The sequence below is a fragment of the Cervus elaphus genome, chromosome 28 (assembly GCF_910594005.1).
Source record: "Cervus elaphus chromosome 28, mCerEla1.1, whole genome shotgun sequence".
NCBI lineage: Eukaryota > Metazoa > Chordata > Mammalia > Artiodactyla > Cervidae > Cervus > Cervus elaphus.
Window position 1 is genome coordinate 26,602,587 of NC_057842.1, and position 144,179 is coordinate 26,746,765.

Here is a 144,179-nt window from a genome sequence, read left to right on the forward strand (position 1 = left end):
AGATGAAAAAAGCACACGAGATAGTCTGGTAGCTTCATGGGTCAATAAGGACCTGTATGGTCAGGGCCTGTAGGATGGCTGCTGTCTTTCTGTGTGAGCATTGCTTGCCCCACTCCACACTGCCTTATCCTTGCTTTACATGCGTGATTGCCTCCCTTTCTTAAGCTAAAAGTTTAAACAGTAACTACATGCATGATCAGCCCAACCCTCGTTAATGACTGTTCTAGTCCTCGGACCAGAATGGCTCTGGTTTCTTTAAGAGTATGTGTTAGGACAACATGTATCTCAGATCACCATTATTTCTTCCTTTCTCTATTCAACGTGATATTGATTAAAGGAATTGTTTATAAGCCTTTACCTGTTGCTCTATCCACTTCACCGACAAGATTTAGACCAAGCAGGACTACGTTCTGAAGGTCAGTAAAGTCGCTGATAAAGGGAGCTCTGTCCCCATCCACGAGCACTCGTGGTGGCAGGGCCTTCTGGAACGCAGATACTGTACTAAAGATCGTGGGAAAGTTGGCAGCAGCTATGTAGTCCACAAACACGCTCCAATCTTTCCCAAAACCCGCTTCTGGTTTAGAATAATATTCAAACCTAAAAGACAAGCAGAAACATGTACGGTTATCATTTGTCACTCAGAATGGCACCCTTGTCATTTTCTTAAAAAGATCACCTTTGTCAACAAACTAAGAATGTAATTTTTAGTTTTAGAATGTGATGGCTTGAGTGCCTGCCTTGGATGATATAGATAACTAATCCCCAATGATTAAATATAATATTTAATAAGAAAACTGATATTAGGAAATAAAAATGTATAGATAAATTTGCCGTATTAAGTAGAGGTAACTTGGGATCCATGCTTACCTGTCTTCAAAAATTTTGTAGCCATCATTCAAGGTTGAGACGTGTGCCTCCCACATGTACTTCAACAAGTCCTCAAAGCTACTAGAAGGTGACTGCAAATGCTACAGTAGAGGGAAGAAATGCATTCATGTTTGCGCAACCAGAACAATTCTCTCTACAATTTCACTTTGTCCACATTTCCAATTTAGCAATAGTCTACATCATAGGAGAATTTTGTTTCTATGGATTAATTTGCACAAGTCGTTAGTGACAAGCAATCTGTAAAGACTAAAATAATGATTAAGAGCAGATTAGGAGTAATACTGCGTGTATCTATAAGAGACAAACTGCACTTTTCCCCCCAAAGTCAGTATCTTTTTAAATTTATTTTTTTTATTGAAGCATAATTGCCTTACAGAATTTTGTTGTTTTCTGTCAAACCCCAAGAGAACTTTATTTTTTGTTTATCAGCTGTTTTTCTGCTGCCATAGTTGAAATTACCACAAAAGTTTAAGAAAAGGTGGAAATTACAAGAATATATAACTTAATCAAATCTTTAAAAATGAACTAATAGTCTATAGAACTAGTAAATATGTCTTTTTGCATTGATTTTGGTCCATGATTATGCTTAACCAATGTATTTTAGTTTGGTCATTGAATATGTGGTTTTGATTGCCACATAATAGTTTAGATATACCTATTTGTGACCACTTATCAAATCGTTTGAAAGAAGTAAACTAACTATTCTAAATCCAGCCCCATAATCATATTTCTCCCAAGTGTTATTGCTCACTTGATCTGAAGGTTCAATTTACCAGAATAATCTTTTCATTCAGTGTGTGCACTCACATTTATGTATGGCTTATTTAGAGTGAGGTGAGTGGATAGAGTTGCTATTAATGCTGTGTTGGTTCAGAGCATGTAAATGACATGTACTGCCTTGATGTCACAGACTGAAAATGAAAGAAAGTGAAAATGGTAGTCGCTCAGTCATGTCCAACTCTCTGCAACGCCATAGACTATAGCCTGCCAGGCTCCTCTGTCCATGGGATTCTCCAGGCAAGAATACTTGAGTGGGTAGTCATTCCCTTCTCCAGGGGATCCTCCTGACCCAGGGACAGAACCCACGTCTCCTGCATCACAGGCCGATTCTTTACTGTGAGCCACAAGGGAAGCCTGTAAAGTAATGAGATTAATATAACTTGCATAAAAACTTGTATTTTTATACCATATAATACACACAAAAACCTAAACAAAACATTACACATATATGTGGAATCTAGAAAAATGGTACTGATGAACCTATTTACAGGGCAGGAATAGAGGTCCAGATGTAGAGAATGGACTTGTGGACACAGCAGGAGATGGAGAAAGGGGGACACATTGAGAGAACAGCATTGACGTTATTCACTATCAGGTGTAAAAATACATAGTTAATGGGAAACTGCTATATAGCACAAGGAGCTCAGTTCAGTGCTCTGCGATGATCTAGAAGAGTGGAAAGGGGTGGGGGAGGCTCAGGAGGAGGAGGACATATGCATAGCATGTGCATGTGCATAAGTGCTCAGTCGTGTCCTACTCTTTCTGATGCCATGGACTGTAGCCCACCAGGCTATGATAGAGGCTCCTTTGTTCATTGAATTCCCCAGGCAATAATACTGGAGTGGGTTGCCATTTCCTCCTCCAGGGAATCTCTCCAACCGAGGGGTTGAACCCATGTCTCCTGTGTCTCCTGCATTGCAGGCAGATTCTGTACTCTCTGAGCCACCAGGGAAGCCCCTGTGTGTATGTGTGTGTGTGTGTATGTGTGTATGTATGTGTGTGTGTGTATCTTTGTGTATGTGTGTGTATGTGTGTGTGTTTGTATGTGTGTGTATGTGCGTGTGTGTGTTTGTATCTGTGTGTGTATGCGTGTATGTGTGTGTATGTGTGTGTGTTTATGTATGTGTGTGTATGTGTGTGTATGTGTATATGTGTGTGTGTATGTGTGTATGTGTGTGTGTGTATATGTGTGTATGTGTATGTGTGTGTGTATGTGTGTATGTGTTTGTGTGTGTGTGTATGTGTGTGTATGTGTGTGTATGTATGTGTGTGTATGTATGTGTGTGTATGTGTGTGTATGTGTGTGTGTTTGTATGTGTGTGTATGTGCGTGTGTGTTTGTATCTGTGTGTGTATGCGTGTGTGTGTGTGTATGTGTGTGTGTTTATGTGTGTGTGTGTATGTGTGTGTATGTGTATATGTGTGTGTGTATGTGTGTATGTGTGTGTGTGTATATGTGTGTATGTGTGTGTGTGTGTATGTATGTGTGTGTGTATGTGTGTATGTGTTTGTGTGTGTGTGTGTGTGTATGTGTATGTGTGTATGTGTTTGTGTGTGTGTGTGTATGTGTGTGTGTGTGTATGCATATAGCAGATTCACAGTGTTGTACAGCAGAAACTAGCAGAACATTGTAAGGCGATTATATTCCAAAAAAAAGAGAAACTCTCTTACCACCTCCTGAGAGATTAAATAATAAAACTTGAAAAAGGCACCTTGTAAAGAGCATTCCACTTCCTCATCGACGAAGGATAGGACAACCGACAACTAGAAGCACTAAGACAGAACTTTGTCTGGTCCTTGGGTGGCGGCACAAGCAGCACTTGGTCTGATGATATCCCCATTATGCCAGCATCCACCGCAGCGAGGAAGGGCAGTGCACACAGAAAGTAATTCAAATCTGTAAGAGAAGATACCTATCATTACCACAAGCGCCAACAAATATGATACAGGATATTTTTAAGTAATCTGTAAGCCGCACAATTGCATTCATCTCACATGTTAGTAATGCTTAAAGTTCTCCAAGCCAGGCTTCAGCAATATGTGAACTGTGAACTTCCAGATGTTCAAGCTTGTTTTAGAAAAGGCAGAGGAACCAGAGATCAAATTGCCAATGTCTGCTGGATCATCGAAAAAGCGAGAGAGTTCCAGAAGAACATCTATTTCTGTTTTATTGACTATGCCAAAGCCTTGACTGTGTGGATCACAATAAACTGGAAAATTCTGAAAGAGATGGGAATACGAGACCATCTGACCTGTCTCTTGAGAAACCGGTATGCAGGCCAGGAAGCAACAGTTAGAACTGGACATGGAACAACAGACTGGTTCCAAACAGGAAAAGGAGTACGTCAAAGCTCTATATTGTCACCCTGCTTATTTAACTTATATGCGGAGTACATCATGAGAAACGTTGGGCTGGAAGAAGCACAAGTTGGAATCAAGATTGCCGGGAGAAATATCAATAACCTCAGATATGCAGATGACACCACAGTTATGGCAGAGACTGAAGAGGAACTAAAGAGCCTCTTGATGAAAGTGAAGGAGGAGAGTGAAAAAGTTGGCTTAAAGCTCAACATTCAGATAACTAAGATCATGGCATCTGGTCCCATCACTTCATGGCAAATAGATGGGAAAACAGTGGAAACAGTGTCAGACTTTATTTTATGGGGCTCAAAACCACTGCAGATGGTGACTGCAGCCATGAAATTATGACACTTACTCCTTGGAAGGAAAGTTATGACCAACCTGGATAGCATATTTAAAAGCAGAGACATTACTTTGCCAACAAAGGTCTGTCTAGTCACGGCTATGGTTTTTCCAGTGGTCATGTATGGATGTGAGAGTTGGACTGTGAAGAAAGCTGAGCACCAAAGAATTGATGCTTTTGAACTGTGGTGTTGGAGAAGACTCTTGAGAGTCCCTTGGACTGCAAGGAGATCCAACTAGTCCATCCTAAAGGAGATCAGTCCTGGGTGTTCATTGGAAGGACTGAGGTTGAAGCTGAAACTCCAATACTTTGGCCACCTCATGTGAAGAGTTGACTCATTGGGAGAGACCCTAATGCTGGGAAGGATTGGGGGCAGGAGGAGAAGGGGACGACAGAGGATGAGATGGTTGGATGGCATCACCGACTCGATGGACATGGGTTTGGGTAGCTTCTAGAGTTGGTGATGGACAGGGAGGCCTGACGTGCTGCGATTCATGGGGTCACAAAGAGTCGGACACGACTGAGTAACTGAACTGAACTGAACTGAAGCCATTAAGCAAAAAGTCACAGATACAGAAACATATGAAAAAAAGTCACCACAAAATATTGAAAATCTCTCTAAGGATCATATACATAAGTCTATCTCATTTCTGTTAATAACCCTACAATTAGACATGAATATGGGCTAAAATAGTCGAGTGCTGCTGCTGCCGCCGCTCAGTGGTACCAACTCTCTGGGGCCTTTTGGACTGTAGCCCACCAGGCTCCTCTGTCCATGGGATTTCCCAGGCAGGAATCCTGGAGTGCGTTGCCATTCCCTTCTCCAGAGGATCTTCCCAACCCAGGGATCAAACCCATGTCTCCTGTTGTCTCTTGCACTGCAGGCACACTCTTTACCCACTGAGACATCAGGGAAGCAAATAGTTGTCTACAATATTTTAAAACACAAGAAGTAATTTCAATGAATTTGGTATCATTTATTTTTTCAAAGCATTATGTAAAAATGGAAGAAAGATATCTACTTGTGCGTAGAATGATACACTTCTGAGGTTTTACCATGAAATGTGACTTTTTTCTAGAATTATCTTAATATGCTTATAGTGTTGATATTTTGTATGTTATGTTTAATGTACAACCATGACATTGTGAAGTGCTTGTCTCACATTAAGTCTTTGAAGCAAAAATGTTGGCTCAGTGTTGGCAACAAATCTTTAGATAATTAAATTAACACTGAATTAAGATTTTTAAATTGCTCTCTAAATAGGACCTATACCAGCAAATTTAGACATACTTATATAGTTGACTGTAAAACTTGTACTGATTACCACTGGTGATGCAGAACACTTTTCATCGTAGACATGCATTTTGAATGCAGTCCTCTGCCCCAGGGTAGCAGGCTGATATTCTAAACTATTGGAGTTCATGTGAGAAAAAAGAAGCCTAAATTCTAGATCTGTGGCCATGACAATTTCTGAGTCTTTGAAAAGACTCAATTAGTATCATACAAGAAAAATAAGTAAAGATGTCTATGATGTGTGTCACTCTAATAAAGTGAAAGTAAATGTGACCTTGTTTCTAATTAGTGGGAAATATCTCAAAGAAACTGTGTGTAAATTAATTTCATCACTAACACACAAGATAAAATTAAAGACTTAGAAAATACCTTCTGATTATTTGACTATTAAATATCTGACAGAAGCCTTAGATTACTAATTGATAGAATGATTTGTAATACATTAATCTCTGACATTTTTACAAGTTTCCAAGTTAAATACATTTGGTCTGAGCAAAATGAAAAAAAAAAAATGTATTATTTTCTTGTTCTCTCTTTTTTCATCCTTCCTGGTCCTCGAGACTTCTCTGATTAGTGGGACCTCCCATCTAACACCAGTGCTGGCCATTCAAAAGCCATTGTCTTTTGCAGTTCCTCGTTTCAGTCCCTGGGTAAAATATGTCCTAAAGAATCATTATTGAAATTGTGGCCATTAAATCCTAGAATGTGACATAAAGGTCACGAGATACATGATGAAGTGGATTCATTTTTACGGAGCAATAGTGCTGTTTTTGGTTTGTCTCTGTCCCTAAGATTTTAACTTGGATATTTTCTTTGGGGGAAGGTTATTAACTTATTTCACTAATAAATGAACATACCGGCCCACCAACTGTCCACAGAGATGCACAAACGATCTCCAGATTCATAGCCACAGTCTGTCGTTTGGGTGGGATCAACCAATCTGCCTAGAAGAGAGAGGATGCACAGATGATTTACTATGCACATTTTGAAACTTTTTATAATCATCCCTTGCCTAATGCATTTTGTTTGCAAAGAAACAAACATTTATCTTCTTATGACTTGTGTTTCTCTTCCTATCACTCTTTACCTTCATCTCCCATCTCAGTACCAATTTCTTTTCCTTCATCTAACATCACAACAATATTCCACTTTAGAATTATCTGTTTCAAATATTATTTGCTTTTGTATTTATTCCTTTTCCTGACCTGATTGTTATTAAACAGTGATCGTTAAAGAACTTGCTAACGCTATTCACCTGCATGAATATTAGAAGTGTGAATTTTCCTAATAGTTTCTCAGACTGCAAAGGCACACACACACACACACACTGCACCCAATCACATACACTTGTGCCATGCTATTGTTTTTTACCTTAATTTTCCACACTATTGAAATAAGAGTCAAATTTCTGCTGGTGGACCTAGGCATTGATATTTTTGAAAATTTTGTAGTTGTTTTCAATGTGCAGCCACTCCTGAGAACCAGTTTTTGCTCATACTTTTATTCCCTAGTAGATTTCACTTCTTTTTTCCCCCAGTGAAATTCTGTTCACATTTCAAATTTCAGTTCAGACCCATTTTTTTCTGATTACTCCATCTGACTCCACCGTGTCCCTTTGTTTTGCACTTTAACTTTTAACCAAGAGTTGTTGTTTATTGCTCATTGTTTCATTTCTGATATCTTTTCTGTTTTAATTGTGTTGTAAGGTCTTGGATGGCAAGGAAACTGTCTGAAGTACTCCCACCCCACAACTGCATGCTGGAGACATATAAGCCCATCATTAGGTAAGTTTAGTCAGGCTTGATCGTAATATGTAAGTGTAATGAAAGAATAAGAAAAACATTAATCTGCCAGCCCATTCAGCCTCCATCTACTGCTGGCCCCTAGGCCCCTGAGACTGGCATGCCTCCCATAGTGCTAATGATTTCTGCTAGATCTCCATCTTTCTGACTCTGAGAAAAGCCTGATAAAGAGCTGGTTTGAGTCTCAAGACATCACCTGACAAAGGTGGGTGAACAGCCAACTTCAGTAGCTCCTGCATGTGACTCCTCCCTAGATCTCAGATAAACTATAATCTTCTCCCTATGTTTTTTTCATCAGAACAGTGTCAGGAAACATTTAGCCTCTTTCCGTCTTTCACTTTCGCATTGTCCACTCCAGACCACCAGGTTCTGGTCCAATATAGGACCAACAAGTTGCGCCCAGAAACAGGGACTCTGGTACACATGGCAAGATTTGGACGGAGTGACCCCACAGGGCCTATTGAGGTTGGTAAGTATTAAGACATAGCTCAATCGGCTGGAAAGCCCCCTCGCTTTTCTATTTTACTTTATCACTTATTTAAAGTTCAGGGATTTTCGGTTTCACGTCAGCGAATAGACGCTTGCCTTCAGACAGTGGTTGAATGTAACCCTTGGTTCCCTGATGTAGGTAGTTTTGATTTAGAAATTTGGCATCGGGTCAAAGAGAATGTTGAACGAGCCGTCAGACAGGGAAAAAATATTCCGACAGATTTCTGGCCCCTATGGTCTCTCATTGAAGCCGTGATTCTGCCATTACAAGGTAATTCTAGCCCTCCTGATATTCGGCAACAGGCAGAACACTCATTACATGAATATGAATTAGATGATGATACCTTACGAAAGGCCCAATTAGAACAACATATTTCAGGATTTTCCTACCAACCCTGCCCCGGTTGCTCCAAGCGCTCCTCCCCTGCTGGAGGGCACACATCCCAAAGTCACTCCCTCGATAGAACCTAATGATTCTGACAATGACTTCCTTAAAACACCTTTTAACTGAAAACTGAAAACAGCTTTAATCTACTCCCTTCGTGACAAAGGTTCTCTGAATTGCTGGCTTTGCAATCGCAAGTCTCTGAAGCTGAAGGATTCTCCACCTTTCCTGTTTTAAGAAATGTTGATGCTCAAGGGCAAATAACACCTCAACATGAAGGTATTAACCTTTTCCACATGCAACAAGTGAAAAAGGTCATAACTTTGTATGGCCCACATTCGCCTTTTACTAGAGAGATTCTAAATGCTATGGCGTCTTCTATTGGAACCTTTATTCACTATGATTGGTGAATTTTAATAAAAGCTCTCCTTAAACCAGGAGAGTATCTTCAATGGACACTGTGGTTTCAAGATATAGCCAGAGATCATGCTAACAGAAATGCTCAAGCTGGTGCTCCCCAAAACCAAATTACTTTTGAAATGTTAACTGGCACTGGACAATTCGACACCATAGAAGCTCAAATACGATGCCCTACTTTGTTGCATGATCAATTAAAAACAGAGGCCCTTGAAGCTTGGGATCGAATTACTCCTCAAGGGGAGCCTATAGGTAGCTACACTAAAATATTGCGGGGACCTAATGAAATGTATGCTTATTTCTTAGCTAGATTAGAAACTGCTATTTCCCATACAGTAATTGGAGAAGAAACTAAAAGGCAACTAGAGAAATTCCTTGCTTATGATAATGCAAATCAGGAGTGTCAAAGGGCTATATCCCCAATTCATGAGACAGGGACTATTTTTTATTATTTGAAGGCTTGTCGCAATATAGGATCAGAAACTCAAAAGATGCAAATGCTAGCTGAAACAATCATTGCTGCCTTAAGAAAAGGAAAACAATGGATGCTTTACATGTGGAGATAAGTACCATTTAAAAAGGGACTGCCCTAAGAAAGCTAATTAAAAAAAAAAAAAAACCTCCAAAAATCTGCCCTCGCTGCTGTAGAGAAATGCATTGGGCCAAAGAGTGCAAATCTAAATTTGATATTGAAGGAAAACCTATTCCGGGAAACTCCAAGCAGGAGACCCCCCCAGGTCCCCTTCAACAAAAACCAGGGGCAAATTCCACCTTTTCCCTCAAAGCCTCAACATTTGGCAGTGCTGCTGTTGATATACCAGCCTTAAATGACTTTCTCCTTTACTCTCAAGCAGTCCTCTCTAGAATACCCACCGGACTTTTTGGACCCCTGCCCCCACAAACCTTCGGTCTTTTACTTGGCCGACCTAGTTTGACTTAACAGGCAGGAAGGCCAGGGGTCTCCAAATGGAGAAAATAGGCTGCAAGTGTCAGACATTTTTATCTCTCTTAAGCAGCAGGAGGAAACAAACTAGCGATATTTCTTTTCTTTTTTTTTCTCCTTCTCTATACAAAATTAAAAGGAGGTTTCTCTTAAAATACTGTGTTACCATAATGACACCTGGTTTCACTTGAAGTTAACTATTCTCAAACCCTGAGTTAACCAATGAACTTTTCTTATGGAAACGTTTGTCTTAAACTATGTTAATGAAACTGTATTTTCTTGGAAACCTGCCTTTCTTCAAGATTCATGTCAATCATTTTGTGGCCTGAGACAACTCACCTGGTGCCAAGGTTATCTCAAAATGCATGTTGTAGGTGAGGGGCCTGGTGTTATTCTCTTCAGTTTTGAGATATTTCCTTTCTCTAATTAGCAGACTGCTAGTAGTTATATGGAGAAGGCAATGGCACCCCACTCCAGTACTCTTGCCTGGAAAATCCCATGGACAGAGGAGCCTGGTAGGCTATAGTTCATGGGGTTGCAAAGAGTCGGACATGACTGAGCGACTTTACTTTACTAGTGAAGAAGGAATTCATAGGGCCTGGACTCCATCTCAGGCCTGTCCGTGCTGGCCGTGCTCGGCTGCCTCTCCAGCGGACTCTGAACTCTCTGCTTAGTGCCTGTGGGGATGACAATGGAAGGATAAGACCCCCTCCAGACAGGGGAATCTTGAAGATCACATCCAGGCTACTCATTGCCTAAGAGGAAGCATACCGTACGTAATCACCCCTGTCTCCGGACAGGTCATAAACTTTTTTCTTATCTGTCAGGATGTAATCACAGGCTTATCGATTATTAAGTGGTTGGAATGTAACTGCGGGCTTATTGACTATTGACTGTTTGGACACGTACACATGGGGTAGGTGGTGGGTTTAGACACGTACACATGGGGTAGGTGGTGGGTCTGGACATGTACGCATGGGGTATAAAAGATTTTCACAAATGCTGGACGGGGTCCTTGGCTAAGAGGAGACTCTGCCTTGGGCCCGCCGGCGTAATAAACTGCACTCCACTATCTGCATTGTCCTTCTCAGTGAGTCTGTTTCCCGGAAAGCGTGGCTATAACACTAGTAGTTATATGACACCTGGCTAAAGACTAGCAGGGGGACGCTCTTTCTGCCCCCTTCTGATACCTATGTCAGAAGCTTTCTCTATCTCCTTTATACTTTAATAAAACTTTATTACAAATAAACCTCAATTTGAGAACACATTACAAACTTCTACCAATTTCCAATTAGCTTTTCTAAAATATTTTGGAGAAATTTCATTTCATTATCCTCCTGGTAAGCTGTGGAATTTCTTCAAAAACACTGAATTTATTATTTGTCACATTTCTTTTATATAAATGGGACTAAAAACGCCAAAGCTTCATTCTGGTCTCTTAAAAAATAGAAAGTCTTTTATACTAAATTTCATTCTGCTCAACAAAATGAATTTTATGCTCTTATTCAAGTTATTTGCCTACATTCTTACCCCATTAATATAGTCTCTGATTCTATATATTCAGTTTTTGAATTAAAAAATATAGAAACATCCACCATAAACTCCTAGTTCTATTAAAACAGACAATGGCCCTACCTATATTTCTAGACACTTTAAACAATTTTTATAATCTTTTTCTATTAAACATATTACAAGTATTCCTTATAATCTACAGACATAAGACATAGTTGAACAAACACATCACGCACTAAAGTTACAAATAAAAAAAAAATTAAAGAAGGGGGAATACACAGGTACACTACTGTCTTCCTTATCTAAAGCAGACTTTACTAGATTCCAACATAAGATATTTTCTAAACCTATAACTATTGCTAATACAGCTTTATTTGTTTTAAATTTTTTAAACCTGTCACAGGGAAATATTTTAACAAGAGCATAAAGACATTTCGAGGAGTTGAAGGACACTTCTCTTCCTCTGCCCATTTGGTGTCAAGACGGGTTAACGAAACAATGGAAATCTGGAAAACTAATTTTACAGGGAAAGGGATATGCTTGTATTTCCCCAGATGGATCCAACAAACTTTTTCCTTGGAAAATTCGACCGAAGGGGGCCCCTGACATTCAAAATGGAGACAAAACAACAAGAACCCCAGGAGGAAGAAATTCCAATACTGGCCATGGCGGCTCTAAAGATCTCCAGAAAGTGTCGCCCTCGGGAACATCAACCCTATGATCTCCCCACTTGGGGAGAGATAATCAAGATTTTAAAAATCTGGTTTCTCAACAGGAAATGCCTCAAAGTCCTGAAAACCTTCCTATCACTATGCTGACCTGCGAGACTCCCACTTGAGCTGGATTAACAAATCAGACTTAACTGGGCTTACTTACCCAATCCCCCTTTATTACAGGTCATAAAATAGACGGAGAAAAGACGGATCCTATCAACCAATGACTCCACCCATATGCCCCCTCCCTGGAACCCTCACACCCTGGGGAAGAAGGAAAACTAATTAACATTTCTTTAGGATTTCCATTGTGCCTGGGCCCAGGAAAATTATGCATAAACGTCAGCCGACAAACTTGAGCTTTGGTCCTGCCTCCAAAATAAGACTTTCGGACATTGCTGCCCTTTTTCTGTCTGTGAACCATGTTTACTACTGAAACTTTAGGGAAAGAGTTAGGGAAAGAACAAAAAAAATTATGTAAAAGGTTACTAACACTACGTTGAAACATTACCATGACAAAGGACTTCTTGGCTGGCTTGACAGTGGAATGGCATCCCCCCCTCCTCCTCGAATCGTCCTCGATAAACCAATCGGGCCTGAACAATGAGACATATGGAAACTTGCTGCCAGCACCGAAGGACTTGGGACTTAGACCGGACATTTCACAGGGACCAGTCGTGGTCATAGTAACTATTTCTTTTGCTATAATCAGTCATATCTAATACAGGCCCGTGTCCCACTTCCTTCTGTTGTAGCCATAAGAAATTTACAATTTAATAAGACTATGTTCCGTAACTTTTATTAATTGCCAATTTTGTGTTACTCCTGTTCATTTCAATCATATTACCTACAACTGGAAACAAATCAAATTTCATTTACTTGATAATGCCTCTCTGAATGTACAATTACTGCAAAAGGAAATCTTTAAAACTTTTTCTAAACATCTGCCCTCTTGCACTAATTTGGAAACTTTAGCTGAACAAATTATCTGAGCTAGACCCATGAAGATGGTTTCAAAGTATTACCCACAGCATCAGGTCTGGAACTGTAACTTTGGTGATTGTCTTGATAATTGTATTTGTTGTTTATCGTCGCCTTTCTATAAGGTTGGTTAATACTAACCAAACTCTTTTGGTCAGGACCTTTTTTACAAATATAATAAAATAGGGGGAATTGTCAGGAAGCATTTAACAGGAGGCTTCCTGTGTGCTGTTTTGGATCTGTCAAGAATCCTCTGGTCCTTATTAATTCCTGAATATTCAGGTATTAAGAGGAGAGGCACACCTTTTCCCCTTTCCCCTGGGCTGAGCAATCCAGGCATTTCCTTCCTTAGTTTTTCAATACGGTGATAAGTACCCTCTTCCTTTTTATGAACCATATGGTAAAAGTGATTGTTTATTGCCTTTTGTTTTGTAAGTCTGGAATTTTAATCTTTATCTTTGCTGAGAATAACTACCTTGTAAGACAGTATATATGCCCACATCATGTCGATTAAAAGCACCTTTGCTCCATCAGAGCTTGGGTCTCCGTGTCTTTCTTTCTTTCTCTCTCTCTCTCTCTCTCTCTTTCTGGCTGATTCCCTGGAGTGCAAAAGCCGGCTGTGTAACCCAGGGAATATTAGCCTCTTTCCTTCTTTTGCTTTTTCATTGTCGACTCCGGACCACGAGGTTCCGGTCCAATAAAGGACCAACAGAACAGAACAAATTTCCCTATCGGTAGTATTGTAGTATGGAGTGCAAGAGACACCACTCCCTTTCATAAGACTTTCTGTCAACCAAATATCTTATAATTTATGAACCTTTGGCCCAAACATATCTGCTAACTAAACACTAGAATGTACTTTATTTCTGAAAGGAATTGATCTTTTGCAGAGAAACATCCTCATGAACAAGGTCCCTTTCTTGCCTCTCTCCATCTCCATGTATAGGTAATCATAGTTAGAACTTCAAGAAAGTCAAAGCAATTTGACATCATCTTCTGTTTTTAATGCATGTCTTCTTGACTGTTTTGTTCATCACAGTGCTTAGAATAGAATCTGGCATCTAGTAGGAGTTCAAGTAGAATGCCCAATATGTTGGAAATGAAGTCTTCTTGTGTTTGGCAACTATACTATATGCCTCACTGCAGTTTCAAATCAAAACAGGCAACCCAGAAAGATTTATGGAGGAGAAGAAGTAGAAAACTAATGGTTATGAGGAGAAAAAAAGAAAAGAAAGAAATTGATTTTCAAAAATTGGTTTATACAGAGTTCCATTTCCCAATTACCACATGGTTAGATTGGAAAATCATTCGAGTAAAAACAAATCATTCTTACCTGATGTAAATTGCCAGCCATGCTGCAAAGCTAATCCCCATAAAAAATTTTGTTCATTATCTGGTGCAAATTTTTCAAAATAACTGGCTGTCTTGTTCAGGAGGATTTTATACATGCCCATTCTCTTAGGGTATACCCAGGGATCAATAATGTACTTTCCATTCTCCACACTGTAGTCACTGAACTGACCAGGACTCTCATCCCACAGAGGCGGATATTGACCTGAGAGACCGAAAACTTCTGCTGAAGAAACAAAAATGCAACCAACTAGCACACAGGCCCTGGGAGCAAGGAGAGACAGCATGCTGGAGCTGGGGCTTGAGATTATTGCAGGGCTTTTATTGGAATGTGCAGGAAGAAGTCATGGGTTTTGCTCATGCGAGAGCATATCACCTCTGTTTTTTCCTTGAGATGGTAGGAAAGTCTTACCAAGGAAAATAAGTTGCTTCCTCAAATATACAGAACAACTAATGGACACCAGAAGAGCGGGGGTGGGGGCGGTGGGGGGGGAGGGGGCATTACACTTGCCTGAAGTAAATAATCAGCAATATTACTTATAACAATTTGTAAATACACATGGAAAAATGGGCTTCCCCTGTGGCTCAATGGTAAAGAATTGGCCTGCAGTGCAAGACCCCCCGGAGATGTGGGTTCGATCCCTGGGTTGCAATAGGCCTCTTTCCTGGCATTGTTCCCCTTTTTTACACATGTTTACACAGTTTCTAATCTTACCTTCTCCCAGTGTCCTAAGAACATCAGTTTGTTACCATGCTATTCCACATGTAGAGAGCAGGCCTTTACATAAAAGAACAAACAAGAAATGCACTTTTCTAAAGGAATAGGATAAAAGGGACCAGAAGGAGTTTTGGCTCCCTCCTCCAGTAACACTACTGCCCACAAATGGCTTGCATCATGGAAAAATTTTCTCAAGATTCTCTGTGGTCTTATTGGTAAGAAGTAATATTAAACAATATTATTTCTTGCTGACGTGCATGGCAGGGGAATGGAAAGAGGAACCTGAAAGATGGCTCCCAGGTATTTGGCTTGGCCTGAGATACGTGTGTGTACAGTACCAGAGGTCACAAAAACCCAGTCATGCAGGAAATGTTGAACTCCTTGAGACTCATCCTTGGAATGGCAGCCACCTCGTCCTTTTCTCTTGAACTTGTCTTTGTCCAGCTTCAGTTTCTTTGGCCTTGAGATAACTACAATAACAAAATTCAAGACAACTGATCTTTGTATAAAGGTGGATTCATCCTTTTCTTGTCATTATGTTAGGGGAAGCACACTGATTGAAACCACCCACCCTGCCAGGCACCATAGTAACCATTGCCATGAGTTGTTTTATGACAGGAGAGCCGGGTAAGGAATATGGAAGTAATAAGCCACAACCAACTGGAAGAGTTGGGCAAAGGCCGAAAGGAGGCACTGCGTGTCCGTCCACTTCCCAGAATCCCTCTCGCTAGCATCCATCTTGGCTGAGCGATGCGTGCGCCACCAGGAAAGACTCTGCATTAGAATGACTGGCCAACGACCACCTGGAAACCAATCCCATCACCATAAAGCCCAAGACAGGGGGCCATGCGGCAGAGCAGTTCTCCTGGGTTCCCTGACCCTCCTGCTCTCCACCCGGGTGCCCTTTCCCAATAAAATCTCTTCTTTCTCAGCACATGTGTCTCCTTGGACAATTCATTTCCAAGTGTTAGGCAAGAGCCCAGTTTTGGGCCCTGGAAGGGGTCCCCTTTCCTGCAACAATTATACTGTATATTGTGACATCCCTGATTTAACTTATATGCAGAGTACATCATGCAAAATGCCAGGTTGGATGAAACATAAACTGGAATCAAGTTTGCTGGGAGAAATATCAATAACATCAGATATGCAGCTGACACCACCCTTATGGCAGAAAGTGAAGAAGAACTAAAACGCCTCTTGATGAAAGTGAAAGAGGAGAGTGAAAAAGTTGGCTTAAAACTCAACATTCAGAAAACTAAGGCCATGGCATCCGGTCCCATCTGTTCATGGCAAATAGGTGGGGAAACAACGGAAATAGTGACAGACAATATATCTTCTTGGGCTCCAAAATCATAGCACATGGTGACTACAGCTATGAAATTAAGAGACACTTGCTCATTGAAAGAAAAGTTCTAACCAACTTAGAAAGCATATTTAAAAGCAGAGACATGACTTTGTCAACAAATGTCCAGGGAGTCAAAGCTACGGCTTTTCCAGTAGTTATGTATGGAAAAGAGTTGAACTATGAAGAAAGCTGAGTGCCAAAAAATTGATGCTTTTGAGCTGTGGTGTTGGAGAAGACTCTTGAGAGTCCACTGGACTGCAAGGAGATCCAACCAGCCCATCCTAAAGGAAACCAGTCCTGAGTATTCAATGCCAGGACTGATGCTGAAGCAGAAACTCCAATACTTTGGCCACATGATACGAAGAACTGATTCATTGGAAAAGCCCCTGATGTTGGGAAAGATTGAAGGCAGAGGAGAAGGGGACGACAGAGAACGAGATGGCTGGATGGCACCACCGACTCAATGGACATGAGTTTGAGTAAGCTTCGGGAGTTGGTGATGGACAGGAAAGCCAGGAATGCTGCAGTCCATGGGGTCGCAGAGAGTCCGACACAACTGAGCAACTGAACTGAACTGAATACTTTTATTACTCCTTTCTGATATGTTGCCAGTTCAGGTTGCCAGGTCGTTGAATCGAAATATTTGTGTACAATGATGCTTAGACTGTCCTTTTTTTGCTATCCAAGCAAAAATTATTTCCTAGGGCTTCACATCGTAGTTGATTACAGTCTGTAGTTAGAATGCAACTCTCTCAGAAAAATGGGGTTTTATTGTGGGAGGAGGGCGGATAGAAATTGTATCAAATATTCTCAAGAACAAACCGTTTCCTTCAAAATCCTTGAACCTAGACTCACCTTAATTCTGCTACACTGAATCTTCTTGGAGCTTTTTCCCTGTGTCCTCTGATCCATTTTAAATAATCGACAAATATAATCCTCACTCCCTTCACAGACCTTCCCTCTACTTGCGTCGCTTTATCTTTCCTGGAAGACTTGTTTTCCATGGAGAATGGTCCTGGACATCCTTATTCATTTTCAGTTCATAAACTACAAGGCATACTCACCAAGATGGAAGCTATCCCATTGAATACTCTATTCACAGTTTCCTAAAACATCCTCATTTCTATTTACTTTCAGTTCTATTTCTCCTTTCATTTGGCGATAGCTAGATTCTTAACAATAATTCTTCCCTCCATTTTCATCACTTTATCTTTCCGTGAAGACTTGTTTTCCATGGAGAATAGTCCTAGGCATTCTTATTCACTTACAGTTCATAAACTATAAGGCATACTCAAAAAGATGGAAAATTTGCCACTGAACACGCTCTTCACACTTTCCGAAAACATCATCATTTCTATTTACTTTCACTTCTTTTGGTTATTCTTTTGGTTATTGCCAGATTCTTATCACTTATTCCTCCTTATCTAAATTATCTCTAAAACCTGACCACTGGAAACCATAACTGAAAAGACACATGTACAGCGAAGTTCATTGCAGCACTATTCACATTAGTTAGGACATGGGACAAACCTAGATGTCCATTCATAGATGATTGGATAAAGTAGCCGTGGTACATATATACAACAGACTATTATTCAGCGATAAAATGGAACACATTTGAATAAGAACTAATGAGGTGCACGAAGCTAGAGCCTATTTTACAGAGTGAAGTACCTCAGAAAGAGAGAACAAACAATGTATATCAGTGCACATATGTGGAATCTAGAAAGATGGCACTGATGACCTTATTCTCGGGGCAACAATGGGCTTGTCTGGTGGCTCAGACAGTAAAGAACCTGTCTGCAATGCAGAAGACCTGGGTTCGATCCCTGGGGTTGGGAAGATGCCCTGGAGAAGGGAATGGCAAGCCTCTCCAGTATTCTTGCCTTGGAAACCCCACAGACAGTGAATTCTGGCAGACTACAGTCCATGGGGACACGGTCAGAAGACTGAGCAACTGAGCATATGAGCACATGTTCCCCAGTAACATAGACTCAAGAGGTTCAATCATAAGCACTTCAAGCCCCGTGTTGCTATACGTCAGTGGATCACAACTAGTGATTTGCCAACTGGGGACATTCGGCAAATTCTGGAAGCACATTCGGGGTCACACGTGGAAAAGAGCATGCTCCTGACATCTAGTGGGCAGAGTCCAGACATGCTGCTGTGAATCCCAAAAGACATATGCCAGTCCCCTACTGTAAAAGATTACGAGGCTGGAAATGTCAATTAGTGCTAAGGTTAGAAGCCCTGATCTAGATGAGGAAAAGCAAACAGGTTCACAACTGCAGGCCTTGCTGTTCCCATTCAGAATAACGGAGAAGAGGTTCATCCTGTGGTGCAAACATGCCTACCACCATCCCGAATGTCATCTCAGGAAACATGGCCTAGATTATGCTATCATTTATTTCTTCTAGAGAAAGTTATCATTTGGGTTTGGTGAATAAAATTCTCTGGCTTCCTGGTGTCTCTGATGGTGAAGAGTCCACCTGCAATGCAGGAGACCCGGATTCGATCCCTGGGTTGGAAAGATCCCCTGGAGAAGGGAACAGAAACCCACTCCAGTATTCTTACCTGCAGAATCCCATGAACAGAGGAGCCTGGCAGATTATGGTCCATGGGTCACACAGAGTTGGACACAAATGAGCAACTGAGCAATGCAAGAAGCAAGGTGGACAAGGAAAGGGGATTGGCCCCAGATAGCTGAGGTGCATTTGAAAGCAATGAATTCAGTGAGCCCAGAGGCTTGCATCTTCCCAGACAAAGAATGCTAAATGCCTTTTCCTGATACCTGACCTTTGATGTTCAGACCACCTGCTCCCTTTGTGGCAAACTTGCATATAGCCTGACTTCCCTGCTGGGGAAGCCACTTGGAGCAGTTTTCTCATATCTACTGAGATCTTGTCTCCTGGGCTCAGAGTTCTCAACATTCCCACTAGAGAAAATAAGTCTCTACTTACAAGATGTGACTGCATTTTTCCATCGATAGACCCTTTGCCTTGCATTCTTCCCCTTTCCCCATGTTTACACAGTTTCTGAACTTTCCTTCTCCCAGAGGCCTAAGAACTACAGTTGTTGCCATGCTATTCCCACACGCAATGATTAGGGAGTTTCATAAAGGAACAGAAGAGAAGGGACCAGAAGGAGTTTTGGCTCCCTCCTCCAGTCACACTACAGCCCGCAACCTGTTTGCATCATGGAAGAAATTTTCTCAAGTCTCTCTGTGTTGTCTGTAAGAGATAATATTAAACAATATTTTTTCTTGCTGACGTGCATGGCAGGGGAATGGAAAGAGGAACCTGAAAGATGGCTCCCAGGTATTTGGCTTGGCCTGAGATACGTGTGTGTACCGTACCAAAGGTCACAATCACCCAGTCATGCAGGAAATGTTGAACTCCTTGAGACTCATCCTTGGAATGGCAGCCACCTCGTCCTTTTCTCTTGAACTTGTCTTTGTCCAGCTTCAGTTTCTTTGGCCTTGAGATAACTACAATAACAAAATTCAAGACAACTGATCTTTGTATAAAGGTGGATTCATCCTTTTCTTGTCATTATGTTAGGGGAAGCACACTGATTGAAACCACCCACCCCGGCCAGACACCGTAGTAACCATTCCCATGAATTATTTTATCAGAGGAGAGCCTGGTAAGGAATACGGAAGTAATAAGCCACAACCAACTGGAAGAGTTGGGCAAGGATCCAAAGGAGACACAGCATGGCGTCCACTTCCCAGAATCCCTCTCGCTAGCATCCATCTTGGCTGAGCGATGCGTGCGCCACCAGGAATGACTCTGCATTAGAATGACTGGCCAACGACCACCTGGAAACCAATCCCATCACCGTAAAGCCCGAGACTGGGAGCCACTCGGCAGAGCACTTCTCCTGGCTTCCCTTATCCTGCTGGTCCTCACCCGGGTGCGCTTTCCCAATAAAATCTCTCCTTTGTCAGCACATGTGTCTCCTCGAACAATTCACTTCCAAGTGTTAGGCAAGAGCCCAGTTTTGGGCCCTGGAAGGGGTCCCCTTTCCTGCAACAATTACACTGTATATTGTCACACTGCTTATTTAACTTATCTGCAGAGTACATCATGCAAAATGCCACGTTGGATGAAACATAAGCTGCAATCAAGTTTGCTGGGAGAAATATCAGTAACATCAGATATGCAGCTGACACCACCCTTATGGCAGAAAGTGAAGAAGAACTAAAACGCCTCTTGATGAAAGTGAAAGAGGAGAGTGAAAAAGTTGGCTTAAAATTCAACATTCAGAAAACTAAGATCATGGCATCGGGTCCCATCTGTTCATGGCAAATAGGTGGGAAACAATGGAACCAGTGACAGACAATATATCTTCTTGGGCTCCAAAATTGCTGCAGATGGTGACTACAGCTATGAAGTTAAGAGACGCTTGCTCATTGGAAGAAAAGCTATGACCAACTTAGACAGCATATTAAAAAGCAGAGACATGACTTTGCCAACAAATGTCCATGGAGTCAAAGCTATGGTTTCTCCAGTAGTTATGTACGGAAAGGAGTTGAACTATGAAGAAAGCTGAGTGCCAAAAAATTGATGCTTTTGAACAGTGATGGTGGAGAAGACGTCTGAGAGTCCACTGGACTGCAAGGAGATCCAACCAGCCCATCCTAAAGGAAATCAGTCCCGATATTCATTGGAAGGACTGATGCTGAAGCGGAAACTCCAATACTTTGGCCACCTGATATGAAGAACTGACTCATGGGAAAAGTCCCTGATGTTGGGAAAGATTGAAGGCAGGAGGAGAAGGGGACGACAGAGAACGAGATGGCTGGATGGCATCACCGACTCAGTGGACATGAGTTTGAGTAAGCTTCGGGAGTCGGTGATGGACAGGGAAGCCAGGAATGCTGCAGTCCATGGGGTCGCAGAGAGTCGGACACAACTGAGCAACTGAACTGAACTGAATACTTTTATTACTCCTTTCTGATATGTTGCCAGTTCAGGTTGCCGGGTCGTTGAATCGACTTATTTGTGTACAGTGATGCTTAGACTGTCCTTTCTTTGCTATTCAAGCAAAAATGATTTCCTAGGGCTTTACATCCTTTGTTGATCACAGTCTGCAGCTAGAGACATGCAACTCTGTCAGAAAAATGGGGTCTTGTTGTGGGGGGAGTGTGGACAGAAATTGTATCAAATATTCTCCAGAACAAATCGTTTCCTTCAAAATCCTTGAACCTAGACTCACCTTAATTCTGCTACACTGAATCTCCTTGGAACTTTTTCCATTGTGTCCTCTGATCCATTTTATATAATCGACAAATATAATCCTCACTCCCTTCACAGACCTTCCCTCTACTTGCGTCGCTTTATCTTTCCTGGAAGACTTGTTTTCCATGGAGAATGGTCCTGGACATCCTTATTCATTTACAGTTCATAAACTACAAGGCATACTCACCAAGATGGAAGCTATCCCATTGAATACTCTATTCACAGTTTCCTAAAACATCCTCATTTCTATTTACTTTCAGTTCTATTTCTCCTTTCATTTGGCGATAGCTAGATTCTTAACAATAATTCTTCCCTCCATTTTCATCACTTTATCTTTCCGTGAAGACTTGTTTTCCATGGAGAATAGTCCTAGGCATTCTTATTCACTTACAGTTCATAAACTATAAGGCATACTCAAAAAGATGGAAAATTTGCCACTGAACACGCTCTTCACACTTTCCGAAAACATCATCATTTCTATTTACTTTCACTTCTTTTGGTTATTCTTTTGGTGATTGCCAGATTCTTATCACTTATTCCTCCTTATCTAAATTATCTCTAAAACCTGACCACTGGAAACCATAACTGAAAAGACACATGTACAGCGAAGTTCATTGCAGCACTATTCACATTAGTTAGGACATGGGACAAACCTAGATGTCCATTCATAGATGATTGGATAAAGTAGCCGTGGTACATATATACAACAGACTATTATTCAGCGATAAAATGGAACACATTTGAATAAGAACTAATGAGGTGCACGAAGCTAGAGCCTATTTTACAGAGTGAAGTACCTCAGAAAGAGAGAACAAACAATGTATATCAGTGCACATATGTGGAATCTAGAAAGATGGCACTGATGACCTTATTCTCGGGGCAACAATGGGCTTGTCTGGTGGCTCAGACAGTAAAGAACCTGTCTGCAATGCAGAAGACCTGGGTTCGATCCCTGGGGTTGGGAAGATGCCCTGGAGAAGGGAATGGCAAGCCTCTCCAGTATTCTTGCCTTGGAAACCCCACAGACAGTGAATTCTGGCAGACTACAGTCCATGGGGACACGGTCAGAAGACTGAGCAACTGAGCATATGAGCACATGTTCCCCAGTAACATAGCTCAAGAGGTTCAATCATAAGCACTTCAAGCCCCGTGTTGCTATACGTCAGTGGATCACAACTAGTGATTTGCCAACTGGGGACATTCGGCAAATTCTGGAAGCACATTCGGGGTCACACGTGGAAAAGAGCATGCTCCTGACATCTAGTGGGCAGAGTCCAGACATGCTGCTGTGAATCCCAAAAGACATATGCCAGTCCCCTACTGTAAAAGATTACGAGGCTGGAAATGTCAATTAGTGCTAAGGTTAGAAGCCCTGATCTAGATGAGGAAAAGCAAACAGGTTCACAACTGCAGGCCTTGCTGTTCCCATTCAGAATAACGGAGAAGAGGTTCATCCTGTGGTGCAAACATGCCTACCACCGTCCCGAATGTCATCTCAGGAAACATGGCCTAGATTATGCTATCATTTATTTCTTCTAGAGAAAGTTATCATTTGGGTTTGGTGAATAAAATTCTCTAGCTTCCTGGTGTCTCAGATGGTGAAGAGTCCACCTGCAATGCAGGAGACCCGGATTCGATCCCTGGGTTGGAAAGATCCCCTGGAGAAGGGAACAGAAACCCACTCCAGTATTCTTACCTGCAGAATCCCATGAACAGAGGAGCCTGGCAGATTATGGTCCATGGGTCACACAGAGTTGGACACAACTGAGCAACTGAGCAATGCAAGAAGCAAGGTGGACAAGGAAAGGGGATTGGCCCCAGATAGCTGAGGTGCATTTGAAAGCAATGAATTCAGTGAGCCCAGAGGCTTGCATCTTCCCAGACAAAGAATGCTAAATGCCTTTTCCTGATACCTGACCTTTGATGTTCAGACCACCTGCTCCCTTTGTGGCAAACTTGCATATAGCCCGACTTCCCTGCTGGGGAAGCCACTTGGAGCAGTTTTCTCATATCTACTGAGATCTTGTCTCCTGGGCTCAGAGTTCTCAACATTCCCACTAGAGAAAATAAGTCTCTACTTACAAGATGTGACTGCATTTTTCCATCGATAGACCCTTTGCCTTGCATTCTTCCCCTTTCCCCATGTTTACACAGTTTCTGAACTTTCCTTCTCCCAGAGGCCTAAGAACTACAGTTGTTGCCATGCTATTCCCACACGCAATGATTAGGGAGTTTCATAAAGGAACAGAAGAGAAGGGACCAGAAGGAGTTTTGGCTCCCTCCTCCAGTCACACTACAGCCCGCAACCTGTTTGCATCATGGAAGAAATTTTCTCAAGTCTCTCTGTGTTGTCTGTAAGAGATAATATTAAACAATATTTTTTCTTGCTGACGTGCATGGCAGGGGAATGGAAAGAGGAACCTGAAAGATGGCTCCCAGGTATTTGGCTTGGCCTGAGATACGTGTGTGTACCGTACCAAAGGTCACAATCACCCAGTCATGCAGGAAATGTTGAACTCCTTGAGACTCATCCTTGGAATGGCAGCCACCTCGTCCTTTTCTCTTGAACTTGTCTTTGTCCAGCTTCAGTTTCTTTGGCCTTGAGATAACTGCAATAACAAAATTCAAGACAACTGATCTTTGTATAAAGGTGGATTCATCCTTTTCTTGTCATTATGTTAGGGGAAGCACACTGATTGAAACCACCCACCCCGGCCAGACACCGTAGTAACCATTCCCATGAATTATTTTATCAGAGGAGAGCCTGGTAAGGAATACGGAAGTAATAAGCCACAACCAACTGGAAGAGTTGGGCAAGGATCCAAAGGAGACACAGCATGGCGTCCACTTCCCAGAATCCCTCTCGCTAGCATCCATCTTGGCTGAGCGATGCGTGCGCCACCAGGAATGACTCTGCATTAGAATGACTGGCCAACGACCACCTGGAAACCAATCCCATCACCGTAAAGCCCGAGACTGGGAGCCACTCGGCAGAGCACTTCTCCTGGCTTCCCTTATCCTGCTGGTCCTCACCCGGGTGCGCTTTCCCAATAAAATCTCTCCTTTGTCAGCACATGTGTCTCCTCGAACAATTCACTTCCAAGTGTTAGGCAAGAGCCCAGTTTTGGGCCCTGGAAGGGGTCCCCTTTCCTGCAACAATTACACTGTATATTGTCACACTGCTTATTTAACTTATCTGCAGAGTACATCATGCAAAATGCCACGTTGGATGAAACATAAGCTGCAATCAAGTTTGCTGGGAGAAATATCAGTAACATCAGATATGCAGCTGACACCACCCTTATGGCAGAAAGTGAAGAAGAACTAAAACGCCTCTTGATGAAAGTGAAAGAGGAGAGTGAAAAAGTTGGCTTAAAATTCAACATTCAGAAAACTAAGATCATGGCATCGGGTCCCATCTGTTCATGGCAAATAGGTGGGAAACAATGGAACCAGTGACAGACAATATATCTTCTTGGGCTCCAAAATTGCTGCAGATGGTGACTACAGCTATGAAGTTAAGAGACGCTTGCTCATTGGAAGAAAAGCTATGACCAACTTAGACAGCATATTAAAAAGCAGAGACATGACTTTGCCAACAAATGTCCATGGAGTCAAAGCTATGGTTTCTCCAGTAGTTATGTAAGGAAAGGAGTTGAACTATGAAGAAAGCTGAGTGCCAAAAAATTGATGCTTTTGAATAGTGATGGTGGAGAGGACGTCTGAGAGTCCACTGGACTGCAAGGAGATCCAACCAGCCCATCCTAAAGGAAATCAGTCCCGATATTCATTGGAAGGACTGATGCTGAAGCGGAAACTCCAATACTTTGGCCACCTGATATGAAGAAGTGATTCATTGGAAAAGTCCCTGATGCTGGGAAAGATTGAAGGCAGGAGGAGAAGGGGACGACAGAGAACTAGATGGCTGGATGGCACCACCGACTCAGTGGACCTGAGTTTGAGTAAGCTTCGGGAGTCGGTGATGGACAGGGAAGCCAGGAATGCTGCAGTCCATGGGGTCGCAGAGAGTCGGACACAACTGAGCAACTGAACTGAATACTTTTATTACTCCTTTCTGATATGTTGCCAGTTCAGGTTGTCAGGTCGTTGAATCGACTTATTTGTGTACAATGATGCTTAGACTGTCCTTTCTTTGCTATTCAAGCAAAAATGATTTCCTAGGGCTTTACATCCTTTGTTGATCACAGTCTGCAGCTAGAGACATGCAACTCTGTCAGAAAAATGGGGTCTTGTTGTGGGGGGAGTGTGGACAGAAATTGTATCAAATATTCTCCAGAACAAACCGTTTCCTTCAAAATCCTTGAACCTAGACTCACCTTAATTCTGCTACACTGAATCTCCTTGGAACTTTTTCCATCGTGTCCTCTGATCCATTTTATATAATCGACAAATATAATCCTCACTCCCTTCACAGACCTTCCCTCTACTTGCGTCGCTTTATCTTTCCTGGAAGACTTGTTTTCCATGGAGAATGGTCCTGGACATCCTTATTCATTTACAGTTCATAAACTACAAGGCATACTCACCAAGATGGAAGCTATCCCATTGAATACTCTATTCACAGTTTCCTAAAACATCCTCATTTCTATTTACTTTCAGTTCTATTTCTCCTTTCATTTGGTGATAGCTAGATTCTTAACAATAATTCTTCCCTCCATTTTCATCACTTTATCTTTCCGTGAAGACTTGTTTTCCATGGAGAATAGTCCTAGGCATTCTTATTCACTTACAGTTCATAAACTATAAGGCATACTCAAAAAGATGGAAAATTTGCCACTGAACACGCTCTTCACACTTTCCGAAAACATCATCATTTCTATTTACTTTCACTTCTTTTGGTTATTCTTTTGGTTATTGCCAGATTCTTATCACTTATTCCTCCTTATCTAAATTATCTCTAAAACCTGACCACTGGAAACCATAACTGAAAAGACACATGTACAGCGAAGTTCATTGCAGCACTATTCACATTAGTTAGGACATGGGACAAACCTAGATGTCCATTCATAGATGATTGGATAAAGTAGCCGTGGTACATATATACAACAGACTATTATTCAGCGATAAAATGGAACACATTTGAATAAGAACTAATGAGGTGCACGAAGCTAGAGCCTATTTTACAGAGTGAAGTACCTCAGAAAGAGAGAACAAACAATGTATATCAGTGCACATATGTGGAATCTAGAAAGATGGCACTGATGACCTTATTCTCGGGGCAACAATGGGCTTGTCTGGTGGCTCAGACAGTAAAGAACCTGTCTGCAATGCAGAAGACCTGGGTTCGATCCCTGGGGTTGGGAAGATGCCCTGGAGAAGGGAATGGCAAGCCTCTGCAGTATTCTTGCCTTGGAAACCCCACAGACAGTGAATTCTGGCAGACTACAGTCCATGGGGACACGGTCAGAAGACTGAGCAACTGAGCATATGAGCACATGTTCCCCAGTAACATAGACTCAAGAGGTTCAGTCATAAGCACTTCAAGCCCCGTGTTGCTATACGTCAGTGGATCACAACTAGTGATTTGCCAACTGGGGACATTCGGCAAATTCTGGAAGCACATTCGGGGTCACACGTGGAAAAGAGCATGCTCCTGACATCTAGTGGGCAGAGTCCAGACATGCTGCTGTGAATCCCAAAAGACATATGCCAGTCCCCTACTGTAAAAGATTACGAGGCTGGAAATGTCAATTAGTGCTAAGGTTAGAAGCCCTGATCTAGATGAGGAAAAGCAAACAGGTTCACAACTGCAGGCCTTGCTGTTCCCATTCAGAATAACGGAGAAGAGGTTCATCCTGTGGTGCAAACATGCCTACCACCGTCCCGAATGTCATCTCAGGAAACATGGCCTAGATTATGCTATCATTTATTTCTTCTAGAGAAAGTTATCATTTGGGTTTGGTGAATAAAATTCTCTAGCTTCCTGGTGTCTCAGATGGTGAAGAGTCCACCTGCAATGCAGGAGACCCGGATTCAATCCCTGGGTTGGAAAGATCCCCTGGAGAAGGGAACAGAAACCCACTCCAGTATTCTTACCTGCAGAATCCCATGAACAGAGGAGCCTGGCAGATTATGGTCCATGGGTCACACAGAGTTGGACACAACTGAGCAACTGAGCAATGCAAGAAGCAAGGTGGACAAGGAAAGGGGATTGGCCCCAGATAGCTGAGGTGCATTTGAAAGCAATGAATTCAGTGAGCCCAGAGGCTTGCATCTTCCCAGACAAAGAATGCTAAATGCCTTTTCCTGATACCTGACCTTTGATGTTCAGACCACCTGCTCCCTTTGTGGCAAACTTGCATATAGCCTGACTTCCCTGCTGGGGAAGCCACCTTGAGCAGTTTTCTCATATCTACTGAGATCTTGTCTCCTGGGCTCAGAGTTCTCAACATTCCCACTAGAGAAAATAAGTCTCTACTTACAAGATGTGACTGCATTTTTCCATCGATAGACCCTTTGCCTTGCATTCTTCCCCTTTCCCCATGTTTACACAGTTTCTGAACTTTCCTTCTCCCAGAGGCCTAAGAACTACAGTTGTTGCCATGCTATTCCCACACGCAATGATTAGGGAGTTTCATAAAGGAACAGAAGAGAAGGGACCAGAAGGAGTTTTGGCTCCCTCCTCCAGTCACACTACAGCCCGCAACCTGTTTGCATCATGGAAGAAATTTTCTCAAGTCTCTCTGTGTTGTCTGTAAGAGATAATATTAAACAATATTTTTTCTTGCTGACGTGCATGGCAGGGGAATGGAAAGAGGAACCTGAAAGATGGCTCCCAGGTATTTGGCTTGGCCTGAGATACGTGTGTGTACCGTACCAAAGGTCACAATCACCCAGTCATGCAGGAAATGTTGAACTCCTTGAGACTCATCCTTGGAATGGCAGCCACCTCGTCCTTTTCTCTTGAACTTGTCTTTGTCCAGCTTCAGTTTCTTTGGCCTTGAGATAACTACAATAACAAAATTCAAGACAACTGATCTTTGTATAAAGGTGGATTCATCCTTTTCTTGTCATTATGTTAGGGGAAGCACACTGATTGAAACCACCCACCCCGGCCAGACACCGTAGTAACCATTCCCATGAATTATTTTATCAGAGGAGAGCCTGGTAAGGAATACGGAAGTAATAAGCCACAACCAACTGGAAGAGTTGGGCAAGGATCCAAAGGAGACACAGCATGGCGTCCACTTCCCAGAATCCCTCTCGCTAGCATCCATCTTGGCTGAGCGATGCGTGCGCCACCAGGAATGACTCTGCATTAGAATGACTGGCCAACGACCACCTGGAAACCAATCCCATCACCGTAAAGCCCGAGACTGGGAGCCACTCGGCAGAGCACTTCTCCTGGCTTCCCTTATCCTGCTGGTCCTCACCCGGGTGCGCTTTCCCAATAAAATCTCTCCTTTGTCAGCACATGTGTCTCCTCGAACAATTCACTTCCAAGTGTTAGGCAAGAGCCCAGTTTTGGGCCCTGGAAGGGGTCCCCTTTCCTGCAACAATTACACTGTATATTGTCACACTGCTTATTTAACTTATCTGCAGAGTACATCATGCAAAATGCCACGTTGGATGAAACATAAGCTGCAATCAAGTTTGCTGGGAGAAATATCAGTAACATCAGATATGCAGCTGACACCACCCTTATGGCAGAAAGTGAAGAAGAACTAAAACGCCTCTTGATGAAAGTGAAAGAGGAGAGTGAAAAAGTTGGCTTAAAATTCAACATTCAGAAAACTAAGATCATGGCATCGGGTCCCATCTGTTCATGGCAAATAGGTGGGAAACAATGGAACCAGTGACAGACAATATCTTCCTGGGCTCCAAAATTGCTGCAGATGGTGACTACAGCTATGAAGTTAAGAGACGCTTGCTCATTGGAAGAAAAGCTATGACCAACTTAGACAGCATATTAAAAAGCAGAGACATGACTTTGCCAACAAATGTCCATGGAGTCAAAGCTATGGTTTCTCCAGTAGTTATGTACGGAAAGGAGTTGAACTATGAAGAAAGCTGAGTGCCAAAAAATTGATGCTTTTGAACAGTGATGGTGGAGAAGACGTCTGAGAGTCCACTGGACTGCAAGGAGATCCAACCAGCCCATCCTAAAGGAAATCAGTCCCGATATTCATTGGAAGGACTGATGCTGAAGCGGAAACTCCAATACTTTGGCCACCTGATATGAAGAACTGACTCATGGGAAAAGTCCCTGATGTTGGGAAAGATTGAAGGCAGGAGGAGAAGGGGACGACAGAGAACGAGATGGCTGGATGGCATCACCGACTCAGTGGACATGAGTTTGAGTAAGCTTCGGGAGTCGGTGATGGACAGGGAAGCCAGGAATGCTGCAGTCCATGGGGTCGCAGAGAGTCGGACACAACTGAGCAACTGAACTGAACTGAATACTTTTATTACTCCTTTCTGATATGTTGCCAGTTCAGGTTGCCGGGTCGTTGAATCGACTTATTTGTGTACAGTGATGCTTAGACTGTCCTTTCTTTGCTATTCAAGCAAAAATGATTTCCTAGGGCTTTACATCCTTTGTTGATCACAGTCTGCAGCTAGAGACATGCAACTCTGTCAGAAAAATGGGGTCTTGTTGTGGGGGGAGTGTGGACAGAAATTGTATCAAATATTCTCCAGAACAAATCATTTCCTTCAAAATCCTTGAACCTAGACTCACCTTAATTCTGCTACACTGAATCTCCTTGGAACTTTTTCCATCGTGTCCTCTGATCCATTTTATATAATCGACAAATATAATCCTCACTCCCTTCACAGACCTTCCCTCTACTTGCGTCGCTTTATCTTTCCTGGAAGACTTGTTTTCCATGGAGAATGGTCCTGGACATCCTTATTCATTTACAGTTCATAAACTACAAGGCATACTCACCAAGATGGAAGCTATCCCATTGAATACTCTATTCACAGTTTCCTAAAACATCCTCATTTCTATTTACTTTCAGTTCTATTTCTCCTTTCATTTGGTGATAGCTAGATTCTTAACAATAATTCTTCCCTCCATTTTCATCACTTTATCTTTCCGTGAAGACTTGTTTTCCATGGAGAATAGTCCTAGGCATTCTTATTCACTTACAGTTCATAAACTATAAGGCATACTCAAAAAGATGGAAAATTTGCCACTGAACACGCTCTTCACACTTTCCGAAAACATCATCATTTCTATTTACTTTCACTTCTTTTGGTTATTCTTTTGGTTATTGCCAGATTCTTATCACTTATTCCTCCTTATCTAAATTATCTCTAAAACCTGACCACTGGAAACCATAACTGAAAAGACACATGTACAGCGAAGTTCATTGCAGCACTATTCACATTAGTTAGGACATGGGACAAACCTAGATGTCCATTCATAGATGATTGGATAAAGTAGCCGTGGTACATATATACAACAGACTATTATTCAGCGATAAAATGGAACACATTTGAATAAGAACTAATGAGGTGCACGAAGCTAGAGCCTATTTTACAGAGTGAAGTACCTCAGAAAGAGAGAACAAACAATGTATATCAGTGCACATATGTGGAATCTAGAAAGATGGCACTGATGACCTTATTCTCGGGGCAACAATGGGCTTGTCTGGTGGCTCAGACAGTAAAGAACCTGTCTGCAATGCAGAAGACCTGGGTTCGATCCCTGGGGTTGGGAAGATGCCCTGGAGAAGGGAATGGCAAGCCTCTGCAGTATTCTTGCCTTGGAAACCCCACAGACAGTGAATTCTGGCAGACTACAGTCCATGGGGACACGGTCAGAAGACTGAGCAACTGAGCATATGAGCACATGTTCCCCAGTAACATAGACTCAAGAGGTTCAATCATAAGCACTTCAAGCCCCGTGTTGCTATACGTCAGTGGATCACAACTAGTGATTTGCCAACTGGGGACATTCGGCAAATTCTGGAAGCACATTCGGGGTCACACGTGGAAAAGAGCATGCTCCTGACATCTAGTGGGCAGAGTCCAGACATGCTGCTGTGAATCCCAAAAGACATATGCCAGTCCCCTACTGTAAAAGATTACGAGGCTGGAAATGTCAATTAGTGCTAAGGTTAGAAGCCCTGATCTAGATGAGGAAAAGCAAACAGGTTCACAACTGCAGGCCTTGCTGTTCCCATTCAGAATAACGGAGAAGAGGTTCATCCTGTGGTGCAAACATGCCTACCACCGTCCCGAATGTCATCTCAGGAAACATGGCCTAGATTATGCTATCATTTATTTCTTCTAGAGAAAGTTATCATTTGGGTTTGGTGAATAAAATTCTCTAGCTTCCTGGTGTCTCAGATGGTGAAGAGTCCACCTGCAATGCAGGAGACCCGGATTCGATCCCTGGGTTGGAAAGATCCCCTGGAGAAGGGAACAGAAACCCACTCCAGTATTCTTACCTGCAGAATCCCATGAACAGAGGAGCCTGGCAGATTATGGTCCATGGGTCACACAGAGTTGGACACAACTGAGCAACTGAGCAATGCAAGAAGCAAGGTGGACAAGGAAAGGGGATTGGCCCCAGATAGCTGAGGTGCATTTGAAAGCAATGAATTCAGTGAGCCCAGAGGCTTGCATCTTCCCAGACAAAGAATGCTAAATGCCTTTTCCTGATACCTGACCTTTGATGTTCAGACCACCTGCTCCCTTTGTGGCAAACTTGCATATAGCCTGACTTCCCTGCTGGGGAAGCCACCTTGAGCAGTTTTCTCATATCTACTGAGATCTTGTCTCCTGGGCTCAGAGTTCTCAACATTCCCACTAGAGAAAATAAGTCTCTACTTACAAGATGTGACTGCATTTTTCCATCGATAGACCCTTTGCCTTGCATTCTTCCCCTTTCCCCATGTTTACACAGTTTCTGAACTTTCCTTCTCCCAGAGGCCTAAGAACTACAGTTGTTGCCATGCTATTCCCACACGCAATGATTAGGGAGTTTCATAAAGGAACAGAAGAGAAGGGACCAGAAGGAGTTTTGGCTCCCTCCTCCAGTCACACTACAGCCCGCAACCTGTTTGCATCATGGAAGAAATTTTCTCAAGTCTCTCTGTGTTGTCTGTAAGAGATAATATTAAACAATATTTTTTCTTGCTGACGTGCATGGCAGGGGAATGGAAAGAGGAACCTGAAAGATGGCTCCCAGGTATTTGGCTTGGCCTGAGATACGTGTGTGTACCGTACCAAAGGTCACAATCACCCAGTCATGCAGGAAATGTTGAACTCCTTGAGACTCATCCTTGGAATGGCAGCCACCTCGTCCTTTTCTCTTGAACTTGTCTTTGTCCAGCTTCAGTTTCTTTGGCCTTGAGATAACTACAATAACAAAATTCAAGACAACTGATCTTTGTATAAAGGTGGATTCATCCTTTTCTTGTCATTATGTTAGGGGAAGCACACTGATTGAAACCACCCACCCCGGCCAGACACCGTAGTAACCATTCCCATGAATTATTTTATCAGAGGAGAGCCTGGTAAGGAATACGGAAGTAATAAGCCACAACCAACTGGAAGAGTTGGGCAAGGATCCAAAGGAGACACAGCATGGCGTCCACTTCCCAGAATCCCTCTCGCTAGCATCCATCTTGGCTGAGCGATGCGTGCGCCACCAGGAATGACTCTGCATTAGAATGACTGGCCAACGACCACCTGGAAACCAATCCCATCACCGTAAAGCCCGAGACTGGGAGCCACTCGGCAGAGCACTTCTCCTGGCTTCCCTTATCCTGCTGGTCCTCACCCGGGTGCGCTTTCCCAATAAAATCTCTCCTTTGTCAGCACATGTGTCTCCTCGAACAATTCACTTCCAAGTGTTAGGCAAGAGCCCAGTTTTGGGCCCTGGAAGGGGTCCCCTTTCCTGCAACAATTACACTGTATATTGTCACACTGCTTATTTAACTTATCTGCAGAGTACATCATGCAAAATGCCACGTTGGATGAAACATAAGCTGCAATCAAGTTTGCTGGGAGAAATATCAGTAACATCAGATATGCAGCTGACACCACCCTTATGGCAGAAAGTGAAGAAGAACTAAAACGCCTCTTGATGAAAGTGAAAGAGGAGAGTGAAAAAGTTGGCTTAAAATTCAACATTCAGAAAACTAAGATCATGGCATCGGGTCCCATCTGTTCATGGCAAATAGGTGGGAAACAATGGAACCAGTGACAGACAATATCTTCCTGGGCTCCAAAATTGCTGCAGATGGTGACTACAGCTATGAAGTTAAGAGACGCTTGCTCATTGGAAGAAAAGCTATGACCAACTTAGACAGCATATTAAAAAGCAGAGACATGACTTTGCCAACAAATGTCCATGGAGTCAAAGCTATGGTTTCTCCAGTAGTTATGTACGGAAAGGAGTTGAACTATGAAGAAAGCTGAGTGCCAAAAAATTGATGCTTTTGAACAGTGATGGTGGAGAAGACGTCTGAGAGTCCACTGGACTGCAAGGAGATCCAACCAGCCCATCCTAAAGGAAATCAGTCCCGATATTCATTGGAAGGACTGATGCTGAAGCGGAAACTCCAATACTTTGGCCACCTGATATGAAGAACTGACTCATGGGAAAAGTCCCTGATGTTGGGAAAGATTGAAGGCAGGAGGAGAAGGGGACGACAGAGAACGAGATGGCTGGATGGCATCACCGACTCAGTGGACATGAGTTTGAGTAAGCTTCGGGAGTCGGTGATGGACAGGGAAGCCAGGAATGCTGCAGTCCATGGGGTCGCAGAGAGTCGGACACAACTGAGCAACTGAACTGAACTGAATACTTTTATTACTCCTTTCTGATATGTTGCCAGTTCAGGTTGCCGGGTCGTTGAATCGACTTATTTGTGTACAGTGATGCTTAGACTGTCCTTTCTTTGCTATTCAAGCAAAAATGATTTCCTAGGGCTTTACATCCTTTGTTGATCACAGTCTGCAGCTAGAGACATGCAACTCTGTCAGAAAAATGGGGTCTTGTTGTGGGGGGAGTGTGGACAGAAATTGTATCAAATATTCTCCAGAACAAATCATTTCCTTCAAAATCCTTGAACCTAGACTCACCTTAATTCTGCTACACTGAATCTCCTTGGAACTTTTTCCATCGTGTCCTCTGATCCATTTTATATAATCGACAAATATAATCCTCACTCCCTTCACAGACCTTCCCTCTACTTGCGTCGCTTTATCTTTCCTGGAAGACTTGTTTTCCATGGAGAATGGTCCTGGACATCCTTATTCATTTACAGTTCATAAACTACAAGGCATACTCACCAAGATGGAAGCTATCCCATTGAATACTCTATTCACAGTTTCCTAAAACATCCTCATTTCTATTTACTTTCAGTTCTATTTCTCCTTTCATTTGGTGATAGCTAGATTCTTAACAATAATTCTTCCCTCCATTTTCATCACTTTATCTTTCCGTGAAGACTTGTTTTCCATGGAGAATAGTCCTAGGCATTCTTATTCACTTACAGTTCATAAACTATAAGGCATACTCAAAAAGATGGAAAATTTGCCACTGAACACGCTCTTCACACTTTCCGAAAACATCATCATTTCTATTTACTTTCACTTCTTTTGGTTATTCTTTTGGTTATTGCCAGATTCTTATCACTTATTCCTCCTTATCTAAATTATCTCTAAAACCTGACCACTGGAAACCATAACTGAAAAGACACATGTACAGCGAAGTTCATTGCAGCACTATTCACATTAGTTAGGACATGGGAGAAACCTAGATGTCCATTCATAGATGATTGGATAAAGTAGCCGTGGTACATATATACAACAGACTATTATTCAGCGATAAAATGGAACACATTTGAATAAGAACTAATGAGGTGCACGAAGCTAGAGCCTATTTTACAGAGTGAAGTACCTCAGAAAGAGAGAACAAACAATGTATATCAGTGCACATATGTGGAATCTAGAAAGATGGCACTGATGACCTTATTCTCGGGGCAACAATGGGCTTGTCTGGTGGCTCAGACAGTAAAGAACCTGTCTGCAATGCAGAAGACCTGGGTTCGATCCCTGGGGTTGGGAAGATGCCCTGGAGAAGGGAATGGCAAGCCTCTCCAGTATTCTTGCCTTGGAAACCCCACAGACAGTGAATTCTGGCAGACTACAGTCCATGGGGACACGGTCAGAAGACTGAGCAACTGAGCATATGAGCACATGTTCCCCAGTAACATAGACTCAAGAGGTTCAATCATAAGCACTTCAAGCCCCGTGTTGCTATACGTCAGTGGATCACAACTAGTGATTTGCCAACTGGGGACATTCGGCAAATTCTGGAAGCACATTCGGGGTCACACGTGGAAAAGAGCATGCTCCTGACATCTAGTGGGCAGAGTCCAGACATGCTGCTGTGAATCCCAAAAGACATATGCCAGTCCCCTACTGTAAAAGATTACGAGGCTGGAAATGTCAATTAGTGCTAAGGTTAGAAGCCCTGATCTAGATGAGGAAAAGCAAACAGGTTCACAACTGCAGGCCTTGCTGTTCCCATTCAGAATAACGGAGAAGAGGTTCATCCTGTGGTGCAAACATGCCTACCACCGTCCCGAATGTCATCTCAGGAAACATGGCCTAGATTATGCTATCATTTATTTCTTCTAGAGAAAGTTATCATTTGGGTTTGGTGAATAAAATTCTCTAGCTTCCTGGTGTCTCAGATGGTGAAGAGTCCACCTGCAATGCAGGAGACCCGGATTCGATCCCTGGGTTGGAAAGATCCCCTGGAGAAGGGAACAGAAACCCACTCCAGTATTCTTACCTGCAGAATCCCATGAACAGAGGAGCCTGGCAGATTATGGTCCATGGGTCACACAGAGTTGGACACAACTGAGCAACTGAGCAATGCAAGAAGCAAGGTGGACAAGGAAAGGGGATTGGCCCCAGATAGCTGAGGTGCATTTGAAAGCAATGAATTCAGTGAGCCCAGAGGCTTGCATCTTCCCAGACAAAGAATGCTAAATGCCTTTTCCTGATACCTGACCTTTGATGTTCAGACCACCTGCTCCCTTTGTGGCAAACTTGCATATAGCCTGACTTCCCTGCTGGGGAAGCCACCTTGAGCAGTTTTCTCATATCTACTGAGATCTTGTCTCCTGGGCTCAGAGTTCTCAACATTCCCACTAGAGAAAATAAGTCTCTACTTACAAGATGTGACTGCATTTTTCCATCGATAGACCCTTTGCCTTGCATTCTTCCCCTTTCCCCATGTTTACACAGTTTCTGAACTTTCCTTCTCCCAGAGGCCTAAGAACTACAGTTGTTGCCATGCTATTCCCACACGCAATGATTAGGGAGTTTCATAAAGGAACAGAAGAGAAGGGACCAGAAGGAGTTTTGGCTCCCTCCTCCAGTCACACTACAGCCCGCAACCTGTTTGCATCATGGAAGAAATTTTCTCAAGTCTCTCTGTGTTGTCTGTAAGAGATAATATTAAACAATATTTTTTCTTGCTGACGTGCATGGCAGGGGAATGGAAAGAGGAACCTGAAAGATGGCTCCCAGGTATTTGGCTTGGCCTGAGATACGTGTGTGTACCGTACCAAAGGTCACAATCACCCAGTCATGCAGGAAATGTTGAACTCCTTGAGACTCATCCTTGGAATGGCAGCCACCTCGTCCTTTTCTCTTGAACTTGTCTTTGTCCAGCTTCAGTTTCTTTGGCCTTGAGATAACTACAATAACAAAATTCAAGACAACTGATCTTTGTATAAAGGTGGATTCATCCTTTTCTTGTCATTATGTTAGGGGAAGCACACTGATTGAAACCACCCACCCCGGCCAGACACCGTAGTAACCATTCCCATGAATTATTTTATCAGAGGAGAGCCTGGTAAGGAATACGGAAGTAATAAGCCACAACCAACTGGAAGAGTTGGGCAAGGATCCAAAGGAGACACAGCATGGCGTCCACTTCCCAGAATCCCTCTCGCTAGCATCCATCTTGGCTGAGCGATGCGTGCGCCACCAGGAATGACTCTGCATTAGAATGACTGGCCAACGACCACCTGGAAACCAATCCCATCACCGTAAAGCCCGAGACTGGGAGCCACTCGGCAGAGCACTTCTCCTGGCTTCCCTTATCCTGCTGGTCCTCACCCGGGTGCGCTTTCCCAATAAAATCTCTCCTTTGTCAGCACATGTGTCTCCTCGAACAATTCACTTCCAAGTGTTAGGCAAGAGCCCAGTTTTGGGCCCTGGAAGGGGTCCCCTTTCCTGCAACAATTACACTGTATATTGTCACACTGCTTATTTAACTTATCTGCAGAGTACATCATGCAAAATGCCACGTTGGATGAAACATAAGCTGCAATCAAGTTTGCTGGGAGAAATATCAGTAACATCAGATATGCAGCTGACACCACCCTTATGGCAGAAAGTGAAGAAGAACTAAAACGCCTCTTGATGAAAGTGAAAGAGGAGAGTGAAAAAGTTGGCTTAAAATTCAACATTCAGAAAACTAAGATCATGGCATCGGGTCCCATCTGTTCATGGCAAATAGGTGGGAAACAATGGAACCAGTGACAGACAATATCTTCCTGGGCTCCAAAATTGCTGCAGATGGTGACTACAGCTATGAAGTTAAGAGACGCTTGCTCATTGGAAGAAAAGCTATGACCAACTTAGACAGCATATTAAAAAGCAGAGACATGACTTTGCCAACAAATGTCCATGGAGTCAAAGCTATGGTTTCTCCAGTAGTTATGTACGGAAAGGAGTTGAACTATGAAGAAAGCTGAGTGCCAAAAAATTGATGCTTTTGAACAGTGATGGTGGAGAAGACGTCTGAGAGTCCACTGGACTGCAAGGAGATCCAACCAGCCCATCCTAAAGGAAATCAGTCCCGATATTCATTGGAAGGACTGATGCTGAAGCGGAAACTCCAATACTTTGGCCACCTGATATGAAGAACTGACTCATGGGAAAAGTCCCTGATGTTGGGAAAGATTGAAGGCAGGAGGAGAAGGGGACGACAGAGAACGAGATGGCTGGATGGCATCACCGACTCAGTGGACATGAGTTTGAGTAAGCTTCGGGAGTCGGTGATGGACAGGGAAGCCAGGAATGCTGCAGTCCATGGGGTCGCAGAGAGTCGGACACAACTGAGCAACTGAACTGAACTGAATACTTTTATTACTCCTTTCTGATATGTTGCCAGTTCAGGTTGCCGGGTCGTTGAATCGACTTATTTGTGTACAGTGATGCTTAGACTGTCCTTTCTTTGCTATTCAAGCAAAAATGATTTCCTAGGGCTTTACATCCTTTGTTGATCACAGTCTGCAGCTAGAGACATGCAACTCTGTCAGAAAAATGGGGTCTTGTTGTGGGGGGAGTGTGGACAGAAATTGTATCAAATATTCTCCAGAACAAATCATTTCCTTCAAAATCCTTGAACCTAGACTCACCTTAATTCTGCTACACTGAATCTCCTTGGAACTTTTTCCATCGTGTCCTCTGATCCATTTTATATAATCGACAAATATAATCCTCACTCCCTTCACAGACCTTCCCTCTACTTGCGTCGCTTTATCTTTCCTGGAAGACTTGTTTTCCATGGAGAATGGTCCTGGACATCCTTATTCATTTACAGTTCATAAACTACAAGGCATACTCACCAAGATGGAAGCTATCCCATTGAATACTCTATTCACAGTTTCCTAAAACATCCTCATTTCTATTTACTTTCAGTTCTATTTCTCCTTTCATTTGGTGATAGCTAGATTCTTAACAATAATTCTTCCCTCCATTTTCATCACTTTATCTTTCCGTGAAGACTTGTTTTCCATGGAGAATAGTCCTAGGCATTCTTATTCACTTACAGTTCATAAACTATAAGGCATACTCAAAAAGATGGAAAATTTGCCACTGAACACGCTCTTCACACTTTCCGAAAACATCATCATTTCTATTTACTTTCACTTCTTTTGGTTATTCTTTTGGTTATTGCCAGATTCTTATCACTTATTCCTCCTTATCTAAATTATCTCTAAAACCTGACCACTGGAAACCATAACTGAAAAGACACATGTACAGCGAAGTTCATTGCAGCACTATTCACATTAGTTAGGACATGGGAGAAACCTAGATGTCCATTCATAGATGATTGGATAAAGTAGCCGTGGTACATATATACAACAGACTATTATTCAGCGATAAAATGGAACACATTTGAATAAGAACTAATGAGGTGCACGAAGCTAGAGCCTATTTTACAGAGTGAAGTACCTCAGAAAGAGAGAACAAACAATGTATATCAGTGCACATATGTGGAATCTAGAAAGATGGCACTGATGACCTTATTCTCGGGGCAACAATGGGCTTGTCTGGTGGCTCAGACAGTAAAGAACCTGTCTGCAATGCAGAAGACCTGGGTTCGATCCCTGGGGTTGGGAAGATGCCCTGGAGAAGGGAATGGCAAGCCTCTGCAGTATTCTTGCCTTGGAAACCCCACAGACAGTGAATTCTGGCAGACTACAGTCCATGGGGACACGGTCAGAAGACTGAGCAACTGAGCATATGAGCACATGTTCCCCAGTAACATAGACTCAAGAGGTTCAATCATAAGCACTTCAAGCCCCGTGTTGCTATACGTCAGTGGATCACAACTAGTGATTTGCCAACTGGGGACATTCGGCAAATTCTGGAAGCACATTCGGGGTCACACGTGGAAAAGAGCATGCTCCTGACATCTAGTGGGCAGAGTCCAGACATGCTGCTGTGAATCCCAAAAGACATATGCCAGTCCCCTACTGTAAAAGATTACGAGGCTGGAAATGTCAATTAGTGCTAAGGTTAGAAGCCCTGATCTAGATGAGGAAAAGCAAACAGGTTCACAACTGCAGGCCTTGCTGTTCCCATTCAGAATAACGGAGAAGAGGTTCATCCTGTGGTGCAAACATGCCTACCACCCTCCCGAATGTCATCTCAGGAAACATGGCCTAGATTATGCTATCATTTATTTCTTCTAGAGAAAGTTATCATTTTGGGTTTGGTGAATAAAATTCTCTAGCTTCCTGGTGTCTCAGATGGTGAAGAATCCACCTGCAATGCAGGAGACCCGGATTCGATCCCTGGGTTGGAAAGATCCCCTGGAGAAGGGAACAGAAACCCACTCCAGTATTCTTACCTGCAGAATCCCATGAACAGAGGAGCCTGGCAGATTATGGTCCATGGGTCACACAGAGTTGGACACAACTGAGCAACTGAGCAATGCAAGAAGCAAGGTGGACAAGGAAATGGGATTGGCCCCAGATAGCTGAGGTGCCTTTGAAAGCAATGAATTCAGTGAGCCCAGAGGCTTGCATCTTCCCAGACAAAGAATGCTAAATTCCTTTTCCTGATACCTGACCTTTGATGTTCAGACCACCTGCTCCCTTTGTGGCAAACTTGCATATAGCCTGACTTCCCTGCTGGGGAAGCCACTTGGAGCAGTTTTCTCATATCTACTGAGATCTTGTCTCCTGGGCTCAGAGTTCTCAACATTCCCACTAGAGAAAATAAGTCTCTACTTACAAGATGTGACTGCATTTTTCCATCGATAGACCGTTTGCCTTGCATTCGTCCCCTTTCCCCATGTTTACACAGTTTCTGAACTTTCCTTCTCCCAGAGGCCTAAGAACTACAGTTGTTGCCATGCTATTCCCACACGCAATGATTAGGGAGTTTCATAAAGGAACAGAAGAGAAGGGACCAGAAGGAGTTTTGGCTCCCTCCTCCAGTCACACTACTGCCCGCAACCTGTTTGCATCATGGAAGAAATTTTCTCAAGTCTCTCTGTGTTGTCTGTAAGAGATAATATTAAACAATATTTTTTCTTGCTGACGTGCATGGCAGGGGAATGGAAAGAGGAACCTGAAAGATGGCTCCCAGGTATTTGGCTTGGCCTGAGATACGTGTGTGTACCGTACCAAAGGTCACAATCACCCAGTCATGCAGGAAATGTTGAACTCCTTGAGACTCATCCTTGGAATGGCAGCCACCTCGTCCTTTTCTCTTGAACTTGTCTTTGTCCAGCTTCAGTTTCTTTGGCCTTGAGATAACTACAATAACAAAATTCAAGACAACTGATCTTTGTATAAAGGTGGATTCATCCTTTTCTTGTCATTATGTTAGGGGAAGCACACTGATTGAAACCACCCACCCCGGCCAGACACCGTAGTAACCATTCCCATGAATTATTTTATCAGAGGAGAGCCTGGTAAGGAATACGGAAGTAATAAGCCACAACCAACTGGAAGAGTTGGGCAAGGATCCAAAGGAGACACAGCATGGCGTCCACTTCCCAGAATCCCTCTCGCTAGCATCCATCTTGGCTGAGCGATGCGTGCGCCACCAGGAATGACTCTGCATTAGAATGACTGGCCAACGACCACCTGGAAACCAATCCCATCACCGTAAAGCCCGAGACTGGGAGCCACTCGGCAGAGCACTTCTCCTGGCTTCCCTTATCCTGCTGGTCCTCACCCGGGTGCGCTTTCCCAATAAAATCTCTCCTTTGTCAGCACATGTGTCTCCTCGAACAATTCACTTCCAAGTGTTAGGCAAGAGCCCAGTTTTGGGCCCTGGAAGGGGTCCCCTTTCCTGCAACAATTACACTGTATATTGTCACACTGCTTATTTAACTTATCTGCAGAGTACATCATGCAAAATGCCACGTTGGATGAAACATAAGCTGCAATCAAGTTTGCTGGGAGAAATATCAGTAACATCAGATATGCAGCTGACACCACCCTTATGGCAGAAAGTGAAGAAGAACTAAAACGCCTCTTGATGAAAGTGAAAGAGGAGAGTGAAAAAGTTGGCTTAAAATTCAACATTCAGAAAACTAAGATCATGGCATCGGGTCCCATCTGTTCATGGCAAATAGGTGGGAAACAATGGAACCAGTGACAGACAATATATCTTCTTGGGCTCCAAAATTGCTGCAGATGGTGACTACAGCTATGAAGTTAAGAGACGCTTGCTCATTGGAAGAAAAGCTATGACCAACTTAGACAGCATATTAAAAAGCAGAGACATGACTTTGCCAACAAATGTCCATGGAGTCAAAGCTATGGTTTCTCCAGTAGTTATGTACGGAAAGGAGTTGAACTATGAAGAAAGCTGAGTGCCAAAAAATTGATGCTTTTGAACAGTGATGGTGGAGAAGACGTCTGAGAGTCCACTGGACTGCAAGGAGATCCAACCAGCCCATCCTAAAGGAAATCAGTCCCGATATTCACTGGAAGGACTGATGCTGAAGCGGAAACTCCAATACTTTGGCCACCTGATATGAAGAACTGACTCATGGGAAAAGTCCCTGATGTTGGGAAAGATTGAAGGCAGGAGGAGAAGGGGACGACAGAGAACGAGATGGCTGGATGGCATCACCGACTCAGTGGACATGAGTTTGAGTAAGCTTCGGGAGTCGGTGATGGACAGGGAAGCCAGGAATGCTGCAGTCCATGGGGTCGCAGAGAGTCGGACACAACTGAGCAACTGAACTGAACTGAATACTTTTATTACTCCTTTCTGATATGTTGCCAGTTCAGGTTGCCGGGTCGTTGAATCGACTTATTTGTGTACAGTGATGCTTAGACTGTCCTTTCTTTGCTATTCAAGCAAAAATGATTTCCTAGGGCTTTACATCCTTTGTTGATCACAGTCTGCAGCTAGAGACATGCAACTCTGTCAGAAAAATGGGGTCTTGTTGTGGGGGGAGTGTGGACAGAAATTGTATCAAATATTCTCCAGAACAAATCATTTCCTTCAAAATCCTTGAACCTAGACTCACCTTAATTCTGCTACACTGAATCTCCTTGGAACTTTTTCCATCGTGTCCTCTGATCCATTTTATATAATCGACAAATATAATCCTCACTCCCTTCACAGACCTTCCCTCTACTTGCGTCGCTTTATCTTTCCTGGAAGACTTGTTTTCCATGGAGAATGGTCCTGGACATCCTTATTCATTTACAGTTCATAAACTACAAGGCATACTCACCAAGATGGAAGCTATCCCATTGAATACTCTATTCACAGTTTCCTAAAACATCCTCATTTCTATTTACTTTCAGTTCTATTTCTCCTTTCATTTGGTGATAGCTAGATTCTTAACAATAATTCTTCCCTCCATTTTCATCACTTTATCTTTCCGTGAAGACTTGTTTTCCATGGAGAATAGTCCTAGGCATTCTTATTCACTTACAGTTCATAAACTATAAGGCATACTCAAAAAGATGGAAAATTTGCCACTGAACACGCTCTTCACACTTTCCGAAAACATCATCATTTCTATTTACTTTCACTTCTTTGGGTTATTCTTTTGGTTATTGCCAGATTCTTATCACTTATTCCTCCTTATCTAAATTATCTCTAAAACCTGACCACTGGAAACCATAACTGAAAAGACACATGTACAGCGAAGTTCATTGCAGCACTATTCACATTAGTTAGGACATGGGACAAACCTAGATGTCCATTCATAGATGATTGGATAAAGTAGCCGTGGTACATATATACAACAGACTATTATTCAGCGATAAAATGGAACACATTTGAATAAGAACTAATGAGGTGCACGAAGCTAGAGCCTATTTTACAGAGTGAAGTACCTCAGAAAGAGAGAACAAACAATGTATATCAGTGCACATATGTGGAATCTAGAAAGATGGCACTGATGACCTTATTCTCGGGGCAACAATGGGCTTGTCTGGTGGCTCAGACAGTAAAGAACCTGTCTGCAATGCAGAAGACCTGGGTTCGATCCCTGGGGTTGGGAAGATGCCCTGGAGAAGGGAATGGCAAGCCTCTGCAGTATTCTTGCCTTGGAAACCCCACAGACAGTGAATTCTGGCAGACTACAGTCCATGGGGACACGGTCAGAAGACTGAGCAACTGAGCATATGAGCACATGTTCCCCAGTAACATAGACTCAAGAGGTTCAATCATAAGCACTTCAAGCCCCGTGTTGCTATACGTCAGTGGATCACAACTAGTGATTTGCCAACTGGGGACATTCGGCAAATTCTGGAAGCACATTCGGGGTCACACGTGGAAAAGAGCATGCTCCTGACATCTAGTGGGCAGAGTCCAGACATGCTGCTGTGAATCCCAAAAGACATATGCCAGTCCCCTACTGTAAAAGATTACGAGGCTGGAAATGTCAATTAGTGCTAAGGTTAGAAGCCCTGATCTAGATGAGGAAAAGCAAACAGGTTCACAACTGCAGGCCTTGCTGTTCCCATTCAGAATAACGGAGAAGAGGTTCATCCTGTGGTGCAAACATGCCTACCACCGTCCCGAATGTCATCTCAGGAAACATGGCCTAGATTATGCTATCATTTATTTCTTCTAGAGAAAGTTATCATTTGGGTTTGGTGAATAAAATTCTCTAGCTTCCTGGTGTCTCAGATGGTGAAGAGTCCACCTGCAATGCAGGAGACCCGGATTCGATCCCTGGGTTGGAAAGATCCCCTGGAGAAGGGAACAGAAACCCACTCCAGTATTCTTACCTGCAGAATCCCATGAACAGAGGAGCCTGGCAGATTATGGTCCATGGGTCACACAGAGTTGGACACAACTGAGCAACTGAGCAATGCAAGAAGCAAGGTGGACAAGGAAAGGGGATTGGCCCCAGATAGCTGAGGTGCATTTGAAAGCAATGAATTCAGTGAGCCCAGAGGCTTGCATCTTCCCAGACAAAGAATGCTAAATGCCTTTTCCTGATACCTGACCTTTGATGTTCAGACCACCTGCTCCCTTTGTGGCAAACTTGCATATAGCCTGACTTCCCTGCTGGGGAAGCCACCTTGAGCAGTTTTCTCATATCTACTGAGATCTTGTCTCCTGGGCTCAGAGTTCTCAACATTCCCACTAGAGAAAATAAGTCTCTACTTACAAGATGTGACTGCATTTTTCCATCGATAGACTCTTTGCCTTGCATTCTTCCCCTTTCCCCATGTTTACACAGTTTCTGAACTTTCCTTCTCCCAGAGGCCTAAGAACTACAGTTGTTGCCATGCTATTCCCACACGCAATGATTAGGGAGTTTCATAAAGGAACAGAAGAGAAGGGACCAGAAGGAGTTTTGGCTCCCTCCTCCAGTCACACTACAGCCCGCAACCTGTTTGCATCATGGAAGAAATTTTCTCAAGTCTCTCTGTGTTGTCTGTAAGAGATAATATTAAACAATATTTTTTCTTGCTGACGTGCATGGCAGGGGAATGGAAAGAGGAACCTGAAAGATGGCTCCCAGGTATTTGGCTTGGCCTGAGATACGTGTGTGTACCGTACCAAAGGTCACAATCACCCAGTCATGCAGGAAATGTTGAACTCCTTGAGACTCATCCTTGGAATGGCAGCCACCTCGTCCTTTTCTCTTGAACTTGTCTTTGTCCAGCTTCAGTTTCTTTGGCCTTGAGATAACTACAATAACAAAATTCAAGACAACTGATCTTTGTATAAAGGTGGATTCATCCTTTTCTTGTCATTATGTTAGGGGAAGCACACTGATTGAAACCACCCACCCCGGCCAGACACCGTAGTAACCATTCCCATGAATTATTTTATCAGAGGAGAGCCTGGTAAGGAATACGGAAGTAATAAGCCACAACCAACTGGAAGAGTTGGGCAAGGATCCAAAGGAGACACAGCATGGCGTCCACTTCCCAGAATCCCTCTCGCTAGCATCCATCTTGGCTGAGCGATGCGTGCGCCACCAGGAATGACTCTGCATTAGAATGACTGGCCAACGACCACCTGGAAACCAATCCCATCACCGTAAAGCCCGAGACTGGGAGCCACTCGGCAGAGCACTTCTCCTGGCTTCCCTTATCCTGCTGGTCCTCACCCGGGTGCGCTTTCCCAATAAAATCTCTCCTTTGTCAGCACATGTGTCTCCTCGAACAATTCACTGCCAAGTGTTAGGCAAGAGCCCAGTTTTGGGCCCTGGAAGGGGTCCCCTTTCCTGCAACAATTACACTGTATATTGTCACACTGCTTATTTAACTTATCTGCAGAGTACATCATGCAAAATGCCACGTTGGATGAAACATAAGCTGCAATCAAGTTTGCTGGGAGAAATATCAGTAACATCAGACATGCAGCTGACACCACCCTTATGGCAGAAAGTGAAGAAGAACTAAAACGCCTCTTGATGAAAGTGAAAGAGGAGAGTGAAAAAGTTGGCTTAAAATTCAACATTCAGAAAACTAAGATCATGGCATCGGGTCCCATCTGTTCATGGCAAATAGGTGGGAAACAATGGAACCAGTGACAGACAATATCTTCCTGGGCTCCAAAATTGCTGCAGATGGTGACTACAGCTATGAAGTTAAGAGACGCTTGCTCATTGGAAGAAAAGCTATGACCAACTTAGACAGCATATTAAAAAGCAGAGACATGACTTTGCCAACAAATGTCCATGGAGTCAAAGCTATGGTTTCTCCAGTAGTTATGTACGGAAAGGAGTTGAACTATGAAGAAAGCTGAGTGCCAAAAAATTGATGCTTTTGAACAGTGATGGTGGAGAAGACGTCTGAGAGTCCACTGGACTGCAAGGAGATCCAACCAGCCCATCCTAAAGGAAATCAGTCCCGATATTCATTGGAAGGACTGATGCTGAAGCGGAAACTCCAATACTTTGGCCACCTGATATGAAGAACTGACTCATGGGAAAAGTCCCTGATGTTGGGAAAGATTGAAGGCAGGAGGAGAAGGGGACGACAGAGAACGAGATGGCTGGATGGCATCACCGACTCAGTGGACATGAGTTTGAGTAAGCTTCGGGAGTCGGTGATGGACAGGGAAGCCAGGAATGCTGCAGTCCATGGGGTCGCAGAGAGTCGGACACAACTGAGCAACTGAACTGAACTGAATACTTTTATTACTCCTTTCTGATATGTTGCCAGTTCAGGTTGCCGGGTCGTTGAATCGACTTATTTGTGTACAGTGATGCTTAGACTGTCCTTTCTTTGCTATTCAAGCAAAAATGATTTCCTAGGGCTTTACATCCTTTGTTGATCACAGTCTGCAGCTAGAGACATGCAACTCTGTCAGAAAAATGGGGTCTTGTTGTGGGGGGAGTGTGGACAGAAATTGTATCAAATATTCTCCAGAACAAATCGTTTCCTTCAAAATCCTTGAACCTAGACTCACCTTAATTCTGCTACACTGAATCTCCTTGGAACTTTTTCCATCGTGTCCTCTGATCCATTTTATATAATCGACAAATATAATCCTCACTCCCTTCACAGACCTTCCCTCTACTTGCGTCGCTTTATCTTTCCTGGAAGACTTGTTTTCCATGGAGAATGGTCCTGGACATCCTTATTCATTTACAGTTCATAAACTACAAGGCATACTCACCAAGATGGAAGCTATCCCATTGAATACTCTATTCACAGTTTCCTAAAACATCCTCATTTCTATTTACTTTCAGTTCTATTTCTCCTTTCATTTGGTGATAGCTAGATTCTTAACAATAATTCTTCCCTCCATTTTCATCACTTTATCTTTCCGTGAAGACTTGTTTTCCATGGAGAATAGTCCTAGGCATTCTTATTCACTTACAGTTCATAAACTATAAGGCATACTCAAAAAGATGGAAAATTTGCCACTGAACACGCTCTTCACACTTTCCGAAAACATCATCATTTCTATTTACTTTCACTTCTTTTGGTTATTCTTTTGGTTATTGCCAGATTCTTATCACTTATTCCTCCTTATCTAAATTATCTCTAAAACCTGACCACTGGAAACCATAACTGAAAAGACACATGTACAGCGAAGTTCATTGCAGCACTATTCACATTAGTTAGGACATGGGAGAAACCTAGATGTCCATTCATAGATGATTGGATAAAGTAGCCGTGGTACATATATACAACAGACTATTATTCAGCGATAAAATGGAACACATTTGAATAAGAACTAATGAGGTGCACGAAGCTAGAGCCTATTTTACAGAGTGAAGTACCTCAGAAAGAGAGAACAAACAATGTATATCAGTGCACATATGTGGAATCTAGAAAGATGGCACTGATGACCTTATTCTCGGGGCAACAATGGGCTTGTCTGGTGGCTCAGACAGTAAAGAACCTGTCTGCAATGCAGAAGACCTGGGTTCGATCCCTGGGGTTGGGAAGATGCCCTGGAGAAGGGAATGGCAAGCCTCTGCAGTATTCTTGCCTTGGAAACCCCACAGACAGTGAATTCTGGCAGACTACAGTCCATGGGGACACGGTCAGAAGACTGAGCAACTGAGCATATGAGCACATGTTCCCCAGTAACATAGACTCAAGAGGTTCAATCATAAGCACTTCAAGCCCCGTGTTGCTATACGTCAGTGGATCACAACTAGTGATTTGCCAACTGGGGACATTCGGCAAATTCTGGAAGCACATTCGGGGTCACACGTGGAAAAGAGCATGCTCCTGACATCTAGTGGGCAGAGTCCAGACATGCTGCTGTGAATCCCAAAAGACATATGCCAGTCCCCTACTGTAAAAGATTACGAGGCTGGAAATGTCAATTAGTGCTAAGGTTAGAAGCCCTGATCTAGATGAGGAAAAGCAAACAGGTTCACAACTGCAGGCCTTGCTGTTCCCATTCAGAATAACGGAGAAGAGGTTCATCCTGTGGTGCAAACATGCCTACCACCCTCCCGAATGTCATCTCAGGAAACATGGCCTAGATTATGCTATCATTTATTTCTTCTAGAGAAAGTTATCATTTTGGGTTTGGTGAATAAAATTCTCTAGCTTCCTGGTGTCTCAGATGGTGAAGAATCCACCTGCAATGCAGGAGACCCGGATTCGATCCCTGGGTTGGAAAGATCCCCTGGAGAAGGGAACAGAAACCCACTCCAGTATTCTTACCTGCAGAATCCCATGAACAGAGGAGCCTGGCAGATTATGGTCCATGGGTCACACAGAGTTGGACACAACTGAGCAACTGAGCAATGCAAGAAGCAAGGTGGACAAGGAAAGGGGATTGGCCCCAGATAGCTGAGGTGCCTTTGAAAGCAATGAATTCAGTGAGCCCAGAGGCTTGCATCTTCCCAGACAAAGAATGCTAAATTCCTTTTCCTGATACCTGACCTTTGATGTTCAGACCACCTGCTCCCTTTGTGGCAAACTTGCATATAGCCTGACTTCCCTGCTGGGGAAGCCACTTGGAGCAGTTTTCTCATATCTACTGAGATCTTGTCTCCTGGGCTCAGAGTTCTCAACATTCCCACTAGAGAAAATAAGTCTCTACTTACAAGATGTGACTGCATTTTTCCATCGATAGACCCTTTGCCTTGCATTCTTCCCCTTTCCCCATGTTTACACAGTTTCTGAACTTTCCTTCTCCCAGAGGCCTAAGAACTACACTTGTTGCCATGCTATTCCCACACGCAATGATTAGGGAGTTTCATAAAGGAACAGAAGAGAAGGGACCAGAAGGAGTTTTGGCTCCCTCCTCCAGTCACACTACTGCCCGCAACCTGTTTGCATCATGGAAGAAATTTTCTCAAGTCTCTCTGTGTTGTCTGTAAGAGATAATATTAAACAATATTTTTTCTTGCTGACGTGCATGGCAGGGGAATGGAAAGAGGAACCTGAAAGATGGCTCCCAGGTATTTGGCTTGGCCTGAGATACGTGTGTGTACCGTACCAAAGGTCACAATCACCCAGTCATGCAGGAAATGTTGAACTCCTTGAGACTCATCCTTGGAATGGCAGCCACCTCGTCCTTTTCTCTTGAACTTGTCTTTGTCCAGCTTCAGTTTCTTTGGCCTTGAGATAACTACAATAACAAAATTCAAGACAACTGATCTTTGTATAAAGGTGGATTCATCCTTTTCTTGTCATTATGTTAGGGGAAGCACACTGATTGAAACCACCCACCCCGGCCAGACACCGTAGTAACCATTCCCATGAATTATTTTATCAGAGGAGAGCCTGGTAAGGAATACGGAAGTAATAAGCCACAACCAACTGGAAGAGTTGGGCAAGGATCCAAAGGAGACACAGCATGGCGTCCACTTCCCAGAATCCCTCTCGCTAGCATCCATCTTGGCTGAGCGATGCGTGCGCCACCAGGAATGACTCTGCATTAGAATGACTGGCCAACGACCACCTGGAAACCAATCCCATCACCGTAAAGCCCGAGACTGGGAGCCACTCGGCAGAGCACTTCTCCTGGCTTCCCTTATCCTGCTGGTCCTCACCCGGGTGCGCTTTCCCAATAAAATCTCTCCTTTGTCAGCACATGCGTCTCCTCGAACAATTCACTTCCAAGTGTTAGGCAAGAGCCCAGTTTTGGGCCCTGGAAGGGGTCCCCTTTCCTGCAACAATTACACTGTATATTGTCACACTGCTTATTTAACTTATCTGCAGAGTACATCATGCAAAATGCCACGTTGGATGAAACATAAGCTGCAATCAAGTTTGCTGGGAGAAATATCAGTAACATCAGATATGCAGCTGACACCACCCTTATGGCAGAAAGTGAAGAAGAACTAAAACGCCTCTTGATGAAAGTGAAAGAGGAGAGTGAAAAAGTTGGCTTAAAATTCAACATTCAGAAAACTAAGATCATGGCATCGGGTCCCATCTGTTCATGGCAAATAGGTGGGAAACAATGGAACCAGTGACAGACAATATATCTTCTTGGGCTCCAAAATTGCTGCAGATGGTGACTACAGCTATGAAGTTAAGAGACGCTTGCTCATTGGAAGAAAAGCTGTGACCAACTTAGACAGCATATTAAAAAGCAGAGACATGACTTTGCCAACAAATGTCCATGGAGTCAAAGCTATGGTTTCTCCAGTAGTTATGTACGGAAAGGAGTTGAACTATGAAGAAAGCTGAGTGCCAAAAAATTGATGCTTTTGAACAGTGATGGTGGAGAAGACGTCTGAGAGTCCACTGGACTGCAAGGAGATCCAACCAGCCCATCCTAAAGGAAATCAGTCCCGATATTCACTGGAAGGACTGATGCTGAAGCGGAAACTCCAATACTTTGGCCACCTGATATGAAGAACTGACTCATGGGAAAAGTCCCTGATGTTGGGAAAGATTGAAGGCAGGAGGAGAAGGGGACGACAGAGAACGAGATGGCTGGATGGCATCACCGACTCAGTGGACATGAGTTTGAGTAAGCTTCGGGAGTCGGTGATGGACAGGGAAGCCAGGAATGCTGCAGTCCATGGGGTCGCAGAGAGTCGGACACAACTGAGCAACTGAACTGAACTGAATACTTTTATTACTCCTTTCTGATATGTTGCCAGTTCAGGTTGCCGGGTCGTTGAATCGACTTATTTGTGTACAGTGATGCTTAGACTGTCCTTTCTTTGCTATTCAAGCAAAAATGATTTCCTAGGGCTTTACATCCTTTGTTGATCACAGTCTGCAGCTAGAGACATGCAACTCTGTCAGAAAAATGGGGTCTTGTTGTGGGGGGAGTGTGGACAGAAATTGTATCAAATATTCTCCAGAACAAATCATTTCCTTCAAAATCCTTGAACCTAGACTCACCTTAATTCTGCTACACTGAATCTCCTTGGAACTTTTTCCATTGTGTCCTCTGATCCATTTTATATAATCGACAAATATAATCCTCACTCCCTTCACAGACCTTCCCTCTACTTGCGTCGCTTTATCTTTCCTGGAAGACTTGTTTTCCATGGAGAATGGTCCTGGACATCCTTATTCATTTACAGTTCATAAACTACAAGGCATACTCACCAAGATGGAAGCTATCCCATTGAATACTCTATTCACAGTTTCCTAAAACATCCTCATTTCTATTTACTTTCAGTTCTATTTCTCCTTTCATTTGGTGATAGCTAGATTCTTAACAATAATTCTTCCCTCCATTTTCATCACTTTATCTTTCCGTGAAGACTTGTTTTCCATGGAGAATAGTCCTAGGCATTCTTATTCACCTACAGTTCATAAACTATAAGGCATACTCAAAAAGATGGAAAATTTGCCACTGAACACGCTCTTTACACTTCCCGAAAACATCATCATTTCTATTTACTTTCACTTCTTTTGGTTATTCTTTTGGTTATTGCCAGATTCTTATCACTTATTCTTCCTTATCTAAATTATCTCTAAAACCTGACCACTGGAAACCATAACTGAAAAGACACATGTACAGCGAAGTTCATTGCAGCACTATTCACATTAGTTAGGACATGGGACAAACCTAGATGTCCATTCATAGATGATTGGATAAAGTAGCCGTGGTACATATATACAACAGACTATTATTCAGCGATAAAATGGAACACATTTGAATAAGAACTAATGAGGTGCACGAAGCTAGAGCCTATTTTACAGAGTGAAGTACCTCAGAAAGAGAGAACAAACAATGTATATCAGTGCACATATGTGGAATCTAGAAAGATGGCACTGATGACCTTATTCTCGGGGCAACAATGGGCTTGTCTGGTGGCTCAGACAGTAAAGAACCTGTCTGCAATGCAGAAGACCTGGGTTCGATCCCTGGGGTTGGGAAGATGCCCTGGAGAAGGGAATGGCAAGCCTCTGCAGTATTCTTGCCTTGGAAACCCCACAGACAGTGAATTCTGGCAGACTACAATCCATGGGGACACGGTCAGAAGACTGAGCAACTGAGCATATGAGCACATGTTCCCCAGTAACATAGACTCAAGAGGTTCAATCATAAGCACTTCAAGCCCCGTGTTGCTATACGTCAGTGGATCACAACTAGTGATTTGCCAACTGGGGACATTCGGCAAATTCTGGAAGCACATTCGGGGTCACACGTGGAAAAGAGCATGCTCCTGACATCTAGTGGGCAGAGTCCAGACATGCTGCTGTGAATCCCAAAAGACATATGCCAGTCCCCTACTGTAAAAGATTACGAGGCTGGAAATGTCAATTAGTGCTAAGGTTAGAAGCCCTGATCTAGATGAGGAAAAGCAAACAGGTTCACAACTGCAGGCCTTGCTGTTCCCATTCAGAATAACGGAGAAGAGGTTCATCCTGTGGTGCAAACATGCCTACCACCGTCCCGAATGTCATCTCAGGAAACATGGCCTAGATTATGCTATCATTTATTTCTTCTAGAGAAAGTTATCATTTTGGGTTTGGTGAATAAAATTCTCTAGCTTCCTGGTGTCTCAGATGGTGAAGAATCCACCTGCAATGCAGGAGACCCGGATTCGATCCCTGGGTTGGAAAGATCCCCTGGAGAAGGGAACAGAAACCCACTCCAGTATTCTTACCTGCAGAATCCCATGAACAGAGGAGCCTGGCAGATTATGGTCCATGGGTCACACAGAGTTGGACACAACTGAGCAACTGAGCAATGCAAGAAGCAAGGTGGACAAGGAAAGGGGATTGGCCCCAGATAGCTGAGGTGCCTTTGAAAGCAATGAATTCAGTGAGCCCAGAGGCTTGCATCTTCCCAGACAAAGAATGCTAAATTCCTTTTCCTGATACCTGACCTTTGATGTTCAGACCACCTGCTCCCTTTGTGGCAAACTTGCATATAGCCTGACTTCCCTGCTGGGGAAGCCACTTGGAGCAGTTTTCTCATATCTACTGAGATCTTGTCTCCTGGGCTCAGAGTTCTCAACATTCCCACTAGAGAAAATAAGTCTCTACTTACAAGATGTGACTGCATTTTTCCATCGATAGACCCTTTGCCTTGCATTCTTCCCCTTTCCCCATGTTTACACAGTTTCTGAACTTTCCTTCTCCCAGAGGCCTAAGAACTACACTTGTTGCCATGCTATTCCCACACGCAATGATTAGGGAGTTTCATAAAGGAACAGAAGAGAAGGGACCAGAAGGAGTTTTGGCTCCCTCCTCCAGTCACACTACTGCCCGCAACCTGTTTGCATCATGGAAGAAATTTTCTCAAGTCTCTCTGTGTTGTCTGTAAGAGATAATATTAAACAATATTTTTTCTTGCTGACGTGCATGGCAGGGGAATGGAAAGAGGAACCTGAAAGATGGCTCCCAGGTATTTGGCTTGGCCTGAGATACGTGTGTGTACCGTACCAAAGGTCACAATCACCCAGTCATGCAGGAAGTGTTGAACTCCTTGAGACTCATCCTTGGAATGGCAGCCACCTCGTCCTTTTCTCTTGAACTTGTCTTTGTCCAGCTTCAGTTTCTTTGGCCTTGAGATAACTACAATAACAAAATTCAAGACAACTGATCTTTGTATAAAGGTGGATTCATCCTTTTCTTGTCATTATGTTAGGGGAAGCACACTGATTGAAACCACCCACCCCGGCCAGACACCGTAGTAACCATTCCCATGAATTATTTTATCAGAGGAGAGCCTGGTAAGGAATACGGAAGTAATAAGCCACAACCAACTGGAAGAGTTGGGCAAGGATCCAAAGGAGACACAGCATGGCGTCCACTTCCCAGAATCCCTCTCGCTAGCATCCATCTTGGCTGAGCGATGCGTGCGCCACCAGGAATGACTCTGCATTAGAATGACTGGCCAACGACCACCTGGAAACCAATCCCATCACCGTAAAGCCCGAGACTGGGAGCCACTCGGCAGAGCACTTCTCCTGGCTTCCCTTATCCTGCTGGTCCTCACCCGGGTGCGCTTTCCCAATAAAATCTCTCCTTTGTCAGCACATGTGTCTCCTCGAACAATTCACTGCCAAGTGTTAGGCAAGAGCCCAGTTTTGGGCCCTGGAAGGGGTCCCCTTTCCTGCAACAATTACACTGTATATTGTCACACTGCTTATTTAACTTATCTGCAGAGTACATCATGCAAAATGCCACGTTGGATGAAACATAAGCTGCAATCAAGTTTGCTGGGAGAAATATCAGTAACATCAGACATGCAGCTGACACCACCCTTATGGCAGAAAGTGAAGAAGAACTAAAACGCCTCTTGATGAAAGTGAAAGAGGAGAGTGAAAAAGTTGGCTTAAAATTCAACATTCAGAAAACTAAGATCATGGCATCGGGTCCCATCTGTTCATGGCAAATAGGTGGGAAACAATGGAACCAGTGACAGACAATATCTTCCTGGGCTCCAAAATTGCTGCAGATGGTGACTACAGCTATGAAGTTAAGAGACGCTTGCTCATTGGAAGAAAAGCTATGACCAACTTAGACAGCATATTAAAAAGCAGAGACATGACTTTGCCAACAAATGTCCATGGAGTCAAAGCTATGGTTTCTCCAGTAGTTATGTACGGAAAGGAGTTGAACTATGAAGAAAGCTGAGTGCCAAAAAATTGATGCTTTTGAACAGTGATGGTGGAGAAGACGTCTGAGAGTCCACTGGACTGCAAGGAGATCCAACCAGCCCATCCTAAAGGAAATCAGTCCCGATATTCATTGGAAGGACTGATGCTGAAGCGGAAACTCCAATACTTTGGCCACCTGATATGAAGAACTGACTCATGGGAAAAGTCCCTGATGTTGGGAAAGATTGAAGGCAGGAGGAGAAGGGGACGACAGAGAACGAGATGGCTGGATGGCATCACCGACTCAGTGGACCTGAGTTTGAGTAAGCTTCGGGAGTCGGTGATGGACAGGGAAGCCAGGAATGCTGCAGTCCATGGGGTCGCAGAGAGTCGGACACAACTGAGCAACTGAACTGAACTGAATACTTTTATTACTCCTTTCTGATATGTTGCCAGTTCAGGTTGCCGGGTCGTTGAATCGACTTATTTGTGTACAGTGATGCTTAGACTGTCCTTTCTTTGCTATTCAAGCAAAAATGATTTCCTAGGGCTTTACATCCTTTGTTGATCACAGTCTGCAGCTAGAGACATGCAACTCTGTCAGAAAAATGGGGTCTTGTTGTGGGGGGAGTGTGGACAGAAATTGTATCAAATATTCTCCAGAACAAATCATTTCCTTCAAAATCCTTGAACCTAGACTCACCTTAATTCTGCTACACTGAATCTCCTTGGAACTTTTTCCATTGTGTCCTCTGATCCATTTTATATAATCGACAAATATAATCCTCACTCCCTTCACAGACCTTCCCTCTACTTGCGTCGCTTTATCTTTCCTGGAAGACTTGTTTTCCATGGAGAATGGTCCTGGACATCCTTATTCATTTACAGTTCATAAACTACAAGGCATACTCACCAAGATGGAAGCTATCCCATTGAATACTCTATTCACAGTTTCCTAAAACATCCTCATTTCTATTTACTTTCAGTTCTATTTCTCCTTTCATTTGGTGATAGCTAGATTCTTAACAATAATTCTTCCCTCCATTTTCATCACTTTATCTTTCCGTGAAGACTTGTTTTCCATGGAGAATAGTCCTAGGCATTCTTATTCACTTACAGTTCATAAACTATAAGGCATACTCAAAAAGATGGAAAATTTGCCACTGAACACGCTCTTCACACTTTCCGAAAACATCATCATTTCTATTTACTTTCACTTCTTTGGGTTATTCTTTTGGTGATTGCCAGATTCTTATCACTTATTCCTCCTTATCTAAATTATCTCTAAAACCTGACCACTGGAAACCATAACTGAAAAGACACATGTACAGCGAAGTTCATTGCAGCACTATTCACATTAGTTAGGACATGGGAAAAACCTAGATGTCCATTCATAGATGATTGGATAAAGTAGCCGTGGTACATATATACAACAGACTATTATTCAGCGATAAAATGGAACACATTTGAATAAGAACTAATGAGGTGCACGAAGCTAGAGCCTATTTTACAGAGTGAAGTACCTCAGAAAGAGAGAACAAACAATGTATATCAGTGCACATATGTGGAATCTAGAAAGATGGCACTGATGACCTTATTCTCGGGGCAACAATGGGCTTGTCTGGTGGCTCAGACAGTAAAGAACCTGTCTGCAATGCAGAAGACCTGGGTTCGATCCCTGGGGTTGGGAAGATGCCCTGGAGAAGGGAATGGCAAGCCTCTCCAGTATTCTTGCCTTGGAAACCCCACAGACAGTGAATTCTGGCAGACTACAGTCCATGGGGACACGGTCAGAAGACTGAGCAACTGAGCATATGAGCACATGTTCCCCAGTGACATAGACTCAAGAGGTTCAATCATAAGCACTTCAAGCCCCGTGTTGCTATACGTCAGTGGATCACAACTAGTGATTTGCCAACTGGGGACATTCGGCACATTCTGGAAGCACATTCGGGGTCACACGTGGAAAAGAGCATGCTCCTGACATCTAGTGGGCAGAGTCCAGACATGCTGCTGTGAATCCCAAAAGACATATGCCAGTCCCCTACTGTAAAAGATTACGAGGCTGGAAATGTCAATTAGTGCTAAGGTTAGAAGCCCTGATCTAGATGAGGAAAAGCAAACAGGTTCACAACTGCAGGCCTTGCTGTTCCCATTCAGAATAACGGAGAAGAGGTTCATCCTGTGGTGCAAACATGCCTACCACCGTCCCGAATGTCATCTCAGGAAACATGGCCTAGATTATGCTATCATTTATTTCTTCTAGAGAAAGTTATCATTTGGGTTTGGTGAATAAAATTCTCTAGCTTCCTGGTGTCTCAGATGGTGAAGAGTCCACCTGCAATGCAGGAGACCCGGATTCGATCCCTGGGTTGGAAAGATCCCCTGGAGAAGGGAACAGAAACCCACTCCAGTATTCTTACCTGCAGAATCCCATGAACAGAGGAGCCTGGCAGATTATGGTCCATGGGTCACACAGAGTTGGACACAACTGAGCAACTGAGCAATGCAAGAAGCAAGGTGGACAAGGAAAGGGGATTGGCCCCAGATAGCTGAGGTGCCTTTGAAAGCAATGAATTCAGTGAGCCCAGAGGCTTGCATCTTCCCAGACAAAGAATGCTAAATTCCTTTTCCTGATACCTGACCTTTGATGTTCAGACCACCTGCTCCCTTTGTGGCAAACTTGCATATAGCCTGACTTCCCTGCTGGGGAAGCCACTTGGAGCAGTTTTCTCATATCTACTGAGATCTTGTCTCCTGGGCTCAGAGTTCTCAACATTCCCACTAGAGAAAATAAGTCTCTACTTACAAGATGTGACTGCATTTTTCCATCGATAGACCCTTTGCCTTGCATTCTTCCCCTTTCCCCATGTTTACACAGTTTCTGAACTTTCCTTCTCCCAGAGGCCTAAGAACTACACTTGTTGCCATGCTATTCCCACACGCAATGATTAGGGAGTTTCATAAAGGAACAGAAGAGAAGGGACCAGAAGGAGTTTTGGCTCCCTCCTCCAGTCACACTACTGCCCGCAACCTGTTTGCATCATGGAAGAAATTTTCTCAAGTCTCTCTGTGTTGTCTGTAAGAGATAATATTAAACAATATTTTTTCTTGCTGACGTGCATGGCAGGGGAATGGAAAGAGGAACCTGAAAGATGGCTCCCAGGTATTTGGCTTGGCCTGAGATACGTGTGTGTACCGTACCAAAGGTCACAATCACCCAGTCATGCAGGAAGTGTTGAACTCCTTGAGACTCATCCTTGGAATGGCAGCCACCTCGTCCTTTTCTCTTGAACTTGTCTTTGTCCAGCTTCAGTTTCTTTGGCCTTGAGATAACTACAATAACAAAATTCAAGACAACTGATCTTTGTATAAAGGTGGATTCATCCTTTTCTTGTCATTATGTTAGGGGAAGCACACTGATTGAAACCACCCACCCCGGCCAGACACCGTAGTAACCATTCCCATGAATTATTTTATCAGAGGAGAGCCTGGTAAGGAATACGGAAGTAATAAGCCACAACCAACTGGAAGAGTTGGGCAAGGATCCAAAGGAGACACAGCATGGCGTCCACTTCCCAGAATCCCTCTCGCTAGCATCCATCTTGGCTGAGCGATGCGTGCGCCACCAGGAATGACTCTGCATTAGAATGACTGGCCAACGACCACCTGGAAACCAATCCCATCACCGTAAAGCCCGAGACTGGGAGCCACTCGGCAGAGCACTTCTCCTGGCTTCCCTTATCCTGCTGGTCCTCACCCGGGTGCGCTTTCCCAATAAAATCTCTCCTTTGTCAGCACATGTGTCTCCTCGAACAATTCACTTCCAAGTGTTAGGCAAGAGCCCAGTTTTGGGCCCTGGAAGGGGTCCTCTTTCCTGCAACAATTATACTGTATATTGTCACACTGCTTATTTAACTTATCTGCAGAGTACATCATGCAAAATGCCACGTTGGATGAAACATAAGCTGCAATCAAGTTTGCTGGGAGAAATATCAGTAACATCAGACATGCAGCTGACACCACCCTTATGGCAGAAAGTGAAGAAGAACTAAAACGCCTCTTGATGAAAGTGAAAGAGGAGAGTGAAAAAGTTGGCTTAAAATTCAACATTCAGAAAACTAAGATGATGGCATCGGGTCCCATCTGTTCATGGCAAATAGGTGGGAAACAATGGAACCAGTGACAGACAATATCTTCCTGGGCTCCAAAATTGCTGCAGATGGTGACTACAGCTATGAAGTTAAGAGACGCTTGCTCATTGGAAGAAAAGCTATGACCAACTTAGACAGCATATTAAAAAGCAGAGACATCACTTTGCCAACAAATGTCCATGGAGTCAAAGCTATGGTTTCTCCAGTAGTTATGTACGGAAAGGAGTTGAACTATGAAGAAAGCTGAGTGCCAAAAAATTGATGCTTTTGAACAGTGATGGTGGAGAAGACGTCTGAGAGTCCACTGGACTGCAAGGAGATCCAACCAGCCCATCCTAAAGGAAATCAGTCCCGATATTCATTGGAAGGACTGATGCTGAAGCGGAAACTCCAATACTTTGGCCACCTGATATGAAGAACTGACTCATGGGAAAAGTCCCTGATGTTGGGAAAGATTGAAGGCAGGAGGAGAAGGGGACGACAGAGAACGAGATGGCTGGATGGCATCACCGACTCAGTGGACCTGAGTTTGAGTAAGCTTCGGGAGTCGGTGATGGACAGGGAAGCCAGGAATGCTGCAGTCCATGGGGTCGCAGAGAGTCGGACACAACTGAGCAACTGAACTGAACTGAATACTTTTATTACTCCTTTCTGATATGTTGCCAGTTCAGGTTGCCGGGTCGTTGAATCGACTTATTTGTGTACAGTGATGCTTAGACTGTCCTTTCTTTGCTATTCAAGCAAAAATGATTTCCTAGGGCTTTACATCCTTTGTTGATCACAGTCTGCAGCTAGAGACATGCAACTCTGTCAGAAAAATGGGGTCTTGTTGTGGGGGGAGTGTGGACAGAAATTGTATCAAATATTCTCCAGAACAAATCATTTCCTTCAAAATCCTTGAACCTAGACTCACCTTAATTCTGCTACACTGAATCTCCTTGGAACTTTTTCCATTGTGTCCTCTGATCCATTTTATATAATCGACAAATATAATCCTCACTCCCTTCACAGACCTTCCCTCTACTTGCGTCGCTTTATCTTTCCTGGAAGACTTGTTTTCCATGGAGAATGGTCCTGGACATCCTTATTCATTTACAGTCCATAAACTACAAGGCATACTCACCAAGATGGAAGCTATCCCATTGAATACTCTATTCACAGTTTCCTAAAACATCCTCATTTCTATTTACTTTCAGTTCTATTTCTCCTTTCATTTGGCGATAGCTAGATTCTTAACAATAATTCTTCCCTCCATTTTCATCACTTTATCTTTCCGTGAAGACTTGTTTTCCATGGAGAATAGTCCTAGGCATTCTTATTCACTTACAGTTCATAAACTATAAGGCATACTCAAAAAGATGGAAAATTTGCCACTGAACACGCTCTTCACACTTTCCGAAAACATCATCATTTCTATTTACTTTCACTTCTTTGGGTTATTCTTTTGGTGATTGCCAGATTCTTATCACTTATTCCTCCTTATCTAAATTATCTCTAAAACCTGACCACTGGAAACCATAACTGAAAAGACACATGTACAGCGAAGTTCATTGCAGCACTATTCACATTAGTTAGGACATGGGAAAAACCTAGATGTCCATTCATAGATGATTGGATAAAGTAGCCGTGGTACATATATACAACAGACTATTATTCAGCGATAAAATGGAACACATTTGAATAAGAACTAATGAGGTGCACGAAGCTAGAGCCTATTTTACAGAGTGAAGTACCTCAGAAAGAGAGAACAAACAATGTATATCAGTGCACATATGTGGAATCTAGAAAGATGGCACTGATGACCTTATTCTCGGGGCAACAATGGGCTTGTCTGGTGGCTCAGACAGTAAAGAACCTGTCTGCAATGCAGAAGACCTGGGTTCGATCCCTGGGGTTGGGAAGATGCCCTGGAGAAGGGAATGGCAAGCCTCTCCAGTATTCTTGCCTTGGAAACCCCACAGACAGTGAATTCTGGCAGACTACAGTCCATGGGGACACGGTCAGAAGACTGAGCAACTGAGCATATGAGCACATGTTCCCCAGTAACATAGACTCAAGAGGTTCAATCATAAGCACTTCAAGCCCCGTGTTGCTATACGTCAGTGGATCACAACTAGTGATTTGCCAACTGGGGACATTCGGCAAATTCTGGAAGCACATTCGGGGTCACACGTGGAAAAGAGCATGCTCCTGACATCTAGTGGGCAGAGTCCAGACATGCTGCTGTGAATCCCAAAAGACATATGCCAGTCCCCTACTGTAAAAGATTACGAGGCTGGAAATGTCAATTAGTGCTAAGGTTAGAAGCCCTGATCTAGATGAGGAAAAGCAAACAGGTTCACAACTGCAGGCCTTGCTGTTCCCATTCAGAATAACGGAGAAGAGGTTCATCCTGTGGTGCAAACATGCCTACCACCGTCCCGAATGTCATCTCAGGAAACATGGCCTAGATTATGCTATCATTTATTTCTTCTAGAGAAAGTTATCATTTGGGTTTGGTGAATAAAATTCTCTAGCTTCCTGGTGTCTCAGATGGTGAAGAGTCCACCTGCAATGCAGGAGACCCGGATTCGATCCCTGGGTTGGAAAGATCCCCTGGAGAAGGGAACAGAAACCCACTCCAGTATTCTTACCTGCAGAATCCCATGAACAGAGGAGCCTGGCAGATTATGGTCCATGGGTCACACAGAGTTGGACACAACTGAGCAACTGAGCAATGCAAGAAGCAAGGTGGACAAGGAAAGGGGATTGGCCCCAGATAGCTGAGGTGCCTTTGAAAGCAATGAATTCAGTGAGCCCAGAGGCTTGCATCTTCCCAGACAAAGAATGCTAAATTCCTTTTCCTGATACCTGACCTTTGATGTTCAGACCACCTGCTCCCTTTGTGGCAAACTTGCATATAGCCTGACTTCCCTGCTGGGGAAGCCACTTGGAGCAGTTTTCTCATATCTACTGAGATCTTGTCTCCTGGGCTCAGAGTTCTCAACATTCCCACTAGAGAAAATAAGTCTCTACTTACAAGATGTGACTGCATTTTTCCATCGATAGACCCTTTGCCTTGCATTCTTCCCCTTTCCCCATGTTTACACAGTTTCTGAACTTTCCTTCTCCCAGAGGCCTAAGAACTACAGTTGTTGCCATGCTATTCCCACACGCAATGATTAGGGAGTTTCATAAAGGAACAGAAGAGAAGGGACCAGAAGGAGTTTTGGCTCCCTCCTCCAGTCACACTACAGCCCGCAACCTGTTTGCATCATGGAAGAAATTTTCTCAAGTCTCTCTGTGTTGTCTGTAAGAGATAATATTAAACAATATTTTTTCTTGCTGACGTGCATGGCAGGGGAATGGAAAGAGGAACCTGAAAGATGGCTCCCAGGTATTTGGCTTGGCCTGAGATACGTGTGTGTACCGTACCAAAGGTCACAATCACCCAGTCATGCAGGAAATGTTGAACTCCTTGAGACTCATCCTTGGAATGGCAGCCACCTCGTCCTTTTCTCTTGAACTTGTCTTTGTCCAGCTTCAGTTTCTTTGGCCTTGAGATAACTACAATAACAAAATTCAAGACAACTGATCTTTGTATAAAGGTGGATTCATCCTTTTCTTGTCATTATGTTAGGGGAAGCACACTGATTGAAACCACCCACCCCGGCCAGACACCGTAGTAACCATTCCCATGAATTATTTTATCAGAGGAGAGCCTGGTAAGGAATACGGAAGTAATAAGCCACAACCAACTGGAAGAGTTGGGCAAGGATCCAAAGGAGACACAGCATGGCGTCCACTTCCCAGAATCCCTCTCGCTAGCATCCATCTTGGCTGAGCGATGCGTGCGCCACCAGGAATGACTCTGCATTAGAATGACTGGCCAACGACCACCTGGAAACCAATCCCATCACCGTAAAGCCCGAGACTGGGAGCCACTCGGCAGAGCACTTCTCCTGGCTTCCCTTATCCTGCTGGTCCTCACCCGGGTGCGCTTTCCCAATAAAATCTCTCCTTTGTCAGCACATGTGTCTCCTCGAACAATTCACTTCCAAGTGTTAGGCAAGAGCCCAGTTTTGGGCCCTGGAAGGGGTCCCCTTTCCTGCAACAATTACACTGTATATTGTCACACTGCTTATTTAACTTATCTGCAGAGTACATCATGCAAAATGCCACGTTGGATGAAACATAAGCTGCAATCAAGTTTGCTGGGAGAAATATCAGTAACATCAGATATGCAGCTGACACCACCCTTATGGCAGAAAGTGAAGAAGAACTAAAACGCCTCTTGATGAAAGTGAAAGAGGAGAGTGAAAAAGTTGGCTTAAAATTCAACATTCAGAAAACTAAGATCATGGCATCGGGTCCCATCTGTTCATGGCAAATAGGTGGGAAACAATGGAACCAGTGACAGACAATATCTTCCTGGGCTCCAAAATTGCTGCAGATGGTGACTACAGCTATGAAGTTAAGAGACGCTTGCTCATTGGAAGAAAAGCCAAGACCAACTTAGACAGCATATTAAAAAGCAGAGACATGACTTTGCCAACAAATGTCCATGGAGTCAAAGCTATGGTTTCTCCAGTAGTTATGTACGGAAAGGAGTTGAACTATGAAGAAAGCTGAGTGCCAAAAAATTGATGCTTTTGAACAGTGATGGTGGAGAAGACGTCTGAGAGTCCACTGGACTGCAAGGAGATCCAACCAGCCCATCCTAAAGGAAATCAGTCCCGATATTCATTGGAAGGACTGATGCTGAAGCGGAAACTCCAATACTTTGGCCACCTGATATGAAGAACTGACTCATGGGAAAAGTCCCTGATGTTGGGAAAGATTGAAGGCAGGAGGAGAAGGGGACGACAGAGAACGAGATGGCTGGATGGCATCACCGACTCAGTGGACATGAGTTTGAGTAAGCTTCGGGAGTCGGTGATGGACAGGGAAGCCAGGAATGCTGCAGTCCATGGGGTCGCAGAGAGTCGGACACAACTGAGCAACTGAACTGAACTGAATACTTTTATTACTCCTTTCTGATATGTTGCCAGTTCAGGTTGCCGGGTCGTTGAATCGACTTATTTGTGTACAGTGATGCTTAGACTGTCCTTTCTTTGCTATTCAAGCAAAAATGATTTCCTAGGGCTTTACATCCTTTGTTGATCACAGTCTGCAGCTAGAGACATGCAACTCTGTCAGAAAAATGGGGTCTTGTTGTGGGGGGAGTGTGGACAGAAATTGTATCAAATATTCTCCAGAACAAATCATTTCCTTCAAAATCCTTGAACCTAGACTCACCTTAATTCTGCTACACTGAATCTCCTTGGAACTTTTTCCATTGTGTCCTCTGATCCATTTTATATAATCGACAAATATAATCCTCACTCCCTTCACAGACCTTCCCTCTACTTGCGTCGCTTTATCTTTCCTGGAAGACTTGTTTTCCATGGAGAATGGTCCTGGACATCCTTATTCATTTACAGTTCATAAACTACAAGGCATACTCACCAAGATGGAAGCTATCCCATTGAATACTCTATTCACAGTTTCCTAAAACATCCTCATTTCTATTTACTTTCAGTTCTATTTCTCCTTTCATTTGGTGATAGCTAGATTCTTAACAATAATTCTTCCCTCCATTTTCATCACTTTATCTTTCCGTGAAGACTTGTTTTCCATGGAGAATAGTCCTAGGCATTCTTATTCACCTACAGTTCATAAACTATAAGGCATACTCAAAAAGATGGAAAATTTGCCACTGAACACGCTCTTCACACTTTCCGAAAACATCATCATTTCTATTTACTTTCACTTCTTTGGGTTATTCTTTTGGTGATTGCCAGATTCTTATCACTTATTCCTCCTTATCTAAATTATCTCTAAAACCTGACCACTGGAAACCATAACTGAAAAGACACATGTACAGCGAAGTTCATTGCAGCACTATTCACATTAGTTAGGACATGGGAAAAACCTAGATGTCCATTCATAGATGATTGGATAAAGTAGCCGTGGTACATATATACAACAGACTATTATTCAGCGATAAAATGGAACACATTTGAATAAGAACTAATGAGGTGCACGAAGCTAGAGCCTATTTTACAGAGTGAAGTACCTCAGAAAGAGAGAACAAACAATGTATATCAGTGCACATATGTGGAATCTAGAAAGATGGCACTGATGACCTTATTCTCGGGGCAACAATGGGCTTGTCTGGTGGCTCAGACAGTAAAGAACCTGTCTGCAATGCAGAAGACCTGGGTTCGATCCCTGGGGTTGGGAAGATGCCCTGGAGAAGGGAATGGCAAGCCTCTCCAGTATTCTTGCCTTGGAAACCCCACAGACAGTGAATTCTGGCAGACTACAGTCCATGGGGACACGGTCAGAAGACTGAGCAACTGAGCATATGAGCACATGTTCCCCAGTAACATAGACTCAAGAGGTTCAATCATAAGCACTTCAAGCCCCGTGTTGCTATACGTCAGTGGATCACAACTAGTGATTTGCCAACTGGGGACATTCGGCACATTCTGGAAGCACATTCGGGGTCACACGTGGAAAAGAGCATGCTCCTGACATCTAGTGGGCAGAGTCCAGACATGCTGCTGTGAATCCCAAAAGACATATGCCAGTCCCCTACTGTAAAAGATTACGAGGCTGGAAATGTCAATTAGTGCTAAGGTTAGAAGCCCTGATCTAGATGAGGAAAAGCAAACAGGTTCACAACTGCAGGCCTTGCTGTTCCCATTCAGAATAACGGAGAAGAGGTTCATCCTGTGGTGCAAACATGCCTACCACCGTCCCGAATGTCATCTCAGGAAACATGGCCTAGATTATGCTATCATTTATTTCTTCTAGAGAAAGTTATCATTTGGGTTTGGTGAATAAAATTCTCTAGCTTCCTGGTGTCTCAGATGGTGAAGAGTCCACCTGCAATGCAGGAGACCCGGATTCGATCCCTGGGTTGGAAAGATCCCCTGGAGAAGGGAACAGAAACCCACTCCAGTATTCTTACCTGCAGAATCCCATGAACAGAGGAGCCTGGCAGATTATGGTCCATGGGTCACACAGAGTTGGACACAACTGAGCAACTGAGCAATGCAAGAAGCAAGGTGGACAAGGAAAGGGGATTGGCCCCAGATAGCTGAGGTGCCTTTGAAAGCAATGAATTCAGTGAGCCCAGAGGCTTGCATCTTCCCAGACAAAGAATGCTAAATTCCTTTTCCTGATACCTGACCTTTGATGTTCAGACCACCTGCTCCCTTTGTGGCAAACTTGCATATAGCCTGACTTCCCTGCTGGGGAAGCCACTTGGAGCAGTTTTCTCATATCTACTGAGATCTTGTCTCCTGGGCTCAGAGTTCTCAACATTCCCACTAGAGAAAATAAGTCTCTACTTACAAGATGTGACTGCATTTTTCCATCGATAGACCCTTTGCCTTGCATTCTTCCCCTTTCCCCATGTTTACACAGTTTCTGAACTTTCCTTCTCCCAGAGGCCTAAGAACTACACTTGTTGCCATGCTATTCCCACACGCAATGATTAGGGAGTTTCATAAAGGAACAGAAGAGAAGGGACCAGAAGGAGTTTTGGCTCCCTCCTCCAGTCACACTACTGCCCGCAACCTGTTTGCATCATGGAAGAAATTTTCTCAAGTCTCTCTGTGTTCTCTGTAAGAGATAATATTAAACAATATTTTTTCTTGCTGACGTACATGGCAGGGGAATGGAAAGAGGAACCTGAAAGATGGCTCCCAGGTATTTGGCTTGGCCTGAGATACGTGTGTGTACCGTACCAAAGGTCACAATCACCCAGTCATGCAGGAAATGTTGAACTCCTTGAGACTCATCCTTGGAATGGCAGCCACCTCGTCCTTTTCTCTTGAACTTGTCTTTGTCCAGCTTCAGTTTCTTTGGCCTTGAGATAACTGCAATAACAAAATTCAAGACAACTGATCTTTGTATAAAGGTGGATTCATCCTTTTCTTGTCATTATGTTAGGGGAAGCACACTGATTGAAACCACCCACCCCGGCCAGACACCGTAGTAACCATTCCCATGAATTATTTTATCAGAGGAGAGCCTGGTAAGGAATACGGAAGTAATAAGCCACAACCAACTGGAAGAGTTGGGCAAGGATCCAAAGGAGACACAGCATGGCGTCCACTTCCCAGAATCCCTCTCGCTAGCATCCATCTTGGCTGAGCGATGCGTGCGCCACCAGGAATGACTCTGCATTAGAATGACTGGCCAACGACCACCTGGAAACCAATCCCATCACCGTAAAGCCCGAGACTGGGAGCCACTCGGCAGAGCACTTCTCCTGGCTTCCCTTATCCTGCTGGTCCTCACCCGGGTGCGCTTTCCCAATAAAATCTCTCCTTTGTCAGCACATGTGTCTCCTCGAACAATTCACTTCCAAGTGTTAGGCAAGAGCCCAGTTTTGGGCCCTGGAAGGGGTCCCCTTTCCTGCAACAATTACACTGTATATTGTCACACTGCTTATTTAACTTATCTGCAGAGTACATCATGCAAAATGCCACGTTGGATGAAACATAAGCTGCAATCAAGTTTGCTGGGAGAAATATCAGTAACATCAGATATGCAGCTGACACCACCCTTATGGCAGAAAGTGAAGAAGAACTAAAACGCCTCTTGATGAAAGTGAAAGAGGAGAGTGAAAAAGTTGGCTTAAAATTCAACATTCAGAAAACTAAGATCATGGCATCGGGTCCCATCTGTTCATGGCAAATAGGTGGGAAACAATGGAACCAGTGACAGACAATATATCTTCTTGGGCTCCAAAATTGCTGCAGATGGTGACTACAGCTATGAAATTAAGAGACGCTTGCTCATTGGAAGAAAAGCTATGACCAACTTAGACAGCATATTAAAAAGCAGAGACATGACTTTGCCAACAAATGTCCATGGAGTCAAAGCTATGGTTTCTCCAGTAGTTATGTACGGAAAGGAGTTGAACTATGAAGAAAGCTGAGTGCCAAAAAATTGATGCTTTTGAACAGTGATGGTGGAGAAGACGTCTGAGAGTCCACTGGACTGCAAGGAGATCCAACCAGCCCATCCTAAAGGAAATCAGTCCCGATATTCATTGGAAGGACTGATGCTGAAGCGGAAACTCCAATACTTTGGCCACCTGATACGAAGAACTGATTCATTGGAAAAGTCCCTGATGCTGGGAAAGATTGAAGGCAGGAGGAGAAGGGGACGACAGAGAACGAGATGGCTGGATGGCATCACCGACTCAGTGGACATGAGTTTGAGTAAGCTTCGGGAGTCGGTGATGGACAGGGAAGCCAGGAATGCTGCAGTCCATGGGGTCGCAGAGAGTCGGACACAACTGAGCAACTGAACTGAATACTTTTATTACTCCTTTCTGATATGTTGCCAGTTCAGGTTGCCGGGTCGTTGAATCGACTTATTTGTGTACAATGATGCTTAGACTGTCCTTTCTTTGCTATCCAAGCAAAATTTTTTTCCAGAGCTTTACATCCTTTGTTGATCACAGTCTGTAGCTAGAGACAAGCAACTCTGTCAGAAAAATGAGATTTTTGTTGTGAGGGGAAGGCGGATAGAAATTGTATCAAATATTCTCCAGAACAAATCGTTTCCTTCAAAATCCTTGAACCTAGACTCTGCTACACTGAATCTCCTTGGACCTTTTTCCATTGTGTCCTCTGATCCATTTTATATAATCGACAAATATAATCCTCACTCCCTTCACAGACCTTCCCTCTACTTCCATTGCTTTATCTTTCCTGGAAGACTTGTTTTCCATGGAGAATGGTCCTGGACATCCTTATTCATTTACAGTTCATAAACTACAAGGCATACTCACCAAGATGGAAGGTATCCCATTGAATACTCTATTCACCCTTTCCTAAAACATCCTCATTTCTAGTTACTTTCACTTCTATTTCTCCATTCTTTTTGTGATTGCTAGATCCTTAACAATAATTCTTCCTTATTTAAATTATCTCTTTAAAGCCTTACCCCTGGAAACCGTAATTGAAAAAAAGACATGTACCCCAATGCTCATTGCAGCACTATTTACAATAACTAGGACAGGGAAGCAACCTTGATGTCCATTCATTGATGACTGGATAAAGTACATATATACAATAGTATATTGTAAATATATATAATAGAGTATTATTCAGCCATCAAAAGGAACACATTTGAGTGAGTTCTAATGAGGTGGATGAAACTTGAGCGTATTTCACAGGGTGAAGTAAGTCAGAAAGAGAGAACAAACATTGTACATCAATGCATGTATGTGGAATCTAGAAAGATGGTACTGATGACTATTCTTGTTAGGGGAAGCACACTGATTGAAACTGCCCACCCTGGCCAGGGACCATAGTAACCTTTTGCATGAGTTTTTTTACGACAGGAGGTCCTGGTAAGGAACATGGAACTAAGAAGCCACCACCAACCAGAAGAGTTCGGGAAAGGTCAGAAGGAGACACCACATGTCCAACCACCTCCCAGAATCCTTCTCACTGGCATCCATGTTGGCTGAACAAGGCGTGCACCACCAGGAAGGACTCTGAGTCAGAATGATTGGTTAAAGACCACCCGAAAGCTAATCCCACCGCCATAAAACCCGAGACTACGAGCCACGCAGCAGAGCACTTCTCCTCAGTTCCCTTATCCTGCTGCTCTCCGCCCTGGTGCCCTTTCCCAATAAAATCTCTTGCTTTGTCAGCACATGTGTCTCCTCGGACAATTCATTTCCGAGTGTTAGACAAGAGCCCAAGTTTTGGGCCCTGGAAGGGGTCTGCCTTCCTGCAAAATTCTAGGGGCAACAATGCAATGCAGCAGACCTGGGTTTGATCCCTGGGTTGGGAAGATCCCCTGGAGAAGGGAATGGCAACCCACTCCAGCATTTTTGCCTTGGAAACACCATACACAGCGAATTCTGGCAGACTACAGTCCACGGGGACACAAACAGTCAGAAAAGACTGAGCAACTGAGCACATGAGCACATGTTCCCCAGAAACATAGACTCAAGAGGTTCAATCATAAACATTTCAAGCCCTGTGTTGCTCTAAACTAGTGGATCACAACTAATGATTTGCCAGCTGGGGACATTCGGCAAATTTTGGAAGCACATTCGGGGTCACACGTGGAAAAGAGCATGCTCCTGACATCTACTGGGCAGAGTCCAGACATGCTGCTATGAATCCGAAAATACATACGCCAGTCCCCTACCGTAAAAGATTACGAGGCTGGAAATGTCAATTAGTGCTAAGGTTAGAAACCCTGATCTAGATGAGGGAAAGCGAACTGGTTCACAACTGCAGGCCTTGTCGTTCCCATGCAGGATAATTGAGAAGAGGTTCGTCCTGTGGTTCAAACATGCCAACCACCATCCCGAATGTCATCTCAGGAAACATGGCCTAGATTGTGCTATAATTTCTTCTAAAGAAAGTTATCATTTGGGTTTGGTTAATAAAATTCTCCAGCTGGTGTCTCAGATGGTGAAGAATCTACCTGCAATGCAGGAGACCCAGATCCGATCCCTGGGTTTGGAAGATCCCCTGGAGAAGGGTATAGAAATCCACTCCAGTATTCTTACCTGGAGAATCCCATGGATATAAGAACCTAGTGAGCTATTGTCCATAGGGTTGCAAAGAGTCAGATATAACTGAAGTGACTTAAGAGGACACGCTGCTGCTGCTGCTAAGTCGCTTCAGTCGTGTCCGACTCTGTGCGACCCCTTAGACAGAAGCCCACCAGGCTCTGCCATCCCTGGGATTCTCACTGGAGTGGGTTGCCATTTCCTTCTCCAATGCATGAAAGTGAAAAGTGAAAGTGAAGTCGCTCAGTCGTGTCCGACTCTTTGCATCCCTGTGGACTGAAGCCTACCAGGGTGCTGCGTCCAAGGGGTTTTCCAGGCAAGAGTACTGGAGTGGGTTGCCATTGTCTTCTCTGTAGAGGACACACATGCATATACAGATATAGCTTTTATTTTATAAAAAATTTAAATGAAGTAAGATGTATAAAATGGTGAATCCTCATGTTGTATACCCGAAGCTAATATAATATTGTAAATCAACTGTACATTGATTAAAAAAAAAAAGAAATGATGGAAACATATGGTCTTCCCTTGTTTAATAACATCATCAAGTGTTATTCACATGACAATTGAGAAAAGCTTTTGAAAATTTTAATATTGAATATGTAAATACTTCAAATACTTTTAGAAAACTATTTTCATTTCCATTGTCTTTTAATGCCTATGAAGTAAAGTATACTCCTATACCTCTGTCTTGAACTTATTCATCTAGAAATATAAAGGTACGGAAATTTACTTGAGTTGACATAGCAAACCTGAGATTGCTATAACTAGAAAAACCTGCTGGTAAGGTTGATCTTTGGCACCAATGTGCTTGGCTCTCAAATTTGCCAAGTGAGAAGGGTTCTTCACTGTGCCCAGACTGTGTAAAGCATAAGGTATGTGTGTGAAACACCTGCTTGTTTGTGGAGTCTGGACTTTTCCTACATGACCAGCCCGCTATTAAACATCTTGATCACCACATCTTTAACATGCATCCCTGGGTGGAAACATCACAGGTATGATGCTGCACATTTGTTGCTGTGGGGAAAGTGTGCTCTGTGGGATCTCTCACGGGACGGAGGGAGCATATCAGGAAACCTACACGTGCAATCCTCAAAACTCTGCCAGTGTCTTTTCCCTTAGGGTTCAGTTGCATGTCTTACTGTACCACTGTACAGAATCTTATCCATGAGTATAGCTACATGCTGAGCCCTGTGAGTACTTCTAGAGAATGTACGATTGTAGCTCCCTGATAGAAAACCTTGAGATGTTCATTAGTTTATCCCTCACCAAAGACTGAGAAATAACTTTTCAAACATTTAGTTGGTATGTTTATTGAACAGGAAAACTGCTAGTTTCCATACTGAATCGTGTATCTCTGGATTCCAGAGGGTAATACAAAGTCTAATAGGTTCTAATTTCACATGTGTAAGTTTCAACTCATATGAAAAAGAAATTCCTGATTATAACAATTTCATGTAGAGGAATGTGTGTGCTGTGTGTTAGTCGCTCAGTCATGTCCAATTCTTTGCACCATAGCACACCAGGCTCCTCTGTCCAGAGAATTCTCCAGGCAAGAATACTGGAGTGGGTTGCCATTCCCTTCTCTAGGGGATTTTCCCAACCCAGGGATGGAACCCAGGTCTTCTGCCTTACAGGCATATTCTTTACCATCTGAGCCACCAAGGAAGCCCTGCCTTATAAGGGGTGAGTTTTCTCCATGCTGAAACTATTCAACTAGTGTTTGGGGGTAATGTATATGAAATTGATATATTGGGTAGCATATAAAACAGTCAAATTTTGGAACTCTTACATCAGAACCTAAAGAATAGGTTAAGATGGTCTATAATACTATAGATAAAACTACAGACACGTTCCAGGAGTTGCTTAGCCGAAATTATGAGTTAAAAATACATCACCAATGATATCAGGGTGCTTCCTTCTCAAAAAAAGTTTTAATACACTGCACAGTAAATATGATTGTTGCTATACTAGGATTTATGATAATGTGTAAAGTTGTGCTGAAAAATACATGAATGATCTAGTTAAAAGAAGTTTCTGCTACAAGAGAGAAGTTTGAAGTGTGCCTATATATCCAATAAACCAAGTCAGTATGTTGGCAAAAAGGCATAGTTAATTTCCAACTTTCCTTCTTCCTTAGAATTTCCTTAGCTGGGAACACAGACATCCAGAATTAAGGCTACATTTTCAGTGTCACTGGCATAATAAGCACGTTACTAAGTGCCAGCCACTGTAACGTAGATGGAAAGGTGTCCACATGTCCCTTAAAAGAAGAATTCATGTCACATTCTCACTCCTTCCTTTGTGTTGGGGTTTAGATTGAGAAAGTGATGGCTAAAATTCATTCTTGACCCTATGGACAATGATACTAACTTGGTAACGGTACAATGTAAGCTGGAATTTCTGCAAATCCCAGAGAACTATGGAGTCACACTTTCATCCTTCTTCTATTCCCCACCCTTGGTGAAAGAGTAGGAAGATTTTGAGATTTTGTATGCAAGACTAATGGTTTTATGTTCACACATGAAGAGTCCTAGTTATCAATAAAATTTTTTAAACTGTCCAAAACAGAATATATGGTCAGTGTTTCTAAAATAAGTTATCCACATTCCAATAGAAATTAATTTTAAAAATAAATAAATAAATAAATATATCCCTAAATATTTAACTTGTTTATACTTGAGAGCATGTAAAATACTTTTGAGTTAATATTTTAATTACATATGATATATTTACACAAGTGAAACAGTATAACAGAGAAGCTTTAGTTTTCCTGATTAAATATTCCTTAGCTATATTTTTGGCCTAAAATTTGCTTTTATTATTTCCTAGGTAAAATTATCTTTGTTCCTGCCACTATGGCATGAAATACAAAGAGGAAAAAAGCAAAAAACAAAACCAAAGTCAAAACAACACCCAGAATTTAACCTTCATTGGAACAAGGACACGGATATATTTGAAAATTACACACTAGAAACATACTTAGAACAAAGATGGACCCTAAATTCCTTGACCTCACGTGCAGGTTAAACATTAACTTTTTGTAAGATCTAGAGCCACGAGAGGGGAATGTCACTGGGCACACACAGTTTGAAAGAAGAGATGTGTTGGTGGTGGTAGTCGTTCAGTTGTGTCTGACTCTTTGCGACTCCATGGACTGTAGCCCACCAGGCTCCTCTGTCCATGGATTTCTCCAGGCAAGAATACTGGAGTGGGGTTGCCATTCCCTTCTCCAGGGAACCTTCCTCACCCAGGGATCGAACCTGGGTCTCCTGCATTGCAGGCAGATTCTTTACTGTCTGAGCCACTAGGGAAGCCCCTTGAAAAGAGAGAAGATTGAGATAAATCCTATTGACACATGATTCTGATTATCTAACTCTTACCCTTGGTAGGTGTCACTGTTCCTACAATCACCATCCGTTTTCTACAAGTCTTACTGGTTATCTCTTTAAATTTTACTTAAAAAAAAAAAAAATCACTATCCTTACCTGTTATTCCCGATGATTTAATTCTAAGAGGTATCACTCCATTCCTGAAACAATGCATAGTTTGAGTACTGGTATCCCAAATTCTTGTTCCTCTTGATCTAATCCATCCTATGCACTGAATCCTGAATAAGAGCTCAAGGCACTGTTTTGATCTTGTTAAGACATCACTCAGAATATTATTATAAACATTTGCTGTTCACTTAACCAAGTCCAGACTACAATATTTTGATTATGTGTCAGCTTTTCAATCGTATCCAACTATCTCCTGTTACAGAGAACTAACTCATCCACTGTCCCTTTGTATAGTTCATTTGCTGTTTTCATGTTTTCTGTTTGATTGTAGTTTTCTCCTCATCTCCACTTTGCCCTATCGTATTGTTTTTATCTGCTCAATTTCTACTCTCACAAATCTGTGATTTAGCACATTGCTTTGCATGCAATAGATACCCTGTTGGTGGGCTCAATTTCATTTGCTTTTAGTCAATGAGATGTGTCCTGAATGTATTTTGAATACTGCTACTGCTACTGCTAAGTCACTTCAGTCGTGTCCGACTCTGTGCGACCCCATCCCTGGGATTCTCCAGGCAAGAACACGAGTGGGTTGCCATTTCCTTCTCCAATGCATGAAAGTGAAAAGTGAAAGTGAAGTCGCTCAGTCGTGTCCGACTCTTCGCGACCCCATGGACTGCAGCCTACCAGGCTCCTCTGTCCCTGGGATTCTCCAGGCAAGAACACTGGAGTGGGTTGCCATTTCCTTCTCCAATGCATGAAAGTGAAAAGTGAAAGTGAAGTCGCTCAGTCGTGTCCGACTCTTCGCGACCCCATGGACTGCAGCCTACCAGGCTCCTCTGTCCCTGGGATTCTCCAGGCAAGAACACTGGAGTGGGCTGCCATTTCCTTCTCCAGTGCATGAAAGTGAAAAGTGAAAGTGAAGTCGCTCAGTCATGTCCGACTCTTCGCGACCCCATGGACTGCAGCCTACCAGGCTCCTCTGTCCATGGGATTTTCCAGGCAAGAGTACTGGAGTGGGGTGCCATTGCCTTCTCTGGTATAGGCCAGTGTAAAAAAGCTCACTCTGAAGAGTTAAGTATGCAATGTTTCTTTTCTTCCTGGTGATACTTTTAGGAATTTTTGCTTTCAGTTTGAATGAAATATGTTAATTACTTTTTAAATTTTTGCATCTTATTCAGTGTTTTCTGTTTTTTTTTTTTTTAGTTTGTATTTTTATGCATGTCATTAATTTTGGAAAATTCTGCATCATCAATCCTTCAAATATTTCTTCTGCCCCATTCTTTTTTTTTTCTTTTCTATTTTCCTCTATCTTTTGTTCATTTAAGTTTTGGTGTTTTCTATTCACCTGTTTCAAGTTCACCAATTTTTTTGGCCTCTGCAGAGTATACTAATGAATATTTTGATGTGCCTGTCATAGGCATTCTTCATCTGTTAGCATTTCCATTTCTTATTTATTATTGTTTCTATACCTTTGCCGAAATTGTTTGTTGACTATCTCTTCCATTAGGTTCTTTAACATATTAATCTCCGTATCTGAGTCTGGTACTAAATTCTTTGCATTGTGGGAGTACCTCCATTTCCTTAACTTCATATGCTTCAAGAAGTTTTTTGAACATGGCAACATACCAAAAGGAAGAATAAATGATAGTCTATTTTTCTATGAAGACACGCTGCATTGTATTCTGAGTTCTAGGAACTTAGGTCATCTCTGCAAGAAAACACGGAAGCTGGAAAAAGACAAGTAGTCTTTGAGATGCACAGTTAAGTTGTTGTTTGCTAGTGTTTGGCCACACCTTCCGTGTGTTAGGACTTTAGTGCTGGGGATGGTGTTCATCTGGTTGAGCAGAATGTGATATCTGCTTTATCGCTTTATCACACTCAGTGAACCAGAGATTTCAAGTTCCACTTGAAATCTTGTGTTTTTATATTGGGGGCTAGTTTCCTAGAGAATTTTTAAAAAATATCTGCCCCAACTTTAGTTTTAGAGTTTCCCTTTCTGCTCTGCTATGCTTCTGGGAGGGTCTTCTCTTAGTTTTCCCAGAGTATTTTACACTTTTCTTTCCTTGATACTTGTTGGTCTGCTGGAGGCAAGGGAAGTGGATATCCTTTTCTGATTAAACCTCCAAGTTAGGAAGGCATCAATCAGGGATGGACTGGTACCAGTGCCATTTACCCTCCTCTTATTCTAGTTTTGGGCCCGTGAAATGAAAATAGCTCCTGCCATATTTATAAGCAAGAAATGCTATAGCCATCAGTGCCTTCTGACATCGAAATATGAATGGGGGTTCCCCAAACTGTAATCCAACAGATGCTGCCACCTCCCATGGTAATTGCTGAGGAGCTGGGGGAATGCAAGAAGCAAGGTGAACAGGGAAAGGGGATTGGCCCCAGATAGCTGAGGTGCATTTGAAAGCAATGAATTCAGTGAGCCCAGAGGCTTGCATCTTCCTCTAACAAATTTAACAAAGAATGTTAAATTCCTTAACTTGATACCTGTCCTTTGATGTTCAGACCACCTACTCCTTTTGTTGCAAACTTGCATGTAGCTTGACTTCCCCTCTAGCCTCCTTGGAGCAGTTTTCTCATATCTACTGAGATACTGTCTCCTGGGCTAAGTGCTCAACATTCCCACCAGAGAAAATAAGTCCCTACTTGCAGGTTGTGACTGTATTTTTTAGCCGATAGCCCTCTTGCCTTGCATTCTTTCCCTTTCCCCATGTTTACAGTTTCTAATTTACTTTCTCCCAGTGTCCTAAGACTATCAGTTTGTTACCATATTATAAGAAATGCTGTTTCCTAAAGGAACAGGAGAGAAGGGGCCAGAAGGAATTTTGGCTCCCTCCTCCAGTAACACTACTGCCCACACTCTGCTTGCGTCATGGAAGAAATTTTCTCAAGACTCTCTGTGGTCTTGTCTGTAAGAAACAACATTAAGCAATATTATTTCTTCCTGACGTGCATGGCAGGTGAATGGGAAGAAGAACCTCAAAGGTGGCTCCCAGGTATTTGGCTTGGCCTGAGATATGTGTGTGTACAGCTCCCAAGGCCACATTCATCCAGTCATGGAGGAAAGGTCCAAGTCTCTTTGAGACCCATCTTTGGAATGGCAGCAACCTCCCCCTTTCCTCTTGAACATAAGTCTTTTTCCAGCTTCAGTGTCTTTTGCCTTGAGATAACTACAATAACAAAATTCAAGGCAACTGATCTTTGTATAAAGGTGGATTCATACTTTTATTGTCATCATACTGTATATTGTCACACTGCTTATTTAACTCGTATGCAGAGCACATCATGCAAAATGCCAGGTTGGATGAAACATAAGCTGGAATCAAGGTTGCTGGGAGAAATATCAGTAACCTCAGATATGCAGATGACACCACCCTTATGCAGAAAGCAAAGAACTAAAGAGCCTCTTGATGAAAGTGAAAGAGGAGAGTGAAAAAGTTGGCTTAAAACTCAACATTCAGAAAACGAAGATCATGGCATCCAGTCCTGTCAGGCAAGTGTATACTCCTCGGTTCTGTCTCGTCACGACAAAGATTTGGAGTGACGGACATTAAAGCCCTCGGTGTGTCACAGCTCTTGGGTCTTGGACAGATCGTGTTATAGCTCTCAGATCTCGAACAGACCTGTTTAGTGAAAGTGAAGTTGTTCAGTCGTGTCTGACTCTTTGCGACCACATGGAGAGTGTAGCCTACCAGGCTCCTCTGTCCATGGGATTTTCCAGGCAAGAATACTGGAGTGGGTTGCCATTTCCTTCTCCAGGAGATCTTCCCGACCCAGGGATTGAACCTGGGTCTCCCACGTTGTAGGCACACACTTTACCATCTGAGCCATCAGGGAAGTCCCAGTGTTACAGCTCCATGTTATAGGTCTATTTTATTTAGATAATAGCAGGAAAATCCATCCTCGAGGCATGAGAGCATGTCGACCCAAAGACATGAAGAGAAGAGTTCCCCAGCACGGGAGAGAAAGAGAGAGAACCCCCAGCCCTTTGACTCCTCTTTTTATATGGTTCTTTCCCCCCTGGGCCTGCCCTGTGTAAATTGGGCTAGCCAGGAGTGATATTTGCTCTACCTGAGGTCCTCACTCTGGTCCTCAGACCTTCCTTTGTTCTATTTTCATGGGCTTTTCCCTTCCTTGTCTTTTAGCCACCGCCATTCTGGACTCCTGTTTCCTATTCTAACTACCTAACAGTACCATCCGTTCACGGCAAATAGATGGGGAAACAATGGAAACAGTGACAGACAGTATTTTTTCTTGGGCTCCAAAATCCCTGCAGATGGTGACTGCAGCCATGAAATTAAAAGATGCTTGCTCCTTGGAAGGAAAGTTGTGACCAACCTAGACAGCATATTAAAAAGCAGAGACATTACTTTGCCAACAAAGGTCCATCTAGTCAAAGCTATGGTTTTTCCAGTAGTCATGTATGGATATAACAGTTGAACTATGAAGAAAGCTGAGCACCGAAGAATTGATGCCTTTGAACTGTGGTGTTGGAGAAGACTCCTGAGAGTCCCTTGGACTGCATGGAGATCCAACCAGTCACTCCTAAAGGAAATCAGTCCTGAATATTCATTTGAAGAACTGATTTTGAAGCTGAAACTCCAATACTTTGGCCACCTGATACGAAGAACTGACTGATTTGAAAAGAACCTGATGCTGGAAAAGATTGAAGGCTGGAGGATTGGGGGATGACAGAGGATGAGATGGTTGGATGGCATCACTGACTCAATGGGCATGAGTTTGGGTAAACTCCGGGAGTTGGCGATGGACAGGGAAGCCTGGCATGCTGCAGTCCATGGGGTCATACAGATTCAGACATGACTAAGCGAATGAACTGAACTGAACTGAACTGACTGAACAAGCTGGTGTAACAGGTCTGTTTTTACCTGAGGGAAGGATAGAATTGTTGTAGTCAGGCTTTCTGGGAAACAAACTCACTCAGAATAACAATGCAAATGGTGGAGTGCAGTTTACTACACGGGCGGGCCCAAGGCAGAGTCTCCTCTTAGCCAAGGACCTGGACCAGTTTTTGTGAAAACCTTATATACCCTAAGTGTACGTGCCCAAACCCACCTCCCCAAATTTCCTGAAACTAGTCTGAACAAAGGAAAAGAAAGATACAATTTAAGTTAACCCATGATTTGTTTGCCTTAAGCCTAGGTAGTTAACAGTGGACAATTATCAATAGGCCTGTGGTCATACCCCAATAAGTATAATAGAATTTATGATTCTATTCAGTTACACAGATAATTAGGATATTCTTTTAGGCAATGGAGAGTCTAGGTACGAGCCCTAGGACTCTTCCTTCTGGGGGGTCTGGTATTCCAGTTAGTATGTTATTTTCATAGATACTGGGCATATAGCTCAAAGTCCACAGTCCGGCCCAAGATGGAGTCCTGCTTTTAAGATGGAGCCTGTTCTGTCTGCTTCCTCCTTCAGAATGTTTCCACATATCATGAAATCTAGTTGCCTGAAGGGAAGAAAATATTACATTCAGGTGAACTGTTTTCTTAGGATTTCTTTTCTTTTCCCCTTGTGCAGCGAACACACACACACTAAAATCTTCTGAAAGGAAAGATGGGTGTCTATTTTAATGTTTAACCACCAGGGGGCTATAAATTATAAGGTCTACAGAAGAGAAAAATAAAACATTTTTGGGCTAGGGATTTAGTTTTCTAGCAATCTTGAGCTGACGGGTAGGATATCTGCCTCATTTCCTCTCCCAGGAGCCAGTGGATCATGATAGTAAGATATAAGTAAGATATAAATATAAATACTTGAGATGAATGAGCTTTAAATTTTAGAACAGGAAGAAACATGAAAAAATCATATAATCCATAACACTCATTTCATTGGCTTAAGAAACTGAGGTCTAGTCCAGAGACATTGATTTGCCCCAAATCACATAATGCATCAAGAATAGAAATAGGCCTTTCTGCATAGGAGGAATGGAGACGCAGAGGTGTGTCAAGTCTTCAAATCAAGATTTGAATGACCTCATCAAGTAACCGAAGGGTCATAAATAGTCTGATTTCAGTGTAATAGAGCATGGTATGGTGAATTCTCTAAAGATATGTAAAATTCCTTCCAGGGACAAATTTATTGATTACCTGTACCATGAAATATCATTTCTGTAATAGAAGTTTAAATTTAAAAAATTATCAAACGATGCTGAATTAAATATAATCTTAAAATACTCAGTCAAGAGGTCAGTATTTTTGTGTAAGCTTTCCCTCTCCTAGAAATTTTACTGTAGTATGTAGAAATAATAAATGCTAGAATCATCCTGTTGCAAGCTTCACATTTATAAAAGAAAGCAGCGTGACTGCATTGTATCAAAATATTTGGTGGCACCAGAGTGGTCACAAAGAGTCGGACACGATGTGGCCGCTGAACAAGACGATATTCAATAGGTTATAAAGCGCCATCTGGTGGTCATCTGGAGAATTTAGCATTCAGCCCCAAGCTGTCCAACCAGCTCTGTCCCCTGCGTGCGGCTCCCTTTCCTATCCTCGCAGCAAACTGCAGAGCAGCGCCTATTCTGTCTTTTCGGGATAAGCAAGTTCATCTCAAGACAGGCCCCTAGGACTTATATATACCTTTTACTTAATTCATAGTAGCAACTATTTGTTTCCCAGAAACAAGATTGTCTCCTGCAAACCTTGAAGTCTGGCTCATTTTATATTGTATTTGAGAATAAATGGCTATTTTCCACAAGAGGATTTATCCCAGGTTTTTTTTTTCAGTTCAAAGTTATTGTCAACATCAGCACTAAGAAACTGGTCTAGTAAATATTAGTTGAAATGACCCTTTAGATGTGCACTGTTTTATGACTGGGCCCATAAAATAAACAGATTTCTGAATGCAAATCTAAGTTTCTGGCTTATGATACCTTATTAAAAATAGACAAAACTTCCTCAGTTATTAGTATCACAGTGAAATGTGAATAAAGTTAAATTCTCTAGATGACCACTCTGTCAGTTCAATCGCTCAGTCGTGTCCGACTCTTTGCGACCCCATGAATCGCAGCACTCCAAGCCTCCCTGTTCATCACCAACTCTCGGAGTTTACGCAAACTCATGTCCATCGAGTCGGTGATGCCATCCAGCCATCTCATCCTCTGTCGTCCCCTTCTCCTCATGCCCCCAATCCCTCCCAGCATCAGGGTCTTTTCCAATGAGTCAGCTCTTTGCATCAGGTGGCCAAAGTATTGGAGTTTCAGCATCAGTCCTTCCAATGAACACCCAGGACTGAGCACCTTCAGGATGGATTAGTTGGATCTCCTTGCAGTCCAAGGGACTCTCAAGAGTCTCCTCCAACACCACAGTTTAAAAGCATCAATTCTTCGGTGCTTAGCTTTCTTCACTGTCCAACTCTCACATCCATAATGACCACCGGAAAAACCATAGCCTTGACTAGACGGACCTTTGTTGGCAAAGTAATGTCTCTGCTTTTTAATATGCTGTCTAGGTTGGTCACAACTTTCCTTCCAAGGAGCAAGCGTCTTTTAATTTCATGGCTGCAATCTAGATGGTGCTATATAACCTATTGAATATCTTCTTGTGAGCCCCCGCCCCCACCCTGCTCCCCGCCCCCCATGGACTGCAGCACTTCAGGCCTCCCTGTCCCTCACCATCTCCCAGAGTTTGCCCAAGTTCATGTCGACTGAATCCGTGATGCCATCCAATCGTCTTATCCTCTGTTGCCCTCTTCTGCCTTCAATCTTTCCCAGCATCAGGGTCTTTTCCAATAAGTGGGCTCATTGCATCAGGTGGCCAAAGTATTGGAGCTTCAGCTTCAGCATCAGTCTTTCCAATGAATATTCAGGGTTGATGTCCTTGAGGATGGAGTGGCTTGATTTCCTTGCTGTTCAAGGAACTCTCAAGAGTCTTCTCCAGCACCACAGTTCAAATACCATCTACCATCTTGTTTTTACTGCCCTCTGCTTCAGGCTCCTTCCAGATGGCTTTTTAATGATTGCAGGTCCAATCTGAATTAATATTTATTAATGATGTCTATAGATAGTGATCAAATAGTATTGCTATTAGTTGAATGATCTGGGACAAGTCAGTTAGCCTCCTTGTGCCTCAGTTTCCTCATCTATGAAATGAGCAGAAGACTCTTTGCTCATGTAGGAACCCACGACCTGGCCTCTTGGCCTTGGCAGAATACACCAAGCATGAGCCTGTGACCTAAAAGCAGTGACTCTGAATCCTTCTCTGGGCTTTTTTCAAAATAGAATTGGGAAAGCCAGCCAGGGCCTCCCTGAAGTGGGAGGATCACAATGTGGGATGCAGGTACTGGGGAAGCAGGGCAGGAACTGGCCTGGAGTAGGAAAAACTGACATTGAAAACCAGAGACACAGAGATAAGAGGACAGAGAGTCCTGCAGTGCTCCCGTCCCAAGGATTGATTAATCCAATTGTTTTCTCATATTTGGCAACAGGATGTCCCTCCAATAAATACTCTTTTCCACCCCAGCTAGTTTGACTTAGGTTATCATCACTTTAACCAAAAGAATTCTTACTAATCCAGGGACTCATTCATCCTGTTCATTCAAAAATACAGCCAAGCAATTTAAGTCTTTACCCCATAATCCCTTCAAGTCTAACTCCCTTCGTATTTAATAATACCAAAAGAGGAAAAAGCACAAAGACAGCAAAGGACAAAATAAGGGCAAACATTTTCAAGCTTGTGACTCATTAAAAGTAAGTTGAACCTTGAAAGGAAGGGCCTCCTCAGAAATGCTAAGCACTTTATAAATGGTTCTTACTTCTTACAACCATCACTTCAGTTCTAAAAATCTGGATGGCTCAGCCTTCCTAAACATTATCCTGCTGGGCAGTTCATTATTTTTTGGATGGTAAGTGGCATAACTTTATTCCAGTCCTGATTCTACTCTTTAAGACTAATGGGATAAGCATATATTTCCCAGTACTTATATTCTCAGAAACTCAAGACTAAAGGAAACAATAGAAGATAGTATAGTTCTAGTGCAGAATCTCAAGGCAATAAACCAATGCAGATCTTGACCTCTCTTTCTCTCTCCCTCTCCCTTTTTCTCCCGCTCTCTCTGTCTCAGTAGAAACATGTAGGATCTTGAGTTCTGTTATACCATGTGCTGCCTATGAAAGCAGAATCCTAAAATGAGTACACTGCTGGGGGGTAGGGACATAGAGAATCTGGCAACCCCTCTATTGTTTCATGGCTCTTTTAGACCCAGCAGGAACACACTCTAAATTAACCTGGAGCAGTAGAGAATCACTCCTCTCCTGATTAGTATGCAGGTCAAATACAGCTGTCTGATGTGTGGAGGAGCACTATAAAACATAAAAAAATAAAAACATGCTTTATAGTCTTTTATGATTATAAAAAAGTTCATTTTCATTCATCCTCTACATCATTGCAATAAAGAGCATTATGGGAACAGAATGATTTTTTAAAAAAAATCTCAATACATCATTACTCTTCCCCCATAATAGCAGTGTCATCTCTTCCAAACCTTCCCACCTTCTTTCTTGTTGAAAGTAGCCCAACAGTTTCCAGCTCTCTAAGATCACAGTATTATTTAGAATATCTGTGAAATGCCACTTCTCTCCACCCACGGTAGTTAATTCAGCCAATTCACATTTGTCCCTTTGGAATTCATTACTTTTCCTCCATTTCTGTAACTGTTTTTCCCGATGCAAACAGCCAACTCATTTGAAAAGTCCCTGATGCTGGGAAAGATTGAAGGCAGAAGGAGAAGAGGGCATCAGAGGATGAGATGGTTGGATGGCATCACCAATGCAATGGACATGAACTTGAGCCAACTTCAGGAGATGGTGAGGGACAGGGAGGCCTGGCATGCTTCAGTCCATGGGGTCGCAAAGAGTCGGACATGACTGGGTGACTGAACAACAACTTAACTATTTTCCTAAACCGGATTCCAATGATCTCAGATTGGATTAGACAAATCTGTGTTTTACTCTCTTTGTCTTCCTTGGATTTATCCTCTCTGACCATGGGCAACCTCTCTCTACTCTCTTCTGCAAGTATCCTTAGTGTGTCTCTGTTGATTTTTTGATCAAAGCAAAACTCTTTGTTTTGACATCTGAAATCTTAATGGATACTTATTTACTTACACGTTTATTTTTTTATCTATTCAAACCAGTATAAACATTTTTGAGTGCTTACGAAGGTCTTTTGTCCTGGGTCCTAGAGCTAGAGAAGTGAAAAAAACGAAAGCTTTACCGTCTTGGAGATTCTAGAGTGGGGAAGCAGACAGGAAAAATTCAATTAATGTAGAGTATGTTAAGTGGAGATAAGTGCTAAGAAGGCACAAAAAAGTATGGTAAGGGGGGTAGAAATTGTTGACTGGGCACAAGCTTGTATAAAGAAATCAGACTATTGGAGACAGTCAAAGAAGGTGACATTTGAAAAAAGATGAGAGGAGGTGTGGAGGTGTGTGAGGCAAATGGCAACCTTAGGGTACAGAGTTCTTAGCAGAAGGGAAACAATGCTTCAAAAATCTTGAGTCCTGAGTGTGCATGTAGCTTTGAGGAAAAAGCGAGACCAGGGTGTAAGGGTATAGCAAGGTGGAGACAGTAAGGGAGCCTCCTTGAACCATGCGCGTACCAGGGGCTTTGCCCTGGGAGAGCTGGCAAGCTGTTTTAAGGGTTGAGCAGAAGAGCAACGTGTTCTGACTTGAAGCTATTACTCTGGTCACCACGTGGACGTTACTACATAGGAGAGAGAGGGAGGGTAGACGCAGGGTGATCATCTCAGCGAAGGACGGTGTGTTAGTCATTCAGTCGTGTCTGACTCTCTGCGATGCTATGGGCTGTAGCCCGCCAGGCTCCTCTGACCATAGGATTCTTCAGGCAAGAATGCTGGAGTGGGTTGCCATTCCCTTCTCCAGGGGATCTTCCCAACCCAGGGATGGAACCCGGGTCTCCTGCATTGCAGGTGGATTCTTTACCATCTGATTCACCAGGGAAGACCTTGGACTGTGGTAGTAGCAGTGTAAGTAGTAAGAAATGAATCTATTTGGAAATTATTTTGTATTCACAGCTGATAAGACTACCTGAATGCATAAGGAGGTGTGTAGGGAGAAAGAAAGGAGTGAAGAATTTTGAATTAACTAACCAGAAAGTTGGAGTTATTATTAACTGGTATTGGCAAACTACTGAAGATACCCAGAGTATTCGTTAACAGAAAGATTCTACATCTTTCACTTCAAACTCTTCGTGACCCCATGGACTGTAGTCCACCAGGCTCCTCTGTCCATGGGATTTTCCAGGCAAGAGTACTGGAGTGGATTGCCATTCCCTTCTCCAGGGGATCGCAGACCCAGGGATCCAACACAGGTCTCCTGTGTCTCCTTCATTGCAGGCAGATTCTTGACACACTGAGCCATTGAGGAAGCCCTTCCTTGCCTTAGGCCAAAGCTTTTATTTCCTTTGCTTAAATCCCTCTTCTCTTTTGCAATATCCCCATTCAATTGAGAATATTTATGAAATACTCACAATTTGCAAAACCCTGTTCTTAAAACTGGGACGGATATAAAATAGGTAAGATGTGGCCCCACATATCCCAAACAATCTATATGAGAAGAATATTACATGCATTTGTGACAATAAAGCAATATAATTCAAATACGCATATTTTTTTATGGCTAAATAATCATTTGTGAGCAAAGAACAGTGAATAGGTACAGAAACGGTGGAAATGTAACTGTGAACAAGACATGGCCCCTGTTCTTTATATGCTAAAAGTTCAATGAAAAAAAAGAAGGAACGACACAGAATTAAGGCAAAAATAGATCACTGTCAACCAGGGGGATTCAATAAATGGGTCAAACCTGTAATTTTTTTCAAGGCCAGCTTGAATTTTATCTTTCCATGAGATTTTCCCTAACTAAATTACCCTCTGCTAAGTTTCCTTAACACCTACATAAAATCAGCACTCGGATTTTTGCTTAAGTTTATATTTTCTCAAAAGTATCCATTAGTTATACTATAGAACATAAACATGAGAGCAGGAACTTCATCTTATTTAGTTTCCTTTAAACTTTATAAACACTAAATATTGTAAAAAAAAAATTAGAAATTACAAATTATTTATACTATAAAAAATCTTATATTACTGTAAAATGTTTTTGGAAAAGGAGTGTGGAAGGGTAGGAGAGTCTTCCCAAAAGTCCAGAAAACTTCCTTTTTTGAATATATATATATGTATATATATATGTGTGTGTGTGTGTATTGCATCCCAAATAGGAATACACTAAATGTTGAAAGAATTAGTTAAATGCTTGTTGCCTAATTTTAGTTCAGAGACTTTACATCAGGCAACTGTACTATTTCCACATACTCTGTACAATTGCTGTCAATCATGACATGTGATTTTCCTTTTATCAGGCATTGCATATTAATTTCCTTTGAAATATTTCTGATGTAAAGCAGTATCACTTTGTGATAAAGATGAAAAGAAACAATATATGGAAAAACTATCAAAGTTGCAACATTCTGTAAAGGTAGCTTGTTTTTCTCAACTTCTTAAAATCTGCTATTATGCTAGTTCTGTCCACTCTTGGCAAGGTGGATTTGGGTCACAATGGGGGATTTCATACAGAATGGCTGACACTAGTTTGTTGTTTTGCTAACCTTTTTTCACATTTCAGAGGTATATGTTAATGTGATGTGTGTGTGTGTTCTTTAAACAAAATACTCTTTAGGATGTCTCAGATCCTCAGTGACATTCATAGTATGAAGTTTTTGCCATTTAAAATTGTGCTGGTGTTGATAAAACACAGTGAAAGAAGTCACTGCACAATGCTATTTTCACACTGTCAGGCACTCTGCAGTGGCTTAAACAAGATTTGAGATTGTCATAGTAATGTAAATAGGCCTATCATTTTTTCTTAGACTTTTTTATGCAAAAGAAAAAAGAGGAGGGGAGGAGCCAAGATGGCGGAGGAATAGGACGGGGAGACCACTTTCTCTCCTACAAATTCATCAAAAGAATAACTGAATGCAGAGCAAACTTCACAAAACAACTTCTGATCGCTAGCTGAGGTCATCAGGCACCCAGAAAAGCAGCCCATTGTCTTCGAAAGGAGGTAGGACAAAATATAAAAGATAAAAAAGTGAGACAAAAGAGCTAAGGACGGAGATCCGTCCCGGGAAGGGAGTCTTAGGCGGTATTGTTTGGGGTAGGGTCCGGGCCTGAGTGCCTTGAGGACAATCGGAGGGAGCTTCTGCGAGTTGCCAACTTGAACTGTGGGAGAGCAAAAGAGCGAGAGAAAATTAACCAGCCCGAACACACTGCCGGCCGTTCGCAGAACAAAGGGACCAAGAAAGTCCAGAGAAGAGCTCGCAGGCTGCGGACCGGCCCAGCCCCGCCGGAGGCAGGAGGCAGGGGGGAGGGGAAGGTCGCTGCGAGACACAGGGCGCAGGCACCCGACCGGCGCGGGCGGGGACTGGGGCTGGGGACGCGGAGGGCAGAAGGCGCACGCACCCGACTGGCGGCAGCGGAAACTGAAACTGGGACCGTGGAAGGGAGTGGGCATGCCACACCTGGGGAGAGTGCGCCCACCAAAGCCCCTGGCTGCCTGGACCGCTCTGACGGGGAAGGCACAGAGAGCAGGCACAGCTTTTCGCTCCGCGCTTTTGTGGAACACCCCAGGGCTGGAACCTCGCGCAGCGCGGGGCGCGCTCCATATAGAACAGCCGGGAGCCTGAGCAGCACAGACGGAGAAAGCAGCGCCAGCCCATCCCGGCAGCGCCAGCCCGTCCCCGCGGCGCAAGCCCGCCCTCACAGCGCCAGCCCGTCCCCGCAGCACCAGCCCCTCCCTGCAGCGCCAGCCCCTCCCTGCCCCGCAGAGCGACGGAACTAGCTACCTGAATAAGAGTCCACCTCCGCCTGCCTGTGTCAGGGCGGAAATGAGGCTCTGAAGAGACCGGCAAACAGAAGCCAAATAAACAAAGGGAACCGCTTCAGAAGGGACAGGTGCAACAGATTAAAATCCCTGTAGAAAACACCGACTACACTGGAAGGGGCCTGTAGATATCGAGAAGTGTAAGCTGGAACGAGGAGCTATCTGAAACTGAGCCAAACCCACACTGACCGCAACAGCTCCAGAGAAATTCCTAGATATATTTTCACTTTTTTTTTTTTTAAGTAAGAAAAAAAAATTTTTTTTTCTTTTTTTCTTTTTTCTTTTTTCTCTTTTATTTTCCTTTAAAATTCCCTATTACTCCCCCATTACTCCTTAACTTTCATTTTCATAGATTTTTACGATTTTTTTAATTAGGGAAAAAAATTTTTCTTTTTTTTTTCTCTTTCCTTTTTCTCTTCTATTTTCTATTTTTCTTTTTCTCTTATTTCTTTTAAAGTCCTCTAGTACTCCTCTACTACTCCTTAATTTTCATTTTCAATACACTATAACCTTACAAAAAAAAGAAAAGAAGAGAAACCCTATTTTTAAACCGAAATTCAGTTCCCATTTTTATTCAGCAGTGTGTTGATTATTCTCTCCCAATCTTGACTCTCTGTTTTCTACCTCAGAACACCTCTATTTCCTCCTTTCCCCTTCTCTTCCCAATCCAATTCTGTGAATCTTTGTAGGTGTCTGGGCTACAGAGAACACTCTGGGAACAGACAACTGCGTAGATCTGTCTCTCTCCTCCTGAGCCCCCCTTTTCTCCTCCTGCTCATCTCTATCTCCCTCCTCCCTCTCCTCTTCTTCATGTAACTCTGTGAACCTCTCTGGGTGTCCCTCACGGGGGAGAATCTTTTCGCCATTAACCTAGAAGTTTTATTATCAGTGCTCTATAGTTGGAGAAGTCCTGAGACTACAGGAAGAATAAAACTGAAATCCAGAGGCAGGAGACTTAAGCCCAAAACCTGAGAACACCAGAAAACTCCTGACTACATGGAACTTTAAGTAATAAGTGACCGTCCAAAAACCTCCATACCTACACTGAAACCAACCACCACCCAAGAGCCAATAAGTTTTAGAGCAACACATACCACGCAAATTCTCCAGGAACGCAGGAACATAGCCCTGAACGTCAACATACAGGCTGCCCAATGTCACACCTAACACATAGACCCATCTCAAAACTTATTACTGGGCACTCCATTGCTCTCCAAAGAGAAGAAATCAAGTTCCACGCACCAGAACACTGACGCAAGCTTCCCTAACCAGGAAACCTTGACAAGCCAATCGTCTAACCCCACCCACTGGGTAAATCCTCCACAATAAAAAGGAACCACAGACCTCCAGAATACAGAAAGCCCACTCCAGACACAGCAATCTAAACAAGATGAAAAGGCAAAGAAATACCCAACAGGTAAAGGAACATGAAAAATGCCCACCAAGTCAAACAAAAGAGGAGGAGATAGGGAATCTACCTGAAAAAGAATTTAGAATAATGATAATAAAAATGATCCAAAATCTTGAAAACAAAATGGAGTTACAGATAAATAGCCTGGAGACAAAGATTGAAAAGATACAAGAAATGTTTAATAAAGACCTAGAAGGAATAAAAAAGAATCAATTAAAAATGAATAATGCAATGAATGAGATCAAAAACACTTTGGAGGGAACCAAGAGTAGAATAACGGAGGCAGAAGATAGGATAAGTGAGGTAGAAGATGAAATGGTGGAAATAAATGAAGCAGAGAGGAAAAAAGAAAAAAGAATCAAAAGAAATGAGGACAACCTCAGGGACCTCTGGGACAATGTGAAACGCCCCAACATTCGAATCATAGGAGTCCCAGAAGCAGAAGACAAAAAGAAAGGCCATGAGAAAATACTCGAGGAGATAATAGCTGAAAACTTCTCTAAAATTGGGAAGGAAATAGCCACCCAAGTCCAAGAAACCCAGAGAGTCCCAGACAGGATAAACCCAAGGCGAAACACCCCAAGACACATATTAATCAAATTAACAGAGATCAAACACAAAGAACAAATATTAAAAGCAGCAAGGGAAAAACAACAAATAACACACAAAGGGATTCCCATAAGGATAACAGCTGATCTATCAATAGAAACCCTCCAGGCCAGAAGGGAATGGCAGGATGTACTGAAAGTAATGAAAGAGAATAACCTACAACCTAGATTACTGTACCCAGCAAGGATCTCATTCAGATATGAAGGAGAATTCAAAAGCTTTACAGATAAGCAAAAGCTGAGAGAATTCAGCACCACCAAACCAGCTCTTCAACAAATGCTAAAGGATCTTCTCTAGACAGGAAACACAGAAAGGTTGTATAAACGTGAACCCAAAACAACAAAGTAAATGGCAACGGGACCACACCTATCAATAATTACCTTAAATGTAAATGGGTTGAATGCCCCAACCAAAAGACAAAGACTGGCTGAATGGATACAAAAACAAGACCCCTATATATGCTGTCTACAAGAGACCCACCTCAAAACAAGAGACACATACAGACTAAAAGTGAAGGGCTGGAAAAAAATATTTCACGCAAACAGAGACCAAAAGAAAGCAGGAGTCGCAATACTCATATCAGATAAAATAGACTTTCAAATAAAGGATGTGAAAAGAGACAAAGAAGGACACTACATAATGATCAAAGGATCAATCCAAGAAGGAGATATAACAATTATAAATATATATGCACCCAACGTAGGAGCACCGCAATATGTAAGGCAAACACTAACGAGTATGAAAGAGGAAATTAATAGTAACACAATAGTAGTGGGAGACTTTAATACCCCACTCACAACTATGGATAGATCAACTAAACAGAAAATTAACAAGGAAACACAAACCTTAAATGACACAATGGACCAGCTAGACCTAATTGATATCTATAGGACATTTCACCCCAAAACAATCAACTTCACCTTTTTCTCAAGTGCACACGGAACCTTCTCCAGAATAGATCACATCCTGGGCCATAAATCTGGTCTTGGAAAATTCAAAAAAATTGAAATCATTCCAGTCATCTTTTCTGACCACAGTGCAGTAAGATTAGATCTCAATTACAGGAAAAAAATTGTTAAAAATTCAAACATATGGAGGCTAAATAATACGCTTCTGAATAACCAACAAATCATAGAAGAAATAAAAAAAGAAATCAAAATATGTATAGAAATGAATGAAAATGAAAACACAACAACCCAAAACCTATGGGACACTGTAAAAGCAGTGCTAAGGGGAAGGTTCATAGCATTACAGGCTTACATCAAGAAACAAGAAAAAAGCCAAATAAATAACCTAACTCTACACCTAAAGCATTTAGAGAAGGAAGAAATGAAGAACCCCAGGGTTAGCAGAAGGAAAGAAATCTTAAAAGTCAGGGCAGAAATAAATGCAATAGAAACTAAAGAGACCATAGCAAAAATCAACAAAGCTAAAAGCTGGTTTTTTGAAAAAATAAACAAAATTGACAAACCATTAGCAAGACTCATTAAGAAACAAAGAGAGAAGAACCAAATTAACAAAATTAGAAATGAAAATGGAGAGATCACAACAGACAACACTGAAATACAAAGGATCATAAGAGACTACTACCAGCAGCTCTATGCCAATAAAATGGACAACTTGGAAGAAATGGACAAATTCTTAGAAAAGTATAACTTTCCAAAACTGAACCAGGAAGAAATAGAAGATCTTAACAGACCCATCACAAGCAAGGAAATCGAAACTGTCATCAAAAATCTTCCAGCACACAAAAGCCCAGGACCAGATGGCTTCACAGCTGAATTCTACCAAAAATTTAGAGAAGAGCTAACACCTATCTTACTCAAACTCTTCCAGAAAATTGCAGATGAAGGTAAGCTTCCAAACTCATTCTATGAGGCCACCATCACCCTAATTCCAAAACCAGACAAAGATGCCACAAAAAAAGAAAACTACAGGCCAATATCACTGATGAACATAGATGCAAAAATCCTTAACAAAATTCTAGCAAACAGAATCCAACAACATATTAAAAAAATCATACACCACGACCAAGTGGGCTTTATCCCAGGAATGCAAGGATTCTTTAATATCCATAAATCAATCAATGTAATACACCACATTAACAAATTGAAAGATAAAAACCATATGATTATCTCAATAGATGCAGAGAAAGCCTTTGACAAAATTCAACACTCATTTATGATTAAAACTCTCCAAAAAGCAGGAATAGAAGGAACATACCTCAACATAATAAAAGCTATATATGACAAACCCACAGCAAGCATCACCCTCAATGGTGAAAAATTGAAAGCATTTCCCCTGAAATCAGGAACAAGACAAGAGTGCCCATTCTCACCACTACTATTCAACATAGTGTTGGAAGTTTTGGCCACAGCAATCAGAGCAGAAAAAGAAGTAAAAGGAATCCAGATAGGAAAAGAAGAAGTGAAACTCTCACTGTTTGCAGATGACATGATCCTCTACATAGAAAACCCTAAAGACTCTTCCAGAAAATTACTAGAGCTAATCAATGAATATAGTAAAGTTGTAGGATATAAAATTAACACACAGAAATCCCTTGCATTCCTATATACTAACAATGAAAAAACAGAAAGAGAAATTAAGGAAACAATACCATTCACCATTGCAACAAAAAGAATAAAATACTTAGGAGTATATCTACCTAAAGAAACAAAAGACCTATACATAGAAAACTGTAAAACACTGATGAAAGAAATCAAAGAGGACACAAACAGATGGAGAAACATACCGTGTTCATGGATTGGAAGAATCAATATTGTCAAAATGGCTATTCTACCCAAAGCAATCTATAGATTCAATGCAATCCCTATCAAGCTACCAACGGTATTTTTCACAGAACTAGACCAAAGAATTTCACAATTTGAATGGAAATACAAAAAACCTCAAATAGCCAAAGTAATCTTGAGAAAGAAGAATGGAACTGGAGGAATCAACCTGCCTGACTTCAGACTATACTACAAAGCCACAGTCATCAAGACAGTATGGTACTGGCACAAAGACAGAAATACAGATCAATGGAACAGAATAGAAAGCCCAGAGATAAATCCACGAACCTATGGACAACTTATCTTTGACAAAGGAGGCAAGGATATACAATGGAAAAAAGACAACCTCTTTAACAAGTGGTGCTGGGAAAACTGGTCAACCACTTGTAAAAGAATGAAACTAGAACACTTTCTAACACCATACACAAAAATAAACTCAAAATGGATTAAAGATCTAAATGTAAGACCAGAAACTATAAAACTCCTAGAGGAGAACATAGGAAAAACACTCTCCGACATAAATCACAGCAAGATCCTCTATGACCCACCTCCCAGAATATTGGAAATAAAAGCAAAACTAAACAAATGGGACCTAATGAAACTTAAAAGCTTTTGCACTACAAAGGAAACTATAAGTAAGGTGAAAAGATAGCCCTCAGATTGGGAGAAAATAATAGCAAGTGAAGAAACAGACAAAGGATTAATCTCAAAAATATACAAGCAACTCCTGCAGCTCAATTCCAGAAAAATAAATGACCCAAGCAAAAAATGGGCCAAAGAACTAAACAGACATTTCTCCAAAGAAGACATACAGATGGCTAACAAACACATGAAAAGATGCTCAACATCACTTATTATCAGGGAAATGCAAATCAAAACCACAATGAGGTACCATTACATGCCAGTCAGGATGGCTGCTATCCAAAAGTCTACAAGCAATAAATGCTGGAGAGGGTGTGGAGAAAGGGAACCCTCTTACACTGTTGGTGGGAATGCAAACTAGTACAGCCGCTATGGAAAACAGTGTGGAGATTTCTTAAAAAACTGGAAATAGAACTGCCATATGACCCAGCAATCCCACTTCTGGGTATACACACTGAGGAAACCAGATCTGAAAGAGACACGTGCACCCCAATGTTCATCGCAGCACTGTTTATAATAGCCAGGACATGGAAGCAACCTAGATGCCCATTAGCAGATGAATGCATAAGGAAGCTGTGGTACGTATACACCATGGAATATTACTCAGCCGTTAAAAAGAATTCATTTGAATCAGTCCTAATGAGATGGATGAAACTGGAGCCCATTATACAGAGTGAAGTAAGCCAGAAAGATAAAGAACATTACAGCATACTAACACATATATATGGAATTTAGAAAGATGGTAACGATAACCCTATATGCAAAACAGAAAAAGAGACACAGAAATACAGAACAGACTTTTGAACTCTGTGGGAGAAGGTGAGGGTGGGATGTTTCAAAAGAACAGCATGTATACTATCTATGGTGAAACAGATCACCAGCCCAGGTGGGATGCATGAGACAAGTGCTCGGGCCTGGTGCACTGGGAAGACCCAGAGGAATCGGGTGGAGAGGGAGGTGGGAGGGGGGATCGGGATGGGGAATAAGTGTAAATCTATGGCTGATTCATATCAATGTATGACAAAACCCACTGAAATGTTGTGAAGTAATTAGCCTCCAACTAATAAAAGAAAAAAAGAAAAAAAAAAAAGTCCCCCCCCCCAAAAAAAACACAAAACACCAGCCAAGGAAAAATCATTCAAGTGAAGAAACTTGGTTCACACACATAGCCTAGCTCAAAATCCATAAAATGTAGTGGCTGTAATGGATAGTTTCAGGGAATGTTTTTTCACTTGTGTAACAATTTTATATTCTTCATTTCTAAAAGAAATTCAAAAGGCTTTCATATTCTTCATTTCTATAAAAAATGAAAACTAGTGAATGAAAAACAATTGATATTTACAATATCATTCAGCTCCATGGCAGACACAAAAATCTACTAATTATAGTTTTCATACATAGCAACAAATAATTGAAAATATAGTTGAGAGATATGCTGCTTACAATTGAAACAAATATTTTAGAATTTGTGAAAATAAGGCCAAAACACAAGTGCAAGATTATAACCACAACACAAAAGAAACATTGTTAAGGAACATTTAAAATAATTCAAATTAAAAAAAATAATAAAAAAATAAAATAATTCAAATCAATAGGTAGATTATGTTCCCAGGCAAAAATACTCTAATATTACAAAGATATGTGTTTTCCCAAGTAGATGTATAAAGTTAGATAATCACTGCAGGATTTCCAGAAAGCTTGATAAGCTAAAGTTCACAGGAGAGAATAAATGGACGTTAAGAGAAAAGATTTACATGAATGAAAGGGGACATGTCCTATCAGATGTCAATGTGGTCTATGAATTTTTTATAATTAAAGTAGTACATGTCAGCATAGGAATAGACCAATGAAAAGAGTGGGTAATGCAGAAAAGACACCATTATTATTGGAATATGGAATACTATAAAAAAGTAGTGTGATAATTAACAGCGTGCACTCTGGAGCTAGCATGGCTGGGTTCAAGTCTGAGTCTGACACTAAGTTGTCACTTTGGGAAAATTATTTACTCTCACTGAACTTTGATAACCTAATGTATAAAATGGAGATAATAACAGTACCAACCTAGTTTTAGGATTAAATTTTTAAGTAATATAAATACTTGAAAAGTTGGGCTGGCTTCCCAGGTGGCTGAGTGGGTAAAGAATCCACCTACATTTCAGGAGACACGAGAGATGAGGGTCCGATCCCCGGGTCAGGAAGATTCCCTGGAGAAGGGAATGGCAACTCACTCCAGTATTCTTGCCTGAAGAATCCCAGGGACAGAGGAGCCTGGCGGGATACAGTCCATGGGGTCACAAAGAGTCGGACATGACTGAAGCAACTGAGTCCGCATCCTCATCAGCAATCAAAAGGTATTATTTATAATTATCATCATCTCAGTAAGACAAAGAACAACTACTACTATTAATTTTAAGCCAGTGGAGAAAGGATAACTGGTTACTTGCTGAAACCAGACTTAAATTACTATAGCACATCGTTCACAAAAATAATTTCCAGATTTATTCAAAGCAGCTAATTTTTAAATTTCTAAAAATTATATTTGAATTAAAACTATGCATGAAAACATATTATAACTTTGTAATGGGAAGACCTTTCTAAGCCAAAGTCTAACAGCTATAAATGTAATTATTGCAAAATGTATATGTGCTTTCCGCACCACCAAGACAGGAGTTCATACAGCATTGTTCTGGATTCCCATCATAAATTAAAGGGAAACTTTCACAATGTCCAAAGTCCTTGATGTCCTGCAAATGAAGGAGAAGGAGGTCCTTAAATTCCTTGCCGCAGGAACCCACTTAGGTGGCCCCAACCTTGACTTCCAGACAGAATGGTACATCTGCCAAAGGAAAGCTCATGGCATGTACATCATAAATATGAAAAGAACTTGGGAGAAGCTTCTGTCGGCAGCGTGTCATTGGTGCCATTGAAAACCCAACTGATGTCAGTGTCACCTTCTCCAGGAATACTGGCCAGTCAGCCATGCTGGAGTTCTTTGCTGCCCCTGGAGCCACTCCTATTGCTGGCCGCTTTACTTCTGGAAACTTCATTAACCACATCCAGGCAGCCTTCCAGGGGCCAAGACTTCTGGTGGTTCCTGATCCCAGGGCTGACCACTAGCCTCTTCCAGAAGCCTCTTACGTTAACCCATTTTCCATTGCTCTGTGTAACACAGACTCTCCCCTGTGCTGTGTGCAACAATAAAGGGGCTCACTCAGTGGGTCTGATGTAGCGGAAGTTCTGCACATGCGTGGCCCCATCTCCTGTGAACACCCATTGAAGGTCACGTCTGATCTCTGCTTCTACCAAAACCCTGAAGAGACTGACAAAGGAAAGCAGGAGGCAGCTGAGAAGGCGGTGACCAGGGAGGAATTTCCAGGTGACTGGACCACTCTAGCTCCAAAGTTCACTGCTTCCTCAGCTAAGGTGATGGACTGGTCTGAAGGTGTGCAGATGATTTTTGTGTCTATTCAGCTGTTCCCCACTCAAGCCTGTCAATGAAGGCTGGTCTGCAGCTCCCACTGCTCAGACCACTGAACGGGTAGGAACAACCACGGAGTAGTCTTAAGTTGTTCTTCCACAAACTCAAAATAGAAATAGGTTGACAGAAAATTAAGTTTCTTTAAAAAAAAAAAAAAAGAAAGAATAAGAAAAATATATCCACATATTAATAAAGAATTTTGTGCAAAACACCACAAAATCAGAGGGCAAAAGACAGTCTGGAGAAAATATTTACAAATAGAATATAGAAAAAGCTGGTCTAAGGTTTCACAGTGAAGTATGGGTTACTTTATCCTAAATTACTTTAGGATGCCTACTATACTCACATTGAAGTGAAGTGAAGTGAAGTCGCTCAGTTGTGTCTGACTCTTTGCGACCCCATGGACTGTAGCCTACAATGCTCCTCTGTCCATGGAATTTTCCAGGCAAGGGTACTGGAGTGGGTTGCCATTTCCTTCTCTAGGGGATCTTCCTGGCCCAGGGATCGAACCTGGGTCTCCCACATTGCAGGCAGACATTTTACCATCTGAGCCACCAAGGATGAAGGAGGATTTAGGGTAGGAAGATAAAAAATTCTTAAAGCACTGATATATAAAAATTGACAATTCTGAGCTGTTAAACTACTAAGATTAGGAAAAATTTAATAACTTAGTTAAATTTATGTATATGGAATGTATATAGAATTTAAATGTATATAGAATCTTAAATGTATATAGAATTTATGTAACAACTACTAGACTTGTTAAAAATCTTCACTAAGATTATGATTGAAAATGGAATGGTATTAAAATCAGATGCTTGATAATATTTTGGCTATAATGAGTGGCTAGACACTGAATTATCAAGAGTTGATATTCATGAACATTTACAGAAGTAATACAACAGAAGTTTGGTATGCAATATGCAATTGCAAACTTACATATCAGCAAAAAACAAGAGTAAATAAAATACCTCTGGTAGAGTAGCAATTTCTGCCATTCACAAGTAGCAGCTTTATCCAGTATATGAAATTAACCATCAGTTTTTGGTCCTAATGTTAACTTATAACATGTGTTTACTTGGTCCAGGATATTGTAGAACAGACCTTATTGAGATGGCTGAAATTAGGCTAAACCAAAGTATAATGTGGTTTGTAACCTGCTTAGAGATAAAAAGATAAATCATGATGTTTACAACCCAGCCCATATATGAGTCTATGATTCATAAACTATTATCTAAAATGTAATTCAGATAACAAATGTTTTTTTACAGCATACATTTGTCAGTAGCGGTCAAGACAATGGCATATATCCAAGCTAAATTATTCTCCAAAAACAGAAGATGGACCTGAAAACATCAGCTTTTCTCTGTCACTAGCAAATAAAAAGCAAGCCAGATAAATTTCCAATTCAAAAGTTCTTTTTATGGCATGTTTACATGAGTAAAGAAGCATCTTAAACACTGCTTGCAATTAATCTTTATTATTAGCTTTAAACCCTGAATTGCATAATACTATATTATAAAATGACATGTTTAAGCACATTGGTTGTTTGATTTAAGATGCATGATAATCAATTCTTGATTTTTATTAGATGTTTTTAAGTTATTAATTGCATTGAAATTAATAATATCGACTAAGGAAAAACTGAAATACACCTGAACATAGTACAAATTCTTAAATAAGCATGATGAAGTAGATTTTGTGTCCACAGACTATGTTTATAATATCATTATTTGATTTGTAAAGATTAATCTGAAAAAATGTTTTTATCCATTTTAAATTAATCTTAGTATTTCCTAAGGAAATCAAGCAAATTTCAAGTAAATTGTGATTACATTTTACCTTGCTGTTTTCTGTTCATTTTTGGTATGTTAGTCAAAGTCTGAACTATTCATGGTAGATGTCATAGACATCCCACTTCCACCTTCCAAAGGTATTTAAAGGATTATATGGAAATCATCCCATTTCTTATCGATGTGCTTGAGCCTACCCAAACAGTAACTACTTCTTGATTTTTCCTTGCATACCCAGCACCTTGGACAGTGCCGAGCATAAAACAGGCATTGATCTATTTAGGAGCAGACGAACACATGAATAATTTTGTCCTGATGCTATGTTTGTCTTATATATTGCTGGAGATACTAATCACCAGGGCCTGAGCATCTTTATGCTTCGCTATAATGATACTGTGTGTATGCAAACCACTCCTTAAATGTGTTATTTCATTTTTAATGCAAGGTGTTACACTAGGAAAATAAAATCTGTTACACTAAAATTCATGTCAATATAAAAATTATTATTTCCAGATATTGACCCTTTTTTACATGCAAAACCAGAATATTAATGTTAGAGAAATTTAAAATAAAAATACTCTTTGTAAAGCAACTCTTATTTTCATTCTCATCTTCAAGTTCACCAAGGAATTCGTAAAGGTAAGAAGGAGAATTTCCTACTTCCTTCCACCCACTTCACCCAACCAAAACAAACAAGCAAAACAAAAAACAAAAAACTGGAAGGAAAAAGAGAATTTTCCAGTCTTATTTTTAAATACTGTTACTGTGGAGCAGTATGGATTATTGTGCATCGTCAAGGCATATATTCAGAAGTCCCTCACCCCGCCCTTTAAACTCGTATCTTATAGTAAACACACTCTTGATGATTCTTGTTACCCACATGCACTACTATGAAGATTATGGACCACGGTAATTGCTCTTTGTGTTCACAGTGGACACTGGAACTTAATAAAGGAGAGAAGAAAATGGAGCGAGGGCAAACCCGTCTGTAAGGGATCGCTGCAAACCGGTTTTTATTCGGTTTGTGCTAAATGAGTCGAGGCGTGACAAGAACCCTTTGTCTGCGGGACGACGGATCTGGCGACCATTAATTCCTCGCGGAGACGACGTCTGAAGACTCCGCCCGGGCTGGGGGTGGGGAGGGTGCACCGCGTGGAGAGCTCAACCAAGAATTAAAGTGAGCGAACAAAGAGACCGCCCAGCTGCCGCCCGCCAGCGCCGCGCAGCTGCATCGAGAGACGCAGATCACACCCGGAAGGCTCTTGGAATCCGCCTCCCCAAGACCCAGAGCTTAAGTAAATAATTGATGGCGATTGATCCGGCCCAGAACAAAGCTCTGCGGAAAACCAGCGCATCCGATTCCGAGAGGCTTTGGAAGCTTCCGCCAAGGAAGGGGTATGTGAGTGCAGCCAGGACGGTGAGCGCCGCTCCGGGTCTTCCATCTCGGGCGTGGCTCCGGCCCTTTTTTGTCTGCTTGCCACCCGCCCCTCCGCGTCCGCCCCCGCCTTCTTCTCTTCCCTTTTGAAAGTAGCCTCTCTTTGGTTACTTTTGCTCTGTCTCCCTTGCAATCCCGCCCCCTCCCCTGCCCAGGCCGGTGAGGTCAGCTCATGAATATCCGTGCACTTCCCGGGGCGCGTCTGGCACGGCGTGGTACCTCGCGGGTTCGCCGGCTCCGAGCCGCAGCTCCATCCAGCCCAGCCGCGGACGCCGAAGGAGTCATTCGCTCTCCCGGCTGCTGAGTCTCCGCGTTCACGCCATTGTTTGGAGAAAGCGAGTGGGTGTGGAACTGGTGCGAACCGGCCCAGAGTGAAAGTGCTCAGCCAGACGGTCGCATATACAATACTGCGAAGTGCAACTTTCCTCCTCTCCTGAAGACACAATAATAAATCCTGAAGTCCCCCGAAGATAGAAGGAAAGAGCTGTCGATTGACTTCAAAAAGCATCGCCTCTGCTAAGAAGTGAGCAGTTCTGGATTTTCTAAAGGGATGGGGATGAGATATGGGGTGGGTGGGTCAGTGGGCAGATAAAGCTTGAGAGTAAAAGTGTTGGTCTAGGCCGTTGCTGGGGTGCTTGCTTTGTGATTTTCGTAAGGGAAGCCTCCAAGAGAGACAGCATCTTGTCACTTTGTGAGAACCACGTGACAGCAGCCAGGTACCTTTGATTGTGGGAGTCGAGTTCCTGGAACTCGAGCTTCCTAACCTGGGTTAGAACTATATGGGGGTGAATGAAGCGTTCTCTGGTGGCTTTCAGCTTCAGAGTGGTTATGCCTAATTCAAAATAAAAATAAGGTTGCGTTGGCAGTATAACTTGTCTGGGTGATCCACCTTAGTGTGACCTGCCAAATAGCTAGACCAGGTATTCAGATATTCTGGGAGCACGTGCTCTGGGAGGAGATGTAGAAAATAAGTTGATGGACGACTCTTCCTTCACCCTCCCACCGTCTCTTCTTTGTTCACTATTATTTTCCAAACCGTGTTGGAAGGAGATTCCTGAAAGAGAATGGGAGATGGAGGAGCCTTCCCAGTAATATTTCTTTATAAATTGAGGTATTACTACACATTGACTAAGTTACGGTACTTAGACAATATCAAGAATAATGCTAGTACAGTAACTAGCAAATATCTTCTCTCATAATAGGAGCTTGTTTTTTTTTTTTAAAGCAGAACTTTCTGCCTAGTCATGCCCTTTTCAGTGCTTTAGAGAGAAATTATATTTCTAAGGAAAAGGCACCTAATTGAATAGCTGAGTAAGCTGAATCAGTAGGGAGAAGAACCTAGGAGGCAATGGGTTTTGAGTTGCTGTTTTCCAGATTTTAAAAGCCAGTAATGGATTTATATTGGGGAAAAAAAAAAAAAACCACAGTAGGAGTTAATCGTACCACAGTGAAGATGCACCAGGCTTCTTGAGTGTAGGGTCATTCTGTCTTAATTTGATTTCATGGAAAGGACTGGGCACTTTAAAAGTATAACTTTGCCTGTTAGGTGCCATCTGGGAAGATGCTTAATAGTGAAAATGCTTTCTGTCTAGTAATTTACCCTCAAAACTAAAACAATTGACAAAAACAATGAAATTTGGATAGGTGTAGAAAAGTTACCACCTGTAATTTAAGAAATTTTGCACATTCACAATAAATTATTCCAAAAGTATTTTTATTTCTCAAAGCTAAAAAATAAAAGAAAAAATCCCTTTAGGGTTGCTAATGATGAAAGCATATAGATGATTTTAATGCCATATTTTCTTGAAACTGAATTTGATTTGAAGCCATTCATTATTTCTACTTTCTTTCAGTTCTAGTCTAAAGGAAGGAAAATGGGTGCATTTCTCTAATTAAAAGCAACAATAAAGGTTAGATCAGTTTGAGAAGAGTATCATTTATCCATAACAAATTTTCTCTGGGAAAAACCCTTTTCATCTAATTGACATTTGAGAATATTAATTAAAACATTCTCCACGAAACTAGGATTTGAAATGCAGATATGATAGTGAAGAAAACAAAGTTGAAAAATCAGGGTATTGACAATTCTAGCATATGGACATCTTTTCCTTCTGAAGCTTGTTCTTGACCTTATCTTCTTTAAAAAAAAAGAAGAAGAAGAAGAAACAAAAAAACTTCCTTCCCATAATTCCTTTCGACTCCATGCTTGCCATAACCTGCTACCATGAGAATGTTAGGTTCAGTAGCTTTCAGATCTTCCTTTTACAGCGGTAGAGTGGGGTGGTGATAGCGCCTCCCCGGGCGAATTGAGAATTGACAATTCTGCATCCTATTTCTAAAGTCAAGGCTTCTATAAAGCGCCTTCCAAATCTCATTTTCTAGGGCTTCTCCTGTTGAGGGGAATCAGCCTTTGCTCTGTAACAACGCAGGCATGCTGTATGCTTTCCTTCTTTTGTTTCCGTCTCAGATTAGAAAGGAAGGTTGGTGGCAGTGAAGAGGGAAGCGAATGATCTGGTGATGGACTATTGTGTATCACGTCCCTTAGATTCTTCCTAGACCACCATGAGTCAGCCACCGACGGGGGGCGCTGCCCCTGTCACAGCAGCGCCTCCTGCCGCCACCGGTGCCACTGAGGCTCGCTCGCACCCGGAGGGCAGCAGCAGAAAGCAGCAGCGTGCTCAGTCACCCGCTAGACTGAGGGACAATTCGGTCCGACAGGCAACCGCGACCACCCGGGCCCCAGTAGGGGCCGGCACTAAACTCAATTCTAGTCGACCGCAGCAGCAGCCGCAGCAGCTAGGCAACAAGGTCGGGAGCCGTGCAGCGCCTCCGGCCAGCGCCCGGGGAAGCGGAGGCGGGGCGGAGAAGGCCGCGCCCCCGGCGCCCAAGGGGGCGGCCTCGGGAGCTGTCCAGCCTGTGGCTGGTGCTGAAGCAGCCCTAGTGGCGACCGTGGCCCCTGTGGGTGTCAGGAGGCCTGGCCTGTCGGAGGAGCCGCCCCGGGAGCTAGAGCCCGCTCCCTCTAAACTCGGGGAACCCCCTCCGCTAGGAGAAGGAGGAGGAGGAGGTGGGGAAGGAGGAGGAGCCGGCAGTGGCTCCGGGGAAAGGGAGGGGGGCGCTCCGCTGCCACCGCCGCCGCCCAGGGGCTGGCGAGGGAAAAGCGTCCGCGCTCAGCAGAGGGGCGGCAGCGGCGGGGAGGGGGCCTCCCCTTCGCCATCCTCCTCCTCCTCTGCGGGCAAAAGCCCAGGCTCCGGCAGCAGAAATTCCGGGCTTGGCGTGGTGGCGGGTGGCGGCGGTGCTGGAGGGAGCTACTGGAAGGAAGGATGTCTGCAGTCTGAGCTCATCCAATTCCATCTGAAGAAAGAGCGGGCGGCGGCGGCGGCCGCGGCTCAGATGCACGCTAAGAACGGCGGCGGCGGCAGCGGCAGCCACCGCAGCTCTCCGGTCCCCGGCGCCCCTGCCGTTTGTGAGCCCCTGGCGGTCCCTGCCGCCTCCCCAATGGCGGCGGCGGCAGAGGGCCCCCAACAGAGCGCAGAGGGCAGCGCGAGCGGCGGGGGCATGCAGGCGGCGGCGCCCCCTTCGTCGCAGCCGCACCCGCAGCAGCTCCAGGAGCAGGAAGAAATGCAGGAGGAGATGGAGAAGCTGAGGGAGGAGAACGAGACTCTGAAGGTGAGGGGAGTGCCGGGGAGGAGGGGGGTACCGGTTGGGGGAGGGGAGGCGTGGGCCTCGGAGGATTAGGGCGTGTCCTGGCGAAGTGAGAGGCGGCTAACCCTCTCTCACTTAAAGAAGGGGGGAAGGGGGACCGGAAATGAGAGGAGGGGGTTCCTAGGCCCCTTCCGGATCTCAGAGGGCTGGAGATCAGTAGCGTCAGGTTTTTATTTGGCTCCAAACCCGGGCCTTCGTTTCTCTGGTTATTAATGGTTTGTCTCACTTTTTCATGGAGAGCGCTCGAGTTAGGAGAGCGAGGGAAGGCCAAGGGCCCGTTTCCTTAGTTTCTCGTCGTTCGTTCAGCTCCGTGTCATTCCTGTCCCATGGAGAGGGGCCGCTAAAGCTGAGGATTTGGAGTTGGAATAGGGTGTACGTGCTGTGTGTCCGAGGGGTGGGGTGGGGTGGTGGGGCGAGGCCAGTTTTGACCCGCGGCCTGTCCCCGCCTCAGAACGAAATCGATGAGCTGAGGACCGAGATGGACGAAATGAGGGACACTTTCTTCGAGGAGGACGCCTGTCAACTGCAGGAAATGCGCCACGAGTTGGAGAGAGCCAACAAAAACTGCCGGATCCTGCAGTACCGCCTCCGCAAAGCCGAGCGCAAGCGGCTCCGCTACGCGCAGACCGGCGAGATCGACGGGGAGCTGCTGCGCAGCCTGGAGCAAGACCTCAAGGTCTGCGGCGGGCGCGGGGGACGGGGCGGGGGCGGGGACGCGGACCCAGGGCTCTTCGCTTCTCAAGGCCTTCAGTGGGGAGAGGCCGAGAGCTTTAGGGACGCGGGAGTTTTCGCAGCACCAATGGCAGCAATCCAAGGCCCCGGAAGGGGAGGAGGAGGAACAGACAGGTGGGTCTGAGAGTCCTGTGTGTACGGAAGGTCTTTCGGAGGGCGAGCTCGGGGAACTCTCCTGGGAAGGAACGGTGACTCTTACCGAGGTGGGAGGAGGGCGCCTCCCTCCCCGGCGGAACATGGGTGTGGCAGAGCATCGGCTCCGGCCTTGATCTGGCTTCCAGAGAGCCGCCTCCGAGTGCAGGCCGAGTGGATGGATTCAGGCACTCAGGAGCAGCGCGGTGAAGACTCCTCCGGGGAGGTTGAAACCCAAAATAGGAACAGCTCTCGGGAAGATGCTAGAGTTGAGATTTCTCTCTGAAAGCCGTCCCCCGCCCCTCCCGCCCCCCTCCTCCCGCCTTCTTTCAGAAGTCCTTTTTCTGTACTTAACCACTTCAGCCATTCCCGGAGAGAAACGCCGTCTCGCGTTTGGCTCCTTTAGGAAAGGTAATGGGAGAGTGAGCTAAATGAAAGAACCTTGTTCTTAGTGAAGTAGCTCCTTCAGAATCTCCGCCAGTGGAGAAATTTCAACTTGGAAACTCCAGTTTGGGGCAGGTGCGGTCTGTTCATTGGGTTGAACTGTAGGCAGATTCACGGACAATGCAAATCAGATGTTATCTTGACTATCTTGGACAACAAATGAAATGCAATTTCAATTGTATTAATTTCATCAAGATATCAAAACTGAGTGTAATTATCTTTTTGTTTCTTAAAGCTATGGGAAAACGTTTTATGCAAGTTGTATCATTTCTTTTTCCTTTTTCTGACATTTGTGGAATTGCCGTCATGCCCCAGGCAAGCCTTGTTACCTATATTATTTCACTTAGTTCTCAAGGGGAAAAAAAAACAAACTGTAAGGTATAGATTATTAATAGCATCGTTTCACAGGTGACAAGATGACCCTTTTACAGAAGTTAAGCACCCAGTCCCTAGCCCTGGAACTTGGCTCCCTACCTAGTCCAGATTCACTGTCTGTGTCCTAAGCCACTGAACCAAACTACTTAACTTTTGTTCCAAACCCTAAAATTTCTGAGGCAATCTTAAAACAGGAGGCAAACATGCACACACTAGTTTTTTTAACTTAATCTCAAAGATTAAAATGTTTCATAAAACTAAGCACCTAGAATGATAGGGTCAAAATTCAAGACCCAGACTCTACTTGGGAAAATTTTATTTTCAGGTGATTTAAAATAAGTGATAATGGGGGCATCCAGAATTAGAAGAGATTTGTGAAATTTCTCTACACATGATAAAACACGATTGAACATTTATAACCATGGTATCTTGTAGACGTTAAGGGAACAGAGTGTAGAACCAGACTATCTGGCTGCTTGTTAGCTCTGTTACCTTGAGCGTATTACTTTACCTTGATGAGCCTCAGTTTTCCTCATCTATAAAATAGGAATAATACTCAAGCCTATTTTGTGGGATTGTTGTGGTGGTTAAATGGTTTATATGTGTGATGGCTTATATGTAAAGCATCTGGAAGGATGCCTGGCATATGATAGACACTATATACATATTGGCTCTAATACTTTTAATGTAACTAGCCCATTTATTGTATTGTCTTTAATTATATTTTACTGGTAAAAACACTTTAATTTAGGTTGCAAAGGATGTATCTGTGAGACTTCACCATGAATTGGAAAATGTGGAAGAAAAGCGAACAACAACGGAAGATGAAAATGAGAAACTGAGGCAACAGCTTATAGAAGTTGAGATAGCAAAGCAAGCATTACAGAATGAACTGGAAAAAATGAAGGAGGTTAGTAATTGATCATCTCATGGCATGTTGTGTATATTTAGCTCTTCATAGAGAGTGCCAAAGACCAATATGACTTAAAGTAATTCCATTTTTATGATTGTAGGACAGTTTGTTGTTCTCACCCAATATAGTAACAGGTACAAGCTTTCATACTAATAAATAAGTAGCCAAGAAATAATTCTGACCTCTGCCCTGCTTTTGACTTGACATAGATGAACTGTGACTGATGCTTTGTGCGTGTCATCTAAATGGGTGTTAGTGGAATAAATTAACACAGCTATGCCAAACACAAAGGGTATCACAAGTATGAAGGATTAAGCCTTCAGTTAGTTGAGGGGAAGTGCTAATCCTGTGAGATTTCTGCAGAGTTCATAGAATCACAGACTTTTAGGATAAAAAAGACCATCAAGGCCATTCAATCTGATCTAACTGTTGCTTGACTCCTCCTTATAACATAACCCCCAAATGGTCTAATGCTTAGAGGATCACCAGCACGTAGCCCTTAAGTTCTTCTCTGGTGGTTTAGGTGCTAAGTCATGTCCGACTCTTGCAACCCCATGGACAGCTACAGCCTGCTAGGCAACTCTGTCCAAGGGTTTCTCCAGGCAGGAATACTGGAGTGGCTTACCATTTCATAATTTTATCACAGCATAACTCTGTTTAAGATTTTCTTTCGGGTTGAAATTTATTTACTAGTAAGTTTAATACATTCATCTTAGTCTTACTCATTCAAGTAGGAGAGTCAGAGTTCTCTTCCACATTAGCTACTAGAAGATTCCTAGCAAGTTTCCCCTGAATCTTCTCAAAGAACAAAATCAGTAATAAGAAAATAACTAGAGAGTAAAAGAAACAGAAAAGATTTATCAAGAAATAATTAGCTTTGTGATAAGTAACAATTTGAAATAAAATAGTATTTTTCCTTGAAAACTGCCTGAAAATGTACGGTGCAACTTGTGAAAAGCATTGTTGAAAATTAGAAAATACACATGTGGTTCTCTGAACATGTAAATGAAAATCCTGATCTTTTCATAGACTAATTGAGATATTGCACTTGCCATTGCTTTGCTTATCTCAAAGTGGTATAAAAATGTAATTACACCCAGGTAAGTGTGTTATTTGCTCAGTTGTGTCTGGCTCTTTGCGACCCCGTGGACTGTGGCCCGTCGGGCTCCTCTGTCTGTGGAATTCTCTGGGTGGAAATGCTGAAGTGGGTGGTCATTCCCTTCTCCAGGCGATCTTCCTGACCGAGGGATCAAACCTGGGTCTCCCTCATTGCAGGCAGATTCTTTTTAACCATCTGAGCCACCAGGGAAAGCCCCGAGGGACCCAGAGTGAAGGAAAAACTGACATTCTTTTAACAAATGTACAGCTCATTCCCTAGATGTTTACAGTGAAATTCCTTTGGAATGTACATGGTGTGTAGTATCTTCCCAATAAAACTTCTCATTCAGCTTTTACTAGGATTTCTTTTAGAAACACAGGATGGATGGCAAAGATTAAATAACATAGAAACTCCTGTCCAAATAAAACCAAGACTTTAAGAAAAGCCCGAGTCTGTTTTGGGATTAAAACCCTTTAATTTTTCCTGCTCTGATATCATTCAAAGTGAGTTTTATTGGTGAGTGAATAGCTTCCATGAGGCAACCATTTTCCACACAGATCTCCAACTCTAAATCTAGTTAGCAGTGACCTCAACTTGACTCCAAATTTAACTGTACATGTCTAACCTCAAGGGCAGATTCTCCAGCAAAACCCAGGTTGTCCTTATTTTGCTTTCTAAAGCAATGTGTGTATTGTAACTGGTTCATGATGATGGTGATTATTATATTAATAAAGCTATTGCTCCCTGGGGGAAATAAATGTAACTACAACATAACAATGAAAATATCAGTAGTCGAGAATATGTGGCAGGAATTTGTAGAAAACTGTTTCAGTGGGATAAACTATTTTATGGTCAAAGTTTCTACTTATTTTACATTATCAGGTAAACACTTTTAGCATGACAAATTAGAGCAAAATCATTGTACTGATACGTGATTTTTGGCTAATACCTGAGGGTGGCTGCGTGCTACAGTAGAGAAACTGGGAGCCACAGGGCTGTCTTCACCAATAACAATTGGGTGATTTAAAAGCTCTCCAACTTCTACTTGCCTCAGTGTATTCAGTTGTAAAATATTACTTTCAGTGATTTCAGTGACTCTCAGCACCTTCTGCAGCTATCATGCCTTTTATTGTGAAATCCGGGACATTGCCATTTAAGACTTCTTTTCTAAATTTGAGAGAGCAAATATTAATATAGGTATAAAGATGTTTCTTCGATAATAATATACAGTTGAAGTTTGTGAAAAATGGAAAGTTTGATTTCCAGGAAAATGGAAAGTTTGATTTCCTTTTTTAATTAAGGAAGTAGCTGGGGCTGTCATAACAGAATACTACAGAGTGGCTTAAATATAGACATTTATTTTCTAAATAAATAGGTCCAAAAATTAAGGTGTTGGCAGGGCTGGTTTCTGCTGAGGGCTGTGAAGGAAGGATCTGTTCCAGGCCTCTCTCCTTGGCTCATAAATTGAATCTTCATGTAGACATGGCATTTACTTTGTCTGTGATCAAATTTCCCCTTCTTATAAGACACTGGTCAAAATAGATTAGGATCCACTGCAATGACTTTATTGAGGCTTGATTGTCTCAGTAAAGACCCTCTCCAAATAAGGTATGCTTGAGGTAGGATTTCAACATGTAAATTGGGGCAAGGGGTACAATCCAGCCCATAAGAGTAGCTATTAAATATCTTCTTGCTGCTGCTACTGCTGCTGAGTCGCTTCAGTCGTGTCCAACTCTATGTGACCTCATAGATGCAGCCCACCAGGCTCCCCCATCCCTGGGATTCTCCAGGCAAGAACACTGGAGTGGGTTGCCATTTCCTTCTCCAATGAATGAAAGTGAAAAGTGAAAGTGAAGTCACTCAGTCATGTCCGACTCTTAGCGACCCCATGGACTGCAGCCCACCAGGCTCCATCCATGGGATTTTTCAGGTAAGAGTACTGGAGTGGGGTGCCATTGCCTTCTCTGAAATATCTTCTTAGGGACAAGCAAAAAGAAAGCGTGTTGTCACATACATAAGGCTCCATTCCTTATTCTGACCTCACTTGCATTCTTCCATTTTCCTTGCCTAGGCAATTAAAAATATCCAAACTTCACTAATTACAAGGGATGAAAAAGAAATGCCTTGTGATTTGGTATTAAATGAATGTTTTTCAAGTGAATATCTGAAAAGTTGGGTTTAAGAATGGCATAAGAGCTTTCTGATTTTCATCCTGTGTCTGGGAAAGGGGAATATTCCTGTAAACTGACTGGCCATTAGCCAGAGAGATGGGACCTCTCCTGTCTTAAAAGTCAAAATAATCTTACTGCCAAAAAAAAAAAAAAAGATGACAGAAACCTGGGGATATCCTCATTGTAAAAATACATTTCATTGATTCTGTTTCCCATACTTTTTTCTTATAACCATTTCCTCCTTCAGGGCTCTAACTCTGAGTTGGGAAAATACTCTTGCTGCATTAGGCAGTGTGGGTCTATGTTCATGCCAAAAAGGAAATTCTCATGCACCTGGGAGGAGTAAAAGCCAAACCCAACCTGGGTTCGATGCCTAGGTTGGGAAGATCCCCTGGAGAAGAGAATGGCAACCCACACCAGTATTCTTGCCTGGAGAATCCCATGGACAGAGGAGCCTGGAGGGCTACAGTCCATGAATGAGGTTGAAAAAAGTTGGGCACAACCTAGCAAGTAACACTTTCACTTTCATCAGGACATCAGCTTTTAAAGTAACCTTTTATTTTTAAAATGGGCTCTAAAATAGCATTCAGTTTGGGAATTTGAGTGGTGGTAGGGAAAAGAAATGGAAATATAGAGAAAGGGAGAGAAAGCAGAAAAATATCTGAAGGATTCTAAATATTGTTCTAAAGAGAAAATGAAAAATATTCTGGCAGGAAGATTTTCTAGTCATATGAAGGTCAGTTGAGGTTGACCTTTATAGTGTTCAAAAGTGTCAAAAATAGAAAAAGTAGTTTTAAAATATGTTTAGAAATCAGAAATGTTTCATTAAAATAAGATTTTTGTAATGGTGATTTTGTTAGCTTCTAAAAAGATAAATATAAAAACTGAGGTGCAGTCTTAACTGGCTTACTTTGTGTGGTAGAGGTCATGAGCTTGGAGCTGACTTGTCCCCCATCTGATTGCAACAACTTTAGTTAATTATCTGCTTTTTTGGGTGTAAAACAGAAACATTTTTCAAGTCCTTAGTGAGTGTTAATAACACAATTGTTATCTTTTGGTGGTGTCCTACCAGTGGAGTAAATAGAACCAAGCCAAGCTTTCTATTATGAAGAAAATGTACTAGTTATGGAGTAAAATCATAAAATGTCAAACAGAATATACTAGAGAGAAAGCAGTCTTCCAACTCACGGAGTCTGGTTTCTTGTATTGAGTCATATAGATGTTGAACAGCACAGCTGGGACCAATAGGCCATCTGCCAGAGTTTGGAAACCATTTACTGAGAGTTTAACTGGCTGCGAGAGTGTTGACCAATTCCTCTCGGGGTTGGTGGCTGTACAAGGTCCCATGCACCTGCTCACATCCATCTGCTTATCTTCTCCCCCTGAGAGCACAGAGTAGGCACCAGGGGTTAAGAAGAGTTGAGCAGAGGCAGGATGGAGGTAATTAGCTGATTCTACTGCTACTCGTTGCCTGTATTAAAACAGCTGATGTTCTGCCAACTGCAAACAAGAGGGACCTCTCAGGATGCTGGCTTGAAGTCTTAATTGCATTCTCATCGCAATTATAAAACATTGATAGCAACTGGCAATATGCTTTCTTGCAGCAGAAAAATGCCTTTACCTTTATGTAACTTAGTAAAAATGCTTTTCTGTCTTTCAGCATCACAATCAGCGAGACAGAGGTTTTTGTAAAAGTTATTTTATGGAACCAACAATCAACCTTTGGAATTCCGGGTTGGGTTACTGCACCTATAGCACGAAGGGAGAATATAGAGGGGTCAGGGACTTCCCTGGTGGTCTAGTGGTTGAGACTCTGTTTCTGATGCAGAGGGTGCTGGTTCCATCCCTGGTCGGGGAAGTAAGATCCCACATGCCAGGCGCTGTGGCAGGAAAAGAAAAAAAAAAAAGAATATAGAGGAGGCTGTTTACAGTATGGAGAAAGCTCTGTGAGGGGTGAGTCTCTGCTGCAGTTAAGGGAAGGTCACTGCCCTTCATGAAGTCTTACTTCTGTAGAAACCACCTTTATTTTCAAAGCTTTGAAAGGCCTGTGCTCTTGAGAATGAAGGGGTCTTCTTATATCACCCCTAAAGTCTGGCATTTGGAGAAGCATTGGTGACAGATATTTGAGAAATGAATGAACCAATAGAAGTTCTTTAAAGACCTTTTATCTTTAAAGATCAAAAAGGAGAAAAAGAGTAAATGAGATGATGATGATGATAACTGTTTATTAGATCTTTTTAATTTCAGAGTCTGTACTCTTTGTATTGTCTCATCCCCAATCCCAACCCAAAAATCTTAAAATAAATTAATTTTCTTAATTTTTTCTGGCTATTGCTCTAGGGAGCTCTTAACTGGCCTACTGCAATAGCACCATCTATCTTGGGACTTTTATTTTCTGTACACTTGGTTAATGTATCCTATCTATTGCTATGAACTTTCATTCTAGAACATAGCAGTAATTAGTACTATAAATTTCAACAGTAGTGTCTTTTTAAAATTTTTATAAGGTACATAGAGATTATAGCTGTTTACTCAGACTGTCTGTACAGACAGAACACTTAAATAAACAAATGCTTTTCCTGCATGTTTATAGTTACCTACTTATTTTCTTATATAAGATAAAGAGCTAATGGTAACCCTGCTTGGTTTTGATTGGGCATGTTTAAAGTTATAAGGTGCAAAAAGAAATTCTGAGTGATAAATCAGCAAAGAAACAGCCCTAAAGACATTTAAGTGGGGAATTTCTTTGGCATCCAAGTTATTTCCCCCCTGGTCCTGGTAGTTAACGTATGATCTGAAAAATGGAACAGTAGTCATTGATCTTTATGGTGAAATTACCATAAATATTTTGAAATGCATCAATTAAATACTATGACTGTAGTCACATCTTCTCAGAGGCCTTAGTTTGATGAGTAACATAGGCAGGAATAAAAGAAACTAAAAGTAAAAGCAAAGCCTAATGTGGCATCTAAGCATAGGAAAGCTTGTCTTCAGGGTTACCAGTCATCAGATTTGTAAAGATGTATTAATTTACGAATTGTAAGCTTTGTTGGATTTTTAAAAAATGAAGTCACATTTGCAGTTGCATGCACTTTAAAGTGATTCCCAAGGCTCATTTGGTAAATGGCCCTTTTCTTTTACCCACATGCCAAGCTCTCAGTAAAAGCAAAGTGGTTCACAGATCAGAACATGCTTATGGGTGAAACATACTGATTTTTTATTATACGTTTCAAATTTATGTTTCTCTCCACATCAGCAGTACACACCCTATATAATGGATCAGATTACAGTTCCTTTCTTGGCTGGAGTTTCAAACTTTATATTCTTGAAACAGGAAGGCACTGAACAGATGATGAATTCTTACAATAATGGACTAAGCCTCTGCCCCTTGAGTACACATGCAGTTCCCAAGGCTTCATAGGAATTTTTCAATAAATGTATGTTGAAACATTTATTGAAATGTTCAATAAATGTATGTTCTGTTTGCTGATGAACCATATCTGTGGGAACTAAGTCTCTACTCTGGACTCTGCCAGTTTAACAGAGGCTCTAGGGGCTTCCCTCATAGCTCAGTTGGTAAGGAATCCACCTGCAATGCAGGAGACCCTGGTTCGATTCCTGGGTGGGGATGATCCACTGGAGAAGGGACAGGCTAGCTACTCCGGTATTCTTGGGCTTCCCTTGTGGCTCAGCTGGTAAAGAATCCGCCTGCAATGTGGGAGACCTGGGTTCAGTCCCTGGGTTGGGAAGATCCCCTGGAGAAGGGAAAGGCTACGCACTCCAGTATTCTGGCCTGGAGAATTCCATGGACTGTACAGTCCATGGGGTCACAAAGAGTCAGACACGACTGAGTGACTTTCACTTTCACTGGGCCTCTAGACTGAACTTAGAGTGGCCTGAGCAGCTGACCTGTGTTTCAATGCATTCATGGACGCATGTTACCTACACAGTTAGTGAAGAGTAGCTTGCTTCCCTGACTTCTGTATCTAACCTACCTTAAAAAGGGATTTGAATGGCTCTCAGTCAACTGAGTGACACTGTTGTTGCTAAAGCTCAGGGCTGCTCATTGAAATAAAGAGTTTAAAAATTTGGTCACAGAAGAATTCTGGGACCGGGAAGGAAAACTTAATCCATGGATATACACTATTAATCTAAGTTCACTAGCAATCAAGGCAGGGAGAGAAATATTGGAAGAAATTCTCACCTAGCTGTGATCAGATATAAAGGCAACCCCAGGCCTCATGTGAGATCTCTAGAGCAGCCATGAAGAAAATCAGTTATAAACAGACTTTATATGTTGATGGATGGCAGCCAGTGGATGGATGAGCCTTTGTTACAATTGTTAGTTCTCATCTATACAATCAATAAATTAGGAATTTAAATTTTGCTGAAAATAAAGTTAAGACCTTTTGTCATTAGCTGTGAATTTTAGGGTGATTTATTAAAAAAAACCTCATATATCATAGAGTCTAGAACCTGGCTTTGCCTCGTCTCTCATTTCCTATGGTGCTGCTAAGTTGCTTCAGTCGTGTCCGACTCTGTGCGACCTCACAGATGGCAGCCCACCAGGCTCCCCCGTCCCTGGGATTCTCCAGGCAAGAACACTGGAGTGGGTTGCCATTTCCTCTTCCAACTCATTCCCTATAATGTTGAACAATAATTTGAAAGGTGTAGGCCTTAGTTTCTTTACTCATAAATGTAGAAATTAAACTGAATACTCTCAAGAAAAGTATCATTTTCTCCTTGATAAAGTTATCTGTCTCTGTGTTCCCTGAAAGTTCTATTTGTGGTCAGGATGCCATTTCATTTCACTACTGTTATTTTATTATGGTAATTATTTTTTCATTTATACAATCAACAATATTTACTGAATAGTAATCTAGCACCTACTATAATGTGGCCCTGGGTTCCATCCCTGGGTTGGGAAGATCCCCTGGAGGAGGGCATGGCAACCCACTCCAGTATTCTTGCCTGGAGAATCCCCATGGACAGAGGAGCCTGGCAGGCTACAGTCCATGGGGTCATAAAGAGTCAGACACGATTGAGCAATTAAGCACAGGGCAGCATATAATGTGGCCATATGGATTTCCCTGGAGAAGGAAATGGCAACCCACTCCAGTATTCTTGCCTGGAGAACTCCATGGACAGAGGCTTCCCTGTCTACAGGCTACAGTCCATGGGGTTGCAAAGAGTTGGACACGACTAAGCGATGTGTTCACACTACACTCTATGGATGCCCCAGAGGCTACAGAGATGCAGATATCAGAATGTTGCGTTAAACTGAGTGTGCACTCCTTGAGGGCTCTGCTGAAGGGTGTTTAACCACAGAGACCTACAGTGCTCTCTCTGGTTGTTGCTACCGTTCAGCATCTAAGGAGCTGGTTTACTGTGGAAATCAGAACTGAAGACGTGATGTGAGGGGCTAAGAACAAGCGAAGCTTTCTGAATAATCTCTTGTTGTTCAGTCGCTCAGTCGTGTCCGACTCTTTGCGATCCCATGAAATGCAGCACACCAGGCTTTCCTGTCCTTCACCATCTCCCAGCGTTGGCTCAAACTCATGTCCATTGAGTCAATGATGCTCTCATCCTCTGTCACCCCTTTCTTCTCAGGAGGGCCCTCAGTCTTTCCCAGCATCAGGGTCTTTTCCAGTGAGTCAACCCTTCGCATCAGGTGGCCAAAGTATTGGAGCTTCAGCTTCAGGATCAGTCCTTCCAGTGAATATTCAGGGGTGATTTCCTTTAGGACGGACTGGTTTGATCTCCTTGCTGAGCCCCGCTCAGAGTATTCAGTAGTTTTAGTGCACCAGTGGCCTCAGGAGGCCTCTAAGATGCCATGGTAACTAAAGAATTCACCATCTTTTCCAATTAGTAATAAACCACAGTATTGAATGATAGCACCTGGATAGTTTTTAACTGTAATTCTCTGCAGTGAAATCTGCCCTGGAAGGCTGCCCGGTTCTCACCCTAAGTTGTGTGGCATGAGTTAATGAGTGCTGGTCATTAGTTAAACATCTAAATGTTTGTTTTATGCTACTATTGAAATAATATGAGACTTCTCTGATGCTTTTTTTTTTCTATTTATTTTTTTATTGAAGGATAATTGCTTTACAGAATTCTGTTGTTTTCTGTCAAACCTCAACAGGAATCAGCCATAGGTATACATATACCCTCTCCCTTTTGAACCTCCCTCCCACCCCCCTCCCCACCCCACCCCTCTAGGTTGATCCAGAGCCCCTGTTTGAGTTTCCTGAGCCAAATAGCAAATCTCATTGGCTATGTATTTTACACATGGTAATGTAAGTTTCCATGTTACTCTTTCCACACATCTCACCCTCTCCTCCCCTCTCCCCATGTCCATAAGTCTATTCTCTATGTCTTTTTCTCCATTGCTGCCCTGTAAATAAATTCTTCAGGACCATTTTTCTAGATTCCAAGTATGTGCATTAGAATATGATATTTATCTCTCTCTTTCTGACTCACTTCACTCTGTATAATAGGTTCTAGTTTCATCCACCTCATCAGAACTGACTCAAATGTGTTCCTTTTAATGGCTGAGTAATATTCCATTGTGCATATGTACCACAACTTCTTTATCCACTCATCTGTTTTGTTTTTTTTTTTTTTTATTAGTTGGAGGCTAATTACTTCACAACATTTCAGTGGGTTTTGTCATACATTGATATGAATCAGCCATAGATTTACACGTATTCCCCTAGGTTGCTTCTGTGTTCTAGTTGTTGTAAATAGTGCTGCAGTGAACAATGGGATACATGTGTCTCTATCAATTTTGGTTTCCTCAGGGTATATGCCTAGGAGTGGGATTGCTGGGTCATATGGTGGTTTTGTTCCTAGTTTTTAAGGAATCTCCACACTGTCTTCCATAGTGGCTGTATCCATTTACATTCCCACCAACAATGCAAGAGTGTTCCCTTTTCTCTACACCCTCTCCAGCATTTATTGTTTGTAGACTTTTTGATGATGACCATTCTGACTGGTGTGAAATGATATCTCACTGTAGTTTTGATTTGCATTTCTCTAATAATGAGCGATGTTGAGCATCTTTTCATGTGTTTGTTAGCCATCTGTGTGTCTTCTTTGGAGAAACGTCTGTTTAGGTCTTTTTCCCACTTTTTGATTGGGTTGTTTGTTTTTCTGGCATTGAGTTGTATGAGATGCTTGTATATTTTGGAAATTAATCCTTTGTTAGTTGTTTCATTTGCTATTATTTTCTCCTGTTCTGAGGGTTGTCTTTTCACTTTTGCTGTGTTCTCTAATGCTTTTTAAAGGTGAAAGTCTATGTTTCCAAGTGTGAAATAATTATTTTGAGATGGCTTGTGTGTGTGTGTGTGTTTGTGTGTGGCAGACAAAAATCTCATGTAGAACCAGCCCTCATTTAACAATCTAGTCCATTCCTTACTCAGGGGTGTAGCTGTACCTGACTTCTCCTGTGGTGCGTTAGGCTTTGGGATCTAAATTACCAACACTGTTCTCCACCACTGCCCTCTCCCCATGGCCACTCTTGGCTACCTGAGAATGGCCCTGCCTCTATCAGTGGCATAAAATGCATCTGTTCTGTGTCTCAGCCTTTTTCTTGAGCCTAGAATCCCCAAACTTTGATCTGACTTTAATTTAGCAAGTAGTTTTAAACATTTACTGAGTGTGTACATATAGTGTGTATAAGGAAATAACAGTTAATGTCACCATGAGCGTAGTCCCTGGACTCGAGTTAATTACTTTCTGATGGAAAAGACGGTCTCTTAGAGGTTTTATTTGACAGAAAAGTATTTGCATTCCTGTACTGAGTGCTTTTGGGCTTCCCAGGTGGTGCTAGTGGTAAAGAACCTGCCTTCCGATGCAGGAGACATAAGAGATGTGGGTTAACCCCTGGGTGGGGGAGATCCCCTGGAAGAGGGCACGGCAACCCACTCCAGTGTTCTTGCCTGGAGAATCCCCATGGACAGAGGAGTCTGGCAGGTTACAGTCAATAGAGTCACAGAGTCAGATTCGGCTAAAGCAACTCAGCATGCACGCTGGTGTTCGTTGTCTCAGTGTGGTGAGCACCGTGAAGACAGGGCCCCGCCTATTATGATCACTGTCACACTCCATCCAGCTCAGTGCCTGGCTTGCAGTCAGTTAGACCCTGTGCTTCTGTAATATTGTAACAACTGATATTTCATATTTCACTTGTCTGTAACTTTTTCCTGCACTAGAGTGTAAATTCCCTGAGGGTAAGGACTGAGTCTGTCTTATTCACCATTGCATCCACAACAACCGGAAGTTGTTGACAACATTTGACAAGCAATAAATAATTTTTAATGAGAGGATGAATGGAAATTAGGAAAGGTGTTTCAGGCCCTCTTTTGCAGAGAAGACAGGAAACTGACTCAGAATCAGGGCTCTTTCTATGGTTGCTGAGATTATAAAAACAAAATGAGAAGAAAGTAGATGACTAACTCCAGCGCCACCCCACTTCCAGTATTAGAGGTCTCTTGAGACTTTCCTGCCTCCTGGAAATTTCCAGGCCTCTACCTTGCTTCCTGCAAACCCCAATTATTCCCCGGAAGCAGCAAGTCTTCCCTGAAACAAGATTTCATTGGCTTCTTGGAAGGGGAGATGAGGATGCGAGTTCAAACACAGGAGTCCGACACTGACATCCTGGGCGTTAAATCTGCAGTTGAACTTCTGTGTTCTTTGGTGAGAAAGCATGAATTGCAGGTTTAGAGAATGGAAGAAGATTGCAGATCCTTTTACTCTCAAAGACTATCTGAATTTTCTTTAAATGGTCAATGTTTGGGACAGTCAGTTCAGCAGTTATTTTGGGCTGGGAGATGTGGAAAATCACCCTAGGGCTGTACTTGTTCAATAGCCATCAGTGTTGAGTGCTAATTATAAGCCAGTCACTTTATGTATCATTGTGTTAATAGTTTCATTTTAGAGATGAACACTTAATGCTCAGAAAGCAGGCCAGGTCCACATCAGTCCATCTACCTCCAAACCCATGTCTCCACTGGCCAGCTTGGCTTCACTGCAAAGTCTCAGGCTGCCTCTTCCATCTTTTTCCTGACCCCACAAATGACCTGTCCTCTATAGGGACCTCAGTACTTCTGGAATCTTCAAGGTCTGCATCTCCAGCACACATTTAGGGAATGCTCTGGGCAAGCATTGAGAGAATACTTTCAAGATGTCTGTAAGAAAAATCTCTTTTATCTCACAAAAAAGGGAATCTTTGGAGAAAAAAAAACACTTAAGAACATAAAGCTAGAAAAATGTTTTCAGGCCTGTTGATCTGGCCTGTTCTTTTTACAAACTTAATACCTGTGTTCTTTCAGATAGATTTGTTAACGGCTGACTCTTGTTTAGTTGCTAAGTCATGTCTGTTTTGCGACCCCATAGTCTATAGCCCACCAAGCTCTTCTGTCCATGGGATTTCCCAGGCAAGAAAACTGGAGTGGGTTGCCGTTTCCTTCTCCAGGGGATCTTGTGAACCAGGTATCAAACCTGTGTCTCCTGAAGTGGCAGGCAGATTCTTTACCACTGAGCTTCCAGGAAAGCCCAACTCTCAGTTTAATCACCTTTTAAAGGAAAATAAGTATGTTCCCTGTCCAATCTTTTCACAAGGATAACAGGAGATAACATGTGAAAGTGCTTGAAAAACTGTCAGGTATGATGTAGACATCAGGTTTTCTTGTTATTAATATAATAATAATAATAATATCACGTAGCTCTAGATTAGCTGATTAAGACAATTCCTAGGAAGAATTTTTAAGTCCATGTAGTTGAAATTTTAGGTCTTTCTAGGACTCCAGTTCTTTTATGTAGCCCTTTGAAACTCTTGCTTTCTCTTTTCCCATAAATGTCTGCTGCTTTCTGAAGCTCCCCATGACATCTAACTTCACTATAAAACCATTCCGTCTGTCCGAGGCAGGAAGCAGGAGGTATGTCCTTAGTCCTTGCTGCTTTGCCATCCATTAGCTCACATTTGCCAAGGTTTAGGGGGGACCCGCTTACAATGAGGCTGCCCTGCCTGCCCCTGCAACCATCAACAGGGCTGACAGCGCTCATCTGTCTGGATAAATGTTTCTCTCCTACCTCTGCTGCCCAACGAACATTATTCTTAAAGAGAAGCATCTTAGCAGAGAGAAGAGGGCTCCTGTATTCAAGCACAAGATACTTTTGATCATTTTGTAGCTTTTATTGACTCCACAGCTAAATTCTATGCTCTCTGAATTCAAGAACCATATTTCATTTAACTCACACATGCAGACTGTTAAACATGCAAAAACTATCAATAAATGCACAGGCAAGGGAAGACGTGTTTAAGAAGACATTGACTGCTGTCAGAGGAGCCCAGCTTTAGCTCCTAAAATTAGAATTTACTCGGTTCCTTTGTTTTCCAGTACTTGTGTTACATTTGAGTGAATATAACATGCAATTTCACTGTATATTAGGAAATGTTTTCCAAATTGAAAATTCGGTCATATCTTGAATATTTTATACTTGATTGCATTTTAATGGAAATGCAGCCACTTATTTGATGTCTGTTCTAATTCCATTTTTACACTTAAGGGTCAGTTAAACTGATCTTTATCCAGATGGTAAGTGACATTTGAAGATGACATTGAAAGATGTCATTTAGCTGCTCTCCTGACATTTTCCATTTTATACTTAAATATTTCACTTAATAAGGCCATTTATATTCAGCATGAGTCAACTCAGAAGAGCTTAAAATTAAAAACTCAAGTGTTCTATATTCGTTGTCTGGCTAGCTCAGTTATTTCTAATTTGTCTAGCCAGTTAATCATAGTGGTAAATAAAATTAACTACATTATTTTTTCTTTCCTTCAAAAAATAAGCATTCTTCAATTGGCCAAGAGCCTTGACTAATAGTAGAAATAATTAGACAGCCCAACTGATTATTGCATTCAAGTGCATAATGAGTGTCTAATATGTTGGTATGTGATTATATCCACTCCCTTTTTACACATGGAAGAAAACATTTTCATAGAACTTCATGAAATGGTAGCCGTCTGCTTGTATTTAGGAGAATCTTTTATATGAAAAGTATTGTCCTTCAAGGGTAAAATGCAATGATTGAATTCATTTCCTTAGAGATATGGCTAGATTAGAATAATAATGTTCTATAATGATTCAGAAGAAAACTTTTAAAAAAACATACTTTAAAGATATTTTTAAAGACATTTTAAATTCTGCTAGTGTTTTTTGTTTTTCCTTTTATATCTGAATATACATTTTCTTTTTAATACATGTACAAGTTTCAGTTTTCACCATTACCAAAATCAGGAATGGAACACAGAATTAAGAATTCTTTTACTTAGTACAGTCCCTTGGATTATTTTCTGTGCTGTGCTTAGTCACTCAGTCATGTCCAACTCTTTGTGACCCCATGGACTATATAGCCCGCCAGGCTCCTCTGTCCATGGGGATTCTCCAGGCAAGAATACTGGAGTGGGTTGCCATGCCCTACTCCAGGGTAACTTCCCAACCCAGGAATCGAACCAGGGTCTCTCCCATTGCAGGAGGATTCTTTACCTTCTGAGCCACCTACTGTCTCCTATGTGTTAATTTAAAATGGGATTATAGAATGAGATTGTTACTATTAAAGTATCCATTGTTGCAGTATCAAGTTTCAATTTAAAGAATATCTTTGCTTCCTGTGTAATTATATAGTCACAGAAACAATTCTATATATTCACTTTCAGTACTTATTGTCAATGATTTTAAACCACAACTACGTTTCTGAGACCTCAATTGTAAATCATCTTAAGTTGATTGGATAATGCTCTTGACTTATTTTTTCAAGGAAAGTTTGTAGATGCTTTATTTTCTGAGACTTTGCACTTCTGAAAATAGCATTTGCTCGACTTCACGTAGGAATGGCAGAATGAAATAATTTTTAAGTCGAAATTTTTTTCCACGTTATGTGTGAATTTTTTTCACATTCATATTACATATTTTGTTCCATTAGCTTCTGTCATTTGTCTTGCAATGGAGAAGTGTGAGATTGATCTTGATTTTGATTCCTTTGTGTATCAAATTACTTTCTCTCTGCCTGTTTCTGGGTATTTTTTCTTTATCCTTTGTATCAGTGTGCTTCAGTAGGAAATAAAATTTGCCCTAGATGGCGCAAATGAATAGGATTACTCACAGTGGTGTGGGTAGGATTGAGGGAACATACTCTTAATTTGGGGCTTCCCCGATGGCTCAGTGGGTAAAGAATCCACCTGCAGTGTAGGAGATGCAAGAGACACGGGTAGGGAAGATCCCCTGGAGGAGGAAATGGCAACCCAGTCCAGTATTCTTACCTGGAGAATCCAATGGACAGAGAAGCCTGGCAGGTTACAGTCCTTGGGGTGGCAAAGAGTCCAACACAGCTGAGTGACTGAGCATGCACACATTCTTAATTTAAGCTGGCTAGGCATTCAGAGAACACTAGCAACACTTGGAAACCATCAACACCTCTAGAGATAGGCTCATCAATGGGGGAGGTTGCAATTTAACACCATCCTCACCAACATTTATTTTCTATCTTTTTTATTATAGCTGTTTTATTAAACATTGAACATGAACATTGAACATGAGATTTAGGTGTCTAAATTCATTTTTTTTGCATGTGGAGTTCCAATTGCACCAGACCTGTTCAGGGGAAAAACTATCCTCTACCTGTTGAAATGTCTTCGTCCCTTATACTTTCAACTCTTTTTCTAATTTTTGTTTCTTTTTTAAAAACTGTTATCACTGAATAGCAAATTTTCTTTTTATATTCCATCATGGCTCAAGACACTGTGTAACTTTCCCTGAGTCCCTCTCACTGCCAGTACTCAGATCCAAAGCTGTGGTGCAACTTGATTCGCACACTCCAACCCAATTTCTGGCAGCTAGTAGACATTTCATTATTACACAGAGTGGCCAGTATGAGAGTAAAGTAAGTAAGTGTAAGTATCAGTTGCTCGGTCATGTCTGACTCTTTGCAACCCCATGGACTGCAGTTCACCACTCTCCTCTGTCCATGGAATTCTCCAGGAAAGAATACTGGAGTGGGTGGGTAGACATGCCATTCTTGAGAAGATCTGCCCTGGTGGCTCAGTGGTAAGGAATCTGCCTGCAATGCAGGAGCTGCAGTAGACGTGGGTTCGATCCTTCGGTCGGAAAGATCCTCTGAAAGAGGGCATGGCAACCCTCTCGAATATTCTTGCCTGGAGAATCCCATGGACAGAGGAGCCTGGTCAGTTACAGTCTATAGGATCTCAAAGAGCTGGACACAACTGAAGTGACTTAGCATGCACAGTAGACATTCATCTTTTTGGCCTATTCCAAAAGAATATAAGAAATATAAATATTTTCACATTATTTCAACTGCATCTCTTAGTAAATATCTATTATACTCGAATAAAAGAATATATAGGCAGAACCTTCTTGTAGCTATCAAGAAAAATACAGGCAAGGAAAGAATAAAAAATTGTTAATATCTTAGAGTAATAACCCCAAATTAATAATGAAACTTAATCTGAATAAATGTGATCTTACTATTTGATTTTTAAAAATTTCTGCAAATACAAAAAAAGAGAAATATAGTCATAGCTATTTACACAAAGAAAAGTTTAGGGAGTTAAGCTTACCATAAACTAGATATGAAATCATGTCATATGATGAAGAACTGGGCAGTATATGGGGCTTCCCTGGTGGTTCAGGCAGTAAAGAATCTGCCTGCAGTGTAGGAGATCTGGGTTTGAGCCCTGAGTCGGGAAGATCCCCTGGAGAAGGGAATGGCAACCCACTCTGGTATTCTTGCCTGGAGAATCGCATGGACAGAGGAGGCTGCAGGCTGCAGTCCATAGGGTCGCAAAGAGTCGGACACGACAGCAACTAGCACACTTTGGGCAGTGTATGGCTTCCCAGGTGCCGCTAGTGGTAGAGAACCCACCTGCCCGCGCGGGAGATACAAGAGACATGGTTCTATCCCGGGTCAGGAAAAGTCCCTGGGGGAGGGCAAGGCAACCCACTCCAGTATTCTTGCCTGGAGAATCCCATGGACACAGGAGCCTGACAGGCTACAGTCCATAGGGTCTCAAAGGGTCAGACACGACTGAAGTGACTTAACATGCATGTATGAGCAGTATATACAGCCTGGAGAAGAAAATACTTGAGATATGATCACTTTCTTTTAAGTGAAAGGATATAGTGTAGAAGATAAAGTGGATTTATTTTTTGAATTGCTTTAAGTGATTTCTACTTTAAGTAGGTTTGAGATAAAAATAAAGATATTTTATCCATCAGAGTCATTTGTGAAGGGATTGTATTGCCTTCTATAGAAGCAAACTACTAGAAAAGTACAGGCAGGGTCTAGGTTGAGTTTCTTGGGCTCCTTCTACATATGTGACCTTAGCATTCCAGGGCAGACTTGGACTTTTCTCTGTTACTAGGGGTCAAACAGGTTATATGAATGAGTGAAGTTATCTGTGTTAAGAGTGATGGGACTAACTGGATATTGTGTGTATGTCTCAATATTTGGTCCCAGCCCATGTTTTCCCCTCCATAATCAAGGCCCAACTTTACCAGGTCTTCTGATTTTTCAACTGAAACTGGAAATCTTCATTTTTAAAATGGAAACTGTCCACATTTTAAATTTTAGCAACTAATTCCAAAATTTTTAAAGCACAAGTGTGGGCTATCACTTTTTTAATCTCCTCCAGGAATTACCCTAGAACCTTGCTTCTACTCCCCTGAAGTGCATTTCGGGAATTACTGAATACTCTGACCTTTGAAGTGCTTCCCTGGTGGCTAAGATGGTAAAGAATCTGCCTGCAATGCAGGAGACCTGGGTTCGATCCCTGGGTCAGTAAGATCCCCTGAAGAAAGGAATGGCAACCCATTCCAGTATTCTTGCATGGAGAATCCAATGGACAGAGGAGCCTGGCTGGCTATAGGCCATGGGGTCGCAAAGAGGTGGGACATGACTGAGTGACTAAACACAACACGCACACTGACCTTTGAAATTTTATCACGAAGTATCTAAATGTGTGATTGTGTAAAGAACAATTTTAAAGCACCTATGCAATACCACCCTTAGCATCCTGTCGTCTTAATGGTACTTCAAGCATGTTTCTTACAAGACTCTAAAGTTGATACAAAATGGTGTTAAAATCAAACTACATTAAGTAGAAGCTGGTTGATACACAATATAAAAACTGGGAAAATCGTTATTTTAATTTACAAATGCTGGCTGCAATTTTTTTCTTTGCCCTATTAGAGAGAAAAGCCATAAGAACTGCTTCCACTGCCCAGCCATAATTTTCTAAATGAATTTTAATTGCTAAATGCAGTGGTGCTTAGAATTCAATTCATTAATGAGAGCAATTTAGAAGGGAATATAAATCTCTGCATTTGCTGATGACTTTCAGAGCTTAGTAATCATACATTTACAGTGGATCAAGTATCTAAGACATAAAATAATTTTTTAATGATTATTATTTCAAAAATCATTAACCAGGCTCTCAGGTTTGAAAAAAAGTCTCAAATGAGAAAGCTTCCAGTCCTGTCTCTGTTTGATTGTGTGGGACTTTCTTAGGCCTTTTTAAGGTATACCTGTCCAAGTGTAATATGGGATATGTGTATCAGAGAATAATAATCAATACTATTATCATGTTGACTTTGCTTTTTTAATGCAGGGTGATCTAGCTTTGGGATCAGTTTATTGCTGTATTGATAACTTGGAAGACCCTCTCAGAACCTATACCCTGCGTTAAAGAGGATTTCTTCAATGATGTATGAGATTTTAGTACCAGAAAATCTCTCACCAGTAGCCTTGAGCCCCTTGAATGTCCTCAAGTAGCTTAGAGAATATAGACACTAATTCCCCCTAAGGATCTGGGAGATAGTTTGATCATATGATAGAAAGCACAGAACAATGGAAGGCAGGCAATTACTGAGTCCAAGCTTAACCTTTTAAAAGGATGTTTTTCACAGAGGTTTTATAAGCCCCCACTATTACAGTATTATCTCAAGTTTCCTCCCAGTTTCATTTCCTCTAGTTCTGTAGTAAGCACATCCCATTAATAAGAGAAACATTTGTTTTTCTTTTTTTTGCCTTCTGATAGTCCATGGTCCTTCAGATCTTCTGAATTTTCTGGAATCGAGTTCAGTATTTTGCTTTTCAAGTTTCTGGCTTACGTAAATTTCACTGTGCTAATTATGGAAAATAGGTTCCAATCTAACAACATTTAAGCACTAATAACAAGCAATATGCTAGGAAGGGAGCAGAAGAGATCTAAAGTGATGATGATTGGCAACAAAGAATGACTTTTATAAAAGGAAAGACGCTATGCAAATCTAGAGCCATTCAAAGCCATGTGGCCCTGAGGAGATAATCCCGATTCCCATATAGGCAAAGGTTCAAATGTTTTCCCTTTCATTGGTGGTGGGGTTTGATAGCATGTTCTGCAAAGCTCATGCATTGATGTTCCTTGGCAATAAAGAATTTGTACTCCTCTACAGCCAATCTGACCTCTGCTATAGATATCTAAGCACAAAGGGAGAAGGATGGAGCCAAGGAAAGGAAGGAAAATTCATTGGATTATTTTATTTAAAAAAACAAACAGTAGATAACTAATAGATAGCTATTGAGAACCTACTGCCTAGCACAGGGATCTCTGCTCAGCGCTCTGTGGTGACCTCAGTGGGAAGGAAATCTCAAAAAGAGGGATACATGTGTGCATGTATGGATATATGCCCAACTGATCTACTTTTCTGTACAACAAAAACTAACACAACATTGTAAAGCAACTATACTCCAATAAAAATGTTAAAAATTAAAAGAAAAGCTTAAAATAGCAAAGAACGTGCATGATCCCATGATCCTAACTATCCCAATTTGGCTTTGGTTTGAAGTAGTTAGAGCAGAAAGCTAACATTTCTAGCTTTTAAAAGTGTTTATTTAGGCATTCACTGGAGGTAAGGAAAAAATAAGTTTGGAAGCCTCATAACTTAGAAGATAGGAATGGGGCCTGGGCTTATGGGACAGAAGAAAATAAGTAACCTTCTGACAGAAGAGGGTAGATTCATTCTTGCAGATGCGGGGCTCCGCCTCTATGACATACACTTATGTATGCCAGATACACCTGTCCACTGTGTCATGTACCTCTGTGATAATATTCAGAAGATCACCATGTTCCCCAAGAATGAAAAATTCCATTTTTTATTTATTGTTTTTTTCTGGAAACAAATCTCAGATTTAAATTGTTGATTAGCTTTCTTTCCCAAACCTTCCAAAGTTTTTTTCTCAGAATTTATTTCTTTTTCTCTCTTCTCTATTCTATTCTTTCCTAAATTCTGGCCTTTGAAAATAGCAAGCAGTAGAAGTTTGGGAAATCTAGTCCTTAAAATACAATTGAGAATTTTCTCAGTACAGCTTTCCTTGAATTTTTTTATGTTTCAACTCTGTATGTTGACTTAATTAGGACATCTTGCAACATTTTTTTTCTTGCCTTGCCTAAGAAGACTATAGAAACAAAAGGACAAATGAAATTGGCAGATATAAATTAGAAACCTGGATCCAGGGAAGCACTGTAAAGATATATACATCATGGATCCAGGGAAGCACTGTAAAGATATATACATCATTTCTTTAAAAAGAAGAATAAAAACTAAGTTCAAATAGAAGGAGTATTTCAAAAATATGCTGAGCCAGACCCTGTATTAAGCTTGACTGTTAGAATGAACGTTATTAGCATTTAACTTGTATCATACCTTTGGTGCTAATTAAACACCTTCTTTTATTAAAAGAAGCATCTTAAGAGAAGTATCTGCATTTTAAAACTGGAAGGTGAGCTTTTATGATAACTTATTTAAAGCTCAGTTTTATTAAAAAAATATTTTCTGGAATCAAAATATTGACACAAGTAGGGGGAAGGTGAGAACAAAAAAAGTGTATTGAGTTTTATTTTTTCCTATGTTTTTCAACCCTCCCTTCACCTTTTTTTCCTGGCTTCTTACATATGTCTTTTGCTTTTCTGGGGTTTGAATAAAGGATTTTTTTCTTTAAACTTAACTGAATTGTTTTTCAGTCTCAATGGTGAAAAACGTTTGATAAATGAAATAGCTTTTTATATGCAACAAACTATCACAAAACTTAGCGGCATTAAACAACCATCATTTATTTGCCTAATTATTTTGCTCTCTGTATAGATTATTCTGGTCTCCGTTGGGTCTCCGAACATATTTGTGGTCAGCTGCCAATCAATTGGGAGGTTCTACTTCTGGGAGTTGGCTGGATATTGACTAGGACCATGGAAAATAACCGGGCCACGTGACTCTTTCCATCTACCACGTTATCCCAGACTGTCATGTGGGACCAAGAGAAAAAGAGCAGGAATGAGCAAGATCTCTTGAGGGCAGAGTCAGAATTAGCTTGTCATCTTTTCTACCACATTTTACTCCTACCTTATTTTATTGGTCAAAGCAGGTCACAAGGCCAACCTGGTTTGAAGAGGTACAGAAAAAGACTCTGCCTCTTAATGGGGACACATTGCAAATGGGCTGTCTCCTGGGAGGTGAAAAATACAGTCAGCTTTGTGAACGTTTTTACTGTGGAAAGCCTTCATCACTAATAAAGTCTTAGATCTGATGTATAAGAGACACTGATTGGAGCCCAAAGTTAGGTTCCTTTATGCCCGTCATTTCCAGGCTATGTTTTGTAAAACCCTGGTGAATTATATTACATGGGCACCAACTTAGTTCACATCAGGATTACCACATTGCTGTTTACCCAAGGCTAGGGCAAGTGAAAAAGTCAGGAGAGTCATTAACTTGGTTCCTTGCATGACTGAAGGCAAAGGTCATTTAAGCAAACAATTTGGGGACTTCCCTGGCTGTCCGGGGGTTAAGACTCCATCCTTCCACTGTAGGGGCATGCAGACTGGATCCCTGGTCAGGAACAAAGATCCTTCAGGGCATGCCACATGGCCCCCCAAAAAAAGAATGGAATTTGGAGAAGAGTGTCAAGACTCTGGGGACTTAAGGGCCAGGGATAGAAGAGAAATTGTTGAAAAGGTGCTGACAAGTAGAAGCCATAAAGGCAGATAGGCCATTGAAGAGTGTTGGGACCAAATAATCTTTACAAAATAATTTCAAGACCTAGAATCTTAGTTTATCACACTGGAAAAATGAATTGGTAAAAAAAATTTTTTAGAAGTATTAGAACAGAACAAAGGTGTATCATATGTCCCATTTTAAATACTTTTCAGCTCATACATATTTTTGCTCTTCAGTCTTTTGTTGAAAAAGTAGGGACATTTTGCTTTTCTAAGCTTTGTTCTTTTTCCTTTTTTGTTATTTATTGCTTATTTTTTGGCTGTGCTGGGTCTTCCGTTCTGCTTGGGCTTTTCTCTAGTTGCAGTGCGTGGGCTTCTCGCTGTGGCGGCTTCTCCAGTTGTGGAGCACAGGCTCTCGGGCTTCAGTATTTGGGGCATGTGGGCGCAATAGTTGAGATTCCTGGGCTCTAGTGCACAGGCTCAATAGTTGTAGCACACGGGCTTAGGTGCTCAGAACATATGGCATCTTCCTGGACCAGGAATCAAACCCATGTCTCTTAGATTGATAGCTTCTTTAACACTGATCGACCAGGGAAGCCCTGCTAAGCTTTAAATGGCATTTTTAAAGTGAACTTTTATTGTTTTGTTTTAACCTGCCAACTTCTTGGTAGTGCGCGTGCTCAGTGGCTAAGTTGTATCTGACTCTTTGCGACCCCATGGACTGTAGCCCGCCAGGCTCCTCTGTCCATGGGATCTCCCAGGCAAGAATACTGGAGTGGGTAGCCATTCCCTTCTCCAGGGGATCTTCCCGACCCAGGGATTGAACCTGAGTCTCCTCCGTTACAGGTGGGTTCTTTACTGCTGAGCCACCAGGGAAGCCCCAGAAAGCTTGGGAGCCTGCCTCGTTTGTTTGGGGGAGGGCGCGGAGGATGTGGTCTTGGGCAGGATCTCTGGGCACTCTCACCTGCCTCTCCTCTGCCGGGTGTCAAGGATGCAACACGAGGGAGGGAGGAGGGCTTCTCGTGACCAGAGCCACACCTGCTTCCTTCCAAAATGGGTCGCTGTGACAAAATACCACAGCCTGGTTAGCTTGGTTAGCTTATAAAAAGCAGAAATTTATTTCTCAGAGTCTGGGATGCTGGAAGTCCAAGATCAGGGTGGCCGCATGGCCGGGTGAGAGCCCTCTTCCAGGTCACAAACCTGGAACAAATACTCACATGGCTGAAGAGCCTCGAGAACTCTGCGGGGTCTCTTTTCTGTCTGCATTTGTCCTTGTGCATGCTCAGTCATGTCCAACCCTTTTGCAACCCCATGGACCGCAGCCCACCAGGCTTCTCTGTCCATGGAATTCTCCAGGCAAGATCACTGGAGTTGGTTGCCATTTCCTCTGCTAGGGGATCTTCCCAACCCAGGGATCAAACCCAGGTCTCTTGCGTCTCCTGCATTGGCAAGCAGATTTTTTTACCACTGAGCTACCTGGGAAGCCAGGAGTCTCTTTAATAAGGGCACTAATCCCACCCTTGGAAGTCTCCACCTTCATGATCTGGGCACCTCCCAAAGGCCCCACCTCCTGTCACCACTATCTTAGGCTTTAGGATTCCAAGATAGGAATTTTGAGGAGACACAAACATTCAGACTGCAGCAGAGCCAGACTTCTTGCCGCTTTCTGTTTTCCTCTAGATTTTAGTCAGAAATCCTTGTGCCTCACTTCCAATGTTGCCCTGAAGTCACAAGCATTTACAGGATGACTGTGAGAACCAATGGGTTTATGTGTCACTTCTGCTGACTCCTATGTTGAAAATAGGAAAATGCATTGCTCCTGTGTGATCTCTGTAGACCCCAAACCCATGCAGCTGCAGCCATGGTGTAATAGCATGCAGAAGGATATGCCCAGAAATAATATAACTCTGTACTTTAATTCTTTTGGAGTAGCAGTGGGATGTAATGTATTTGTTCAGAGCAAGAGCTGTGAGCTGGATAACGTACATTCTGGCTTTAACACAAGCTGAGAGATTTATTGCTTGTTTGCTTCAGATGATGGTGGCAAATTCCTAAGATTGGTAAGATTAAATGAGTGGGAACATATCAAGTGTTAGGAGAAGTATGTGGCACACGTTTAGTGCTCCATAAATCCTATATTGGGTTTCCCTTGTGGCTCAGATGGTAAAGAATCTGCCTGCAATGCAAAAGACCTGGGTTCAATCCCTGGGACAGGAAGATCCCCTAGAGAAGGGAATGACAACCCACTCTGGTATTCCTGCCTGGAAAATTCTATTGACAGAGGAGCCTGGTGGGCGGCAGTCCATGGGGTCACAAAGTGTAGGACTCCATTGAGTAACTAACACACACACAAATCCTATATTAATACACTTATGGTTTCCTTCTTAATTTAATTGCTATGCAAATGGACCTCTCTAATTTTATTAAAAAACACAGGAGACTTTTATACATATAACATGTATAAAAATAGAATTTTAGACAGGTTCTTCTCTGTTGTTTAATATCCTAAAAACACAAAGATGCCACATATTAAGAAATGACCCAAATTTTAATTGCTGAGGGAAGTCAGTCTCGAAACATTTTAGAATACAAGTCCAAATTATATAATTGCTATGCAAACAATTGTTGGTAAAACTCTCTAATTCTTGGCCTTGACATGGATAAAAAGAATTTCAGTCTCTTTTGGATAGCTGAGGATGGGAATGCAAAGAATTATGATGTAGAGAAAACACCAGTATATTTCTCTAGAGAGTCACCTGAAGTGCCTACTTGAGAAAAAAGATGCAGATATGAAATTTAGCTCTAGCTTCCCAAACTGGTCCCCTTATAGAGGTTCCTAGATTTAGTACATGAAGATGGGACAGGGTGATGGGGGGGTGGAGGGAGGTGACAAAATGTTATCCTCATGGGAAAGAGACTATTTAGACTTAACTTATTTCTCCAGCTTTCTCTACCCAAGTGAATCTCTTGTCTTTGTTTCACTGGAGTCAGAAAGTTAATAAAAATGTACTGGAATAGGAAAAGATGGTCAAATATTTATTGAAAATTTAAATGTGCTACTTAAAGATAGGTGTGGCTCTAGAGGTGCCTTAAAGGCAATATATTTTTATTCAGGGGGAAACCTTTACTCAGAATTTTATTTGAGTTTGACATCCCACTTGAGTGATATTTAAATAAAAGTAAAATAGAAAATGCCTCTTAGGAAAAGATGGCCTAGTTTCAGCATTCCTCCTATATTAATTCAGAGGGCTCATTTTAACATTGCCCACAGGATAAAGTGTAAATTTCTTACCTCCACATGCTGACCTCAATCCCTGAAGCATTATACTTCAAATTCTACCTCCATCACTTCTTTTCCGAAGTCAGCAAATCTATCAAGCACATTTATTTCTCCACGTCTTTGCCCTTGCTGTTCACTTGGTTTTTTTTCTGTTGAAATGTTATGTATCCTTCAAATATCAGCCCTCTTGGGTGATTTCCTCTGATTTCCCCAGATCTGGAATCATAGGGAATTCCCTGGCGGTCCAGTGGCCACGGCTGTGTGCTTTTACTCCTGAGGGCCTAGGTTCAATCCCTGGCTGGGAACCAAGATCCTACAAGCTGAGCTGTGCTTCATTGCTCAGTTGTGTCTGACTCTGCGACCCCATGGACTGTAGCCCGCCAGGCTCCTCTGTCCATGGGATTCTCCAGGCAAGAATACTGGGGTGGGTTGTCATGCCTTCCTCCAGGGGATCTTCCCAACCCAGGGATCAAACCCAGGTCTCCTGTGTGGTGGGTGGATTCTTCACCGTCTGAGCCACCAGGGAAGCCCTACAAGCTGAGGGACACAGCCAAAAACAGAAAAAAAAAAGAGAGAGAGAGAGAGAATCATAGCTGTTTTTTCCCTCTCTCCATCTTTTATTTGTTCTTCATTAATAAATAAATTTATTATTTATTATAAATAATAAATAAATAATAAAGATTTATAATAAATAAATTCTGTCTACTGATGTAGCTAATTATCTGCATTCTTTTTGCCATCATAAATAGTTAGCCCTTTGGTGGGAGAGTGAACTATTTCCCAATCCTATTTGTATAACCATATAGTACTATATATATGCTGTGCCTGCACGCGCAGTCGCTTAGTCGTGTCCAGCTCTTTGAGACCCCATGGACTATAGCCTGCCAGGCTCCTCTGTCCGTGGAATTTTCCAGGCCAGAATACTGGAGTGGATTGCCATTTCCTTCTCCAGTATATTAGGCCAGAAGTCAACAAATATTATGTCTACGTAGTGAATAAAAAACAAAGACCCCGCCCCTCCCCCCATCAAAAGTTCTCAGAACTAGAGCATGTGTGTGTGTATGTTTGTTGCTCAGTCGTGTTTGACTCTTGGCAACCCGTGGACTGTAGCCCGCCAGGCTTCTTGTCCATGGAATTCTGCAGGCAAAAACACGAGTGGATTGCCATTTCCTTCTCCAAACTTTCCCTCATTTCCTTTGCGTGTCATTCCTTTGCCTCATGGTCATTTGGGACTGCCGCCTTTGTGTCTTTGTATTTCTTCTATGACAGTCTGATTATGGACACTCCTTTAAAAAATTATAACTCGATTTAACAATTGAATTCAATTTAACCTAATAATGTTATTTAATCATTAATTAATTATTCTAATTTAATAATGAAATGCAATAAATTAATAATTAGGCCTCTTAATACTTCTAATTGACCTCAGGACAATAGTTTGTCCTTCCTGAAATAAAATTGAAGCTTTATTCAATGTCCTTCAAGATCTGATAGTAAATCCCATGTCACCCTCCTCACACTTTGTTACAGCCATCCCAGATATCTTTGTCCCAGCAGTGGCCTTTCTACATGGAATGTTTTGTCCTTTCCCCTCCTCTCCATCTTTGGCTGTGTTACTCCTCACCTACCAGAGTCAAGATAAGATCCTACTTCTTTCCATTCCATCTCCAGCTCTAGGCTGGATTAAGCCTTTCTTCTTTGTGATCTAGTAAATAATAAAGATCAGAATCAAGCTTGCTGGAATCAAGATTTCTGGGAGAAACATCAACAACCTCAGATAATGCAATAAAGCAGGGGACACCACTCTTATGGCAGAAAGTGAAAAGGAACTAAAGAGCCTCTTGATGAGAGTGAAAGAGGAGTGTGAAAAAGCTGGCTTAAAACTCAACATTCAGAAAACTAAGATCATGGCATCTGGTCCCATCACTTCATGATGAATAGAAGGAGAAAAAGTGGAAGCAGTGACAGATTTTATTTTCTTGGGCTCCAGAATCACCATGGACGGTGACCACAGCCATGAAATTAAAAGATGCTTGCTCCTTAGAAGGAAAGCTATGATAAAACCAGACAGCATATTAAAAAAGCAAAGACATCACTTTGCCGACAAAAGTCCATGTAGTCAAAGCTATGGTTTTTCTAATAGTCATGTATGGAGGTGAGAGTTAGACCATAAAGAAGGCTGAGCACCAAAGAATTGATGCTTTTGAATTATAGTACTGAAGAAGACTCTTCAGAATCCCCTGGACTGCAAGGAGATCAAACTAGTCAATTCCAAAGGAAATTATCCCTGTATCCCTGAATATTCATTGGAAGGACTGATGCTGAAGCTGAAGCTTCAATACCTTGGCTACCTGATGTGAAGAGCTGACTCATTGGAAAAGGCCCTGATGCTAGGAAAGATTGAAGCAAAAGGAGAAGGGGGCAACAGATGATGAGATGGTTAGATAGCTTCACCAACTCAATGGACATAAGTTTGAGCAAACTCAGGGAGTTAGTGAAGGACAGGGAAGCCTGGGGTGCTGCAGTTTGGGAGTCACAAAGAGTTGGACATGACTTAGTGACTGAACAATAGCAACAAAAGATCAGAAAGACTTGGGTCAAGGCCTGATTTTGCTACTTACCAAGCAGTGACTTTAGACAAGTGCTTCTCAAACTTGATCATGCATCAGAATCACCTGGAGAACTAGCTAAACCATGGCTCACTGGTCCCCATCTCTTGACTTTCTGATTCAGTAGCTCTGGGATGGGTCCTGAGAATTTATACATATAACAAGTTTCCAGGTGACACTAAGGATGTTACTGTGGGGACCATACTTGGAGAACCACTGCTTTAAATAATCTAGTTATCCTCTCTCGGCTTTATTTTTACCATCTACGGGGTCTCAAAGAGTCGGACGTGACTGAGCGACTTAACTTTCACTTTTCACTTTCACGCATTGGAAAAGGAAATGGCAACCCACTCTTGTGTTCTTGCCTGGAGAATCCCAGGGACGGGGGAGCCTGATGGGCTGCCGTCTATGGGGTCTCACAGAGTCGGACACGACTGATGCGACTTAGCAGCAGCAGCAGCAGCATGTTCGTGCTAAGATGCTTCAGTTGTGCAATGACTCTGGGTTGTACGACTCTGCAACTCTGTGAACTATAGCCTGCCAGGCTCCTCTGTCCAGGGATTCTCCAGGAAAGAATACTGGAATGGGTTGCTCTTCAGGGGCAACCCGGGGATTGAACCCATATCTCTTAATCTCATGCGAGTTCTTTACCACTAGTGCCACCTGGGAAGCCCCTTATCATTTACAAAGTGAACTTAAAAAAATTGTGTTTGATATGAATAGTACCCAATGCCAGTTAATATTGCTTCTGCATTATCATTGCTCTCACCACACTATTAAATTGCAGACCGAACAGACCATTTGTCAAGTAAATCAGGAAACTCATAATGAGCAGAGACTGTGTTAGTGTTATTATTGTACCTTATGAAGTGCGTTAGTAAGCACTAGATAAACGTATAATGGAATAAGTTCAAAGTGAGAGCATTCCATAAATATTTAATAAAATGAACTTGGGCATGTCTTCATAGATAGCCCCTGTACAGATGGTTCCATGAGTCCCTAGTGATGGCTTACTGTATTCCCGGTTTTCTTGAGACGGTTTCTGCTGCTTCATTCCTAAATCACTTTTGATTATGGTGAATCAGTCCCCACAGCTTCTAAGAAAATTATACAAGCAACATGGAGAATTTCTGTAAAAGAGAAATAAGTAACCACGTAGACTATTCATTGGGCCCTGTAGTTACCGTTTCATAATGAATGGAAGCAGTTGCAGCTTGAGCATATTGCCTGCGTTTAACACTGAAAATGGGTTAGAAATTAACATGTGAGGAATTTAATTTACAGTTCTTGGCAAATTCATGAAGCCTGTTCTTTTGAGAAACTGTGCCTGCCTTTACTGTCAGCCTGAACCGCCATCCTCCTCTTTGACCTCAGAATCTCATATTTCACATTCACTCATTAGTTCAGCAAATATTTTGTTTCAGCTTCTGCTGTGTGGCAACCATTATTCTCATGGTGGAGATGCCATACTGAGACAAAGTCCCTTCTTTCCAGAACCTAAAGCACGGCATTTGCCAACTTGTACTAAATTCTTTGCGTCGGTATCTCTGTCTTCCTCGCTAGGTTGTGAACTTACTGATGGTGGGTACATTATTTCTTTGAACCTTGTGTATCCAGATCAATATTCAGTACATGGTGGATTTTCATACATATGGATTATTGCTCATACAGAACGACTTTATTTTACTGGTGGTGAGAAGTGGAACTGAGCCCCAGAGATCAAACACTGCTGGTCTCAGAGGATTTGGCACTCAATGTGTATTTTTTTTTTGACCTGCAAAGTGTTGTTTGTTTGAATTTCAATTAAGGCCAGCCAGTAAAATGTGGAAGATTTTACATAACTATCCAAATCTCCAGCTTCTTTTGAAAAAGCCTACACTTCTGATTCCTTCTCATCATCCTGCTCCTTTAGAAAAAGCATGACTCCTCCATTTCTCTGTAACTCCTACCACTCCCTACCATATTACACATGTGTAAGTGTGTATATGAACATGTGTATCATGTTTGTTTACATGGGTGAGTGATTAGGAAAGAGTGAGATTCTTCAAATTCTACATAAACTCACTGAAAGTTGGTCTTGATAATCTTATAACAACCCTAAGTCCAACCAGAAATAATACCTTATTCTTTTTTTTTCCTTCAATGGTGTAGAATGGTAACAAGAATTTGCTTTCATTTGCAATATAAGTATATTGAGTTATTGATCTAAATTTTCTCCAACTTGCTTTTCTGCATTTTTACAGTAGGTTTCCTATATTTCTCAGATCAACATGATAATTGCCAGCTATTCTTCTATTGTGGTATATACTCCCATCCAAAGTAAAGTATATATGGTTTGGGTTTTTCCCCTGTCTTATGATGATTGAACTGTTTATTTGGCTTGGTTTTTTTGATCATAGGAAATTCGAACTCTTAAAACTAAAATTGAATTTAAATTATAGTTTATCAAACTAAACCTATTCATGCTTTGTTTCAGCTATCTTTAAAGAGAAGAGGAAGCAAAGATTTGCCAAAATCTGAAAAAAAGGCTCAGCAGACTCCCACAGAGGTATGTGGAAATAAAATTTCAACTAGTATATCAAACACCTCTAAATGTACATAATGATAAGCTACATCTATATGTAGACATAATAACGAGACATACTTATATAAAACAGAATTACATTATGTGTATCCATTATGTAGCTGTAAATGCAGGAGGCAATATAAAGCATTCAGTATCTTTGCTTAAAAAACTAGCACTAACATCCCTGTTACTATTGCTTTTGTATGGTAATCACATAGCAAAATGTCATTAGTACTTTATGTGTTGCTGCATTTAAGAACTGTACCCATGGTGCTAATCTTGTTCACCCATAATTAATAAGGACATTAGAATAGCTGTTCCTATAGTATCAGGAGAGGAGAAAGAAAGGAATGTTGTAGGAAGGATGGCAGAGGGAAAAGAGAGACTCATGATGGTTTTGGAGAGTCCCACAATGAAGTAATTCTCTCCACCATGATTGGGGGAGCCAAGAAAAGAAATGAAGGAAGAAAAATAAAATTTAAAACATATCCTCAACATGGGCTTGTTAAGAACCTTAGAAACACAGCCACAGTACAGATAGCTTTTATGGTGAGCAGCGGTGCTGGTGGATATAATAAAGGAGATTTTAAAACAGAAGGCGAAATATTTAGGGGCAGCTATGACATTATGGCTCGCTAAAAATACTTGGCTAAATATTTATTTTTACAGGTGTAAACTGGGATCTATAATACTATAGCATATGTACTTTTTTTTTTTTTTCATTATTACAAGGTGTTTTCTCATTTGGTAAGAATTTTAACTAAAGCAATGTTTAAATATTCAAAATTTGAAAAAGTTGATCTCACTCTTTTTTAAAAGCATAACATAGTAATTGTTGAGTTTCCTGTTCTCTCTCTCTCTCCCCTCTCTGTTCATTTTCCCCTTGGTATAGACATGAACATTTATAGGCCTCAGCAGTTCTAGAATCCCAGAGTCTCCTACCAAAGTTATCTGCATTTTGTAACTGTCTTGTGCGTGCGTGCTAATTCGATTCAGTCATGTCCGGCTCTTTGTGACCCCATGGACGATAGCCCACCAGGCTGCTCTGTCCATGGGATTTCCCAGGCAGGAATATTTGAGTAGGTAGCCATTCCCCTCTCCAGGGGATCTTTCCCACCCAGGGATCAAACCCAGGTCTCCTGCATTGCAGGTGGATTCTTTACAATCTGTACCTGTCTTATCCTCCCTTAATAAGTTCATGTATGCTCTGTCACCACAACTCTCTCGCTTTGTCTTGCCATAATTTTATCCATCAGTTTTCTTCCCTGACCTCATTTAGGGAGAAGGTGCTTTATACTCCCTGCTTTAAAGTCTTAAGTCAGCTTTAACCAACAGTTCATTTTTTTTAACTTATGTTTGTCCTATTCTTATACTTGCCATGTTAAGTTTGTTTATTCTTTTCACCCATATTTTCTAATCCAGGAATCCTTAAGTGCTTGTTCCTAGCTCTGTGGATCCCCACTCCATGTATTTAGGCACTTTTCTCCAAAAGACACATGCAGCTTTCATCAGCTTTTCAGTGGGACCTGGGGCCTGCATTGCAGGCAGGTTCTTTACCCTTTGAGCCACTAGGCAAGCCCCCATACTGCAGCCCGGGGCCATCTTACTCAGCTTGTGCGCATCAGGATCAGTACACACTTTTGAATACTTCCATGTACTCCTTTTCTAGATGAGCCGTATGAAATTGCCAACATGCTGTTGATTCTGACCTACCCAAATGGCAATTTCATATGGTCCAACCTGCTACTATTGGATAGCTTTGTATTTCACTTTGTTCACTTTCTTCTATGTATTCCCCACATATTCCTCCAGTGGCACAATGACTTTATATACTGAGAAATGGTTTTGCAGAGCAGTTACAAACAGTAACTTTAGGACTAGGTTGCGTACGTGGAAATCTCTGCCACATACCAACTGCATGACCTTAGACAAGTTACTTATTCTTTCTATGCCTGTGTTTCCTCATTCTTAAAATGGGGTCATAATAGAGAGTTGTTGCACAGATTAAATGAGTTGTTGTTGTTCAATCAGTCAGTTGTGTCTGACTCTTTGTGACCCCATGGACTATACAGCACACCAGGCTTCCCTGTCCTTCGTTATCTCCCGGAGTTTGCTCAAACTCATGTCCATTGAGTTAGTGATGCCATCCAACCATCTCATCCTCTGTCGTCCCTTTCTCCTCAGTCTTTCCCAGCATCAAGGTCTTTTCCAATTAGTTAATACATGTAATTTATTAGAGTGCAGTTTAGCTCTAGAAATGGCTAAGTTAAAGCTAAGCTCAGCTCTCTTCTTTGGGCCTTCACCATCTTAATGTTCCCCTAACTCTTATGGTTCTTAAGAGTGAGTGTTTACCATATAAAAAAAAAAAAGAGATAACTTGCTTTGCATCTCAAAGCATTGTAATGTTTCTTGAGTGCCATTAGTTGTGGAAAATAGAAGCAAGCATTTCTGATCAGTACATTTCAATATTAAAAAGCAGAGACATTACTTTGCCAACAAAGGTCCATCTAGTCAAGGCTATGGTTTTTCCAGTGGTCATGTATGGATGTGAGAGTTGGACTGTGAAGAAAGCTGAGCACCGAAGAATTGATGCTTTTGAACTGTGGTGTTGGAGAAGACTCTTGAGAGTCCCTTGGACTGCAAGGAGATCCAACCAGTCCATCCTAAAGGATCAGTCCTAGGTATTCATTGGAAGGACTGATGCTGAGGCTGAAACTCCAATACTTTGGCCACCTCATGTGAAGAGCTGACTCATTGGAAAAGACCCTGATGCTGGGAGGGATTGGGGGCAGGAGGAGAAGGGGATGACAGACGATGAGATGGCTGGATGGCATCACCGACTCCACCGATGACATCATGGACATGAGTTTGAGTAAATTCCGGGAGTTGGTGATGGACAGGGAGGCCTGGCGTGCTGCGATTCTTGGGGTCGCAGAGTCAGACACAACTGAGCGACTGAACTGAACTGAACCTTTCAACCAGTCACTTTCCATACAATCTCTGATTTAATGATTTCACATTTACATACGGGATTTCCCTGCCCAGTTCCAAATGGTGCCTACAATACGTGGGTTACAGGATGAGGATGCAAGATACCTTGACATATAGGATTCTGACAAAAGGATGTAAGGCACACTGACGTACAAGATTCATGACTTTGCTACATGCAATACATGTCCAACTCATAACATACTTTTAATGTTTTCATTCCTTTGGACAGGAGCGCTTACACATACACAAATCAGATATCCTCCTGTTTTATATGTGCTTGTCATTCTGTTCCAATCTATGACATATATATTAAACATCATTGCTGTTTTAGTTAGATTCAAACTGCAGTATTATGTGAACATTTTTTTTTACTAGCAACTGAAGGCCTTCCTTGCAGTCAAGGACTTTGACAGAACATGGAGCCTAGCTGGTTTCCCCATCTCACCTACTCTTACTTCCTGACAGAACCTAGTCTAGGTAAAAGCATACTCGGCATGCATATTGTTGGGCACCTTTCTATTCAAGCATTATTTCTATTTCTTGGCTTTAATGACTTTGTCCTGCTCCGGGCTCCAACTTTTGATCATTTCTTTTCAGTCTCCCTTTCTTTTCTTCTCCCCTTTGATTGCCTCTGAAGCCATTGCAATAGCCTCAACCATCACCTCTGTGCCTCTCATCCTCATGTCCTCCTCTCTGGGCCCAAGCTGTCTCCAAGTCCAGGGCTGTAATCTTGCGAATCATGGGCCTGAGATTCCCATTGATAGATGTTTCTACTGGGTATCCCTCTGCAGACACACCTCAAAGGCAACATGTTAATATACTTAAGCCCATATTCTTCCCCTAAAAGCTGATCCTCTTTGTTCAGTCTCTGTCCCTGTTACTAGCAACACAATCCATCAAGACACCTAAGCTCAAAAACATCAGGGTTATCTCTGACTCTTCTGCTGTGTCTAAGACACTGTAATATGTCCTTAGACTTGTGCCTCAGATGGTAAAGAATTCATCTGCAATGCAGAAGACCTGGGTTTAACCCCTGGGTTGGGAAGATCCCCTGGAGGAGGGCATGGCAATCCACTTCAATATTCTTGTCTGGAGAATCTCATGGACAGAGAAGCCTGGTGGGCTAGGTCCATGGGGTCGCAGAGGGTCAGACATGACTGAGCGACTAACACACACAATATGTCCTTGGTTTCATTCTCACTGAATTAGTCCAGGGGACCCCCACACATAGTCTCTTGCAAGGCAGCTTCTTTCTTTCCTGGTGAAATGGATTCTCATGTCTAATCTTCCTGTGACATATATTCTTAACCCCCTTTCTCTCACTGTGCTTCTGGGGTTCTCTCATCTCTGGGCATCTCTCCTTTCTCATGAACCCCTTCTAGAGGAAAGCGTACAATCTGATTTTGTTATTTTAACTCATTGTCCTACTTTTTTCCTCTTGCACATCGTTTCTAGAGGCATCATGTGCAGTGGAAAAACATGATTTTGAGAATCAGTCTGAATACAGATGTTCTCTGTCACATTAACTTGGGCTCTTCCATGAAGCTGCCTTATCTGTAAAGTAGACATCATATATCACCTTCCACGTGGGGCTAGTGTGAGGATGTAATGATATAAAGAATGTGACATTAAGGGTCTACACACTCAGCAGCTCTCAGACCTTCATACTAATTCTCATTAGTGGACGGGAGCATAAGAGCCCCGTGCCCTGCTCTCCCTCTCTTGCATATAGAAAGCTCTGGGCTGTATTTACTGAGCATCCCTGGCAGAAACCTCGTTATTCTCCTCACCTTCACCTTCCATGATAGCTACATTTTTACCAGAATTCATCTCAAACACAGCTGAGTCAGTGCTGGAAAAGAAAGGCATTTTTATTCCTTTTTGAAATGAAGAAACCAAAGTCTGCTGAAGTCACGTGATATGCCCAAAGTGCCTGCATAAAAGAGAATTTGGGGAAATCATCCTTGGGAAACATGTCCTTGGGAAATATGTTCTTGGACATTATAATGTGCTTTTATATTAGCTCTCAGAGAAAGAGTTGTTTCCATTTTTCTGTTTGTAATTTTCCATTTAATGATAAGGGTTTGAAGGGTGTCTTACAAATGTATGGGAAGAACTTCTATAGCAGCAGTCCCCAACCTTCTTGATACCAGAGACCAGTTTTCATGAAAAGTGAAAGTGAAAGTCACTCGGTCGTGTCTGACTCTTTGTGACCCCATGGACTATACAGTCCATGGAATTCTCCAGGCCAGAATATTGGACTGGGTAGCCTTTCCCTTCTCCAGGGGATCTTCCCAACCCAGGGGTCGAACCCAGGCCTCCCACATTGCAGGTGGATTCTTTACCAGCTGAGCCACAAGGGAAGTCCAAGAATACTGGAGTGGGTAGCCTATCCCTTCTCCAGTGGATCTTCACTGACCCAGGAATCGAACCAGGGTCTCCTGCACTGCAGGCAGATTCTTTACCAACTGAGCTATCAGGGAAACCAGTTTTCATGGAAGATAGTTTTTTTTCCACAGACAAAGGCATAGTGGGCGAGGATGGTTTCAGGATGATTCAAGTGCATAACATTTATTGCACTTTATTTCTATTATTATTACATCAGCTCCACCTCAGATAATCAAGCATTAGATCCCAGAGGTTGGGGACCCCTGTTCTGTAGGATCTACTCCATCATTCTTTGATCAGGCAGAACCAGTTCTATCCTTTCAGACTGATGGGAATACATCACATTTTAAAAGTGATCTAGGCGGAACCAGTTTCTTCTTAGATGGACCATTCCTGTGTTAAACTTACCTATGTTAAAGGCTTTAAAAACAATTCTCCCTTGAATAAAGATGGAGTATAGATTATTTTCTGTATGGCTCCATGATCATGTGCCTAACTGAGCCTTAGTGTCAGAACTGAATTCAAATTTCACCGTGGTCCTCTGCCACTTAATAGCCATGTAACCTTGAACAATTGGCTCAACATCTTTAAATCAGGTGTTGTAATACCTTCTCCCAAATGTACTCTACACATTAAATTAGGTCATATATGTTGAGAACTT

General features: G+C 42.2%; 2 protein-coding genes and 1 pseudogene across 4 annotated transcripts in view; 2 read left to right on the forward strand and 1 right to left on the reverse strand.

Moving 5' to 3' along the window:
- Positions 1-344: 344 nt before the first annotated feature.
- C28H6orf58 (chromosome 28 C6orf58 homolog) lies at positions 345-85,757 on the reverse strand. Its single transcript, XM_043889838.1, has 6 exons — positions 85,613-85,757; positions 14,241-14,483; positions 6,523-6,609; positions 3,380-3,564; positions 868-968; positions 345-597 (listed from the first exon to the last, which is right to left on the reverse strand). Exons 1-6 carry the CDS (start codon positions 85,755-85,757, stop codon positions 345-347), a joined length of 1,014 nt encoding a protein of 337 aa, XP_043745773.1.
- Positions 85,758-97,087: 11,330 nt separating this feature from the next.
- On the forward strand, positions 97,088-97,923 carry LOC122685400 (annotated as a pseudogene).
- Positions 97,924-100,567: 2,644 nt separating this feature from the next.
- The window catches only part of SOGA3 (SOGA family member 3), a 64,222-nt gene continuing 20,610 nt past the window's right edge, over positions 100,568-144,179 (forward strand). The window contains exons 1-6 of one of the 3 annotated variants that reach the window (XM_043890163.1): positions 100,568-101,030; positions 101,226-101,593; positions 103,538-104,736; positions 105,224-105,448; positions 107,207-107,365; positions 138,050-138,121. In XM_043890163.1, coding sequence (XP_043746098.1) covers positions 103,633-104,736; positions 105,224-105,448; positions 107,207-107,365; positions 138,050-138,121 — 1,560 coding nt within the window. In that variant the 5' untranslated portion in view covers positions 100,568-101,030; positions 101,226-101,593; positions 103,538-103,632. The remainder of the gene's footprint in view (positions 101,031-101,225; positions 101,594-103,537; positions 104,737-105,223; positions 105,449-107,206; positions 107,366-138,049; positions 138,122-144,179) is intronic. The other 2 variants (XM_043890162.1, XM_043890161.1) reach the window with 2 other exon arrangements.

What these genes read in the sequence shown, in the direction of transcription:
- C28H6orf58 (XM_043889838.1), bottom strand. Translation starts at nt 85,757, where the DNA reads ATGATCACCCTGCGTCTACCCTCCCTCTCTCTCCTATGTAGTAACGTC. An exon ending in CTCCCAGGGCAAAGCCCCTG is followed by an intron (nt 14,484 to 85,612) that starts GTACGCGCATGG and finishes TTGTTTCTTCAG; the next exon opens with CAGAAGTTTTCGGTCTCTCA. An exon ending in TGTGGACAGTTGGTGGGCCG is followed by an intron (nt 3,565 to 6,522) that starts GTATGTTCATTT and finishes CTTCTCTTACAG; the next exon opens with ATTTGAATTACTTTCTGTGT.